We start from the raw sequence: 141,791 nt of genomic DNA on the forward strand, positions 1-141,791 counted from the left end.
AGAAAAAAAACGGAATTTTTAAAAATACACACCAGCAGTATGTAATTCCATATCCAGCTCAAGTGGCTGGATTCCCAGTATCTGTCCACTTGATCCAAACATGTTACAAGTCATCACCATTCTCTGCCATGTTTGGAATGTGAACCACTTTTAACTGTGCTGTGTAAGCAAGACTAATCAATAAAAGTACTGCTTTTAACGTTTTAATTAATTTAATGGAGATAAAAGACTTGACTTGATGTTGATATGTTAGGTAAACAACTCTGTGACTGCCCTTGCTAAGTCCATCTATGAGAGGATGTTCTTGTAGATGGTAAAACGATCAAAACACAGAGTCGCTTCCGTCGCTCCAACATGACGTCACTTCCATCCCGGGTCTTATACTTCGCTTGGTGGAGAAAGATGAACAATCCAGAGTGTCTAACGGGTCGTTTATTTGGCGCTCCCAGTCAAACAAAAGACAAGCTTTAGATTACGATCGACCGGACTCACTTTCTCCCGGCGACTGTGCAGGTCAATAGCCCTGGGAAAAAAGGCCCCGATCTGTAGAAACATCGCTATATTTAAGGCAAATTTCCCGTCCGGGAGGTCGTCTCTTTCCGGCCAAATGGTTCTTTCAAGTTCCCTGTGTCACGATCACCCGCAGAGAGACATCCTAATTTGTTTTCTTGTAATCTAATCATTCAACTGTTCTCTGGGGGTTATCTTCTCTTCTGTCTTTTAGCCCCCCTTTCCCGGGTGTGTCTTGCTTCATTCTTTGATCTACAATTTAAGGTGTGATTTGCAGATAGACAGATGTTTCAAAATTGCTGGTGTCGTATCTCTAATTCTGATCCAAGCTCTAAGATCAAGCGCGTAATTTATACTTTATATTTTGATTATCTTTTAGCATTAATTTTAGTATGGCGTATACATATCTAATAATTTTTATCTAACAACTCCCCCTGTTGACGTGGCCTTTATAGGTCACGCCATAAACAAAAAATCCAAATTTCTAAATAAATGGTTGTTCCGCAGCAACATTTTATCAATTACCCTTTTATCTAATATTCATCATCTTCCCAAAAACATATCATCATCATGTACCTGCACTTTCTATATGCATAACCGAAAGTATAATAATCTGCCTGTAATATTCACATTTTTAATCGGTGACACAAGGCTCCGCCCTATTCAGAAGTGGTCTTTCATCTTTCTTTCATCATGTTCCTCAGTAGTCCAGTCCATCAGCATTAACATCATCATCATCTTCAGTCGGTCTGACTGTTCTTCCTCTTACATAGCCGGTATGACTGTTCTCCTTCGTCACCAGTCAGTCCGACTGTCCCTTCTCGTAGTCTAGCTGGTCCTCTTCGTCTTCGATTCCAGGCGTGCAGAGGAAAAATCGATCCAAGAAATCCGTCTTTGTCAATCTCCTCCGAGTCCATCTTCTTCAACCTACACACAAATAAAAATATTATATCCTCCACTGATTTTGACCCTGGTTGGAGAGAGTAAAACACAAGTCCACTGCCCTCCTGCCTGTTATCTGGCAGTATGAGCTGACCACAATACATCTTCTTTTACCCCATTTGTCTTGTTGTTGGTATTTATTTTGTATTTTTATTATTTCCATATTGGATCTATTAAAAAAATAAAAAATTCTACTTTATTTCTACTTTTAATATATATATTATTTCTTCTTCAGTTTATTTTCAATCTAGTTTAGTTCAGTTTTAGTTTTAATCTAAATTATTTCATTCTTATTGTTAGTGTAGTTTAAGTTTAGGTTCATTCTTAGTATTTGTTTACTTTTCTTTTCTTTTTTCTTTTTCGTTTTTGATTTAACCGGGACGTGTCCGATTAGGACATAAAACCAGGAATCCTCAAATTAGGATCATCACTGTCATCGATACTGTCCACTGTTCATTCATTGCTCATTCCATTCATTCCATTCATACATCAACCTCCCATAGAGGATACGTAACATCTTTTTATGTTACCTGTCATTTACAACTTTTATTTCTACAGAATTGATACTGGGGTGTTATGCTGTCTGACCTCACCTGTGCTGAACCTTGGAAATCATTCCTTTACCATTCAATTAAAACTACATCTATTTTATATGAAATATAGGTTTCTTTTCAAATCAATGTCACCACTATTTATGTATGTTGCTAAGACTTCTCTGTCAGAACCATGCCTTCTAAATGAGATTGTTCAAACATTGTACAGTAAGGATGCAAGAGTAACCATTTTCACTCTCAATGATAAATTCAACTTCTGTAATTAACCAATTCCTGATAAAAAACTTATATATCTCATGGGCTTTGTAACGCAATGTTGTACCTCTTTTTCAAAGTCAACTAGAATTGTAACATACCAGATGTCACAAGGGATATATATACAGTATGGCAAATATGAGCATGTTTTTGGTTATTGTTGATGCTCTGTAAATGATGTAATTATATATTCTGTTTGTGTTTGGGGTTTTGAATGGCGGAAAAATCGGGGGGAAGTTTTTTTAAGGGGTTGAGGGGAGGGCAGAGGGAGGTGAGAGGTGAGTGGAGACACCTGTGGAACCAGGTGAACCAGGGACAGAAGCACGATGCAGGTGGACAAACTGTCCATGTCCTTCAACCGGGGATTGTTCTTTCTTCATCACGCCGGCAACACGGATAAGTAGTTTGTTTTTTCCATTGATCGTAATGCAGTGATTGCGCGCTGATAACGCGACTTCACGGCGGGCCGTCCAGCGTCTCTCCACCTCACCGGGGTGAGGTTCACCTTGGATTCAATTATCGCTGATCGCAGCCTTTTTTTTTGGACATTAAGTTGGACTTTAACATTGGACATTGATCGCAGGGGATTTGACTGTGGGGTTGTCCGTTAAGGAGCGCTTTTTGTTAAATCTCTGATTAAGTTATTAAGTAAATATATTTTGATTAATTTCTATATCGGCTTCATGTGTGGTCAGTTTCGTTTGAATTAATGCTGTCACTCTGGAGCGTCACCAAGTCCGCACCAGAGCTCCGCCCCATGAAAAATGAGTGTGTGACGATCTCTCTAGGAATTATTTGAGAAGTAAGTAAGTAAGTAATATTTACAGAATCCTCTGTGCGTCACCGTCTTGCCCCTGAAAAACATCTTTCCTTCTGACCAATTGTTTTTATCATTACTTATCCACAGACCTTTCTTAACTGACCATTTCAGCAATCTGATTCACACCTCCACTTCTATTCAAAATTCTTCCCCTTACTTACCACTTACAACTGATGGACACAAGAGTCACTCCTCTCCATGAGCCTGACATCATCTCCCCCGCTGCATCACGGCTCATGTGGAACTGTTTACAACCTGTGGAATGTCAGCAGGGGGTCTGTGTCCTCCGTTCCATACTGTCCTCACAAGACAACTTGCTCCAGCCTCTGTGCAGCACTGCAACAAGTCTGATTTAAAATATTTCCTGTCATGTATTTACACAACTCAACACATTTAGTTAGTAATAGCCATACAATTGAATTATTTTGTCTTGCTGATAATTAGTCTGTCACTTTTAGCTTTTCTTTCTGCTTCCACTAGTTTGATGAGGGCTGAGGGTTCATATCAGGTAGGGGCAGGTGATGCCGGCCCCTTCAGTCTGTGGAACTGTGGTCCTGCATGACAACTAAAACCTCTACATCCCCCTTTTATTTTAGGAGATTTGTAATATGCTGGGATCTGTGGGTAGGAAGGACATTCATTACTCCAGTGACCTGGTTGTCCACATGAAAAGCAGCAGTTGTTGCGTGGTGTGAAATACTGTTGGGCTGCAGCCATTTGCGGCCGCTGTTCAGCTTCCCCATCTTTGTACATGCATGACATCAGTTAATTTACATCCACCTTTGTAGGGAACTCCTTTGTCATGGCCCTCCATTTTCGTTTTGCATGATGAGAAAAAGTGCTTGATATGGCTCCCTACCAGTTCCTGCTTCTTCCTCTATTTTTAACAAATTATCAAAACCCACACATGCCATAACAATTTGTCTCCAATCTCCAACAGTCATAGCTCAGATGGTAGAGTGGTTGCCTGCAGTCCAAAAGGTTGCAGGTTCAATCCCAGCTCCAGACAAGCTTGTGTCATTGTGTCCCTGAGCAAGACACTTTACCCTGATTGCTCCTGATGGTAGACTTGGCGCAGGTCTGCAGCCTACTCCCATCAGTATGTGTGAATGACTGTCAAAAGCACTACCAATTTCCCCTCGCGGGACTAATAAGGGATTCTAAAAAAAAACTAAAAAAACAAAAAAAAAACATTCCATTTTCTTGAGTTAGACCAGTATCCATAGACTTTCTCCTATTTCTAACGGCGGAAGTTCTTCTTTCAAACATTGCACATCCATCGCACTTGCTGAGATGTAATCAGAAGAATCCCTCTTTCTTCCACTCTTCACCACTAGAGGAAACTGTCCATAAAGGCCTGTTCCCAAGCCATTTGATCTCCCTTTCAGTGTCCCTTTCTCACCCCTTTTAGTTCTTACTATATGTTTAGAGGGTTTTAGTGCCTGGGTCAAGTCTATAATTACAATGTTTGTCTTGTTCCTCATCCTCAGTGATGCTTCCTCCCTCACTGTAAATTTCCTTTTTTTTAATTTTTCTGATTTGTCATCTACCTCCTCAGGCAGCTGCTCTATAGTCTCTAGTGCACTTGTCATGGCTGCACTCACATCTTTATCTTCTTTATCCTGTCTTTGTCTTATTGCTATCTCAACTGATCTGCTAAGTGTCTTTTCTGTTGTGTCTACCAGATCTCTTGTGAGAATTTCTTGCCTGTGTGATCTAGTCTTTGGTTTCCACCTTCTAGGGAAGGTGGTGGTGAATCTGTTTTTTCAGTTACATTATTTTCATCAACAACTTCCTTTTTAACAGCTTTCACTGGTGCCATCACTTTAGTATTCAACTTGTTTTTTCTAAGAGAGCCAGTCTGCGTTTTTCACAAAACAACTTGCTTGTTCTCCTCCTCCTAATGACTTCAAGTTCTATGGTAATGTTTTTCACAGTTTCTCTAAGAATATCTTCTTCAGGCATCGGCATTCCCCATTCAGGCAGACTTCCAACCTTTCTCTGCTTTTTAGCCCATTTTTTTTACAACATTTTTCCGATCCAACAGACTAATTCTTTCCACATATCAATTTACAGGGCGAAACAATACAGCACCACATGATGATTCTATTCCACGAGACTGCCATTTTACCCATAGTTCAGATAAATCCATTTCTTATTATTTATTTATTTTATTTTTTCCCTTATTTATTTTTATTTTATTTATTTTTTACACCAACTGTTCGTCTCCCTCTCTAGAAACAGATACCTTTCACGCTTGAATACCTATATTCTAATACCCAAAATTTATTAAAAAACTTGTGATATGAAAATCAAAATCAAAAACGCTGTTTTTAACCCAATAGAAGTTTCTAAGATAATTTTCCAGAAAACTACTTTTACCTATAACTTGATTAAAAATAATTAACCAAGAAAGCTGTTTTAACCCTTTTTTTAAAAAAAAAACTTGTAGAACTTACAAGTAAAACTCTTTTTTAACCCAATAGAAATTTAAGAATTTCGAAACTTGAAAAACATGCATTAGCATTTACGTCGCATTAGTCAAGAAAGCCTGTTTTTTCACAATCACAATATAGGTACTCACTATGCAACCAACGTAAACATAAGACAACGACCAGAGTATTTCAGCTTGTTTCAAAAAACTTGCGGCACCAAACTCGCAAGAAACACGTTTTTACCTAAACAAAATAACACGCTTGAATACTATAATGACCAAAATTCTTTATAAAAAAAGTTGTGATATGAAATTCACAAGAGAAAAACGCCTTTTTCAACCAATAGATGTTTACAGTAATTGACCGTAAAACTACTTTTACAATATAACTTGTAAACCAAGAAAGCCGTTTTTACCCTTTCTTTAAAAAAAAAAATTGCAGCACAAAACTTACAAGAAAAATACTCTCCTTTTTAACCCAATAGAAATTCAAGAAAGTTATCTATAAATGTCTTCGCACAAAACTTGAAAAACACACATTAGCGTTAACGTTGCATTAATCAAGAAAGTTGTTTTAGTTTGTTATCATAATATAAGAACTCATTAGGCAGCGTAACCATATTTAAAAACTTGATTATTTAACCAAGAAAAGCTTTTTTAAAGAAAACATTCCATCCGTACTCTCGGGGTTCAAGCGATCTCTAAAGGGGTGAAATAGATGCCTCTATAACCTGCCAAAAGAGAACATTTTGCCACTCGAAAATCCCTAAGCCAATTTTATTCAATCTATGGTCACTATATAGACCGAGAGTCGTAATGGGACACCACACCACACCACAACAACAACTAGCTATCTTTTTCTTTGTCTTAGAAGCGGAACCATCTACAACCCATTCAACTCACACAGCACCAGACATCGATTAACTCAGCCAGATGAAACTAAATGCAGAAATGTATAGAAGAGGTTTTCTGCTTACCTTAGTTTGAGCCCGTTCGTTTGGCTGAGAAAACTTCAGTCACTGCTCCTTGTCCAAAACTCTCCACTACGAATTCGGGTCACGGCACCATTTAAAACTATCAACGGAGTCGCTCCAACACCCGTCCCGGCCTTATACTTCGCGTCGTGGAGAAAGATGAACAATCCAGAGTGTATAAGGGGTCGTTTATTCGCCGCTTCAAGGGTGTTGTTGATAAAGACATGTCTCTTGTTCAACACTGCAGAAAACTGACCAGAAACTGTTTCCTTCAACTGAGAAAAATCTCAGGAAAATGTTGTCACAACATGATCTGGAGCTTGTAATCCATGCGTTTGTGTCTTCTCGCCTGGACCACTGCAACAGTTTGTTTTCATGTCTTATGAAGAAGGAGCTGTCTCGCCTGCAGTTGATTCAGAACTCTGCAGCGAGGATTCTGAGCCGCTCAAGTAGAAGAACTCACATTTCTCCGATCCTTAAAACTCTTCACTGGCTTCCAGTTTCTTTCAGGATCAACTTAAAAATTCTGGTTCTTACTTTCAGAGCTATTCATGGTCAGGCTCCTCCTTACATCACTGATCTGATCCAGCCTTACACCCCAGCTCGGGCTCTGAGGTCTGTGGATCAGAATCTACTGATGGTTCCACGCACACGGCTCAGGACCAGAGGAGAGAAATCCTTCCAAGCTGTTGCTCCTATGCTTTGGAACGATTTTCCTCTCTTTTTGCGCTTAATGGGGTCTACTGACTCTTTCAAGAAACATCTTAAGACGTTTTCATTTGTTCAGGCTTTTCCTTGATTTTCTGGAACTCCTGTTGTGCTATCAGTTTAACTTTCCCTTTAAAGTATATACTTTATTGAATATTGTTTTGATTGTTCAAGCGCTTTGTGACCCTGGTCTTGAAAAGCGCTATATCAATTGAAATTACTTACTTACTTACAAGCTTTCAATTACGATCGACCGGACCCACTTTGTCACGGCTACTGTACAGGTCATTAGCCCCCGGAGAAAAGGTCCTGAGCTGTAGAAACATCGCTATATTTAAGGAAAATTTCCCGTCCGGGAGGTCATCTCTTTTCGGCCAAATGGTCCTTTCAAGTTCCCTGTGTCATGATCACCCGCAGAGAGACATCCTAATTTGTTTTCTTGTAATCTAATCATTAAACTGTTCTCGGGCGGGGGTTATCTTCTCTTCCGTCTTTTAGCCCCCCTTTGCCTGGGTGTGTCTTGCTTCGTTCTTTGATCTACAATTTAAGGTGTGATTTGCAGATAGACAGATGTACTAAATTACCGGTGTCATATCTCTAATTCTGATCCAAGCTTTCCTCGAACCAGTGTGCATCAGTCTGAGTGGAATGTTGATTGTGTAGTCAAACGTTCCCATTCTTAGATCAAGCGAGTAATTTATACTTTATATTTTGATGATCTTTTAGCATTAATTTAAGTATGGCGTATACGTATAGTATTTAACAATTTTAATCTAACACTGTATTCCTTTGATTAGAAATCTGTGTGAGAGAACTATCAGCACAGCCATTCAGTGTAAACTGTTGGGTCCACCGCCATATTCAGGCGCGAGGAAGTCTCTGTGTCGGATTCTGTATCCGAATGTACTGAGGTGGAATGTTTAGATTAATAGACAAGTTATGATAAGGATGTGGAAAATCGCAAGAAGTCTCGGTACTTTGATGAAAAGTGTTTAGCTAAAACACCAATGTTTATTATGATAAACAGGAGGGAAATGTTAAAGAATTTCTGTTGCTTCTATAGTCTTATCACAATAAACATATAATTATGCTTACCGCAGCTCACAATATGCTTGAAGGAAAGTTACCCAGTTAGAGTTTCATTTCTCGAGAAATGACAGTTTGTGCTTAAGATAAAGTTACCGCACCAAGATATACAAGCTTATCTTCCCATGCTCACTGACTCATACAGAAAACTGGTTCTAGCTGGTTGCGTCCAGCAACAAGAGAACAAACTGTTTGTATCTGAGTTTGTAATGTTCTGAGCTATAGAATAAAAAGGCAGCAAGGAGCGGAGAACAACAGTGGTTTGGGCCATAAGAAGCGCCTCCAGTCCTTGCTCTCATTCTGATTTGCCAGGAGAAAATCCCTGACACATGCACAATAGTTTTCAGGTCGGTGGCTACGGTGGGTTCTGGCGGGAGAGAGCATCAGCATTCCTTTTACTCCGACCTGAACGATACTTGATCTTAAAGTTGAAGGATGCAAACCTAGCAGCCCACTGTTGCTCAGTGGCCCCCAGCTTAGCAGACGACAAGTGGCTTAAGGGGTTGTTGTCAGTATAAACAACACACTTGTGGCCCAACAGATACTCCCTGAACTTTTCGGTCATAGCCCACTTGAGTGACAAGAACTCCAACTTCATAGAGCTACAGTTTTTCATGTTGCGCTCTGTAGGCTTCAATCCCCGGCTTGCATAAGCAATTGGTTTAACTAAGCCATTTTGTTCTTGGGACAGAACAGCACCTAGGCCACCATAGCTGGCATCCACTTCCAAACAAATGGAAGGGAGAAGTCTGCATACGCCAATACTGGCGCAGAGATGAGTTTGGCTTTCAGTGACTTAAAGCTAAGGTGACTTTCATCTGCCTAGAGACCTGCAATAGACCGATCATTAGGTTAAGATTTATGACTAGTAAGCTTGTCTGTAAGCTTATTCAGGGGTGCGGCCAGGCGTGCAAAACCCTCTACAAAGTGCCGGTAGTAAATAGCGAAATCTAGGAAGCAACGACAAAAGTGGCAGGAAGGGGCCAGCCAGAAACTCCCTTTATTTTGCTGGGGTCGGTGGAAACACCCTTTTCAGGGATGACATGGCCCAGGTAATTTACTTCATTTTGAAAGAAATAACATTTACTAAGCTTTACCTTCAACCCTTCATGCTGTAACCGATCCAGTACCACCCTCAGCCTTTCTTAATTTTGGTCAATGGTTGATGAAAACACAACAATGTCATTCAAATATAACAACAAGGACTGACACTGATGTAACATGCTCCTGGACAGAGAGCGAGAAGACACTGTCGCTACTTCTGGTGTTACTCCAGCAGGTAAACTTACTATACAAATGTTTTTAATTGTACCGACCACAGCACGCAGATAGAGAAACACATCTGATGTCCCAACATTAACAATGGGGATATAGGCTGTGCCTCTGACTACTGGCACCAAAACTGAGGACGCTAACAGCCCTGCAGAAAGTCCAGAGGACATTGATTCAAATAACACAGTCTCACCTGAGTATTGTTCAGAGCAGTTGGCTGCGACAATTTCATAGCTCCACTTGGATACACCAAGCCTGTGTACCACAGACCTTGACCTTCCCTACTTCCTGGTGGTGCCTCACCTTCAGGCTATGACAGTGGTGAAAAGCCTGCGCAACTGGCTCAGGAGCTTCTGCTACCAGCAGCAGGTCAAGCCTGCCTGCCGACAGACCCAAGCGGAAGTGATGGATGCCAGCAATGAAAGGGACCCAGCCCTCCAACCAGCAAGAGAACAAGCTGTGGTTTTTCCACCTGCTTTTAAAACCCCCCTTGATGTGGTGATTGGCTGGGAGATCTAATTAGCTGAGAACAAATTCATGATGCCACAGTTGGGGACCACAGGATGAGGTCTGGTCTCAGAGAGGTTGTAGTTATCTCTGGCTAAAACGTCAGCTGCTGCTCAAGATCCACTCTTCAAGTAACTTCCGGGTGTTAACAGTTATCTTCTCTCTCTCTCTCTCTGGGTGATGTTCTGAGCCTCTGCCCCTTGTCCACCAAAATGCATCGGCTTCTGTGCTGTTGCAGGAGCGGAGACATTTATGTGCAAATCTGTGTGGGGATTTAGTATTTTATATTGTGAAGCGTGTCAATAGTCAAGATTTCAATAGTATATTTGTGGTAATTTATTAATATTGAGTATATTAGCACACAACTTTACAAAAGCATTGTGGGTACCTTTTGGTTTATGAGTTTATTTGTGAAAGCAAACATGAGACATCGTTTATTAATTCCACAATATCATTTACTCAGCTTCCTTTCCCTGAAAAAAAAAGAAGAAAGACCCTTAATGAAGATCAAAAGAAGGAACTCACTAAACCTTAAAACCTTTCACAGATGTACCTTGCCAGAGTCGCGGCTCTTGGTTCTCAGCTTGTTGACCTGTGACTCTGCAATGTCGGCACGCTCTTCAGCCTCCTCAAGCTCATGCTGGACCTTCCTGCACTTGGACAGATGAACGTTGGCCTGCTCCTCCTTAAATTAAAAAGATATTGGGGGAGAATTCAATAATAGGGTCCTAAAATAAACATGGATATTAAATCTATGATATAAACTTACAGCTTCCTCTGACTGCCTCTTGTAGGCCTTGACCTTGAGCTGCAGCTTGTCAACCAAATCCTGCAGCCTGTTGACATTCTTCTTGTCCTCCTCAGTCTGTAGTTTGAAATAATGTTGTTAAAAATGTTTCGATTCAAATTGGGTAGAAGTTTCATGGTGTGGTCTTGACCTGGTAGGTGAGCTCCTTCACTCTCCTCTCGTATTTGCGGACACCCTTAATAGCATCAGCTCCACGTCTCTGCTCTCCCTCCACCTCTGTCTCCAGCTCACGCACCTTTATCGAAGCAAATACTTATACAAGTGCATAAAGTTGTTATAATCGTGATCTAAATATAAGATCTGTTTACCCTTGATTCAAGTTTCTGGAGCTGCTTCTTGCCACCCTTCATGGCCAGATTCTCAGCCTCATCCAGGCGATGCTGCAGATCCTTGACAGCAACCTCCAGATTCTTCTTCATCCTCTCCAGGTGAGAACTGGTGTCCTGTTCTTTCTTCAGCTCCTCAGCCATCATCGCAGCCTAGAAGTCCACATTCAACATTGTATAATGACACTATCTGTACACATGCTGACTCATAATGGTTTCTAATAAAGTATATCCTGTGAAATAGTTTTTGAACAAAACAAATGCGTACATCAGTGATGGCCTTTTTGGCCTTCTCCTCTGCATTTCTTGCTTCCTGGACTGTGTCGTCCACTTCACTCTGAATCTGGACCAGATCAGTCTCAAGCTTTTTCTTGGAATTCAGAAGGCTTGTGCTCTGAAGAAAAAGGAAAAGGGGTCAAATATCAGCATGGGATACACTTTGATTGACAAGAAAAATACATGTCTTTACTGTTGCTCACCTGGGAGTGCAGAAGTCCAACACGCTCACTGGCATCAACCAGCTCCTGCTCAGCAACCTTGCGACCTCTCTCTGTCTGTTCCAGAGCAACTCTAAGTTCCTCAATTTCTGCCACCATCAGACCGTTCCTGCGGTCCACCATGGCTGCTTGTTCCTTGAAGTCTTCCTGGGCCCTAATAGCATCATCCAGGTGCAGTTGAGCATCCTATTACAGGGGAAGATCATAATAAGTATGGTAAGTTGGTTCTCAGGTTTGTGCAGCATCGATGTATACCTTGAGCTGTGTCTGCACGTTCCTCAGCTGCTTCTGTGACTCAGCAGCCTGCCGATTAGCATGGCTCAGCTGAACCTCCATCTCATTCAGGTCACCCTCCATCTTCTTCTTGATTCTCAGGGCATCATTCCTGCTCCTGACCTCAGAGTCCAGGGTGCTCTGCATGGAGTCAGTCACCCTCTGGCTGTTCCTTTTGATCTGCTCCATCTCCTCATCCTTCTCTGCAAGCTTCCTGTCAACCTCTCCCTTGATCTGGTTAAGCTCCAGTTGGACACGGAGGATCTTGGACTCCTCATGTTCCAGAGTTCCCTAATGATTTAAACAGGTTCAGGCCTAAAGTCCCTCTTAGTTCCATTTCAACAGCTCTGCTGTGGATCTATGTTCCTCACCTCAGCCTCTTCCAGAGCTGTCTGGATCTCGGACTTCTCAGTCTCAACCTGCTTCTTAGACTTCTCCAGCTCATGGATGTTCTTGCCAGTCTCACCAATCTGTTCAGTCAGATCTGAGATCTCCTCTGCAGGATCAAATACATGATACATTAACTCACAATGATTGTAGTTACTTAAACTAGTGACTACAAGTTATGACGACTTACGTTGCAGGTTCTTGTTTTCACGCTTCATGGTCTCAAGCTGATCAAGAGCTTCTTCATAGGAGTTCTTTATCTTGAACAGCTCAGTGCCAAGAGAACGGGCTTCCTTCTGGGCTCCCTCAAGTTCTGCCTGGCCCTCCTCAAACTTCTGCTTCCACTCAGCCAGCACCTGATTTAAAAGACGTGAACATGAGATGAACATCAAACTGCTTCATTCATTCAACACTGTATTGATGTACCTTGTCAAAGTTCCTCTGCTTCTTGTCCAGGTTGGCAGCAAGTCCATTTGCCCTCTCCACATCAATCATGAGGTCCTCCACCTCACTCTGGAGTCTCTGCTTGGTTTTGTCCAGAGATGCACACTTGGAATTCACAGCCTCAATCTGCTCCTCTGCCTCTTGGAGACGTTGTGCCAGCTTCTTCCTGTTATAGTGAAACATTTGTATAAAATCTTTTTCAATAAACACCTAACTTAAGGTGGATCATGACTCTTGTTTACTGCTTGTGATAAACGATCAGTTGAAATTCAACTCACTTGGACTCCTCAAGCTCTTCAGTGCGCTGGATAGCATCAGTTTCATACTTTGTTCTCCACTGAGCTACCTCACTGTTAGCCTTGGACATTCCACGCTGCAGCTCAGCCTTGGCCTCCTGCTCCTCCTCAAACTGCTCCCTCAGCAGATCGCAGTCATGGCGGGCAGACTGCAGTCCATGGGCAAGAGCATTCTTGGCCTGAAGAAAGAAGCAGACAACGTGGAATACACTGATATCACCCATAAAAATGTGTTTTCCACCATTTGGGATTCCTTACCTTCACTTCCTCTTCATTTTGCCTCTTGAGCTCCTCGATTTGCTGAGTGAATGCCTGTTTACCTCTGGTCAGCTGTGAGACTAGAGATTCCTTCTCTTCAACCTGGCGGCCAAACTCACCTTGTGGTATCAAGATATTTTACATTATTAGCAAATGTACATGTTAGCTTGGTTTTTGGAAAACTCAGGGAATATACCATTTTCAGTCAACAGGCGAGCTTTCTGAGAACCCAGGTCATTGAGCTGACGGACGTTTTCGTCATTCTTGGTCTTCAGTTCACTACATGAGTCCTCAAGTGTGCGGCACATCTTTTCCAGATTACCCTATAGTGAAAGAATGGTATCGATCAATTATTAACACAAACTTCATTCTGGCTCTTTCTTGATGTGTTCACATGAAAAACAAAGATCAACCTTTGCTTTAGCGACAGCCTCCATGTTGCTGGCGAGGTCGTCAATCTCCATCTTATATTCACTCTTTTCCTTCTCTAGCTTCTGCTTTACTCTCTGAAGGTTGTCAATCTGTTCTCCCAGTTCAGCGACGCTGTCAGCCTGCTTCTTGCGCAGAGCGGCAGCAGTGGCTTCATGCTGAAGGGTAGACTCCTCAAGGTCACGGCGCAGCTTCTGGAACTCAGCCTCACGCTTCTTGTTCATCTCGATCTGAGCAGCAGTGGCACCTCCGGCCTCCTCCAGCCTCTCACTGATCTCTTCCAGTTCCCTGGAGAGATCTGCTCTCTGCTTCTCAACCTTGGCACGAGCAGCACGCTCTGCCTCGATCTCCTCTTCCAGTTCCTCAATACGTGCCTGTTCAGAAAAATCTTTTTAAGTGAACTAAATCAAAGTTTTCAATGTGTGTGAGTGCAAACAACGTAAATCTCATTCAACACTGACCTGCAGTTCCTTGATCTTCTTCTGAAGTTGAGCACCCATTGACTGTTCATCTTCAATCTTGCTGAGCAGCTGACTGACTTCAAAGTCCTTCCTGTGAACATGAACAAATAACCCAGTTAGAGTCAGATGAGAATTGTTCATGTGTGATCTTTAGAGATCCTTAATATACTTTTTAATTTTCTCGTCAGACTGCTGCTTGTCATTCTCAAGATCCATGATGGATTCCTGAGCCAGTTTTAAGTCACCCTCCAGCTTCCTCTTGGCCCTCTCCAGGTCCATACGCAGCTTCTTCTCTTGTTCCAGAGAACCCTCAAGCTGTATAACAACAGTTGTGGACATTCAAGAACTTGTTAGTACCGTAGATAAATGATGACTAATTTAATTTTCAGTTCATCATCATACATCATCGACTTGCTGCTCAAGCTTAGTCTTGGCCTTGGTCAGAGTGTTGACTTTGTCTTCCTCTGCTTGCAGGTCATCAAGCGTCTGCTGGTGAGACTCCTGGAGAGCCTTCTTCTCCTTGGTGAGCTTAGCAATGCTTTCATCTTGAGAAGCCATCTCCTCAGTCAGGTTCTTCACCTACATTGAAGAATGACAACGTTCAGTTGTGTTGTATTGTGTTGTAAGTTCACTGTCTGAAAAGTCAAACATTTACAAACCTTGTTCTCAGTGGCATGCTTCTCCTTCTCCACCTTGGCCAGGGTAAGCTCCAGGTCATCAATGTCCTTCTTCAGCTCAGAGCATTCATCCTCTAGCTTTCTCTTTTTAGCAGTAAGTTCAGCATTGATTTCCTCTTCATCCTCCAGCCTCTCAGTAGTTTCCTTGAGTTTGGCCTCCAGCTGAATCTTGCTCTTAATAAGACCCTCGCACCTCTCCTCAGCATCGCACAGATTTTCTGATTCCTGAGAATCAATAACACGGGTAAAATGGTTGAGATCATCAATCCAGCATTGATATCAGTCCAAGTAGTACTCACCGATGCTGCTTGAAGCTGCAGGTTATTCTTCTCCTGCAGAAGAGACACCATCTTCTCCTCCAACTCCTTCTTCTTAGCAAGAGCAGTGGCCAAGTCAGATGCCATCTTCTCGTAGTTCTCCTTCATTGATTGCAGCTCCTTCTCAGTTTCTGCAGTCTTCAGCAGAGGTTTAATCTTGTAGTACACTTTCATCCATGGCCAGTGTTTGACATTCATGAAGGAGCGGATGTTGTACTGGATAGTGTAGACGGCATCTCTGTAAGTTTAAATCAGACAAGATCACTTTAAGTATGTCTTTGTTTCTATCTATTGTTCAACAATGTTTTCAGTAAACATGCCTTCTTGCTGTCATCTTCACAAACTCTGCCCTCATGAGGTAACCACGACACAGTGCCTGAGTCATTGTGACCAGATTAGCAAGTTTCTCGTCTCTCATTTCCTCAAGAGTACCGAGCAGACCAGCTTTGAAGAAGACCTGTAATACAAACATCGTTTAGACAACTGTTCTATTTTCTGCATGTAAACGTACCTTGGTGTGACCAAATCTGTACTCGTCATGGTTGACATCGATTGAACCGAGCAGCTTCTCAGAAGCTTTCTTGTTGTCAATGAACTGACCCTCAGGGATGACGCCAGCATTCAGTACTTTGTATCTGAGTACAACAACAATAGGTACCATTATCTCATTTTCATGAACATATAAAAACCCGTTTGGTTTGGATACCTCTGCTTGAAGTCAGCATAAATGATTCTGCTGGGGAAACCTTTCCTGCAGATCCTGATACCCTCAAGCACACCGTTGCACCTGAGCTGGTGGATGACCAGGAAGTTCTCCATCAGACCTATTTCAAGAAGGTTGATACTCAGTGAGTCACTGACATTGAAATCAGAAAGTAGCAGTCAAAAACACAAATCATTCTCACCTGGAATCTTGGATTCGTTGGGGATCAGACAACGCACAAAGTGGGGGTGAGTGCTCCTCAAGTTGGTCATCAGTTTGCCCAAGTTCTCCTAAAGGTTGCACTCATTAGCAATTGTGATTTGCATATGTTAACAATAAGGTTTCTCCAAACAGTTAGAACTTGAACTTTACTCTGAACTGTGAGGACACGGTCTGCATGGAACCACCCTTCTTCTTTCCTCCCTTCTTGCTGGTCTCTGTTATAACAGGGATTTGATTATGATGTTATTATTATCCCGCACTTTCATGCACCAATTTTTAAACATTATTTTGCTTACCCTCAGGGGCAGCAGGAGGATAAAGACTTGCGAGAAGTTTAATAGAAGACTTCTGGTAAAGCCCCAAAACAGACTCGTTCAGTGGATCCTTGTTCTTGTCCAGCCAGCCAGAGATGTTGTAGTCCACAGTTCCAGCATAGTGGACCAGAGAGAAGTGGGCCTCAACCTTGCCCTTTGATGGCTTTGGCTTCTCAAAGGCGATGTTCTTGCCAAGATGCTGGTCATACAGCTTGTTCTTGAAAGAAGAGTCAGTAGCCTTGGGGAACATGCACTCCTCTTCAAGGATGGAGAAGATACCCATGGGCTAAGGAGGAAAGTATGTTGAGATAGATGTAGTTATAAACATGCATACTTGAGGTTTGTTTTCTACCCACCTTTTCAATCAGCTCAATGCAGGCAGCCAAGTCCATACCGAAGTCAATGAACTCCCAGACAATACCCTCCTTCTTGTACTCTTCTTGTTCCAGGACGAACATAGTGTGGTTGAAAAACTGTTGCAGCTTCTCATTGGTGAAGTTGATGCACAGCTGCTCCATGCTGTTGTACTGTCATGGATATCGCAAACAACCATTAAATTTCAATGTTCTTATCTTCCTGGATTGATTGAAACTTACATCAAAGATTTCAAAACCAGCAATGTCCAGCACACCAATGAAGAACTGCCTTGGCTGTTTGGTGTCCAACATCTGGTTGATACGAATGACCATCCACAAGAACATCCTCTCATAGATGGACTTAGCAAGAGCGGTCACAGAGTTGTTCACCTAACATATCAACATCAAGTCAAGTCATCGTCTTTAATCTCCATTAAATTAAAAGCAACTGCATTTAACATGCATTTCACCCACCTGAGGCACAGTCTGACTCTTGGTGACAAACTCATTGCCGACCTTCACTCTGGGATTGCAGAGACCCTTGAGCATGTCAGCAGAGTTCAGACCCAGCAGGTAGGCGACCTTGTCAGCCTCTGGAAAGTATTCATGCGTCTTGAAGTTAGTCTTGTTGATCTTTCAATTGTCTACTGCAAGTGATCATAGAGAATCTCACCCTCTGTGCCATCAGGCTCGGCCTGCTCCTCACGCTGCTTCTGCTTGAACTTCATGTTGCCATGATGGAGGACGGCACCAGTCATTCTGTAGATGCTCATCTTCTCCTCTCCGTTGAAGCCCAGGATGTCAATGGCGTTCTGTGTGAGTTGTGTGAGTTCATGACCTGGTCAGCAATAGTTTATTTGGTCTTATTTGGGATTAAACTTACATCAGTGGCCTCCAGCTCGACTTTGTCATCAATGCTGGCCACAGTAATTTGACCCATACTGCACATAGGGAAGTCGTAGGGGTTGGTTGTGATGAGAGCCACATCTAAAAGACAGATCCAGACATTGATGATCCATCTTCCGAGTTTAAACTGTGGATTAGACACCAACAATTTATGCACAACACTCACCAAGTATTCCTGGTATGTGGTTGGTCATCATCTGGTAGAAGATGTGGTAACCTCTCTCATCTGGAAGCTGGAACGAAACTCTTGACTTCTCCAGCAGATCTAGAAGATTTGGTCATCAATACTCTTTGTCTTATCAAGGATTAATTTCATTTTATGACTCACAAGTCTCAATGTCAGCACTAGACAGTTTGCCGGTGGTGCCGAAGTGGATTCTGATGAATTTACCCTATTTGGGACACAACATGGACACAATTACACATTTTTCCTTGGATAGATTTCATACGTGTCACATGTTGTATACTTACAAAACGAGAAGAGTTGTCATTTCTCACAGTTTTGGCATTACCATAAGCCTCCAGCAGGGGATTGGCTGCAATAATCTGATCTTCAAGGGATCCCTAATACAAGACAACATAGGTAATTCATTTAAAAATATAACTAATTGGAACAGATATTCTTTTCTGCTTCTGTAGTCTTTTTTCCTACCTTGATTTTTGACGCTTCCTTCTTCTTGTCACCACCAACTGAGATGGTGGCAAAGTATTGGATGACACGCTTGGTGTTGACAGTCTTTCCAGCACCAGATTCTCCACTGGTTGTGAAAAGAGGTTCGATAAGAATTTGAGGTTTGAATTCATTACTCTGTCAGAAAATGTAACACTCACGTGATCAAGACAGACTGGTTCTCCCTATCTGTTGATGAAGAGAGAAAACCATCCTCTCGTCAGACTTTGGAAACGTTTCACGGATATTAAGGTTGTGTCGGGTACATACCGCAAAGCATGTACTGATAAGCGTTGTCAGAGACAGAGAAGATATGGGGAGGAGCCTCCATACGCTTCTTGCCTCTGTAAGCATTGACTACTTCCATGTCGTACACTGGGAGCATCTTGTAGGGGTTCACCGTAGCACAGAAGAGCCCAGAGTAGGTCTGATGGAGATACCAAATGAACAGCCCATGTTACTTTTCCTGTGATAATGTTGGTTTTCACACAACTTAGTTTCATTTGTCTTACGTAGATCATCCATGCTGCATAACGCTCTTTGAGGTTATACAACACAGAGGCTTCATTGAGGTGGGTCATCATGGCCATGTCCTCAATCTTGTCAAACTTGGGAGGGTTCATTGGTGAAACATCCTCCTCTTTGACGGTCTTTTCCTGGAACAGAACATTTGACATTATGTGAGCTGATGACCTCCTTGTCCAGATGTTAGTGTGATGGATTTATAACAACCTCCTTTGTGTCCAGGATCTTGACGGTGACTTTGTTTCCATCTTTCTTGGTGATCATGGCCTTCAGGTACAGTTCCTTGACGTCGGCCACGTAGCAGGCTGCCTTGGCATCGAAGGGTGCGTTCTGAGCCTCAATCCTCTCCTTCTCTGGTTTACGGAGGTAAATGGCAGATTTGCCATAAACGGCCATTTCCGCGTCCGTACTCATGGTGGCGGCTGTTGTCTGAGGAGATCAAAGTCCATCACAATTCAACATCGATTATTTTTGTGTAGCTCTGTCCTCTATGACAGGACGACAAAGAGCCAAGAAAGTATTTATTTTGCTATTCCATATTCCTCATTCATATTCCTTAGTTTTAATTTTTTTTTTTTAATTTCAAATATTCATACAATTGTTATTTAGTACGCCTTCTTACCTGAACCCTTTCTTGGTACTTGCTGTGCGTCCTTGTTCAAATGCAAAATAAAAAAAAAGTTTGGTTATTTATAATGTAGCAGCAAATATTGAAGAATGAAATCCCTTTAATATTTTTTCATGCTAACATGTCCAATAAGGATATTCTCTTTCCCTTCGTCATATTATTAATTTATTAAGTACGTTTAGTTAAGTTCATCTTATTTTAAAAGGACAATGTGAAGTTACATTAAAAAGATGGTTGCACCAGATTTAGCACAATGGTACTTTCCATCTGTAATCCTCATCAAAGATGCAGACAGATTACATAATAAATACCTAATACATAACAGTTAATGTACAGTAATAATATTTTTTGATATATATAAAAAGTAGTTTTACCACCAACTGGAGCTCAATATTTGTTCATGCTAACATATCCAATAAGGATATGCTCTTTCCCTTGATCATTTTATTGATTTATTAGGTACGTACAGTAATTATATTATTTTATATACAGTATATAAAAAGTAGTTTTACCACCAACTGGAGCTCCCTGGTCCTCTTCTCTCAGCTTCGGTTTTCAGCGGCAGTACTTATATTGATTGGTCTTGCCTACACAGCACAGTTAAAAGTGGTTCACCTTCCAAACATGGCAGAGAATAGTGATGACTTGTAACATGTTTGGAACAAGTGGACAGATACTGGGGATCAGATTACAGCCACTTTAGCAAGATATGGAATTTCAGACTGCTGGTGTGTATTTTTTAACTTTCTTTTTTTCTTTTTATCGTCAAGTATATTCACATGAACATATTCATATTGGTTGTAATGTTTATTATTTATTTTATGATTTCAATTATTATTAATAAGAAATATTCAAGTGTAATCAAAAAGTGTTTCAACAGTATTCAAACCCTTTTTAACTGAACCGTAATAAAAAGAAACTGTATCTCTAATCAGACAATTCTCAATAATGTAACATGATTTAACTGTAATCAAACAATTTACAATTTTAATGAAGCAATTATGGAATTTATTAAATCCCTTATGAATAGTTATCTAAACAATTTTCAACTGCAATCAAAGATGTTTTAAGTGTCGTCAAAATGATCAACGGGTATAAACTTATCAGTCCATAAGGAACATTCATGTCAACTCATTATAATTGGTTGTGAATCTAAATTAATAGATTTTGTATGCCATAAAAATCATGCCATAGTATACTAATTGAGTTCAGTTTCACTCAACAAATGTGTTTGGTTATGATTATTTTGTTATTCATGCAAAACTATGAAAATCATTTGGTCATATTATTTAATTAATTTCCTTTTCTTTTCTTTTTTTTCTCTAGCTCATCAAGACAACAATACATGTTATAGAGTGAAGTTATACTAGATTGATAAACCTGTTATAGAAGTTTCCTTGTTTAAATATATTCATATTTTTTTATATATTTAATTTTATAAGTTTATATAGGGGAGGTTTAAATGTAATACATTAAAGGAATGTATTACATTTAAACCTCCCCTTGCACTTAAATAATTTGTACTTTTAGAATTCACATTTGATCGTAGATTTTTGCAACCAAGAAAAACACTTTCATTTTTATTTTGATTTGGTGATTAAATATTATTGTTAATGTAATTAAGAATTAAGATGCAGAAGATTCATATCTGAATAAAACAAACACAATTCTGACATTCTTGACAAAAAAATAACTTAATTCAGATCATGTACTTTTATTTCTGTCAAACTTTGACAAATCCATTTCAGCTGTTTTGGCATATCGTCTTCCCCTTCTTGTGCTAATCCGGGGTTAGGGTCACAGGGTCAGCTGAATCAGCAGGGAGGACCAGGCCTTCCTCTCCACACCTTCATTTTTTCCCTGTTGTGGCCCCAAGGCGTTCCTGAGCATTTGACAAACTTTAATCCCTCCAGTGCCCCATAGATCATGGAAGCGTCTGCATAGCTGATGAAGCAAACAGAAGTGCGTCATCTGCAAAGAGTAAAGCAGATTCCTTCAAACGCCGTAGCAGATTATCTTAATCTTTCCTTGGGTCGGGTTTCAGGGGCGTCAGTAGAGAGGAGTTTTTTTTGCCCGTTTTGTATTTGTACTTTCATCAGATCATCTGGGGCCAGTTATTCAACGGTAATCTGATCCATTTTTGGATTGGATCGAATCTTAAAAATGGGTTAATTTTAAGGTATAGTAGGATTTTAATATTGGATTAAATTAACATGAGCTTTTCAGCATGAAAACAATATATATATTTATGTTTTTCTTCTTCAATGTATATTTATTTAAAAAAAAACATTAACAGAGATTATTCATCTGGTCCTTCAACAGGCTCAGGTACTTAATAAAAATAATCAAAGAGGATGGCATGGTAACAATGTTGTGCAGGTCAATGTACGCCAGTATTATGTTGCATTCTCCCTCTGGTTCCACTGGCAAGTGGTTAAGGCATGCAATGCATCTCTTCAGGAAACCATTTAAACTCACCTTTATGTGAAGTCTAGCCAATACCTATGTAAGTACAATTGAATTTATTCCCAAACTTCAGCTAACTACAGCAAAACTTCATGGAAGAATTGCTTTTGCTCAGATAAGGGACTCTGAACATTCTTTATTTTAACTAATGGATGTTTTTCCTTTTTCCCCAAATTAGTATTTCAAAATTGCTGGGATCTGTTGAATTGCTGGGATCTATTTTTCCTTAATCAACTGTAGTCTTATTTCAACTGTATAGTGTCTTGAGATAACTTTGTTATGATATGACACTTTAAATAAAATTGAATTGAATTGAATTGAATTGAAAATATCTTCAGTTTATTTGTGTATAAATGCTTGTTATTCGCCGAGGCTCAGATGAGTGGTCAAAAAAATAAATAATGCTTGTCATCACTCCCTATTTTTCTTGTTAGTAGCCCATATTGTGATTTATTTGTTCAATTTAATGCAGGTAATCCAGATCTGGTCATTTAAAAAAAAAAAAAATTACATTACATTACATTAATTGATACTTGATAGCAAAACAATCGGATTTTCCAAATCTGGATCATTTCGATCGAGATTCGTTTTTTTGATGTTCATCAAAAACAGATAATTAATATCCTCTTTTAAAGCAAGACTAGGTAACAATGGCACCTTCATAAAATATTAGTAGAACAATTCTTCTACAATGGTTTAAGGTGGTAAGAGTCAGACAGAGATTTGTGTCTGTTGTAATTTTTTGCTTTGTATTTTATTTTTATATTTTTTAACTGTTACATTCTGAGGAGTAAATGATGTTTAAGAGTTTTAACCCCTCGTTGGTGATCAAACACATTTTCTTTAGCCATTTATCAGACAAGTGCTCAAGTTTATTTAATGTTTTATTCATTCATGTAAAAGCAACTAATGTGTTGATTTAATTGTCCCTAAATAGATCTTGGACTCATCAGTATGTGTCTCTGTACAACAACTCTCTTCTCATTGAAATATTTCCATTAGAAACAATGCTGAAGCCCCATATTGTGAGCGTTGTTCCCTTCAGCAGGAGATATTTTGGACTTTGAGATCACTCCAACTGTGACTGAAATATTTTTTATGCGTTCATTTGCCTCCAGTTTCATGCCAATCATTGTCATTTACGTTATACCTGAAATAGGTTCCATGTTCTAGAGAAGCAGGTTTGACAGAATAAGGTAGTGAGAAGATCAGGGGCCTGATGTACTAAGGGGTTTTACACACAAAAAAGTTATTTTTGCTATATATATCAACTCTCAATAGAGCTCCCGAATCAGCTAATTCGACCATTTGGCAGAACTCAGTGGCCATGTTCGGATGTTCACATCAGAGTTACATTAACGATCAATATTGAACATAAATTAACACACAGTAGTTAACTTATTAAACGTATTAATATGTTCTCATTCACCAACTTAATGATCTGTACTTATTAAGAAAACATCGATCATTTTATTATGAATATTTTAATCTGATATTTTACGCTATTCAGAAAAAACAAAAACAAACTGAAAACAAAGTTTATTCAAAGTGAAGCTGCAGAATTTAAGCAGCTCAAGCCGTGTGTTCACGTGATCGGAGCGACCTCTGAAAGACACACTTATATAAATACACTTTCACGTGATTTGTTCATTTGAACATGCGTGTGTGTTGCAGTTGCGTCACCCATTTATGTGAAACTCAGATCAGATCGTCTTCATCATCTTCATCATCAATACTCAGCACTTTAAGTCATTGATTAACACTTTTATTCTTGTTAAACTCATTTTGAGACGTTTTAAATAAGCCCCTGATCGTCTGTAAATAAAGTATTTGCGTTAATAACTGTGTATATAAAATATAAACATTTACACCGGAGCTCGTCTGCACTATTTAAATGTTAGTATGTGATCCATGTCAGAAATGTAAAAATGAACAAATATAAACGGTTAAACCAGTTAACCTTCATGTTTTCATTTGTTTTTTCTGATGTGTAGAGAAAAAGACTGTGCTTCATTTAAATATTATTTAAATATGTAAATGAGGGCGTGGAAAGGGACAATTAATTCTATGTTGATTGGGATGTACGAAGGAAAAGTGCCTAAATTCTTGTCGTGCACAGATTCATACATCTGAATATTTTTGTGCTGCGTCATCATCTGGATTTCAGCTTACGGACATATTTAGTAGAAGATCTAGGAACTTCTTAGTACATGAGGCCCCAGGTAAGCACTACATTCAGGGCATTTCTGCCTGACTCACCTCTAACGGTGCCAAGAGGCTAGCTGTTGGGTCATCAGCCAGGAGCCACGCTTCCACCCTTTTTTCGCCCTATTATTCCCATAATATCTAACTGTGGTGGAGCAATGGCAGGGATGTCTTCCTGCTGCCCCTGAAACTACTCCAAGGACCCTTTTTTCCCCTACAGCCTTCTTTTCCCCATGTCCTTCCTTCTCAGCCACAGCTAGAAACTTGCTCATTTCACTGCCTCAGCCAAGTCCTTGGATGCCTTCTTTAGCTCTGGCCAAGTCACTACTATCTTCCTGAGGAGGGTTTAGATGGACGATCTGATAAAAACCCTACAGTCAGCCTACAAAGGGGAGAAAACGGTTGACCATCCTGCCTCTTGACACTCTGCTGCTAGATCGGTGTATTCGTCCTTATTCCCTTCGAAGGCTGCTTCATTCCTCCCTCTCAAGGGACTGTAAGGTTTGCTAGTACCACTGTTTTGACTGCGAGGGACCACAGGATGAGGTCTGGTCTCAGAGAGGTTGTGGTTATCTCTGGCGAAAACATCAGCTGCTGCTCAAGATCCACTCTTTAAGTCACCTCCGGTTAATAACAGTTATCTTCTCTCTCTCTGGGTGATGTTCTGAGCCTCTGCCCCTTGTCCAGCAAAATGCATCGGCTTCTATGCTGTTGCAGGAGCGCAGACCTTTATTTGCAAATCTGTGTGGGGATTTAGTATTTTATATTTTGATTCCCAACCAAGAGTCAAGAGTTCAATAGTTTATTGAGTACATTAGCCCGCAACTTTAACAAAGCATTGTAGGTACCTTTCTTGTTTTTGATTTATGAGTTTATTTATGAAAGCAAACATGAGACATCATCAGGTGATATTTGTTTATTAATTTCACATTATAATTTACTCAGCTTCCTTTCCCTGAAAAAGAAAGTAAAAAGACACTTAATGAAGATCAAAAGAAGGAACTCACTGACCCTTAAAACCTTTCACAGATGTACCTTGCCAGAGTCGCGGCTCTTGGTTCTCAGCTTGTTGACCTGTGACTCTGCAATGTCGGCACGCTCTTCAGCCTCCTCAAGCTCATGCTGGACCTTCCTGCACTTGGACAGATGAACGTTGGCCTGCTCCTCCTTTAATTAAAAAGATATTGGGGGAGAATTCAATAATAGGGTCCCAAAATAAACATGGATATTAAATCTATGATATAAACTTACAGCTTCCTCTGACTGCCTCTTGTAGGCCTTGACCTTGAGCTGCAGCTTGTCAACCAAATCCTGCAGCCTGTTGACATTCTTCTTGTCCTCCTCAGTCTGTAGTTTGAAATAATGTTGTTAAAAATGTTTGGATTCAAATTGGGTAGTGGAAGTGTCATGGTGTGGTCTTGACCTGGTAGGTGAGCTCCTTCACTCTCCTCTCGTATTTGCGGACACCCTTAATAGCATCAGCTCCACGTCTCTGCTCTCCCTCCACCTCTGTCTCCAGCTCACGCACCTTTATCGAAGCAAATACTTGATAAGTGCATAAAGTTGTTATAATCGTGATCTAATTATAAGATCTTTTTACCCTTGATTCAAGTTTCTGGAGCTGCTTCTTGCCACCCTTCATGGCCAGATTCTCAGCCTCATCCAGGCGATGCTGCAGATCCTTGACAGCAACCTCCAGATTCTTCTTCATCCTCTCCAGGTGAGAACTGGTGTCCTGTTCTTTCTTCAGCTCCTCAGCCATCATTGCAGCCTAGAAGTCCACATTCAACATTGTGTAATGACTCTGTGTCTTTACATGTGCCGACTCATAATGTTTTCTAATAAAGTATATCCTGTGAAATAGTTTTTGAACAAAACAAATGCGTACATCAGTGATGGCCTTTTTGGCCTTCTCCTCTGCATTTCTTGCTTCCTGGACTGTGTCGTCCACTTCACTCTGAATCTGGACCAGATCAGTCTCAAGCTTCTTCTTGGAATTCAGAAGGCTTGTGCTCTGAAGAAAAAAGGAAAAGGGGTCAAATATCAGGGATACACTTTGATTGTAAAGAAAAATACATGTCTTTACTGTTGCTCACCTGAGAGTGCAGAAGTCCAACACGCTCACTGGCATCAACCAGCTCCTGCTCAGCAACCTTGCGACCTCTCTCTGTCTGTTCCAGAGCAACTCTAAGTTCCTCAATTTCTGCCACCATCAGACCGTTCCTGCGGTCCACCATGGCGGCTTGTTCCTTGAAGTCTTCCTGGGCCCTAATAGCATCATCCAGGTGCAGTTGAGCATCCTATTACAGGGGAAGATCATCATTAGTATGGGAAGTTGGTTCTCAGGTTTGTGCAGCATCGATGTGTACCTTGAGCTGTGTCTGCACGTTCCTCAGCTGCTTCTGTGACTCAGCAGCCTGCCGATTAGCATGGCTCAGCTGAACCTCCATCTCATTCAGGTCACCCTCCATCTTCTTCTTGATTCTCAGGGCATCATTCCTGCTCCTGACCTCAGAGTCCAGGGAGCTCTGCATGGAGTCTGTCACCCTCTGGCTGTTCCTCTTGATCTGCTCCATCTCCTCATCCTTCTCTGCAAGTTTCCTGTCAACCTCTCCCTTGATCTGGTTAAGCTCCAGTTGGACACGGAGAATCTTGGACTCCTCATGTTCCAGAGTTCCCTAATGATTTAAACATAAGTTCAGGCTAAACTCCCTCTATGTTCCATTTCAACAGCTCTGCTGTGGATCTATGTTCCTCACCTCAGCCTCTTCCAAAGCTGTCTGGATCTCGGACTTCTCAGTCTCAACCTGCTTCTTAGACTTCTCCAGCTCATGGATGCTCTTGCCAGTCTCACCAATTTGTTCAGTCAGATCTGAGATCTCCTCTGCAGGATCAAATACATGATACATTAACTCACAATGATTTTAGTTACTTAAACTAGTGACTACAAGTTATGACGACTTACGTTGCAGGTTCTTGTTTTCACGCTTCATGGTCTCAAGCTGATCAAGAGCCTCTTCATAGGAGTTCTTCATCTTGAACAGCTCAGTGCCAAGAGAACGGGCTTCCTTCTGGGCTCCCTCAAGTTCTGCCTGGCCCTCCTCAAACTTCTGCTTCCACTCAGCCAGCACCTGATTTAAAAGACGTGAACATGAGATGAACATCAAACTGCTTCATTCATTCAACACTGTATTGTTGTACCTTGTCAAAGTTCCTCTGCTTCTTGTCCAGGTTGGCAGCAAGTCCATTTGCCCTCTCCACATCAATCATGAGGTCCTCCACCTCACTCTGGAGTCTCTGCTTGGTTTTGTCCAGAGATGCACACTTGGAATTCACAGCCTCAATCTGCTCCTCTGCCTCTTGGAGACGTTGTGCCAGCTTCTTCCTGTTATAGTGAAACATTTGTATAAAATCTTTTTCAATAAACACCTAACTTAAGGTGGATCATGACTCTTGTTTACTGCTTGTGATAAACGATCAGTTGAAATTCAACTCACTTGGACTCCTCAAGCTCTTCAGTGCGCTGGATAGCATCAGTTTCATACTTTGTTCTCCACTGAGCTACCTCACTGTTAGCCTTGGACATTCCACGCTGCAGCTCAGCCTTGGCCTCCTGCTCCTCCTCAAACTGCTCCCTCAGCAGATCGCAGTCATGGCGGGCAGACTGCAGTCCATGGGCAAGAGCATTCTTGGCCTGAAGAAAGAAGCAGACAACGTGGAATACACTGATATCACCCATAAAAATGTGTTTTCCACCATTTGGGATTCCTTACCTTCACTTCCTCTTCATTTTGCCTCTTGAGCTCCTCGATTTGCTGAGTGAATGCCTGTTTACCTCTGGTCAGCTGTGAGACTAGAGATTCCTTCTCTTCAACCTGGCGGCCAAACTCACCTTGTGGTATCAAGATATTTTACATTATTAGCAAATGTACATGTTAGCTTGGTTTTTGGAAAACTCAGGTAATATACCATTTTCAGTCAACAGGCGAGCTTTCTGAGAACCCAGGTCATTGAGCTGACGGACGTTTTCGTCATTCTTGGTCTTCAGTTCACTAGTTTGGTCCTCAAGTGTGCGGCACATCTTTTCCAGATTACCCTATAGTGAAAGAATGGTATCGATCAAATACAAACACAAACTTAATTCTGGCTCTTTCTTGATGTCTTCACATGAAAAGCAATGATCAACCTTTGCTTTGGCGACAGCCTCCATGTTGCTGGCGAGGTCATCGATCTCCATCTTATATTCACTCTTTTCCTTCTCTAGCTTCTGCTTTACTCTCTGAAGGTTGTCAATCTGCTCTCCCAGTTCAGCGACGCTGTCAGCCTGCTTCTTGCGCAGAGCGGCAGCAGTGGCTTCATGCTGAAGGGTAGACTCCTCAAGGTCACGGCGCAGCTTCTGGAACTCAGCCTCACGCTTCTTGTTCATCTCGATCTGAGCAGCAGTGGCACCTCCGGCCTCCTCCAGCCTCTCACTGATCTCTTCAAGTTCCCTGGAGAGATCTGCTCTCTGCTTCTCAACCTTGGCACGAGCAGCACGCTCTGCCTCAATCTCCTCTTCCAGTTCCTCAATACGTGCCTGTTCAGAAAAATCTCTTTAAGTGAACTAAATCAAAGTTTTCAATGTGTGTGAGTGCAAACAACGTAAATCTCATTCAACACTGACCTGCAGTTCCTTGATCTTCTTCTGAAGTTGAGCACCCATTGACTGTTCATCTTCAATCTTGCTGAGCAGCTGACTGACTTCAAAGTCCTTCCTGTGAACATGAACAAATAACCCAGTTAGAGTCAGATGAGAATTGTTCATGTGTGATCTTTAGAGATCCTTAATATACTTTTTAAGTTTCTCGTCAGACTGCTGCTTGTCATTCTCAAGATCCATGATGGATTCCTGAGCCAGTTTTAAGTCACCCTCCAGCTTCCTCTTGGCCCTCTCCAGGTCCATACGCAGCTTCTTCTCTTGTTCCAGAGAACCCTCAAGCTGTATAACAACAGTTGTGGACATTCAAGAACTTGTTAGTACCGTAGATAAATGATGACAAATTTAATTGTCAGTTCATCATCATACATCATCGACTTGCTGCTCAAGCTTAGTCTTGGCCTTGGTCAGAGTGTTGACTTTGTCTTCCTCTGCCTGCAGGTCATCAAGCGTCTGCTGGTGAGACTCCTGGAGAGCCTTCTTCTCCTTGGTGAGCTTAGCAATGCTTTCATCTTGAGAAGCCATCTCCTCAGTAAGGTTCTTCACCTACATTGAAGAATGACAATGTTCAACGTTGTGTTGTATTGTGTTGTAAGTTCACTGTCTGAAAAGTCAAACATTTACAAACCTTGTTCTCAGTGGCATGCTTCTCCTTCTCCACCTTGGCCAGGGTAAGCTCCAGGTCATCAATGTCCTTCTTCAGCTCAGAGCATTCATCCTCTAGCTTTCTCTTTTTAGCAGTAAGTTCAGCATTGATTTCCTCTTCATCCTCCAGCCTCTCAGTAGTTTCCTTGAGTTTGGCCTCCAGCTGAATCTTGCTCTTAATAAGACCCTCGCACCTCTCCTCAGCATCGCACAGATTTTCTGATTCCTGAGAATCAATAACACAGGTAAAATGGTTGAGATCATCAATCCAGCATTGATATCAGTCCAAGTAGTACTCACTGATGCTGCTTGCAGCTGCAGGTTATTCTTCTCCTGCAGAAGAGACACCATCTTCTCCTCCAACTCCTTCTTCTTAGCAAGAGCAGTGGCCAAGTCAGATGCCATCTTCTCGTAGTTCTCCTTCATTTGTTGCAGCTCCTTCTCAGTTTCTGCAGTCTTCAGCAGAGGTTTAATCTTGTAGTACACTTTCATCCATGGCCAGTGTTTGACATTCATGAAGGAGCGGATGTTGTACTGGATAGTGTAGACGGCATCTCTGTAAGTTTAAATCAGACAAGATCATTTTAAGCATATCTTTGTTTTTATCTATTGTTCAACAATGTTTTCAGTAAACATGCCTTCTTGCTGTCATCTTCACAAACTCTGCCCTCATGAGGTAACCACGACACAGTGCCTGAGTCATTGTGACCAGATTAGCAAGTTTCTCGTCTCTCATTTCCTCAAGAGTACCGAGCAGACCAGCTTTGAAGAAGACCTGAAATACAAACATCGTTTAGACAACTGTTACACTTTCTGCACGTAAACGTACCTTGGTGTGACCAAATCTGTACTCGTCATGGTTGACATCGATTGAACCGAGCAGCTTCTCAGAAGCTTTCTTGTTGTCAATGAACTGACCCTCAGGGATGACGCCAGCATTCAGCACTTTGTATCTGAGTACAACAACAATTGGTACCAGTATCTAATTTTCACAAACATATCAAACCCGTTTGGTTTGGATACCTCTGCTTGAAGTCAGCGTAAATGATTCTGCTGGGGAAACCTTTCCTGCAGATCCTGATACCCTCAAGCACACCGTTGCACCTGAGCTGGTGGATGACCAGGAAGTTCTCCATCAGACCTATTTCAAGAAGGTTGATACTCAGTGAGTCACTGACATTGAAATCAGAAAGTAGCAGTCAAAAACACAAATCATTCTCACCTGGAATCTTGGACTCATTGGGGATCAGACAACGCACAAAGTGGGGGTGAGTGCTCCTCAAGTTGGTCATCAGTTTGCCCAAGTTCTCCTAAAGGTTGCACTCATTAGCAATTGTGATTTGCATATGTTAACAATAAGGTATCTCCAAACAGTTAGAACTTGAACTTTACTCTGAACTGTGAGGACACGGTCTGCATGGAACCACCCTTCTTCTTTCCTCCCTTCTTGCTGGTCTCTGTTATAACAGGGATTTGATTATGATGTTATTATTATCCCGCACTTTCATGCACCAATTTTTAAACATTATTTTGCTTACCCTCAGGGGCAGCAGGAGGATAAAGACTTGCTAGAAGTTTAATAGAAGACTTCTGGTAAAGCCCCAAAACAGACTCGTTCAGTGGATCCTTGTTCTTGTCCAGCCAGCCAGAGATGTTGTAGTCCACAGTTCCAGCATAGTGGACCAGAGAGAAGTGGGCCTCAACCTTGCCCTTTGCTGGCTTAGGCTTCTCAAAGGCGATGTTCTTGCCAAGATGCTGGTCATACAGCTTGTTCTTGAAAGAAGAGTCAGTAGCCTTGGGGAACATGCACTCCTCTTCAAGGATGGAGAAGATACCCATGGGCTAAGGAGGAAAGTATGTTGAGATAGATGTAGTTATAAACATGCATACTTGAGGTTTGTTTTCTACCCACCTTTTCAATCAGCTCAATGCAGGCAGCCAAGTCCATACCGAAGTCAATGAACTCCCAGACAATACCCTCCTTCTTGTACTCTTCTTGTTCCAGGACGAACATAGTGTGGTTGAAAAACTGTTGCAGCTTCTCATTGGTGAAGTTGATGCACAGCTGCTCCATGCTGTTGTACTGTCATGGATATCGCAAACAACCATTAAATTTCAATGTTCTTATCTTCCTGGATTGATTGAAACTTACATCAAAGATTTCAAAACCAGCAATGTCCAGCACACCAATGAAGAACTGCCTTGGCTGTTTGGTGTCCAACATCTGGTTGATACGAATGACCATCCACAAGAACATCCTCTCATAGATGGACTTAGCAAGAGCGGTCACAGAGTTGTTCACCTAACATATCAACATCAAGTCAAGTCATCGTCTTTAAACTCCATTAAATTAAAAGCAACTGCATTTAACATGCATTTCACCCACCTGAGGCACTGTCTGACTCTTGGTGACAAACTCATTGCCGACCTTCACTCTGGGATTGCAGAGACCCTTGAGCATGTCAGCAGAGTTCAGACCCAGCAGGTAGGCGACCTTGTCAGCCTCTGAAAAGTATTCATGCGTCTTGAAGTTAGTCTTGTTGATCTTTCAATTGTCTACTGCAAGTGATCATAGAGAATCTCACCCTCTGTGCCATCAGGCTCGGCCTGCTCCTCACGCTGCTTCTGCTTGAACTTCATGTTGCCATGATGGAGGACGGCACCAGTCATTCTATAGATGCTCATCTTCTCCTCTCCGTTGAAGCCCAGGATGTCAATGGCGTTCTGTTTGAGTTGTGTGAGTTCATGACCTGGTCAGCAATAGTTTATTTGGTCTTGTTTGGGATTAAACTTACATCAGTGGCCTCCAGCTCGACTTTGTCATCAATGCTGGCCACAGTAATTTGACCCATACTGCACATAGGGAAGTCGTAGGGGTTGGTTGTGATGAGAGCCACATCTAAAAGACAGATCCAGACATTGATGATCCATCTTCCGAGTTTAAACTGTGGATTAGACACCAACAATTTATGCACAACACTCACCAAGTATTCCTGGTATGTGGTTGGTCATCATCTGGTAGAAGATGTGGTAACCTCTCTCATCTGGAAGCTGGAACGAAACTCTTGACTTCTCCAGCAGATCTAGAAGATTTGGTCATCAATACTCTTTGTCTTATCAAGGATGCATTTCATTTTATGACTCACAAGTCTCAATGTCAGCACTAGACAGTTTGCCGGAGGTGCCGAAGTGGATTCTGATGAATTTACCCTATTTGGGACACAACATGGACACAATTACACATTTTTCCTTGGATAGATTTGATACGTGTCACATGTTGTATACTTACAAAACGAGAAGAGTTGTCATTTCTCACAGTTTTGGCATTACCATAAGCCTCCAGCAGGGGATTGGCTGCAATAATCTGATCTTCAAGGGATCCCTAATACAAGACAACATAGGTAATTCATTTAAAAATATAACTAATTGGAACAGATGTTTTTTTCTGATTCTGTAGTCTTTTTTTCCTACCTTGATTTTTGACGCTTCCTTCTTCTTGTCACCACCAACTGAGATGGTGGCAAAGTATTGGATGACACGCTTGGTGTTGACAGTCTTTCCAGCACCAGATTCTCCACTGGTTGTGAAAAGATATCGATAAGAATTTGAGGTTTGAATTCATTACTCAATGAACAATGTAACACTCACGTGATCAAGACAGACTGGTTCTCCCTATCTGTTGATGAAGAGAGAAAACCATCCTCTCGTCAGACTTTGGAAACGTTTCACGGATATTAAGGTTGTGTCGGGTACATACCGCAAAGCATGTACTGATAAGCGTTGTCAGAGACAGAGAAGATATGGGGAGGAGCCTCCATACGCTTCTTGCCTCTGTAAGCATTGACTACTTCCATGTCGTACACTGGGAGCATCTTGTAGGGGTTCACCGTAGCACAGAAGAGCCCAGAGTAGGTCTGATGGAGATACCAAATGAACAGCCCATATTACTTTTCCTGTGATAATGTTGGTTTTCACACAACTTAGTTTCATTTGTCTTACGTAGATCATCCATGCTGCATAACGCTCTTTGAGGTTATACAACACAGAGGCTTCATTGAGGTGGGTCATCATGGCCATGTCCTCAATCTTGTCAAACTTGGGAGGGTTCATTGGTGAAACATCCTCCTCTTTGACGGTCTTTTCCTGGAACAGAACATTTGACATTATGTGAGCTGATGACCTCCTTCTCCAGATGTTATTGTGATGGATTTATAACAACCTCCTTTGTGTCCAGGATCTTGACGGTGACTTTGTTTCCATCTTTCTTGGTGATCATGGCCTTCAGGTACAGTTCCTTGACGTCGGCCACATAGCAGGCTGCCTTGGCATCGAAGGGTGCGTTCTGAGCCTCAATCCTCTCCTTCTCTGGTTTACGGAGGTAAATGGCAGATTTGCCGTAAACGGCCATCTCTGCGTCCGTACTCATGGTGGCGGCTGTTGTCTGAGGAGATCAAAGTCCATCACAATTCAACATCGATTATTTTTGTAAGTAAGTAAGTAAGTAAGTAACTAATATTTATTTATATAGCGCTTTTCGAGACCAGGGTCACAAAGCGCTTAGACAATCAAAACAATACTCAAAAAAGTACATACTTTAAAGATCAAGATAATACTGAGAACAACACATGAGTTTGAGAAATTCAAGGAAAAGCCTGAACAAATAGAAACGTCTTAAGGTGTTTCTTAAAGGAGTCAGTAGACTCCATCAAGCGCAAAGAGAGAGGAAGATCGTTCCAAAGCTTAGGAGCAACAGCCTGAAAAGATTTCTCTCCTCTGGTCCTGAGCCGTGTGCGTGGAACCATAAGTAGATTCTGATCCACAGACCTCAGAGCCCGAGCTGGGGTGTAAGGCTGGATCAGATCAGTCATGTAAGGAGGAGCCTGACCATGAATAGCTCTGAAAGTAAGAACCAGAATTTTAAAGTTGATCTTGAAAGAAACTGGAAGCCAGTGAAGGGTTTTAAGGATTGGAGAAATGTGAGTTCTTCTACTTGAGCGGGTCAGAATTCTCGCTGCAGAGTTCTGAATCAACTGCAGGAGAGACAGCTCCTTCTTGTTAAGACATGAAAACAAACTGTTACAATAGTCCAGACGAGAAGAAACAAACGCATTACAAGCTCCAGATCATGTTCCGACAACATTTTCCTAAGTTTAGAGATTTATCTCAGTTGAAGGAAACAGTTTCTGGTCAGTTTTCTGCAGTGTTGAACAAGAGACATGTCTTTATCAAATACAACACCCAGGTTTCTCAGGCTCAGTTTGACAGACTGACCTAAGTCACCCAAGTACTGACTCAACCTCTCTTTGAACACTTTGTGTACCTCTCTCCTCTATGACAGGACGACAAAGAGCCAAGAAAGTATTCATTTTGCTATTCCATATTCCTCATTCATATTCCTTAGTTTTAAACTTTTTTTTAAATTTCAAATATTCATACAATCGTTATTTAGTACGCCTTCTTACCTGAACCCCTTCTTGGTACTTGCTGTGCGTCCTTGTTCAAATGCAAAAAAAAAAAAAAAGTTTGGTTATTTATAATGTAGCAGCAAATATTGAAGAATGAAATCCCTTTAATATTTGTTCATGCTAACATAAGGATATGCTCTTTCCCTTTATCATATTATTAATTTATTAAGTATGTTTAGTTCAGTTCAGTTTATTTTAAAAGGACAATGTGAAGTTACATTAAAAATATGGCTGCACCAGATTAAGCACAATGGTACTTTCCATCTGTAGTCCTCATCAAAGATGCAGACAGATTACATAATAAATACATAATACATAACAGTTAATGTACAGTAATAATATTTTTGATATATATAAAAAGTAGTTTTACCACCAACTGGAGCTCCTTGGTCTTCTTCTCTCAGCTTCTGTCTTGAGCGGCAGTACTTATATTGATTGGTCTTGCTGACACAGCACAGTTAAAAGTGGTTCACCTTCCAAATATGGTGGAGAATGGTCGTGACTTGTGACTGTTTGGAACAAGAGGACGGATACAGGGATCAGATTCCAGCCACTATGGCAAGATATAGAATTTCAGACTGCTGGTGTGTATTTTTTAACTTTCTTCTTTTCTTTTTATCGTCAAGTTTGTTCACATGAAATCATTCATATTAGTTGTATTGTTTATTATTAATTGTATACGTTCAATTATTATTAATAAAAAATATTGAAGTGTAATCAACAAGTGTTTCAACAGTATTCAAACCCTTTTTAACTGAACTGTAATAAAAAGAATCAGGATTTTTAATCAGACAATTCTTAGTTGTAATGTAACATATTTTAACTGTAGTCAAACAATTGACAACTTTAATTAAGCAATTATGGAATTTATTAAATCCCTTATGAATAGTTATCTAAACAATTTTCAACTGCAATCAAACATGTATTAAGTGTCGTCAAAATGATCAACGAGTATAAACTTATCTGTCCTTAAGGAACATTCATGTCAACTCATTATTATTGGTTGTGAATCTAAATTAATAGAATTTGTATCCGATAAAAATGATGCCATGATATATTATATGAGTTCAGTTTCAGTCATCAAATGTGTTTGGTTATAATTATTTAGTTATTCATGCACAACTATTAAAAATCAGTTGGTCATATTATTTAATTAATTTCCTTTTCTTTTTTTCCCTCCAACTCATCAAGACAGCAATACATGTTATCATAAAACCTGTTATTGAAGTTGTTTGCCTTGCTTAAATTAAATACGTATATTAGTCTTTTAATGTATTACATTTGAACCTCCCCTTGTACTTAAATAATGTGTTTTTAAGAACATTTGTACTCTTATTATTCAGATTTGAGATTGATTTCTCAACGAAGGATAACACCTTTTATGTTGTTTAGGTGATTAAATATTATTGGTAATGTAATTAAGAATTAAGATAAGTTCATATCTGAAACAAACCAACACAATTCTGACATTCTAGACTAAACTCAAAGTCAAACTTAATTTCAGCTGTTTTCGCACCTGTTTTATCACCTTCCTCTTCGTGTGCCAATTCGGGGTTAGGGTCACAGGGTCACCACAGGGAGGACCCGACATTCCTCTCCACACTTTCCTTTTTTTCCTTGTTTGACCCCAAGTCGTTCTTGGGCCATCTGACAAACTTTAATCCCTCCAGTGCACCAAAGATCATGGCAGCATCTGCATAACTGATGAAGCAAACAGAAGCGCGTCATCTGTAAAGAACAAAGCAGATTCCTTCAAACGCCGTAGCAGATTATCTTAATCTTTCCGTGGGGCGGGTTTCAGGGGCATCAGTAGGGAGGACTTTTTGTTATTCAGAGTTGAATCTCTCTGATCTATGACACCTTCATAAAATATATTGACAACTCTTGTGATGATACATCGACTAATAACTAGTAGAACAACTCTTCTATACTGGTTTGAGGTGGTCTGTGACACTTTCACTGCTGCTGTAACCTTGAGTAGGGTGGTATCCTGCTGCCAAAATAAACAAATGACTTGAAGAGATGGTGTTAAGGTAAGGTAAGGTAAAACTTTATTGAAATTGTTTAAACCCGACCTCCCTTTTTGTGCCAGTGAACACTATTGAAATTAACCTTCTTCCACATTTTAATAACCTATTGAGATGTAATAACAATTACTTACTTACTTTAAACATCTAATTGTTTGTTAAAGGCGTGAGAGTCAGACAGAAATTTGTGTCTGTTGTAATTTTTTGATTTGTATTTTACTTTTTATTTTTTTAACTGTGTTACATTCTGAGGAGTAAACTATGTTAAAGAGTTTTAACCCCTTGTTGGTGATCAAACACATTTCTCAGCCATTTATCAGACAAGAGCTTTTAGCTCAAGTTTATTTAATGTTTTATTCATTCGTTTAAAGAGCAACTAACGTGTTGATTTAAGTGTCTCTTAAATATATTAAGACTTCCATTGTACTCATCAGTATGTGTCTGTTTGTACAAAACTCTCTTTTCATTTAAATATTTACATTAGAAAACATGCGTAAGCCCCGCCCACTGAAAATGCTTTATTTATCTAGAGTTAAAAAATCGTTTACCATAACCACACCCACTCTGCTGTGATTGGTCATCAATCCCAGAAGTCTCTAATTCCAATGTACAAGTTGTTTAAAAAAAAAAGCGGGAGTAATTATTGCTGGCTGGAAAAAAAATGTTTTTTGCTTTTGCTCTCGTAACCTCTTGTTTTTCCGTGATTTCAGACGATTTTTACATTAGTATATCTTTAAGAATGAAAAAGACTCACTTTGTCATGTAAAGCCTTCTCCTCCTCTGGCTCGCAGCAGAATGTCAAGACCAAAACAGACCAGTAAACGAAATATGCCAATGAAAACATAACTGGTCTAAGCCTTCCCTAAAAATTGCAAATAGTAATGATAATACCAATAGTAAGTAATTAAGTAATTTTTATTTGTATAGCGCTTTTCCAGACCAGGGTCACAAAGCGCTTAAACAATCAAAACAATATTCAATAAAGTATATATTTTAAAGATCAAGATAAAACTGAGAACACAACAGGAGTTCCAGAAAATCAAGGAAAAGCCTGAACAAATAGAAACGTCTTAAGATGTTTCTTAAATGAGTCAGTAATAATAATTACTCCAAAGGTTTACTGACACATGTTGTATGTAATGAACGTCGGCCCCAGAATTCATATGACACTGCTATTTTGCAAATTTAAACTAGTTCCCCAGGTTAACAAGCTGATTGATTGATTGATTGATTGATTGATTAATTGATTAATTGTTCGATTGATGTAATATTATGCTCCCTTTATAGGGAACATTTGAATTGTTTCAGCAGTTCACAAGAAAAATATGAAACATACAAGCACATTACATAATTAGAGAATAAATGTGTGGTACCGGTGCCGAAGACTCAGCACCCTAAGGATCCCAGCTGCTACAGACCTGTGGCCTTGACATCCCACCTTATGAAGGCTCTGGAGCGGCTGGTCCTTGGTTACCTGAGTCCTCTGGTGCGCTCCTCCATGGATCCGTTGCAGTTTGCCTACAAACCTGACATCGGCGTGGAGGACGCCATCATCTTCCTTCTCCACCGAGCACTTTCTCACCTGGAGTCGCCTGGAAGCACTGTGAGGATCCTTTTCCTGGATCTAAGCAGTGCTTTCAATACCATCAGGTCAGACATCCTGAGGGACAAGCTGGAGCTGTCTGGAGCTGACAATCACCTCACGGACTGGATTGTGGACTACCTCACCAACCGTCCACAGTTCGTGAGGACCCGGGATGGTGTTTCGAAGACTGTACTGTGCAGTGTAGGGGTCCCCCAGGGAACAGTGTTGGCACCGTTCCTCTTTTCACTGTACACTGCAGACTTCCAACACCTGTCTCCCACCAGTCACCTGCAAAAGTTCTCGTACGACTCCGCCATCGTCGGCCTCATTAAGGACGGGGATGACGGGTCGTACCGGGGACTTGTCCAGGACTTTGTTGACTGGTGCCTGGAAAACCACCTCCAGATCAACTCCAGCAAAACTAAGGAGTTGATTGTGGATTTCCGGCGGTGTCCCTCCATTTCCCCCTAACCACTGAACATCCAGGGACAGGACATTGAGATTGTCACGACTTACAAGTTCCTGGGTGTTCACCTCAACAACCGCCTGGACTGGGTGGATAACACTGCTGCTCTTTATAAAAAAGGGCGGAGTAGACTCTACCTGCTCCGGAGGTTGAGGTCGTTTGGTGTCCGGGGGTCACTCCTGAAGTCATTCTATGACTCAGTAGTGGCCTCTGCCATCTTCAACGGTGTGGTCTGCTGGGGGAGCAGCATGACAGCAAAGGATGAGGCTAAACTGGACAGCCTTATTAAGAAGGCCGGTTACATCCTAGGGCGCCCCCTGGATCCTGTGGAGGAAGTGTCTGGGAGGAGGATACAGAGCAAGCTGGCCTCCATGAGGAAGAACTTATCTCACCCTCTCCAGCACACACTGAGGGCATTGAGGAGCTCCATCAGTGATAGGATGCTCCATCCCCGGTGTGTGAGGGAGAGGTACCGCAGGTCCTTCCTCCCTGCTGCCATCAGACTCCACAACAAGAACACACCAAGATAATTATTTAACTGCACCTTTCTTGTTATTTTTGTAAATATGATTGTGTATATAATATAGTGCAGATTTACTTTCTATTCTATTTAGATTTTTTCTTTTCTTTTTAATATTTTATTTCTGGGTGTTTTATTTTTTTTGGCATATTGCTGTTGTTAAACCGAATTTCCCCTCACGGGACAATAAAGGATTCTGATTCTGATTCTGATTCTAAATAACCAAAAAAACAATTAAAAATAATTATTTTAAATAAGCAATAATAAAAATAATAACGTCAAATAAACGCAATAATAAATAGAAAAAATAAATAAAGATGATTTATTGTTTTTCGCGTGTGTCGCGTTTTGAAAAACACTGTGTTGTTGTTTTGAGTGTGTTTTCAATGGGGTTTCAACAGTCATATGACACGTCCGCTCATCCTCATCAACACTAAACACTTGTGGTGATGGAACATGTACCTTAAGTACCAAATGTTTCCGTCCGGGTTGTTTATCAGAGATGAACGTTACGTAAACTCCATCCTACGCTGCAGTGACACTCACGTTGTTTACTTTCTTCTGCGGTCCAATCAGCTGTGGCTATAAACGCGCTATGATTGGACGGTGAAGGGTCGGGGCGCGCTCTGATTGGCTAGCGATCTGTCCTACTAGACCGTGGAGCCGTTCTTAAACTCTTACACACATTTCTGTGGATAACTTTGTGATGGTTGAAGTTTTCTACTTTAAACTGCGAAGATGAGCAGCAAGATGAACCTTGTCCGGTCCATGGTGAGAGCCGCGACTCTGGCCAACCTTCCTAAACATGTGGACCACTTCGCCAAATTCTCTCCTTCTCCTCTTTCCATGAAGCAGTTCCTCGACTTCGGTGAGTTCTGATCCATGACGTTACAAGTCTGGGTGTTGACCATGTGAGCACATTGATTCTTTTATAAAGATTTGTTTATTTCAAATGACTGTATGTGTTCTTTATTTAATCGACATGTTTGACAGGGTTACAGTGGATCTTTAAACGAATTAATTCCACAAATCTAAAAAAAATTAGTTAATGGGTATTTCTCTTTACATCATTTTGTTTACACACAAACATCTTAAATGTAAATTTGAACTCATGGTTTAATAAGGTCTAGTTTCAAATTTCTAAATATTTGGTAACATTTCTATTGTTGACTATGTTTTTATTTTGGAAAGTTGTTTTTTTCATGTTTTATCATGTTTTTTGTTAAATAAACATTTGGGTAAAATTGTCTCTATCACTATGTAAGGAAATCAGTGAGCAAGTATTATTTTGATTTTCAAATGGCAGTAAACTTTTTTAAAGTTTTGATTTCGATTTGTCTTAAGGTGCAGGAACCCTGATGTTAAATTAGTTGTAGGTGATAACAGGGTTAATCTATCTTTTTTATAAACTATTTTAGTGGTTGGTTGACTGAATCAATGTAGTTAAAAGTAAAAATCTGCAGTTTAGCCGAGTGTACTGTAATATTTACACTGAGAATTAGGACTGTAGACAGTTTCTGACTATCAGGGTGAGGTTGGACTGTGGACAGTGATCAACATCGATCGGTCCAACTTGCTGACCTGACCCTCTCTGGGTGTGGATGCTTATGTAACACAAAGAATTAGCACGAATGAGCTAAGAAATAGTCAATAATCATGACTTTAGACGGCGGATTAAGAGTACATGGAAAGTACGATCGAAACAAATCATGTTGTTCTCTGTCTTTCAGGTTCTATCAACGCATGTGAGCGAACATCGTTCGTCTTCCTAAGACAAGAGCTTCCTGTCAGATTGTCCAACATCATGAAGGAAATAAACCTGTTGCCTGATGCTCTTCTGGCCACATCCTCCGTCCAGCTGGTTCAGAGCTGGTGAGCTCATGTTATATTCAATAATAATCACAGTCATGTTAGGACAGATTCATGAAGTTGTTATTATCAGGAAATGATGAGGCAAATACAACTTTTTTTTAAAACATCCCATCAAAACATTGGTTTAGTCACTTATTCATATTAGATTACATTAGATTACATTAGATAGATTTTATTAATCCCTGTGGCGATCTCTTTCGGGAAATCTATTAATAATGTAAACATTGTTTAAGATTATAAAGACGTATGTAGAGCCACATTAAGGAATCATGGCTGAAAATGCAACAAAAATATGCAATATAAAAGTTACTATGAATTTCCAATAAAAAAACATTTCATTTATGATCAATTTTGTAAAATAATTCCCAAAAACTATATTGTCTCATTCACATGAGATTCTTTCTTGCCTCATGTGTGACTTTTTGAATGTCCCTAAGGAGCTTAGTAGCTTTATAATATAGTGTGGTAGGATATTAAACATAGTGTCTTGGTGTGTACAATATGATAGAATATTTATTAAAATGTATATTGTATTTATTTATGAATTTGTTCGGTATAAATGATGATAATGTAGAATTGTATTTAAGTACTATAAATATGTGTATACATGTATTTATGTATTTATGAATAAATAGATATAATAATATAATATATCAATAAGGGGTTACTGTGTTACTAATGTAATTTTGGGGTGTGTGTGTTTGAAGTGTTTGTGGTCATTTGTTTATCTAAACTAAAATGTGAACCAGGGTCTTGATAGAAAGAGGAAACGTATGTGTGTAGCTAATGCTAGATTTTGTTGTTAACAGCTGACTGTAGTGACAGAATATTAAAGACTAAATGGTCCGTGTATCTTACAGGTACATCCAGAGCCTGATAGAAATCCTAGAATTCCTGGACAAGAACCCAGATGACCACAGCACTCTGGAGTCGTGAGTGATCGTGTATTTACATAGTGTTGGACCGGATGGACCTAACGCTTATCAACCTCAGGTTTGTGGACGTGCTGGAGGGCATAAGGAACCGGCACAACGAGGTGGTGCCCACTATGGCCCAGGGGGTCATTGAGTACAAGGATGCCTTCGGTCAGCACGACCCGGTCACCGATCACAACATGCAGTACTTCCTGGATCGTTTCTACACGAGCCGCATCTCCATCCGTATGCTCATCAACCAACACAGTGAGTTGATCCCCACACATATGCAGATGACAACTGACATTTAGGCTTCAAGTTTATGAACCAAAACAACTTCCTTTTGATAATTATTTATATAAATAAATGAAATTTTGAACGAACTTAAGAAAAGATGACATAGTTCTGTCGAGGTTGACAAGGTTGCAAATAATTTAGTATGAATTATATAATTACAAATTCTTTTTTTTTGATTTGTTGGCTTCAGTGACAGAGTTCAAACAGATAATAAATTGCACACGTATTCTCCCGCTTCCTTTTTTTTCACCATCTGTACTTTCATGCAGCTCTGGTTTTCAATGGGAACAGAAACCCTGCCCACCCTGATACCATTGGATGCATCGACACGGCGTGCGACGTGACCGAGGTTACGCGAGGTAAGAGGGGCTTGCGGTGGGAGGCGGAGACAGAAAGTGTTGGAATAAGGAGGGCCAGGTCCGGCATGTCAGTTGACTCTGGACAATCTTTGTTTGGATGACAAACAGTGACCCTTGGTCCATGACTTGTTATCTAACGCTTGCATAACTGGCTGTTTACTGGAGCAGCGTTGAGTTTGATATGACACTTGAACAGGGGTCGTGTTATTGGACATAGAGGACGTTCCCCCGACAAATAAAACATCACACAGAGACGCAAAATCTTGGCTGATAAACTGAAGCTAACACAGTTAATAGGTTACATATCTTAAATGCATTTTTATTAAATTCTCATCAAGTCTATTGTACAAGCGACAAATATTTGATTCAAACAAATCAAAATCAAGGAGGTGAAGGATCCACAGTGAGGTCAAATGTAACTATTAATCACAGTCTTTATCACAGGTTGAAAAACATGTCTTTACTATCAGTCTGTAACAGGAAGTATGAGTCCGACATTGTTTTTATTCTTGGAAGCTAAATATATCTGAATTATTATTCTGTTTTTGTCCTCCTCTATCAAAAACTTACCTAGAAATCCCCTCCTTCAACATCACTATTACTGTTATTGGAAGTTTCTGTATGATTGTTAGCATAGATAATCTCGGTTCTTTATCTTTTACGAAACACTGTAATCTTTATAGGTCATAATTTAAAAATGCAAATCAATGTACTTTGATTTGAGCCAACCATCCAAAGGGGCCACATAAAAAGATTTGAAGGACGGCCGGACAATGTTTTTGACCTTAAACAGGATAATTACATTATTAAAGTCGTACGTACTGTAGATAAAATGAGAGTATTTTGCTTAAAAATGTACCTTGAGGATCACTTAAAGGACACTAGGTATTAGATGGACTTGTCATGGACTCTAAAATGTTTTTTTTTTTTAAACAAATCAGGTCAGAAAAGGTTTAATTTCCCTTTATATTAATGTCTCGCTGGCAAATATATACCCAAAGACTTATAGACGTATTTAACATCACTATAAATAAATAAATATTTCATCACGATGGACTCCAAACCAGTTGAATCAATTGTATTTGTATTATTTTTGTAAGTGTCCACTCTCAACAGAGTCATCTTGAGACACTTTATGGTTTGAATAACACAAGAGAGGTTGTTTGTCTAAAGGAATAGAAAGCAGGTCAAATACTTCGGAACATCCTGTAGTTCTTGTATGAACCAGTTTCGGTGGGTGCTGCCGGTGATAACAGCAATTTTATCAGTTTGGTCGTTGCATCACTGAGGTTAAAGAGTATATTTATTTCCCATGTACGCATGTGTAGACGCTTATGAGAGCGCCAAGATGCTGTGTGAGCAGTATTACCTGGGATCGCCAGAGTTGGAGCTGCGACAGACGAACGGTGAGACATTTAAAAGTCTGTCTTGATCTAAATAAAACAAAAAAACTGACGTGTTTGCACATGTTTCAGTCAACAAAGCTGGAGAGCCCATCCGGATCTCATACATCCCCTCTCACCTCTACCACATGCTCTTTGAACTCTTCAAGGTAAAATGCACACAGAAAACGTGATTTCTCTGATTTTTTTGGATATTAAAGGACAAAATTCTTCTTCGAGGTAGTTTTTTGTTTTTTATTAAAGGAAAATATTTTGAACTATGAGCAAAGCATTGTAGTTACTTATATATGTACCTGAGAAATAGTTAAAAATAATACTAAAAAGTAGTATAAAATATATATACAAAGCCTACCCTTCTTAGATGTTACGCTATGGTATTCTTTACATATTGAAAGATTCAAAATTAATTTATTAAAATAAATTAAACTGAATTGTAAAAAAATATCCTGAATAAATAATGTGGAACCTTTTCCACAAAATTTTGTAAATGAAATAAATTATGTGACTTATATTCAATTATTATTATTATTATTATTATAATACTTATTGTCGGAATAGGATCCTTGTTTAATGAAAGATTTACAGATGGGCCATCTTCCTGCCATTTGTCCCTAATAGATTCAACAGAGCTCTAGGTAGTTTTCCATATTTATTTTGAGTACGCATTTCTCGGCAGTAGTGCTGAATTCAGCACAACACCGGCTGACGTTCTGAAAAAAACATGTGTGGATAGATTCAACTCAAATAAATCATACTAGATTACAGAAAATTAATTTCCTAACACTGTCAATATGTTATTGAATAACATTTAGAAGTCGATTTTGCTTATTACATGAAAGGTAGAGAAATGTATCATTAAAAAAAACCTCAAAAATCTAAAAAACACTGTAAGGTTATTTTAAAAATGGGTGTTAATTTAAAGTGTTATGTTCCTTATCATGTCATATTGGTCCTTTTAGTAACTCTCACTGTGTTGGTCTTCAGGACCCCAGATTTTATGTCGCATTCTCACCTGAAGTATAATACGTTTCCATTGTAAAAGAAATGCCATGAATTTAAGTCTGTCCTATCTTTCCTCCCAGAATGCAATGCGGGCTACAATTGAGACCCATGAAGCAAGCAGGGTTTTGCCTCCTATCAAGATTATGATCGCTGTTGGTGGAGAAGATCTCTCCATCAAGGTTAGTAACTTGTACCTCAGGAAACTAGAGGTTAATAAATGTTTCAAATAATAACAAATAGTGTTAATAAACTCTCTTTCCTTATTTAGTTTTCATCTTTGTAAATATATCTTTTCCCCTCTGAAACAAATAGATTCAGTGACTATTTCATGAGTCTGAGCAGCCGAATGATGGAAACATTCTGTTTACCTTGACTAACGTCGCCAAATGTTTCTCATTTAACTATTTATTGTTGTCACTAAAGAAGAATAAGTTGATTTTAAAATGTATGTTGATGTATATTGCATCCAATAGTGAACAAGTAATGGTCTGTCTCACCTTATTTGGTATGTCCTAGACATAGTAGCACACCATAATGGATGTACCCGCACTGATCCCTGGATCCCACCTAACCACGACCTGTGTTGCTTCTTCCAGATGAGTGACAGTGGAGGCGGCGTTCCTTTCAAAAAGACAGAGCGTCTCTTCAGCTACATGTACTCCACAGCGCCCCGACCATCCTTTGGAGAGAAACACAGGGCACCGTTGGTGAGCAAGATGACGCCAAACTCCAGACTCCAACTAGCTTTCTTGGCTGACCAGGATTCTGTTCACAGGCAGGCTTTGGTTACGGACTTCCAATCTCCAGGCTCTACGCTCGCTACTTCCAAGGAGATTTGCAACTCTACTCCATGGAGGGTTACGGCACCGATGCTATCATCCACCTAAAAGTAAGTTAATCCTAATAAATATGAAACATGGTCAACAAATGTAAGGCAAAACCATAAACAGACCGTCCAAACTGGATGCTTTTTACGTAGCAGGTATCAATGTGACCAAGAACATGTGATCAATGCAATCTTCTCAAAGGGAGGCACCCTAGTAAGGTGTAGGACCACTTTAACTGTCAAAGTTTGTAACCATAGAAACACATCGAAAGCTTTGTCTTTTGACAGAGCTCTCTCTTCACTAGGACTGACTAAAGTCCCTTCAAACGGATACACGGCACCGAACCAATCTTTCAAATGTCACGAGTGAGTAAACAGAAGACCCAGAAGCGGAAACAGTCACAGGATTCTGGGGAAAAGTTAAACAGTCTTTAATCACAATAGTCCAAGTAAATCCAAAACTGTCCGAAAAGATAAGTATAAAGAGGAAGCACTCAGACGGGAGTCAGATGCTGAAGATCAGGGTCTCATACGTAATTAAAAATAGACAAAAAAGGACTTGAGTGAGTAATTAAAAAAAGACGTTACAAACTGTCCATCAGGAAACACAGAACGATCGAGAGAGAGAGAATAAAGTGAAGCCAAACCTGGGTCAGGAGACGCAATACACCGGCAGATTCTTCTGGGTAGAGATGAATCTTATCAATGAGAAAAACCTGCCACTCAATCGTCTTCAACCGTGGACACCTGAGTGCGTAAGACCATAAAATGGGAAACATGACATCATATTCCCTTGATTCTCTACCTTCTTATAATGAGAGTGGGGTTCATATCTATTGGAACCCCCTCCCCCCCATTCTAGTAGTCCAAATGTACCAAGTAAAACCAACTGAAATAACATAAAATCCACCCAAAAAAACTGATAATAATCAATGACCAATTGAGTTTTTTCTCTATAGGTGTCCAACTGAAAGGCAATTCAAGTCAATTTTAGCTGATAAACCCTTCTCTGTGTTACCAGGCCTTGTCCACGGACTCGGTGGAGCGACTTCCCGTCTTCAACAAGACCGCTCTGCGTCACTACAAGATCAGCTTGGAAGCCGACGACTGGTGCGTTCCCTCGAAGGAGCCGTTGGATCTGGCAGTTTACCGGACGGCCAAGTGATTTGGTCACTGCAGGACACTTGGAGTGTGTAAGATACACATCAGCAGATGCAGTTCAGTATAAGGAGGACCTTGTTGACACACTTCCTATATCCAGTCCATCAAGGTTCTGATCTCTGTAATGATTTGGGGATTTTAAAGTGTATGAACAAATGTAAATATTTCCCAAAGGTGAAATCACATGCAGCTGTTCTTTATATCTAAAATCCTCTTAACATAAGCCACTGTCAATATGTCCAAGACAACATTCTGAACTCTTTAAAATACTTTTTGAAGGATTTTATGGACCAACTAAATGAAACTAAATGTTACTGATCCAAGGTTTTTATTTTAGATCCTTAAAAATGCCAGGATGTGCCTTCAGTGTGTACATAGAAACCCCCTCGGATATTGACAATATGTGAATTCACAATTGTGTGTTTTTATTCATTGTGTGATTATATCCTCTTGTATATTTGAATTTAAATCTTTTATTTTTGATAAAGAAATGTTTGTAAAAAATATGTATATGTACAGAATGTTCCTCTATGAAGACAAGTTTCTTTTCTTATGGTTTGTTTTTTGTCAGCAAGTGTTGCAAACATTTAACGGCAATAAAAAATGAACTCGCTTGTCACAACATTTTTCTTACTTTTTTTTTACATGAATATCATTTTGTTTTATTCACCAATGAGACTTAATCCACCATTTTCTGTTCTGCCAAAGACATAGATCAAAATCAAAAATGGATTTCTAGAGAGATTTCCGTGCGATGTTATCGATTTGTTTTTGCTTTTTTATTCACCACTGACCATCTGAAAGAACACTCACAGTGTGTCCTGCCAGACCAACATCTTTTCAATTATTTAAGTTTTTAAAAGAGTTCATGTTTAGACACAATGCTGAGTGGCAACACTGGAAAGGGAAAATTAACCCTTAGTGGGTAACCATACTTAGCTCCTTCTAGTTTTACAAAAGGAAAGGATACCTAAGCCTTTATTTTTAGAAGTTATTACGTAGATAGAAATAGAATGTGTACACCAACTATAACAAAGTGTTTTTTTTACACCAGTTGTCTTTAACTAATCCAGAAAAGCTCCATCCAAATAAGAGTATAGTGTCATTTAAACCCGGTCTACAGAATCAGTCTTTGTATGAAGCAGGTTTTTAGTAAATTAAGTAAGTGGATCCCTGTGGCATCAACTTTGAGCTGAAGGGTTTAGCCAATGCCAACGGTCCTGAGAGGACTTATAAGCCTCTGGTTCCGCCCAGAACTTGGTTAATAACAGCAAAGGCAGGATAAAATCAGTTGCAAGTGGCTTGGATTATCTAGATGCCTCAGTAGCATTGGTCTGATACAATAGTTGCAGCAACCTTTACTTCAATAAAACAAGCATAACGTTACTTTGTCATTCCACTGTGTTACATTGTATTAACATGGACGCCCACTTTCTCTCCACAAAGCACATTGAGATTTGATAGCAGGGTGAACAGAAGGGGGCTCAGTTGTGAGGAGGACAATTGCTGAGCATGACGGTGGGGGAAATCTTGATTAAGGGGTTTAAAGCAAAGTGTAAAACGTTTTTGTTTCATGGTGTATTGCATAGACAGTAACCCTTTGGCTCCAGATCATGGTGTGTGATTGTTGTCACTGAGCTGTTTGAACTTTGTCTCATAGGTTATATCACACAATCATCGTCTTTTGCTGCGTAAGGTCATGGGTATGAAGTAGGTCACACAGAGAGATGATTTCAATAAATGAAAAGGACGGAGGTTTGGATATTGAAAAGACTTTCACCTTTATTCCAAACGATTTCTTCAGCTCTCTCCGACAGGTGTGTCAGAATTCATGCACAGTTAAGTACAGACAAATATAACCCGCGAGCGCACAATCTTCAATCAGGATGAATGAGGTTGTGAGAAAAAAAACAAAAAAACAATTATTGACCTTACAACAGAATCACATTGCAATTATTTCAATGTGTGCCAGACTCTATCTTGATGTACAAATAAAGTGTATTAACTTACACAACAATGTCACCTGATTATGTTTATATTGCGACGGTTCAAACTAAAAACTACAACAAAGTAATGATCTCACCAAAACACTTGAAATATTTCATTAGCTTTTTAGAACACAATTCATCCTCATATGATAACCAAAGGAAATGAAAATCATACAAATTGTGTGCAAGCTTGTTGAGATAGTTGTGAGTTATTCAAGTGGAATTTTGTTATATTTGTAGTATCAGGGGAACAAAAAACAAGTTTATTTTTAAAGTGCCCTATTATTCTTTTGCATGTTTAAAGAAAGTCGTTAAACAGGAATGATATTAACATACATTGGAATGTGAGCATAACAGACAAATGAAAACAAAAGATAAAAAGGTTTTCACCATTAACTGAGGAAATATTCCTTCCACTAGTGCAGGTTGAGATAGGGCTGTACAATCATAACCACAATGATAATTAGGATTCTTTTTAATTACATTTTAACCATTGAATTATGAGATTCAAGATGTTGGCAAAAACAAGTGCAATTTCTTTGCTTGACTTAAAAAAAAAAAAACAATGTGTAAACAGCTAATAATAAACTTTTTTTAAATTCTGTGTTTTTATGAAATAAATGGTGGTTGCTGCTCAACAAAGTTATGTAAAGGAACTTTGGCTTTCACACATTCCTTGTAAATGTGATTTTTTTTAAATGGTTGTAAAAATTAGTTTTGTTAATAATAACTTGAATTTAAAGGTAGAACTTTTAAAAAATTCTAATGAGCTTTTCTTGATCTCCCTGCACAGTTAAACTGCTCAACTCAAGACTGCAATCTATGGCAAAAAAAATGTCCAAAAACACTCCAGCATTTAAAAAAAAAGAACACAAATAGAAATAAGTTATACAATATCAATAACATGGTACATTTCTTATATTATTCCATTTATCACACTTGTCATGTACTACACTTAAATTATCCTTATCTTAAATAACCGACTACAGAACCCCGTTAGTGAAGTCGTTTCCTAGTAATCTTTAACCAACATTTGGAATGTGCCACATAAAGTCACCTCAACCTGAACTTTTCCTGTTCATTTTTCAAGCTGTGCGTGTGTGTGAGTGATCAACAGATTATGGTTTGGTGGACTTAGAGACCTGGACCGCCGGACTTCTTCCGCAGCTTCAGCAGTTTTTTCATGAGCATTAGCTGTGACGAAGCACAACAAGTTTTGCTTCAGTGAACATAAATCAACTTGAATTACAGATGAACATGATCGTACCTGGCTTCTTTTTTGGATCTTCTTCAGAAACATCAGCTGAACTCCCTTCAGTGACCATTGAACTGTAAACATTAAAAGAAAACAGTCGACATATTTACAGAAAAAAACCTTGTTCACACAGATGTTCCTTTTATACCAAGTAGAATTATTTATCAGTTGCAACGTCACAACTTTCCTTTTCATAGCGTCTTCAGCCCTGAAAGGCCCTTGATGTATTTTCTTAGCAAGTTTATAAAAGTTGTTAAAAGTGTGCTCATTAAATAAGAGTTTTTTTTATTTAGGTTCTTGTGTCTTCTTGTTGACAAACAACAAATAATATTAAGATAATTTAAACCTGTAATAAAGGGTTAACAAAGTGACTTTATGACCGTTTAAAAATGCTCATATATTTATAGAAAGCGTGTTCATGCTTTCAAATGTTGATATTATCCATTTTTGTTATCAGAAAACCCTTGTAAAGGTTTCAGTAAAATGGGTTTTAATATCAAATATGAAATGAAAAACAAAACTAACATTTGTATTAGTATAAACCAAGGGGGAACATCAGGTATTTAAGAGTGAAACCAATTTAAAAGTGCTCTGCAGTTCATCAAGGCTTGCTTCAGAAAGAAGGGAAGCAATTACAAATAACAAATAACTGACGTTTAAAGTATTAAAACGATTTTACAGCATAGTCAAACAAATGGTTTGGATCTTAAACTCTAACATCATTGTACAGACATCGTTTGATTATATTCCTTTGTCAGTTTCTGTGATTTTGCGTAATAAGTACCGTGGTTGATTTGACTGACAAGTGAGCGTCTATTAGCTACCGCAGCCTCAAAATAATGGGCGTGGCTTAATCGCCCAATTACAATGAAATGAAAACAACCGAGTCTAAATTATGACGAGTGGCTGCAGCACTTTCTGAATCCCCTTTGGGACTGTAAAAACTCAGAAAGTCAGAAGAATCATAGGGCAGGAACTATAGCAGTGAAAAGCAGTCTCATGTTAGCAGGGTCAACAGGAGGGGGCTCAGCATCACACTGAAAGTTGATTTCTTACAATCCAAATCCTCACGTCCACATCCCTAGAAACACATCCTTCAAACAACCGCTTAAAACTGGCGATTCCTCTATATACTGTACATTTATGTTAATATAAAAACAATACAAGGCTAAAAATGAAATCAACATACAACATTTACCTTGCGCTGAATCCAATGGTCGGTGCCACAACTTCTGGTGTCAGTGGCTCATCATCGAGTGTCTGAGATGTACAAAGCATGTCATTTGCAGTGCTTCCCTCCAATGTTGTTCCTGAAGACCTCATGGTGTCATTTTCACTAGTATCTGCTTCCAAAACGTTACAGCTAAGAGTGTTATACGACTGAGCGTCTGGGTCTAAGGGTGTTTTGTATGCAAAGTCTCCAGGCTGTGACAGAGCTGAGCTGAAACATCAGAGTGGAAACATTTAGGAATCATTGAAGACACTTGAAGAGAATATAAAAAAATATAAGGAGACAGCACCTACCTATACATGGACTCCCCCAGGGGCCGGCTGGTGTCAAAGCAGTCTGGAAGAATGATGACGTAGTCCTCTGAGGAGGTGGAGGACGAGCGACTCCTTGTGTGCTCACGTCTCTCCTGCTCCGGATCTTTCAGACTTTTCTTCGGTTGACAATCCAAAAACACTGCCTGGGCTGAGATTCAATATTATATATATATATTCAGGTTGTACTACTGTCACTTTAGTACAAAATATGTGTGTTACTCACTTGTGTGCTCCTGAAGCGTGACGAACTTCTGAGAGGCATGTAGGGGCTTCAGCACGGAGTTGCAACCAACCCCCTGACTCAAGGACACGGACAAAGAAGAAGGCAGGGAAGACCTTGGCACGGCACGTGGCATCAGCTGGGTCTTAGGGCTACTGTTCAGAATATCTTTTACGTCACTTTGCACACTGGGGTGGGCCGGGGAAACTGAATCATGCGTTAAGGGAGAGACAAATCTAACATTAGTGTTACTAGGTATGTACAAGGAATTAGTAGTCTTCTGATAGCAAATGACAAGTTTATTCATCTAGATGTAAGTCAGAAAGGAATCTGATACCAGGACAAGTTGCATTAAGATTGGATGTGTTTAATTCAAGGACAGATGCCTAATGGACAGGTTTAGGCCTTTAGTGAGGTTTTATTTTGTCCACAAAGGTCCCAAAAAGTGTTACAAAGATAGTGAAGTGTCAGACGAGTAATGTGTAACTATTGAGTTGTAAAACCTCTGTTGCAAGGTTGCCACATACAGCATGTACGCTTGCAAGACATCTCGGAGGACATACAAATGAACTTCCTCTTCCACTTTTCAAGATAAAAATGACCCACATAGACAAGAAAGTTGTTTATGTTGATGTACCTGATCTTGGACAAGTGCTCCTCGGACTCAGCTCCGGTATCTCCTTCATTGCCGTTGAGTTATTGACCGTCTCACAAATAAAATCCGTTCTGCGAATGACGTCCTCTCCTTCCTCCTGTGCAGGCGTTCCATTTCCTTCAACTCCGAGTAGTTGCAGCTGAGTACCTAATAGCCAAGGCCACAAATAGATAAAAGATCAAATATTGTTTCTCTTTAGTGCATCAATCAAAATTTGTCAGTTGACTTTCTACATTAGATAAACCTGGTGTGTATAAATCAGGAAGGAAAATGACAGTTAGATTAACCTATTTAATCAAAAGTTCCTCTTATTCGAAAAGCCTCATTTTTAAAGGTCAAACCCCAAATATAGCTTTGTAGGCTTGTTATCAAAGTACGGGGGTTCCATGATAATTATTTCTACTCATTTCTACTTTAATAATTGTCTAAACATATATAAAACAAATACAACTTTGTTAACCAGAGGAATGTTTCTTCACAAATATAAAGAAGCAACTCTTACCAGCAGGGGTGTTATTAGGAACGTTTTCCAACTCCTGCACAATATTTATGTCCAATAGCTCAAACGACAGGAGATCCTGAGAGATAAAGGTAAGTTTGAAAGTTGATGTTTGCATGTGTGAGCCCAGATACCAACATGCGTAATCTCCAATGATATATTTGATGAGATTACAACTAATCATAGTAATCCAGAAGTCATTGACTTCCTGAAAGAACTACAGGACATCGCATTTGCTTTGTTAACAATTTCAAACCATTTGAATGTGTGCCAGAAAGCTTACGATGAATCCGTTTTTGTAATGTCTGTTTACCTGCGCAGTGAGCATCTCCACGGACGGGATGAAGTCATTCTCTTGGTCCGCAGATGAAGATGTTTGCTCTTGAGAGACAATGCAGGCTTTCTTGTCTTTGACTGCATGATTCCTACCCTGAGGACACAAACATTTTAGCGTGCAGCGGGTAACATATGCAGAAGAATGAAAAGAATGTATAAATAAAAGATGTTATCCACATTTTTAAAAAACGGTGGAGCTGCTATATAGTATTTTCCTTTGGCTGAGATACCATGCAAGTGAAACGAGTGTCAGACGAGTGTAATCTCTGTTGCACTGTTGCCACATACAGCATGGACAGCACAATAAGATTAAGGCTCTTGTTCGGTCATATTTTGTTTTTATCTCCCTGGTAATTCTAAAAAGTCTATCTGTAATTCATTTTAAAATGTAAAGGACTTTTTGGACATTAAAATAAAATGTAAATATTTGACATCTGAGCACATGTCCAAACAAACACAGGACTGACCGGTATTTGTGTCATGATCATGACATCATCATACGTCTTCTACCTGAGGTGTGACACAAGGAGACACCAAGATCCCATCTGCCATCATGGGAGCTGGAGCCATCGGGTCAACGACAATGCTGCACCAGACCCTGGGTCCGAACTGCTCTCCGGAGTGGGCCAGGCGCCAGTGGGAGGTGTAGGATCCCTCCACAGATGGAGCACAGAGGGCTACGCTCACGATGCCAACCTGGAGGGAGATAAAGAGCGAGAGAGAGAGAGAGAGGCCAAATTAAAACATCGCAAATACAATCCACAGGCTCATAGAATACCTGGCCTGGTTGCAGAAAGGGAACAGATACTTCTCTCCATCTGTCCTCTGAACCCACTGCCAGGTTTCCCCACATAAATTTGAGCTGCAAAAGGAGAGTAAGGACATTATGAATCTACTGATATTAAGATCTGTTGGTGCCACAGTATCAAAAGATTAATGTGGTTAACATGTGAAGATTTTCATGTAAAGTTATCTGCTGAAATGTTGTCTTTAAAGGTCGAGGGTTTTCAGGAACTTTAATACAGTGTTTATAGCTATACATATATATAACAAAATATAGATTTAGATATAGATAATAATGATAATAATAATACAACTGTTTTTTCATTTATGAAAAAAGTACACACTATTTTCTGTTTTTTATTTGTTTATTTCATCAAAGATTCTAATAATTTGTCTCACACTTAAATTCCATAGTCGTTCCTACACTTTTAAACGCAACAAACTCTTCTGAATCAATCTGACGCAGAAAATCGCTGAATGAATAACGGCTTAAATCAAACATTCTGACGTCAGTCTGGTGGAGGTGTCCTCCTCTAGAAGCCCTAAATCAGTTAAGTACATACATGTTAATCATGAAACAAAAAATATATTTATGTAAACATGGGGAGAGTTACTTGTGCCTTTAGGTGTTTTTGTAATGTGTAGATTAAGCAGCAAACCTTATTTTTATTATTCGTTTTTAATGTAGAAAACGGGAGTTTTAGGGGTGAGTTTCAAATTTACGAGAGTCCTTGAATCCAACTCGTGTTTTGTGACCAATCAGAGCAGAGTGGGCGTGGTTGCTTGGACTAGACTTCTTCTCCAGCCAAAATGGCGCATTTTAAGTAGGGCAGGGCTTAAGCGTATTTTCTAATGTAAATATCTTTATTAAATGAGAGTTTTGTGCAAAAAGAAACATACTGATGAGTATAATGAGTTCCTACAACAATCTAAGAGAAATTTCAATTGGCACATTAGGTGCCCTTTAACTCTTTTGTTGTCTCTAGGTCAAGGTGAACAACCTCCCTGGCTTCCTGAAATACATATGCATGTATGTATGTATATGGTGGAGGTCGTTCACCTTGACCCAGAGAAAACACAAGGGACAACACAAACACATTTGTTTTCAAGCCTCGGGTCACCTCGGCGTGAATGTTTGCAAGATTGCAAGAACAAATGTGAGGATTGTAGGTGTTACCTTGGTATCAGAGCCCCAGCTAATTGTTCCAGTGTTCCTCATCTTCCAGTACTTGATGAACTTGGTCTCTGGACGCAGTCGTGTTCCATCAGGCAGGTTTTCATCGAGGAAAGAAGCACTCATGGCTGGAACCACAAGTGGACAAGGCCGCTTTGGGCGCCTGTGAACAGTCTTTGTGTTAGTATATATTCAAGTTTAAAATGTGTGCACATTTTTGAATGGAACAAAGGAACAGGAACCTACTCCAGAGTGCTGTGTTGGGAGGCTCCCGGCTGCAGGAGGACAGGAGAAGAGGTGCCTTCAGCATGGGAGGAGCTCCACTGTATGCCCCGCCTCTCCATCCTCAGCTGTTTACGGATCTCCTTGACTTCAGCTTTGAGCAGACGTTTCTCTGCTTTCAGTCTCTGCTTCTCTGCCTTTCGAAAACTACGGTCACCTCTCCGATAAAACCTGTTGGTTTAATTGCAGCCATAGAAATGAACATATAAATGTCGATATTGTTGAACAATTGAACTTAAATTGAAACTTTAACTTTTAAACTGTTCATTTAAATAAAGTATATAAACCCAAAAGGGTAAATTATTAAATGGACTATTGGTTATTTCATATCTCAACAGCATTCTTCACACACATATGAAGTTTAAAAAATATGTGATTTAATCAATAATTTCTCAACAAGTCTATATTAAATTGTTGTGATATTTTGTGGGTTGTTAGTCTACATACTCTAGATCTATGGCAGTTATCGATTGTGGATGGATATTGATTCGTAGCATAATAAACCTGTCGTCTTTGACATTGACATAAGAGTCATGGCTGAAATATTATGTTTTAATTATACATTTATTTAGTTATGTATTTAAAATCTTTCACCTGCCATATTTAATGATCTGAGACTTTTCAATTGGCTGAAAATCTAAATTAGTTTTAAAAAAATCAATAGATATAGAAAAAATAAATGAACTGATAAATAATTTCAAAAAAGGTTAAACAAACATGGATTTAAACAGTATAGAGTATGACCGTGATAGTAAAGGATTACAAGGAAGACGCAAATGATTGAAAGCCAAGCGTTTTTTTCCTCCTATTAAGTAGCGGTTGTATTTCTGATGAGCAAAAGCTAAATAAGACCCTTCGAAAATTAAACTTTAATGGTTAAAGACATGAGCCAGACTGTGGAAAAACAAGGCAAATAAATGTATCTGTGAGCATTATATTGGCGACATTCAGAGATACAGCAACTGGCGCACGTCAATCGCATGTATCAAACAGAGTTTGTGATGGATTGCGCATTAAGAGGTGAGGCACTGCCTCACCTGCCTCCCCTGACCGCACGTCCCTGTTTATAAGACATTTCTTTGTTGTCGCTATATGTCAGAAATTGTAGAAGAATATGAAAAATGTATCATGTATGTAACGCTTGTACCTGCTGTGGTCTGGAGCTGGAGATCCATGCTCCGGGATGGAGAGAGGAGTCCTGGCTCGTACCAGGTTGTGGCTCGGATCATGAGAGTAGCTGCAGGACTCACATAGAGTGCAGGATGTACACACACTGAAGGGAGCAGAAGAAGAGCATTCCAGCGTCATTTAATAATCGCTGGTGATTAATAAAACAAGACTAAACGTGTTTTAACTAATAAAACTTTCCTTAAAAGTCATTTACATTGACCAAAAAAAACATCTATATAAGATGAATTTCCAGCGTCATTTAATAATCGCTGGTGATTAATAAAACAAGACTAAACGTGTTTTAACTAATAAAACTTTCCTTAAAAGTCATTTACATTGACCAAAAAAAACATCTATATAAGATGAAATTGAAACATTGAATTATTGTTAATAACAACAAAATAACATGATTCTTTTTTTTTTCTTTAATAAGTATTCACGCCAAGTTAAAAAATAAATTTTATCGGCTTAAAACAATCCCAATTTCTTCCCCCATTCTTTCAAAGATGTATGTGGAGTTGCACCATTTGTAATCTTTGTTTTCAGGCTTTCTGAGTCGTCAAGATAAGAACATTGAATTAATTGAAAAACAACGATTTCAACTATTCTATGAAGTCATGACATCTAGATAAAAAATGTTGATCTCTGGCTCAATATAAAGTAGAACATTTAGAATATTTAGATGCGGATTTTATGACTTGGATCAATTCGTTTTGTAGTCAAGATAATTTAATTTACTGGGAATTAATTATTAAATTATATGAATTATCCAATAAGAGAAATGTATTAACTCATTATTCATTTTATTTTACTGTCCATAACACACAATGTCCAACATCAAGATATTTTTTGTACGTTTCCTAAATAAGAAAAGAGAATGAGGTAGATGATGACAAACTAAAAATATTAAAGCTAATATACGTTTATTAATAAAGTTATTGAAGACTCACCTGCACTGATAGCCTCCTCCGGTGGTCTGCCCCCTACAGGAAGAGCAGGGTGGTGTGGAGGAGGAAGGAGCGCCAGGTAAAGTGGATGAAGACACTTCAGGGACCTGCTGAGCCTCTCCCCCGCCACCCCTTCCACCTCCACCACCCACTCCTGCTCCACTGGTCAGAGGCTTGTGAATGCAACACTGCCCAGAGAACTCCCTGCAGATCTTGTCCACTGCCTCCCGAACAACTTGGTCTTTAAACTAGAGAAAAAACAAAAATGAGGGTTGAGTCAGGCGGTGAAATCTATTCAGGGTGTTTTATTTTTGTTTACCTTTTCCATATATGATGTGAACCAGGCAGGAGGAACCTTGTCTTCTTCTTTATTGCCTTTACTGTCTTTCATGACCATCTGATCATCACCATTTCATGTAAATGAATAAAAAAAAAAAAAAAATTTCACTTGAGTGTGCGTGTGTTGCCATGTTACTTCTATATAAGATGCTGTTTACAAGTTTGAGTTGGCAACTAACAATAAAAAAAATGTTGGATTTGTTATGCTATTAATTAAATAATAATTAAAACACAATCATATTATGGTGGGATTAACTGGATTAATTTAATGAGATATTTTAATTTGAACACTGAAAAATATAACAAAATAAACTGTAAAATATAGTAAAATTATCTTTCTTTCTAATTAGCTGTGTAAGCTAGGTTGTTACCATGCAAGATTCTAACCATGCTAGGTTGTTACCATGCTACATTGTAACAATGCTAGGTTGTTACCATGCTAGGTTCTTGCCATATTAGGTCCTTACCATCCTTACAATGTTAGTTACATACCATACTAGGTTCTTGCCATCCTTACAATGTTACATACCATGCTAGGTTGTTACCATACTAGGTTCTTGCCATACTAGGTTATTACCATCCTTACAATGTTAGTTACATACCATGCTAGGTTGTTACCATATAAGTTCCTTACTATGCTAGTTAGTTGGCATTCTAGGTTCATAAAATGCTAGGTTCTTACCATAATAGTTCCTTACCATGCAAGTTTTGTACCATGTTAGCTTGTTAGCATTCTATGTTCTTACCATGCTAGGTTTTTACCATAATAGCTTTGTAGCATGCAAGTTCCGTACCATGCAAGGTTGTTATGATGCTAGGTTCTTACCATGCAAGTTCCTTACATGCTAGGTTGTTACAATGCTAGGTTCTTAGCATTCTTACAATGTTAGTTACATACCATGCTAGGTTGTTACCATGTAAGTTCCTTACTATGCTAGTTAGTTAGCATTCTAGGTTCTTACCATAATTGTTCCTCACCATGCAAGTTCTGTACCATGCTAGGTTGTTACGATGCTAGGTTGTTACCATATAAGTTCCTTACTATGCTAGTTACTTAGCACTTAAGGTTCTTACCATGCTAGGTTCTTACCATACCAGGTTCTTAACATAATAGTTCCTTAACATGTAAGTTTTGTACCATGCTAGTTTGTTTTTATTCTATGTTCTTACTATACTAGGTTTTTACCATAATAGTTCCTTACCATGCAAGTTCCTTACACGCTAGGTCTTACCATGCTAGGTTCTGGTACTGCCGCTTGGATCTTGCGACTGACCACCTGAGCAAGGGCAGGGCAGTGTTGTGGGGGTCTAAACCCCTTCTTAGGCTCGGCTCCCCCGGCCTTTGTGGTGGAGACACGTGCTTGCTGACTTCGAGTCTCATATACGTTCATATGCAGTCGGTTACCCTGGCGTGCTGCACTCTGGGTACACAAGTTTCAAATCATATTACCAAACACAACATCTTACAACTCTCAATACCACACATGTTAATGTATATACCTACTTTCAAAGCCTCCTCATACTCCACTGAAATGGAAGCAGGAGTATATATTAGAATCAAACTGCAAGACCATTTCCATTCGTATTGAATAACTGATTGACGGGAATGTTGTCGTCTTACCTCTGCTGTTGATGGAGACCTGCAAGAAGATGACGTAGTTATTAGTCCGTGTGACATTTCAAAATTTGGCATTTGTCTACTGATTGCACGCTGGAAAGGTCGGCGAAGATTTAAAGAAACGTAATCGTAGTAATCCAGATAACAAGGACTATAATACATTTTTTAATGTATTTCCAAAACAAACAAAAAACATGTTTGTTCCAATGTTAAGACATTCAGGAAACTAGTACAGTTCTTAGAATTAGATTGTATCATCTTGTTCTTTCTCTTTATGTTCTTGTTCTTATTTTATTTTGATTTATTTTTTATGAAAAATTGCTGTATTTTCTTTGGCTATTGGAAAAAAAACAATTTCCTGAAGGAGACCTCCTGAGGGATCAATAAAGTTTTAACTTACCTTTTACCTTACCTTACAGACAAAAGTTATATATGGAAGGTATTATATCTAAACTCTTGTGTTGTCTCTGGTCAAGGTGAATGTAAAAGGTAAACAATAATAATAATAATAATAATAATAATAATAATAATAATAATGAAACACTTATCTGTGATTTTGTTTATTTAGCTGACATCTTCAGAAACAAATGTTGCAAATATTATTGAAGAAAATAAACATTTAAAATGAGGAGGTGGGTTGATACAGCTTTAAATTAAAACATTAAATATAGGGCTTTTAAAGTTATAATATTGTGTCTCACCTCTTCATCCTCCTCGTCTATATAAGTCAGCTGGAGACCACAGAGTCCAAAGGATCGTTTCACCTGCACACACAAAATAAAAGAACGTTTTATTATCCAGGTATGACTTGTGACAACAATCTCACTACCAAAACAACAACTTCACTTTTAGTTGCTGCTGCCACAGATGCTTTCAGTAATAATCATATAAAAGTATATATATTTTAAAAAATAAGAAGGTTTTTTAGCAATAAATCACCTTCAGAAACAGGTGAGACTACGTCATACACCACCTGATCCATGACAGCTAAGATAAAGATTTGGAACATTTGTCCCTGGATGTCCTCGTACACCAAGGACTCCTACTAGTCTCCTACTAACACGGACAACGTGTTTAATGAAATGTCAAATTGAGATGTTTTTAAAAAAAACAACAACAGGATTCATGTTTATCTAGCGATGACACAACATATCGTAGCGACATCTCAGTCGAAAATCTTGACAGGAATCAGGGCGATGATGTTCGCTAACGTGTGGACCGCATAGATCAATCTGTTTCAAAATGAAACGTAGAGACGATAGAAAGATGGATTATAAATGTCAAGGCCTGGAGATTGTCTACATCTTACCATGGCCTCCATCGACTCCCAGCTCTTCGTCTCCGATCCCGACAGAAGGAAATTCTTCGAATTTCCCCTGAAATTCACCTTCAGGTTTATGTAAAACTCCATGACTGAGGCTTTAGTGATATTCAACACATCATACGATAAAAACGATACGCTTTAATCCGGTTCGATTTTTTTTAACAGTTTACAGTTGATCAGTGCATTGGTTCAGAGCTTTCTGTGTTTACAGTGACGCAGGGAACACGCCCACATACAGGAGCCCACACTGTCGCTTCCGCTCAGAGTTCCAAAATAAAAGGGAACGTGTACTATTATTTTTTAAATATACGAAATCATATTTGTTTCATTATTTATTCATTTATTAAAAATGGTCTCATATATTAGTTAATTCCCCTATTTTCTTTTTCACCCGACACTGATTATTGATTTTATTTTAATTGATTTTATTACAACTAATACAATTGGAAAAATATAAAATATGGCAAAATGAAGAGTACAAATAAATAAATGTTGCAAATAGATTATATATATATATGAAGATGAAGATGATGATGATGATGATGATGATGAAGATGATGATGATGATGATGATGATGATGATGAAGATGAAGATGAAGATGATGATGATGATGATGATGATGATGATGAAGATGAAGATGAAGATGATGATGAAGATGATGAGGATGATGATGAGGATGATGATGATGATGATGATGAAGATGATGAGGATGAAGATGATGAAGATGATGAAGATGATGATGATGAAGATGAAGATGATGATGATGATGATGATGATGATGATGATGATGATGATGATGATGATGATGATGATGATTATGAAGATGAAGATGAAGATGAAGATGAAGATGAAGATGATGATGATGATGGTGATGATGATGGTGATGATGATGATGATGATGATGAAGATGATGAAGAATGCAAATGAGAATAATCCATTCATCCTGCATGTTTGTGTTTTCGAAATAGAGTTCCCATTTGTCAAATAATGGCAGAAAATACAATCACACTTTTTGTTATTGTTCATTCTTTAACTTATATTGTGCAATACTGATTCACCAAAATCATCTGTTTGCTAAAAAACACAACTGTTGTCATCGTTATTGCATGAATGTACGTGGTCTGACACACCATCACTGCATTACCTTTATTATAAAGGTAATAGAGGCACACACATTATTTTACAGGGAAATATGACCTGCATGATGACTGCGTTCTGAAATGATCATCTACTTATCAAGTAATTTTGACCTCTTTGTTTACCACAACATACTAAAACAGTTAGTGGGTTATTTGAAATCAAGACCCAGATGTGAACACCCAGAAGTCCATGTTTCACCATTGAAATAAAAAAAACGTTTGTGTACTGTCGCTATCTGCTGACTGTGCATGCTTGCTATAGTTTACTATCCTTATATTAGAGGGTGTGGGTTGCTCTCTAAATTTTAGATTATTACCCAAAACATAAAAAAGAAATAAAAATAAAGTAGACCATTAGTCATTTTGAGAAGTCAGACTGCACATTTATCGATTTAAAGTGTCATCTACAAGTCACAGACCCTTGGAATTGTCCTCACCAGCTGCTCCTTATAAAAATAATGTTTTGAATTAGAAAACTTTTTTTTTTTGGAGACCAAATGTTGTTTACCATAACCCCGCCCACTCCGCTGTGATTGGTCAAACATTCGGGTTTGTTGATCCCAGAAGTCTCCTCCTCAAAGGGAGTCGTTGTATAAACAAAGCGGGCGTGGTTAGAGCTGGCTTCAGGAGGAGTGAATCCATTATTACGTCATAATGGACTCCTAAGTAATCTTGGAGAGGAAGACGTCCGGAAAGACTTTGAAACATGTGAGTAAGTCTAGTACTAAAGTTACCCTGTATGGTCGGACCACCAAGCTACAACTCAGTTTCTTCATATAGTGATCTTCATGACGGGCAAAAATTCACCTTTTTCCAATCCTCAGAGACTTATTTGTTCCATTAGAGTGACACGTTATCAGTGCTTCTGAAATGGCGGCTTATCAGTGATGACTGTTGTCCTTTATTGTGACAGATGCAGATACAGTCATCACAGGGAAACAGCAAGGCAGCACATCGCGACAGAGATAAGCATTTTAGAACACACGGTGAATAGAATTTGATGATATGCTGTGATGTGAGACATAAATCGTTGAAGAACTTTACCTCCAAGCATATAATTATTATTGTACTCTCAGAAAAAAACAATATATTTATTATGATTTATAAACTTTTGACGATAAATCAATTAGTGCTTTATTGTTTTTGTGTATCTGGAAACACACAAAGAAACCCAGGTTGATCATCCTTTTTGACATTTATTAAAATGAAGGTGCTAATTATATCTACATTAATAAACACAATTCTTTCTCTCTTTACATCTATCCATCCAGCCATCGATCCTTCCATCCATCCAGTTTTCTATCTGGCTATCTTGCTTTCTAGCAAGCTAGCTCCAAATGACAAACAATAAAGCCAAGGGCCAAGTACTCAATAAACGGGTGTGACATCTTTGTAACTTGTGGACCTTTATGGGTGATCTCCAACATATTCTCACATGTAGCTGATAGCTAATAGCTAGAAAAACAGATTTCATGACATTATCTAGAAATATTGATAGTGGAACATGGAACATTGGAATTCATTTTGCTCAATGTATGAATCTATAAAGCTTTTTTAAGGAGTGTTCTCTGTGGAGAGAGACAGTTAGCTCTTGTTTTGTTTTGGTACTGTGTGTAGTGCAAGCAAGTCCTGAAACTTTAGGGCCACCCGCTGTCATGTTTAGTGCAACACTCTAAATTATATATCAAATGCTAAAAGAAATAGTTAATAAGTTCCTGTTTGCAGATGACCCTTCAAGTTAGGGTTAGGGTTAGGGTTAAGGTTAGGGTTAGGGTTAGGGTTAGGGTTAGGGTTAGGGTTAGGGTTAGGGTTAGGGTTAGGGTTAGGGTTAGGGTTCGGGTTCGGGTTCGGGTTCAGGTTAGACTTAGACTTAGACTTAGACTTAGACTTAGACTTAGACTTAGACTTAGACTTAGACTTAGACTTAGACTTACCGCCCATGCAAGTGCTGCTGTCCCCCTGGGTGGTGCATGGTGGGTGGGGGCGGTGGCTGGGGGTCAGTACGTGTGATGGGCGGGGCCTCGGCACCTTAGAGACCGTGGACTGCCCATCGAATACTGCTGGCCCCCCAAACTTCCCTCATGGGGAGGTGGGCTGCGGCTGTTGGGGACGGCCTACTGTTCAAAGACTGGGGGCCGTTCCCGGACGGCTGCGGCCCCACTGCCCCCGCCCTGCCCGCACAACCGTGGCCCCCCTGTGACCCGGGGGACCTGGGCCGGTGCCTGGCCATTGCTCCCCCGGGCTCATGCGGTGGCACTCAACCCGGCTACTGGCCGTGTCCGCAGGGTATTGGGGGGGTTCCGCCGCCGCTGCTGTGGTGGGTCCCCATCTCCTTGGCTCGGTCCCCTGCTATGGACTTGTTGGCGGCCTGACGGGCTGGGGGTCCTCCGTCGCCCGGCCTGGCCCCGGGGCCCTATCCCCTGACTGGTTCTTCTGGCTGCCCCTCTGCCCCGGTGCCTGCGCCTGGTGCCTCCCCCTTTCTGCTTCCTCGGTCGTCCTCGCCTGTGCCCGTCCTCTCGCGCCCCCGGTGGTGGTCCGCCTTCTCGCTGGTGTTTGGGGTCGGCTCTGGTGGTTATCTCGCCTGCCGGGTCCTGGTCTCCCGCGGGTTCCTGCCGCGGCTTGGGCCCCTGTGTCTGGATCTCCTGTGCTAGGTATGTGCCCTCTGGCCTGGCTATTTCAACCCCCCCCCCCCCTCTCCCCTCTATATATCTTCACCCGTCACCGGAGTCTGTATACCTGTGTATTGTCTACATTTGTCCCAAACCCACACCTTTTTATTTCTCTCCCGGAGCCCCAGGGATCCACCTCCAGAGCTGCTGCTGATCCAGGGGTCCACCTCCAGAGCTGTTGCTGATCCAGGGATCCACCTCCAGAGCAGCTGCTGATCCAGGATCTTCACCACGTCATCAGATCCCGAGTTCTCTCCAGCACCCCCATGGACCCTTCTACACTCTCCTCTTTTCTCTCACTATATCCTCCCTCACTCCTCTCCTTATCCATCTGTCTACCCCCCCATCCTTCCTCCCAGCTGGTCAAAGCGGCAGGCCGTCAACAATGAGTCGGGTTCCGCTCGAGGTTTCTGCCTTCTAAAAGGAAGTTTTTCCTCGCCATTGCTCACTGTACAGTGTTTTGTTTCTTGCTCTTTGTTGAATTGCTGGGATCTATTTTTCCTTAATCAACTGTAGTCTTATTTCAACTGTATAGTGTCTTGAGATAACTTTGTTATGATATGACACTTTAAATAAAATTGAATTGAATTGAATTGAATTAGAATGAAATGAAATGAAATGAAATGAAATGAATGAAAATGTGTGAGAGAAAATCAATAAATAAAATAGCACAATATATGTGCAAATGAGCTTCTGAGAGTCCTGAGTGCTTTTGCGGAATGATTTGTTGTTAGAAGTCATAAATAGTTGTTGTACATTTGTACAATGACACAAAGATGATTAATACTGGTGTGTCAAAAACCCACAACAAACAACGTAGAAAAAGGGCTCTTAATCTTTGATCGTTTTTGAGATATATCAGTAAGAGTCTGTGATTTTGGAATACCAAATGTATAGAAACCACACATGAACATCCCATTTTTCTATATTTTTTTATGAAATGTTTCTTTGTTATTTTTCTCTCTGTTTTTTTCTATGCTTTTAGTTGACGCAACATTTAAACTTTAAAAGCCCTATATTTAATAAAGTCTCTCATTAGATTCATTTCATTTCCTGAAGGCAAAGAGATCTAATAACTGCAGCCTTTACTCACTATCAGCCAATCAAGTTCAATTGTGTTTTATTTATTTGGAAATTAAGTCGTATAATTGCATTTAGATGATCAGAAATCCCCTGGTGTTCAATATCACATATCTAAACAGCCTCTAGGAATATTGCAGATAAGAATATAATGTTAATGATATGTCTTACGATTATTACGAAAGATTAACTTTTAAATTTACCCAGAAAAACCTTTTCAATCAATACTCCATATTTGATTATCATTGCAGCTGTGAGTGTTAACTAAATAATTCAATACACTTCATGGACCAATAAACCCTGGCAGTTTACAGAATCAACATATTATTGAACATTTTGTTTTCTCTCTTCTCGGCATGGTTCCTGGGGACTGTGATATTACATTTCTTCTTAGGTTTTCTTTTTTACTTTCATGCCTTACTCTGTAAAAAGAAGAACATATTTATATCAGCAGACTCATTTATTTCAATATCTCTGCATTACAGAACATCATATTATGTGAAGGGTGAGTATTAAAAAAAACAAAAGCAGATTTATAGACATTTTTTGTATAATAAGATATCTACAATACATCTGTCGCTGTAAGAAATCAGAAGTTCAATCATTTGCACAGACACACACAGTAAGTGTTTAGCTCCTCCTTCAGCCTCAACAATTGTATAAATCTCGGTAGGGATGAGGTTCATCAATCCAGTAAAAGAGAAGACAACTGAAGTCGACTTCACATCTTATTGTGACCTGCAAAACCAGGTAAGCCTCTTTTATTTTGGTAAAATTATATTTTCTTGTTGTGAAGGATTAAAACATGGATGTGTCTTATATCCATTTATTTAACAATAGATGTTTGTGAAAGTCAATAATGCATGTTTGTGAAAAAGTTACCTTGATATAACTTCGGTTCTATGAATTCATGCATAGGCTTCTGATGGGCTTTGCAAGTGGTTTATCATTATTGCATGTAATTATTGATCAGTTCATGAGAATTTAATATGTTAAAATAAGAAATTAGGGATTAAATTTACTAAAATAAATGTAGAAAAGTTTCGCAATCCTTTAAAACAACCAAGGTTTGATAAAACATGAACAAACAGAGGGATTTCTTGTTTCTGGAACCAGTTTGGTGAGATGTCGGACAATAGTATTTAATCATGTGTTTGACTAAATGTGGTCATAATGCTTCAGGATTTTATCTCTGTGTCCGCAGACTTGGACGATGCTGAAGTTGTGGACCACGTTGTTTGCGATGCTGCTCTGTGTGATACTGTGTATGGGGATCATAACGGATGCCTACCCTCCTAAACCTGAGAACCCCGGAGAAGACGCTCCTCCCGAGGAGCTGGCCAAGTACTACACCGCCCTGAGACACTACATCAACTTAATCACTAGGCAGAGGTATGCTGTGTATGCTTGTAAATATTACTTAATAAAAGGAACAAAACATGTTTTTGGTCCACAGGTATGGCAAACGTTCAGCTCAGGAGGAAGTGATGGCAGAGTTGTTGTTTGGTGACGACAGTACAAAAGAGCTGCGGCCCAGGTAAACACACATCAGCGGATTTTAATTCATTTTTCATCCGGATCTTTTCTTTTTCTAGACATGGCGACACATATCTGTGGTGACCGCACCCTCGGCCTCTTCGCGGGACTCTTCGGATGTGTCCTGAACTCCATCTGTGGCCCTAGACCACACAACTGTACCTGGAAATGTTTCTCTAGGGTCTGTCCTTAAAGAAAAAAAATAGAAAATGTACAGGACTTATTAAGGAAATAAAGATATATTTCAGATCTGACATGTTTTGTATGGATGGTTTGTTTATACAACTTTTACCATCATTACCTGGATGTAGAGACGAGACGGGCAGAACTGTAAAACGAGCCGATGCCCGTCTCTGGAAAGTCCAGCGTATAAGAAGGCAGGATGATTGGCAGTTGCCTGTGGCAGTGTGTCTTCTGATGTCCTGCCTAAAATGGTCAAAACTGGAGTCTGTTTCCGTCGCTCCAATACGCTGTCACTTCCGGGTCTTAATCCTTTGCTTTAAGGAGACAAATGGTCAATGCAGAGTATCACGGATCGTTTATCCTCCGCTTCAAGTAAAACAAAATACAAGCTTTTACGATCGATCGGGCGCTCTCTTCCGGCAGTTATTCAGATCGATAGCTAGAGAGACGGTCTCGTACCGTAGAAACATCGCTATATTTAAGGCAAATTTCCCGCCCCGGGGGTCGTCTCTTCCGGGGCAAATGGCTCTTTCAAGTTGTTCTATGTCTTGATCTCATGCAGAGTAACTTCCTAGCTTTCCTGTTGCTTGGCTGGAAGCTTCCGTCTTCCAGCCCCCCACCCCCCTTTGGGTGTGTCTTGCTTCGCTCTTTGATCCACGACCCCAGGTGTAAAAAGGGCAGACGAACAGATTTTAAAATAATCTGGTGTTATTTCTCTAATTCTGATCAAAGCTTGTCTTGAAACAGTGTAAATCAGTCAGAGTGTAATATTGATTGTGAATGTGTATTGAAACGTTTAAGCTCTTAGATGAAGCTAGTAATTTATACTTTATATTTTGATTATCTTTTAGCATTAATTTAAGTATGGCGTATACCTATAGTGTATATTAATTTTTAATCTAACACTATATATCTGTATATAATGTTAGACCTCTTTTTCAGGGTCTAAGACACGTGTTAAATTTATGCCTGGGCCCCTTTTTATGTGGGTAGCCTGATCAAATAATTGAATAGGATAGTTGATCAAAGAAACAGAGATTATCAACAACTATTGAGAAACTTCAAATATTAGGAAAATGAAAGTCACAGAAAGGATTTAATGGAGATAAAAGATGCGGTAAGTAAGAGCGTCCTAGTACGAAAAGATAATATTGCAACTAGACTCGTACTTTCTGTTAAAGACAGTTTGGTAAGTACACATTTGGTTTGGCCCACAACATAGACTGCTAAAACATTTGGCCCCTTGTGTGATTGAGTTTGACACCCCTGGTCTAGGGTAAATAGTAAAAGTAAACAGTTGAAAAGCTGTGACTGTTTTGCGCTTAGGAAGCACAAGCAAAATGTGGAGGAGCAAGAGCAACTAAAATGGCCCCTGCACTGTTTCCATGTTTCTATCTACCGTAGTACTTCAAGGTTTGTATTCATAGAGGTAGACACAAGGGGAAATTTGAGCTTAACAATGATGTGATGAAATAAAATCCACAATGGTCTACACCAGTGGTCACAAACATTAAGGGAGCCTGTTGTAAAGGAAATATTGTGAGAATACAGAGTTTGACAATCAGGAATGTTGAGACACTCGCAGCAAGTGTTAAGCTCCTCCTTCAGCCTCAACAATTGTAGAAATCTTAGAAGGTAAGTTCAATCAATCCGGTAAAAGAGAAGTCAATTAAGCCGATTTTTATTGTGACCTACAAAACTAGGTAAGCCTCTTTTATTTTTGTTAAAATAATAGTTTCTTGTTGTGAATGATTAAAACATTCTTCTTTTATTCAATTAAATTATTTTCCATATTTTCTATACAGCGTCAACAATAGATGTTTGTGAAAATTAATAATTCCGAAAACATTATTTGTTAACCAGTTAACTTGATGTAACTCCGGTTCTAAGAGTTCATGCAGAACCCTCTGACGGGCTTCGCTATGTATTATAATCATTGCATGCAACATAGACTGCTAAAATATTTGGCACCTATGTAATTACGTTTGACACCCCTGGTCAAGGGTAAATGGAGGAGTTTTCGTTTGGAGACGGCTGTCTGGGCGCCTCTCATTCCGGCCATAAAATGTGTTGCTTGCCTCGCACTTCCAGCAGCTGTCACAGCACGGCAGGAGGAATTTCCGTGGTCAACACTTTGGAGACCTTCACAGTCCCCTTCCACCAGCAAACTTTTATAGTATACAAGACTTCAAGACGAAAAATGTTTGCAAGCTGGTGTGAGGCAGGTCAGTCCTGAGTCTTGCTCCAGAGCTGAGGTTCTCCTTTTTCTGCAGACCCAGATAGACTTAGGAAATCCAGCGTCCACGTAACAAAGAATCAGCTTCAGCTATTGCAGCTTTTCACTCATGTTTTGAACACTTTTGTGCACAGAGCCGACAGCTTGTGAGACCTTTGCTGTTGAAGAATCGTCTGTTATACTAAATTTGGATCCTGCTGTCTGAATTTTCTGACCTCCTCCGCCAGATCAAGAGTGGTTTCTATCTAGACCTTGCTGGTGTGTTCATCAGCTTGAAAGCCGCCTGCTGGGTTACGAGGTATATTTAGGTGTCGCAATCCACAGCTTTATTGAGGGGAGTCTTAGCCGAAGAAAGATACGTAGCTGCCTCCTGGTCTTCCACCTTGACTTTTGCCAAACATTATCTCCTAGACCTAGCGCTATTTACACGTGGCCCGGCCGACCACTTCCCTGAGTATAAAATACTGACTTTTTAATGGGAAGTGAGGCATTTTATAGAGGCGGCCCACTGCGCCCTCCTTGTTAGCGTCAATTTTCTTTCGAGCTTTGAGAGGTAACCCATAGCGTCATCATTTAGACGGCTTTGCACACATTAATAGAACCACGGTTATGACAGGTATAACCTGTTGTTTATTCATTCATTTTATGCCGCTCATTCCCTAATGAGGGTCATGGGGTGGATGGAGCCTATCCCAGTTTCTTCCAGCGAGAGGTGGGGGACGCCCTGAACAGGACACCAAAATACCAACACACAGTACCATCTTTCACCACAGAGGGGCAGCATCGACTCTAAAAAGTATGCAAATAAACAATTTTAAAAAGCCTTTAGCAGCTACTTCGGGAATGAGGTTGGGGAACCCTGAACAGGTCGCCACAATTAATACAAACACCCACACCTAATAAATGTCTTTATCTGTTTCTATTGTGGGAGGTTTAGACAAATATATATATATATATGTTGGTGTTGAACATTAAATGATTTGGGTTAAAAACATGAGAATGGTTTATTTGTTGTTTTGTCTTCAAGCTGTACTATATCTTAGTTTAACAGCACTGATCATGTGCAGCTTTTGTTTTGGTTTTATTACATACAGCTCAGCTTCTATTACTCGGTTGTTCTTGTTCACTGCTTTAATGAAATTATCGGATGTCACACATTCCGACATTTATTCAAATGTAAATGTTATGTGAAATTTGAATACAATTTTCTTAACCATGTCTGACTTTTGGGTTTCTGGTACGAATATGCAGTAGAAATATTAGCCTTTTTTGTATGGACACATTTGACACTTTTACACCTGATTTATCTTTGGTAAAAAAAAGAAGCTCAAAACAGATTGACAATAATATTTGATTTCCATTGTGTGCAACGTTCACTGTATATTTCTCTAAAAAAAAGAATGCCCGAAGTGTAAACTAGCAATTAATGTTTGAACACTTTCTAGCAAAAAACAACAACTTTAAAGGAATATTAAACACTATTGCAGGGTTATTATTAATGCTTTTTTTTTGCATCGCCAAGTGTTACAAACTGCTTTTGCCCCAAAAATAAGAAAAAAGAAGATGAAGAAGACATCAAATAAAACCCCAAGAATAATAATGATTTTTATTACAATAACAACTATACTAGTATTAGTATTTTCATGTCTTAACAAGAAGGAGCTGTCACGCCTGCAGTTAATACAAAACTTCTCCAATCCTAAATCTCTTCACTGGCTGCCAGTTTCTTTCAGGAGTAACATTAAAATTCTGGTTCTTACTTTCAGATCTATTCATGGTCAGGCTCCTCCTTACATTAGTGATCTGATCCAGCCTTACACCCCAGCTCGGGCTCTGAGGTCTGTAGATCAGAATCTACTGATGGTTCCTGAACACGCTTCCAGACCAGAGGAGAGAAATCCTTCCAGGCTGTTGCTCCTAAGCTTTGGAACGATCTTCCTCTCTCTCTGTGTTTGATGGATCTACTGGTGCACCGACTCCTTCAAGAAACATCTCAAAACACTTTTATTCGTGCAGGCTTTTCCCTGATTTTCTGAGACTCCTGTGTTGTTCTCGGTGTTATTTTGACCTTTAAAGTATATCATTTATTGGGTATTGTTTTGATTGTTTAAGCACTTTGTGACCCTGGTGTGGAAAAGCGCTCTACAAAAATATATTACTTACTTACTTAATATTACTACTATTATTACTACTGCTACTATGACTACTACTACTACTATAACTACTATTATTATTATTATTATTATTATAACCATGGATTTGGGGGAGCGCTTACATTCGTTTATTTTGAAAATGCAAAAGGAAGTAGCTTACGTCACGGAGCTTCGTTGACGATTACATTGTTGTTGATAGCGTGTGTTTCATTGTGGCGCATCTTTCCCTATCATCCTCAGTAAAAGGTACGTAGTACGCAGCATATTAGTGCACGTTCTCTAGTCATAAATTAAATGGTAAATCACCTCTCAATTTGTATTTTTGTGCGATTTCCAAGCGAATGTTAAACGTAGAGACGATCGCAGTGACAAGTGCGCTCAGCCGTGGTTTTGACGTTAAAGGATACATTGAAATAAGAACGATTTGTTTCTAGGTATTGCCTCGAATTACACGAGTTTGTTCTGGTTTCCACGGCAGTCCAAACGTTGCTTGATTTAAACAATAACAATGGACATCACTTATGTAAGGTCGGGAATATTGAGTGAGCTGAAGAGAGAACGTTTCTTTGTTCTTTTCTTTTATTGCTTTGTTGTCATGGCAATGCGTAGTTTAACCACGCCCACCACATCTCCCATCTGTTTTCTTTTCTGTCCATCGTCCATTCAAGAGATTTCCACACTCATTAATCTTGCTATATATTATAGACATTCATGTATTTCCTCTAAGTTTACTGTGGTTTGTCACTCATTTCAAGTTTAGTTGATTTTGATTGTTTTTATTATTTGTATCCCAAAATATAAAAAATAAAATTACATAAAACGTACTTATTTACATGTAATTTAAAGGCGTTAAATGGAGGATGGGTAATGTTTTCTTGAAGAATGTTTTTAATAATATTTATAACACATATTATACTCCAGTTGCAGCCAATTAAATAAGTAAACCAAAAACAATAATAAAAGGAAATTCAGTTACATGTAAAACGTACACTACTGTTAAACTACGACTAGAAAATCATTGACTCACGTAAAAACCACTTGGACCAAGTAAATAATGATTGAAAAATATTATAGAGATGTATAAAAAATAAACCATTATTTTAACATATTGACAAAAAAAGTGGAAGAGATTGGTAATTCTACAATGCACAGTTAAAAATCATGTTCACGAATTTATAAAATCAAAATCCAGTTTAAAAATGTACTTAAAAATTCAACTATCTTAAAAAGCTTTTTCTTTTAAATAATTGACTTTCTCAATAACATAGAAAAGTCATGCTGTAAGTGAGTATCAAGTTCAAAGCATTTCAGTAAAGTTTATGATATTTTTGGATTCATATTTCATATTTGTTTAACGTTTTCCCACCAAAAACATTTGATTTACTTGCATTGTTCAACCTTTTACATCATCGCAAAATGTCTTCCTTTAGTTTTTAATTTCTTTCCTACTGTTTCCCGCCTTTTCCCCTTCCTTCGTCGCTAGTCTTGTTCTACGCATCACTGGTCTGTGCTGCCTGGCAACACGCTCTTACTATCTCTTTCACATCCTGCACGTTATGTCATTTACCTGAGTGCACCTCCCACTACTCTTTTGTTCATCCCTCTCTTCTGTCCTTGACTCCATTCCATACCTGCTGAACATTTCCTCGTCCCTCGGTTCTGCTCCAATCACGTTCTCTGGCTCTGGGAAACACCCACGTTCAGCTCACTTGGCTCTGCTTAACCTCCTGTGTGCTGAGCTTGGCTGGTTCACGAGGAACGCTCTGGAAGATCTGGATAGTGCACAGTGTGTGTGTGTGTGTGTGTGTGTGTGTGTGTGTGTCAACTGGAAAACAAATAATGCATTTGATTTTATCAAGAAGCTGCTAAGAGGAACCTTAAAGATGTGAAAACCTCACACACACATACAGTGTGTAATCTATTTATAGCTGCCCGGGATATTAATCTCCCGGTATTCTGACAGATTCACATGATTCTGCTCTTAGTTTATGGTATTTTATGGTATAGTTTAAGTTTCCCCAAAATATATTCACTATTACTAATGAACGTAAATAAAGATTTAAGCCCTATTATTATCATTTTCAATGTACATAACAACATACGTTCGAATACTGATCTTAACCAAATTTCTAGAGGAAACAAATAATAAATAAAAAGGCACTTTAGATATAAACAAGTAGAAATAAGGGTTTGGTGTGTTAAGTCTTTTCAATTTCTTTTCACAGATTGGCAGAACTGCCATGCCTGTAGCCTCAACCAAGACAGAACCTGGTGAGCACACACTTCATATTTTCATTAAAGTTCTGATCATTTATTTGGTTTTTACCTGCATAAGCGTTTAATAGTTTCCAGTGATCATAATAACCTTGTAGTTAAATACTATACCCCTGTTTGTACTTAAACTTTAAGAACGTGTACCAGTACCATCCTACGACTGAAACGTCTCTTACAGGGACCAGTATCACACTAAATACTACCTACATTCATGCTGATACAAGAGATGTTGTCAAAGTTACTTTATCAAACTTTAGGAGCAGTTTTACATGCTCTAATGTCACCTACTTTAAAGGAATAAAATAACTGAAATGTGACCTGCTAATGTGAAAAATCTGCGCAGCATTTTCACATTCCATTGCAGGTAGATAAAATGCTAGTACGAGTGAGTTTAAAATATCTATTTGAAAAAAGAACATCTTCAAATGTAGTTTCATTTGGTTGAAACTTGGTCATAAGAGACATAGATGGAATTTCCATCCACCATATTTTCAACTCACTATGACGCAGATGAACACTTCAGTAAAAGAAGTTAAAATGTGGAACTCTCTACCTACTATAATGAGAAAAAAAAGTAACCTGAAGAAAAGTATTCAGATATATGCATTTGACCTTGAAGAATACTCCAATTATTAATGAATTTAAAGGTCTTGAATTTCAAAATGTTCACATGAGACCCATTAATGATCATTTTACTTTCATATTGATCACATAAATGAGGATAAGACATAGATAAAGACAGCAGTAACAATAATAAAAAAAATATTATAAGTAAATTCTCAGTGAAATTGAAAAATAGGAATAAAGGGTGATGTAAATATTACGTGTAATATTATTGGACATTCAGTATATCTGATTATAGTTAAATATTTTACACAAAAAATAAATATATATTACTTTTAGTGTATGATTTTGTTTCAAAAATGTGTAAAAATATCCATATTTGTGTTTGTGTCACAGTGCAACAGGTGTCAGACGTGATGAGTGACTGCACCACAAGCTCCACCACGGCCAATGACCTGGACCTGATCTACCTGAAAGGGATCATGGAGAACCCTCTGGAGCCGGATAGAAGTCCCGAGGAACAACACTTGTCTCCGGTGCAGAAGGACAACTTGGAGCTGCTGCAGGAGATCCTCAGAGATCTCAACCCTTTCAAAGATTCTTCAGACACAGCAGCTGAACTCACTCAGATCCTCACGCTGCCTCACTTTCAGGTGTGGAGGAGACACGCGAGTTTAGTTTATACACAACCTGAATATTTGTACTATCGATTTAATTTAAACATTGTTAGCCATTATAAACCAGAAGCCTAAACTTGTATTGCTATTTTCATAATTTCACAGTAAGTAACATTCATGTCACAAACTAAATAATACAACAAAAATGTCCAGCAACAGTTTTGTCAGAATTACATTCCTCTCATGGTGTACTGTTTGGACATTGTGACCCGACCTCATCACTGTATAGAACTGCATTGGTCTCTAAGAAAATCACAGCTGAGAAAATGTTGTTCCTTCTAAGATGTAAAAAAAAAAATCAATACACTTAAATATCTCTTTTTCAATATTTTTTAACTTTCAAATTATATTTTATATTGATCCTCATTATTTTATAGTTTATATGTCTCTAAAATATGTGTAGGTTAAAATTATCTTTATTTTTATTTAGGTAAACAAAAAACAATCACAGGTTTTTATCATTTTCATGCTGCAATTAACAGCCACTTGACAGCAGAGGTCATTACGTCCCCAACAGCTAACGAAACAATGACTGAGGATGAGAGGATACAGGCACACAGATATTTGGACATATTTTGGGTTCAAAACAAACAAAAGCACTTGCAACTTCGTCTGTAAATTCGGCAACACCACTCAAGTACTGGGGCAATACTACAAATGTATGTATTTAAATTTATTGGAATCTATCGTAGTGTTGCCCCTGTATCGTGTTACGAATCGTACCACAAGATTCTTGCCAATACACACCCCTAGTTTCTACAAAATCCACACTAGTGTTAACTAGCTTCATCACTAGTATACAGGCATGTGTTTTCCTTCTGAATGAATGTAAGGTTCATGAGTCAGCAAAATGGATTAACTAACCCCCCTCATGTGTCTTCAGTCCTTATTAGAGACTCACGATAAAGTGGCCGCCCATGTGAGCGACATTCCTTGTCCGAGCCCAATTTATTTTGGGGAGGAGGATGATCCAGACGGCGGCGGGCCAACCAATCAGCATCCACCTCCTGATGCCATTCGCATGGTGGGAATACGCAAAGTGGCAGGAGAACATCTGGTAAGATATTTCATTTTATCCTTAATCTTTTAATCGTTTAGTACAACAGACAAATACACATGTTTTTTTCATATACTCACATACTAACGTAGCTGTTGGGATGCTACAGATGGCTTCATCAGATGGTCAATAGACAAACTGGTGACGGTCCAAACATGAGTCATTTTGCAGAATATATTACTATCATAGGTTTTGTTCTTTTTTCTCCTCTTTCACTGAGAAGCAAAGTCTTTATTTGTGAGCTGTAACCAGAGAAAAGTTCATGAACTGCCATCTTCCCATATTGATTTTTAAAATCTGTTGATTAAACCGTATTAGCTTATTGTGAACATTTGGGAAGAAGCTGTTTTACGTTGGACACTCAGAAGCTCTGTAGTTACTGGGTCAGGGCAATATTTAATATTAATATTAATGTTTTAATTGGCGATTTAAAAATATGAAAAAATGTTTTAACACATTCCAAAGATCACTTTAAAGAAATTGAAATTAATCAAACTACGAAATAAAAAAATAAACTGATGTTTATTTTGCTTTAATAGTAGCTAAACAATACTACATAGGTCCAATATAAAAAGAAAACCTTCAAGCTGACTCATATTGCAGTGTTATGCTCTATGAAAGAAGTAACAAAAGATGGTACATTAGTACTAATGTGGTGGTCCATTGTATCTCCTTAGTTACGAAGCGAAAAGTGAGATTGAGTGATTTTAGCAAGCTGATGAAGCCTCTTTGCTCAGAAACTGAGAGCAGAATCACATCCATGGAGATATAACAGCCGGACACATTAGTACTAATGCACCGTTTTTCTTACTATTCACAGAGCAAATTCAATAATGAGTTATTTTGAAGTGTGATAAGTTTGGAGGCTGCGGCAGCAACTGAAACAACCCACGGTTTCTCTGACTGCTTCTGCCAAATCTTTTCATGCTAAGATTTGTTGTTCTACATTACGAGTATGATTTTAGCAGATTGTCTGGATACCCCTAATCTGTTACTAATCCATGTTTATTTTTCCTTAGAGACTGCCGTGTTTTTTATCGGTTGTGATTTAAGCATGAGCTCGCAAGCTCGTCTTAGCTCAAGGCGATCATGCTTAGTAAACAGAACAAATCATTAGTAAGAAGACACAAAATCACGTCCAAATCATTTATCACTTACTTAAACCTCGTATCACTGTCCGCCTCAATTCAGATATTACTCATTATATCGATATAACGGCCATCTTTAGTACAAGCCAAAGCGGAGAAAGTGGGAAGATCATTTGAGCTAGGAAATAGAAGTTGTAAGCTTGGTGCCTAGTCATAGTTGCCTCCTGCTAATGGACCAAGACTAACCAGACAAACTAAATAATAGTGGTGAAGAACTAAACCAGAGTTCCTCTGGCATGTTGTACTTCCTTAGTAAATACATTTTCTGTTGCATCATGAAGGCGAGACATACATCTGTGGATCACATTTAGTTTTTGGAGGTGATGACCTCCTACTTTTCCAATGTTTTGTGTGTCACAGTTTGTTCATCATTTTCATTCTCATTCTATGTGGATTATAAGGCATTCAAGGTGGCACGACTGTTAGTCCAAGGATGTATGAAGTCCCTGCTCCATTATTCATGATCATGGAGAAAGGCTGTGGAGTTCCATCTTTCAACCAATGGCTGCACATTAAAGGACATAAAAACTCTAATGCCATGTGACATCTCCATGCAACTGTAAACTGATGCAGAACCTCCATTTTAAAGAAAAAGCTTGAAAAGGAAAGAACCCACATTCATTCATCTCATCCACCAGGTGGACGTCTGCCTCCTGCCATTATCCATCCATCATCATCCACTTCCATCCATCCACTCACAGTAAGAGCTAATCTGTTACTTTTATACCTATTTTATGACTTATATTTATGGAAACGTGGAATTTTAAGGTAAGCAATCATCAGTTATTTCTGATAAAGTTTTGATATGTAACCCTCTGATGTAAAGGTCATTTCATCATTGTTCCATTTGGTCACATATGAAATTTTGTTTAACAAATATATATATTTTTTATTTTAACCTGGTTCCTTCTCTTGGCCACTATTGGACCTTCTTCGCAACATTATCATGTTGAAAGGGAATCTGCACAAAGATTATATAAATAAAATTAAAATTTAGAATGCTTCTTAATCCCTATGAAATATATCTTTTTTTAAATGTATTAAAATCATTTGTAGGAATCTAGCAAGGTTCATACTCAATAAGGAGGAAGTAATACCACATTTCCAACAGGCAGAAACCTAAAGAAAACCTGACTCAAAACATACAATCACTGCATTAATATAAGTTTTTATTTTAGTAGGACTTACCTGATCCACCTACATAAAAAAGATGCTGATGCTGCTTCTGTGTTTTCAGGGTGTGACCTTTAAGGTTGAAGGAGGAGAGTTGGTGATTTCTCGCATTATTCATGGAGGAATGGTGGACCAGCAGGGACTGCTGCATGTTGGGGATATTATCAAAGAGGTAAGTCGGCCTTGAACAAAGCCTCTGGAGTTGAAGAAATAAGAGTTTTCATGGATTGCTCTATTTTCTGAAGCATTTTATCTTTATTAACATCCACGTGTCACATTGTACGTTTTAGCTTCTCAGTGCTTGCTCTATTAAATATCACATTTATATAGTAGAAGCAGTCTAAGTGTTATAAAAAACATTTTAAACTTTAATATATGTGAATGTAATCTGGTGATTTCTTCGGCAGGTAAATGGAAGGGAAGTGGGCCAGGACCCCAGGGTGCTGCAGGAGGAGCTTCAGGCAGCCAGTGGAAGCATGGTTCTGAAGATACTCCCCAGTTACCATGAAGCCATTGCACCAAAACAGGTAAAACAACAATCTTTAACTATCAATTAAACTTGTTATTAATGGCGGACCAACTAGTAGTTTCTTTTCTTCCTATGTATACCATAGGGATGAACAAACATTTCTGCCACTGAAAATTAAACATTTGCACAATATTTTTTTCTGCGATTTGGTTTAGTTTGGCGAAAAATCTACATTTAGGTGCATCCCTAGTGTAAACACATTGGCTGTGTCTTCTACTAGCAAAGTCATGCCATGTTACCACCAGTCAATCTTCATTTTTACTTAACAGTATGTGAATGTGGTTCGATAAAGAAGCATCTACAAGTCACTTCAGGACTGTAGACAAAGCAATAACAATAGAGGATTCTTTAATCCTTTGGTACAACTCCATGTCTTCCTTTTCTCCAGCTCTTCTTCAAGTGCCACTATGACTATGACCCCACAAAAGACAACCTGAGCCCCTGCAAAGAGGTGGGATTAAGGTTTGAAAGTGGAGACATCCTTCAAATTGTCAACCAGGATGACGTCAACTGGTGGCAGGTGAAGTACACACGCTGATGCAGGCAGTAGTTGGGTTTTATGTGTAAAACGAAATTTAATAATAAGACCTTTTGTGCGTGACTTCCCAGGCTCGTCATGTGGAAGGAGGCAGCGCTGGACTGATTCCAAGTCAGATGTTGGAGGAGAAAAGAAAGGCTTTCGTGAGAAGAGATGTGGAGCTGCCTCCTGCAGGTATAAGGTACCACTTGTTACTGGGAATGTTAAGTCAAAACTATCAGGTTTTTTTCTTGATCTCAAATTCAAGAAGTAGTTTAACTTATTTAGTGCTCCATGGGTGTCATTAGTTTAACTATTGGTGCCACTCAAATAGATCCTGGGTGTAGCTAATGTGTCCCTGTGTGTACTTTATATGAATATATACACTCTTCAAAAAATACTTTTTTGAAAATACAAATAAGTGGTTCAAATATGCCGACTGGTATGTATGGACTCCCAGTGACATAATTCTGGGATATTTTCTTTATTTTTACGTAAATAAAATAATAATTTCCACCTGCTATTGCTATTCTACTACTTAAAGTAGAAACACTGTTCCTCCACATTGAGAGAAGCCAGGGAAGGTGGCTTAGTCATCATTTAAGGATGTCTCAAGGACTCCTCCTGTTATGTCCAACTGGGAGAAAGTCCTGTGGCAGATCTGGGAGAGGCTAGCAGGTTGACCTGGAAAGCCTCAGTGTTCTCCTAGATCTGCTACATTCTAAGGAGAAGAAATTCAGGGCCTTCCTTTAATAGCATATACAGTAGAGGGAGCTAGGAGATTTACATTGAGATTTCAGAAAATCCATCTTATTTTTTTAAAGATTTTGAAAGGTTTTGACGGAACAATCTCAGTAGTAACAATATTATTAAATCTGTCAGGAAATCTTTGCACATCTGTTGGTGTGAAGAAGAAGAAGAAGGTGATGTACGTGACCACCAGAAATGCAGGTATTGATCAATGCATTTCTGCAAGAAAATCGTTTTGCTTCTCTTTTAAACTTCTTGTTTCCTTCCAGAGTTTGACAGACATGAGATACTGCTCTATGAGGAGGTTGCCAAGGTCCCGCCTTTCAAAAGGAAAACGCTTATCCTCATCGGTGCTCAGGGTGTTGGACGGCGGAGACTTAAGAGCAAGCTTCTACTCAGCGATACGCAGTTATTCGGCACCACAATTCCATGTATGTGTATCAGTTGCTAACAGTTTTTTTGTGACTTTCAGACACACATTTAACATTGTACTGACATCTTGCAGATACATCCAGGAAGCCCAAAAAGGGTGAGCGCGAGTGTCGGATGTTTGCCTTCACAAGCCGCAGCAAGATGGAGGCAGACATAAAGAACGGAGGCTACCTGGAACATGGAGAATATGACGGAAACTTGTACGGGATCAAGATCGCCTCCATTCACGAGGTCGTGGAAGCTGGAAGGATCTGTGTCCTTGATGCAAATCCACAGGTAAAACTGACACCAAGTAAAGAACCATATTAGCACATGTTTCAATCTGTGTCGTATCAAAATCAATCAATCAATTAGATTAGTGTTTATGATGTTATGGTGACCCATTAAGATCCCATTGGTTAGGATAGATGAAATAAGGAACAGGATGGGTCATGGATAACTTCTAATAACAGTAGAATGATGTTGAAGGAAAGGGCATGAGTAAAGTAGGAGAATACCAAAGATATTTAAGATAGATTGAGACTCCAAGAATTTAAATACAATATTACAGATTTTCTGTTTGAAACAGTTTATTAAATTTACATTTTGTTCCACCCATTACCTTGAATGCTAAAAAACATTAGCCCCTTGTGTGATAGAGTTCGACAGCCCTGCATACTAGCATCAGTAAATAAGAAAATAACATGTAAAAGAAATGGGGTAAGACAAAAGGCCATAATAGCATTTTAAGTTGCCTGTTGGTACCTGTGAACATTAGTAAGAGCTTTAGTTTGTGCAGTTTTTTATTTCTGAGTGCGTGGGGAGGCACCAAACTGGGTAGATTTTGGGTGTATTCAGTGTGAAGACTTGTCAATTTGTGGTCCAGCTTCAGCTAGATATGTTTTTAGTCTGAAATGGACAAAGGCCTGCACTTAATTACTGGGAAAATATCAACAAATCATAAATAAATAAAACTACAATCATGAGTATAAGATAAAAAACATTAGAAAATAAAAAAATAAGAACAAGAATGTTGTAATATTCAAGTGAAGTAAAACTGTTTTAGTTCTGGGAGTCCCGTGCGTTAGATAAACACGGTACTAAGATACTAAGCAAAAGAGTTTATACTCTTCGTTAGAAAATTGTAGAGGTAACAACCACGCCCTATTGGTTCAATTCTTAAGAACTTATTATTAATTACTCTGAACCGCAGAGAGAGTACTGAACAGTAGTTATAATCTTGAATTCCAGCATTTCACTGAATTAACTTTGTGCACATTTTGTATCCAGGCAATACAGTGACTATAACTTGTATATTTTTTTGCAGACGCTTAAATTGCTGAGGACCTCGGAGTTTCTGCCATATGTGGTGTTCCTTCAGGCTCCAGAATTGGAGGTTCTTAAGGCCATAAATCAATCTGCAGTGGAAGCTGAGATTGTCTCAAAAGCTCTGACGGTGAGTCACTCTGGGTTATTATCTATTAATACATTGTATAATGATACTTTTGGCTAGCACCTCAGCCATCTGGTCATTTATTGGACATAAGGACTGAATCAATTGTGCCATTTTTATAACCATCATTCATTATTTAATTGAGCTGAAACAAAAAAAATATTCTTATCCCCTGTGAATACTCTTTTTTTTTATATAGATTTTAATACATTATATATAATACAAATTGTAATAACACATTAATAATTTTTTTAATAACGTTATATGCATTTTTTTTTTAAAACTTTTATGTTATGTAACATAACAATGCGTTTTTCGCCTGAATTTGTACAAAATTATAATCTATAAATTAGAGGAAAATCAAGAAAACTATAGAGATTTGCTGTGATGATTTCTTCATCAACACCATAGACACACTCACTAACACGCTCCATGCACTAAAGTCATGTATGTGCTTGATGTTGTCAGGATGAAGAGCTCCAGAAAACATGTGATGAAAGTGCCAAAATCCAGTCTGACTACGGTCACCTTTTCGACCTCTGTATCGTCAATGACAACCTGGATGAGACGTACCGAACCGTCAAAGCTGCCCTGGAAACAGTCACTAAAAACCCACAGTGGGTCTCAGTGTCGTGGGTGTTCTAAGGATTAAATACCCAAGAACATTCTCCGTTGATAATATCATGTTCAAAAGTGACCCTGATGTAGTAAATTAAGAGCGAACTAACGTATCTCTTTAGTTTGTTATCACTGGGATAGAAGAAGAGTTTGACAGAATAACATCAATATTTGTGGCTGATGAGAAGTGTCTTCACAATTTATCTGTTGTGGCTTCAGGCTGGTCTGAACCAATCCTTTGTTGTAAGATTTAGTTTTTTATCTTTGGACACTTTTTATTGGTATTTAGCTCTCACATTCTTTGGGCACACACGCATATATAGGTACACATTCCTTATAATTAGTTTCTTATATCTTTATTTTGTCAAGTCAATATATTTGTTAATAGATAATCCCAGTAGATGTGTTTTCACAGGCGATGTTTATATGTTATAGCATAGCCTTATGGGGAAGTGTCGGACTTCTACTCCAGCGACCAAGGGTGTTCCCCCATGACCCAGCAGTGATTTTGTAAAGTTTCTAAATTAAAAAAAACATGTTCACACACTCGCGTTTGCTTGTTATTCTTACAAAATGAATATTCTCCTTCCTCGGTTTATGGACAGACAAGGTGGGAGGAGAGTTACTGCTGTTTACTTTCACAACAACTGCACAAGCCAACTCATCCTTGAATCCCTGGTAAAGCACATTAACAGTATAACAAAGAAACATGACTTCTTTTTTTTTTACATTGCACACATGCCCTCATATAGACCTCAGTGCTGCCTTTGAAATGTCAACTACTCCATCCTCCTCAGCCGCCTGAAATCCACAAGCCTCTATAACTTCGCCCTCTCCTGGCTCAACTCATACCTGTCTGAAAAAAAGTCCTGCACAACCCCTGACTGACAAAGAGTCCCCATAGGCTTAGTGCTCGGCCCGATCGTCTTCAATCCTTTACATGCTCCAACTTGGTCACATTGCGCATGGACTTCACTTACAATGCTATGTTGATGACACCCAACTCTTATTTCTCCACCAAAACCATCACTCCAGCTACTCTCTCAACACTTCAACCATCTTCCTCACCGACATAAAATCCTGGATGAACCACATCTTTCTCAAACTCAGGTGCAATAAAACGAAAGTCATCTTCGGCCCCAAATCCATCCTCCTCGCCTCCCAGAACTTTTTTCTCAACATAGCCTTCAACCCACTCTCTCGTTTTCAGCGGCTGGAAAATAATTCATACCTTTATCACCACCAGACTTGACTATAGCGATACCATTCTGCTTGGTCTCCCCTCCACTGCTCCTCAAAAACTTCAATATGTCCAAAAACTCAGCTGCCAGACTGCTCACCAACACACCCTCCAGAGAACACAGAACTTGGGTTCCTGTACCACAACGGATACATTTCAAGATCCTCCTCTACACCTACAAAGCAGTAAACTACCTTGCCTCTTCCTACCTGACAAATCTCCTCCTGTTCCCCACTCCCTGCCAATGAACTCGCTCTACTGAGACCAATACCCTCACCCCATCATAGGAACCAAATATTGCACCAATAGTGATAGAGCTTTTGCCATCGCCTCCCCAAACCTCTGGAGCTCTGGAACACCTACAACACCTGATAAATTATTTTCCCCCTCTCTCCTTTTTCCTTTCCATTTCTCCAGGCTGTTGTTTTGTTGAGTGTTTCTTAGTATCCTGTTTTGTATGTAATCTTTATCACGAAGGTGGAACGGAGAAACCCAGGCGCAGAGGTAATTTGCATAGACTTGGTTTAATTCAGTGGGGAAGGCAGAGGCGTAGTCGAACAGTCCAGGAAACGGCAACAAAAGGCAAAAGCAGGGGGTAAGGCAAACTCGGCGTCAAGGGGCAGAACCGTAATGTCATATAGTGAGCGATAATCAATGCATGGGTGCAGGGAGCCGTCCTTCTTACCGACAAAAAAGAAGCCAGCCCCAGCCGGGGGTGAGGACGGGCGTATTATCCCTGCGGCCAGAGATTCCGAGATGTAACGGTTCATGGCATCAGTTTCTGGGCGAGACGAGGAGTAAAGGCAACCACGCTGGGGATGGGAACCTGGCAATAACTCAATGGCGCAGTCATAAGAGCGATGAGGAGGAAGACTTACAGCACAGGCCTTACTAAAAACCTCACCCACATCGTGGTACATAGACGGAACTGACGATAAGTCCGCAGAAGTGGTGGAAGGTACCGGAGAGACGCTAGACCTAATGGGGGAGCACAAAGTAGAGGGGGTTAGACACTTTTGACTGCAAACCTTTCATCACCCGACCACCGAGAGCGGGGACCACTGGATGTGAGGCTCATGGTGCTGGAGCCAGGGGAACCCCAAGATGATGGGGTGAGGGGAACACGCCAACACATGGAGATGCAGCTCCTCAGTGTGTCCATCAGGAAACAAGAGTCTAACCGGGTGTGTGGAGTGGGTCACCCGGTTCAGGAGTGAACTTGGAGGGGGACCGGAAGAGGCCGAAGTGGAATTTGGAGGGATCTGACTAGCTCCATGGAAATTTAGTTACCATCGGCCCCAGAGTCAATGAAGGCCTGGACCGGGTAGACCCTCACAGCAGCCTCCAGGGAAATGGCGATGGTGGGGCATGAGGGATTGGTGGACGTGCTGGTTTGGCTCACCCCGACCCTCTTCAGGGGCGAGACACGGCGAGTCTCCCCCTCCTCTCCAGTGGCCGCAGCGGGAGCTGGTGCTGCGGTCCCGGCGGCGGCCGTCAAGAGCTGGAGTTGGGCGGTCATCGCCGACATCTGGTGTCCCAGACTCTGGAGCATGGAGCCGTGCTGCGCCGCCATGGTTGCCATGCCTAGCTGCAGTGTAGCTAGGGTGGAAGTGTTCCTCACCATCTGCTCCTGGTGTGAACGCGGAGCGTCGGGAAGAGGACTCTCTGCTGGGTTCATAGTGGTCTCGTCGTACTATCACGAAGGTGGAATGGAGAAACCCAGGCGCAGAGGTAATTTGCATATACTTGGTTTAATTCAGTAGGGAAGGCAGAGGCGTAGTCGAACAGTCCAGGAAACGGCAACAAAAGGCAAAATCAGGGGGTAAGGCAAACCTCGGCGTCAAGGGGCAGAAACAGGTCGATAATCACAACAGGCAGGAATGGAGTCTTGGTCGGGACAAAGGTAAGGAGACAGGGTAGTAAGCAGGAATACTCAACGGCAGGATACAGGTACTGGAAAACTGTGACAACAAGACAAAGGACGTGACAGAGAGTGGGGGCTTCAGAACACAGGGCAGCAATTAGCAGCAATGGGGGCGGGACTAACAAGACACGGCTGGGAACAATTACTACTCAGACAGGGGGGAAGTAAGACTAGCACAGACACAGAAGGGAGCGGATTTCACAATTAAACCGGAAACACAAGGAGGAAAATGTAGACTCATGACAATCTTTTTGTTTTGGTTTATGTAAATCCTCTTGATGTACTATGAAAAGCCCTATAGAAAACTTGTGTTATTATTATTATTATAATTATAATTATTATTATATATCGGTGTAATGCCTTCTGTAAATCACATTTCATCATATCACATATCCAACCTTTGACCGGTTTTATAGCCTTCACCCACTCTGAACATATAGATCTAAGAAGAGCTAATGTTCATGCAGAGAAAAGAATCTCATCAGTTCCCACAATTTTGAAAGAGAGGACTTGGATTTGGTGTAGTGAAGAAAACTCAGTGACCATTTTTATTTAAACTTACATTTCAGAGCGTGGTGGTTAGCTAGAAGGTTGCAGGATCACTTCTAGGTTGGGAGGGAGCCAACTTGTGACCTTTCTGTGTGGAGTTTGTACGTTCTCCCCTTGTTGCGTAGGTATGAGTGTGTGTTTGAATGGTTGTGTGTCTTTGTGTGCTGTGCGACAGACTGGCGTCCTGTTCAGGGTGTTCCCTGTCTCTCCTTGAAGACACTGGGATAGGCTCCAGGAAATTAATGCATGACTTGCATTTTTATAATTAAGGAAAAATGTACTTAACTCTAGAGAGGATAATATTTATAATTAAAAAAGATTTCAATACCTGTGTGGTTTACTTATATGGCCATTATAGCCAAAACTTCTGTTGAGTATGAAAGTGTCCAAAGAGCGCAAAATAATAGCAGTATATAGTGCATAAAAAGTACATTTTAATATTTACAAAATCAAAGGGGGTAGAGAAAAAAGTCAAATGGGACTTAGAAATACATGTATGATATTAGCACTGGGTATCTTATTAACTTATTTGTTGTTTGTTCGATACCATCAAATGACAAACACAATAATCCCATGTATCAAAGCAATGATTATGAATGATTTCCTTCAACAAGATATTCAGTATGGTTAAAGATGGAACATGTGAACACACTTGCACCATGCAGAAATATTCCCTCCTTGTAACATATGTTTTGAAAGGGCCGTTTTGTGTCTTTACATGAAGTTTTTAAAATGTGGTAACAAGAATCCTGAGGCAGTCGCTGAGAAACAACCAATGAGTGCTGAGAGTTCCCAGTGGTGAAGGTCAGACACAAGCAAAGGTCTCTTCTTCTGACATCTCGTGTCTCTGCTGTGAAAAATTTGGTTCTTGCCCTCCTCTTTGTGGAGAGTGCCTCAAAGTCATGGGTTCTATCAATTTTATCCTCTCTTTCATAACTATCCTCGCCCCTCCTTATCGGTTTTTGACCTCCAATATAGTTCTGTGTGCTCCTCTATATTCTGTCTCATCAGAGGGGCCACTTCTCTTTCCTCCGTTGTTAGGCAGCTTACAATGTGGCTTCTCGCTCTTCTAGGGTTCCTGCTGTTAGTGGCCGCTCTGTTCTTCTTCGTCTCTTCCCGTCGCTACACAGTGTTCACAGAGAAATGTCTGAGGCCTCCAGCACCTTTGGTCTTCGACAGCAAAGAGAGGAATGAAAGGCTGAAAAAAGGTAATGAACTCGAGCTTCTGGATATTCGTCAAAATAGGAAAACATTTTCCAACAGGCCAACAGGTTTCAACTTGAATTTCACATTCATCCTCTCTAGGGTTTTTACTGGATCGTGTCCCGGCGAATTTGGACGCCATAGTGATCGGTAGCGGTGTCGGAGGGTTGACGGCGGCGGCTCTGTTGTCAAAAGCTGGAAAGAAAGTTCTGGTTCTGGAGCAACATGATCAGGCTGGAGGCTGTACACACACCTTTCAAAATAAAGGGTTTGAGTTTGACGTTGGTAAGACCTTTTCTTTTCTTGTTAAACATTTTTTTTATTAAAAAAGAAAGATGAATAGTAAAACTTTAATGTGAAATTAAATAACTTTATTGTTTCTTTATTTATTATTATTATTATTATTGTTGATTAGCTTCCAGACACAAAAGAAGAAATGTGAAAAAAAAAAAAATTAATAAATATTTTCAAAGATAATAAAAAATATGGATATGAAATCAACAAGAAACCAGGCGATGTAACTTTCAAATATATTCTGTATTTTTCCTATTCATTGTTCTTGATTTACGGTTAAGTTAAGATCATAACTTAAGACCCTACTTTAACACCTCGTCCATCTTGTAATGTGCCGTAGAGCATAGAGGTCCGGCTCAAAAGGGGTTATCAATATAATAAAGAGACGTAATTGTTCCTAATATAATACAAAATATGATTTTCATTTTTTGTGGAGGGTGAATGTTCTCCCTGTGCACTCTTGTTTCTTCACACAAGCCCAAAATTACACGATTAAGGGATTATAAATGACAATCTTGAAAGATATTTGTTCACAAGCTTATTGTTAGAAAAAATAAATACATAAAAACAATCAAAAGTATCTTTAATCCATCAAATACATTTAATTCATCAAGTTTTTTTGTTTTCATTTACATTGATCCGTAATCAAATCAAATGTCAATACCATTGTTTAATACACAAACTTTGTTGGATTGAGAAGTAGAACATTGATAAATGAAAGTATATCAGAATAAATAAATTACATTGTATTTGACAACTTCAAGACAGAGAACTACAAGCCTTTAAACGTCTTTCAAATATATAAGATAACATTACGTGCCTTCAAAATTTAAAGACAAAAAGCTCTCTGTATTATTGATATCTGCTGGAACAAATCAATGCCAGGGCGGAGCACATGAGCAGGCCCTTAAAAACCCAATGAAGCATCATTGGTTTACACTTTACAGTATAAAGCACTCAATTACAATAATGCTGGCAGTTTACAACCGTAAACTATTATATGTGAATCAGGCTCTCCAGCACCAAGAGTTATCAAGACGAAATCGAGGCAAAAAAAACAAATATGTGTCCAATTTCTGCAGTTCTTCATTGGCCTCCTTTCTTAGGCTTCTGTCTTTGACTCCACCTTTATTTGAAAACATTCATTCATGACTGACTTGACAGTTGATACACAGTTGACATGTCAGTAATCCACTTTGCAAATTAGGGTTTACATAAAGTGCGTACATGTCTAATCGTGAATATAGCATGAATGTTAACTAATTTTCTTAATTATTTTGGTGTTTTATTCATTGAAACTTCTTCAGTCCTCTTTTATTCAAATGACTTTTCACAACTCCAGGGATCCATTACCTGGGCCAGCTCCACCAGCACAGCCTGCTCAAAGTGGCCTTGGATCAGATCACGGAGGGCCAGCTGCAGTTCACGCGCCTAGAAGAGCACTTTGATACGCTGATCCTGGGTCAGCCTGGTCATGGGAGGTGTGTCCAATCATTCCCATGCTATCTCCACAATACTGAGAGCTCTCGCTTTTTGTCTCGTTTTTTTTGGTATCGTCCACAGACAGTATCACATCCATGCAGGGAAAACACAAATGGCTGCAAGTCTGAAGAAACAGTTTCCTGGAGAGGAGAAGGCCATCGACGAGTTCATGAGGCTCATGAAGGTGAAGTATCTTCATGTTTGTTACCAGACGTGGCTCAATCACCTAGGAATCAGTTGAACTATCATGTAGTCCCACTATGAAGTCAAAACCACAAATTACAATTAAAACATTTCATTTTGGGTTACTGTTTACTAGTAAGATTATAGATTAAGATTTCACAAAAAAACATTATACAAGTTTGGATCATGGGAGGCTGTTCATCGCTGGATCAGATCTAAGTTCTCGACAAATTAGAGATAACCATCTAATAGTCTGCTGTGAGTGTGTTTGAATAAAAACAATCTAGTTCCTGAAAAGGTTCTAGAAACGGATTACAAACTCAAATGTGTCTCTGGTGCCAAAAGTGCTTTAATGTTTGATTATTACATTAAGGGTGATGAACTCAAGGTGATACTGGAGGCACAATGTCTTGCCAGAACTAAGATCCTGGTCATTGGATATTTAGCCGATGGAATGTCTAAAGAAACACCATACAGCTGAAACACATGCAGGACAAGGACTTTCAGTACTAAAAGGAAATCTATGAAGTGAATTGAAGAAAACAATAATGTTCTACTTTTGAGCAGAACGAAGCTTTAGTGGGACCTTTGGGGTTTGCAAATTGCTAGCTAACTAATTGTAGAGACTTTCATGTTGTCATGTTAGTCAAGAGGACACCATTGTTGTCACAGAGTCTGGGCGGCAGAAGAATAGTGAAAGTCAATTTTGGACAATAAAATCATCTTCATCCCTAGTGACCACCAAAAAAACACAAAATTAATTAAGCAGGCTGTATACCGAAATAAACTCTAACTCCGAATTCTAAAAAGGTACTAAAAGAAAACTGGCAAATGTACATTTCTGTTTCCATTAAAAATCTGTAATAATGTTTCAATACAGTATTTTATTTGGAAATTGGGGAATTGTTCTCAGGTATGCATGTGTGTGACTGGTTGTGTGTTTCTGTGTGCCCTCTGGAGTCCTGTCCAGGGGTTCCCCTGCCTCTCACTTGAAGAAACCTGCCCCATAAGGGAATAAGCAGCATAAAATTAATGAATAAACTATTAATAATAATTATTATTGTTCTTCTGCTCCACCCTTCAGCTCGCTTCCACAAGAACGCCACTGATTGCCATCCTGAAAATGATTCCCTACTCTGTTGTTAAATTCCTGATCTGGACACGACTCCTGCATACCCTTTCGTCAGTATTTCGCCTTGCAACCACAAGCCACTCGGAATTAATCTCCAGCCTCACAAAGAACAAGGACCTGCAGGCACTCTCTGCGTACCTGTTTTACGGTACAGTTCCATTTTACAACAGAAAGCATTAACTACAATATCGTTATAATAATACTTCATTTCATTTATTTTCCAGGTGTTCCACCAAAAGATTCAAGCTTTCTCATAAATGCTCTGCTTCTTCATCACTACAAGCGCGGCGCGTACTACCCGAGAGGTGGTGCGAGTGAGTTCGCCTTTCACATCATCCCGGTTATACAGAAGTCGGGAGGAGCGGTGCTGGTCCGAGCACGTGTTGGACAAGTTCTCCTGGACCAGCAGGAGAAGGTCTACGGTGAGAATGATCTACTTCCAAGTATTCCAATGAATGTGTAGGTGCATTAGTACTTCTGATATTATATTATATTTAGATATTTGGCCATGATGTATATTGGTGGAATAGTCAAATGATGAAAAAAGAAAAGCTACTCAGAACATTTAGATGTTTATGTTTATCCTGGATTATCAATTATTTTCAGCGTGAGACAAAACCATTATTCCTTTTATTCTGCTGAGACATATGGTTTTAAGTGATCTGTGTCGGACATATTTATGGACAATCAGTTGGTCAGAAGTTCCGGATTACATGTTGAATGTAAAAGGATGGATACTTTGTTGTCAGTCCAAGGAGGTTTGCCCGATGGGAATGAAAAAAGTCTGCACTTTGTGTTCAGTCCAAGAAATGCTAGAGGACTATTTAGGTATGTTTGTTGTGGTAAGGCTGTGCTACACAGTTATAGTTATAGTATGGTTTACAACAGTGGTCCCCAACCCTGGTACCGGTCCGTGAGGTATTTGTTAGCGGGCCGCACAGAAAGAAGTAAGAATTTATACAATTTATTTTCTATTGATAATTACTTTCTTAAAGGTTTTTTGATTTTTTAAAGGGCGTTATTTTGTCTGAAGTAACATTAGCCTGTGACTCTTGACACGTCAATCTCAGAAACTCAGAAAATAAACCTGGAAATTAGTGTAAAAATTGTTTTTTATGAATATAAGGCCCATATCAAATCGGTCTGCGGTCTAAAAAAGTTTGCAGACTTTTACTTTCCCCCTGTATATGAGGATATTGTCCTTTGTCCTTCAGGTCTGCCACTGTTGTTTCTGGGTATAAATGTGTTGAATCATTCAAAAACACTTTTTCTATTGGTTGCAGGTGTGACGGTGCTTAAAGGACAAGAAGAGATTCAGGTCCACGCACCAACCGTTATTTCCAATGCTGGGATATTCAACACATTTCAGACATTTCTACCTAAACCAATACAAGAGAATTCTGGTAAGACAAAAATCTTATCTCTCTCTTATATTGGGATTGTTTCTTTTAAACGATTGTTTGCATTTGAGCAGAGGTCAAATCTCTCCTGGGAATGGTGCGTCACGGGATGGGTTCGTTCCTGGTCTTTGTTGGTCTGGATGGAAGCAAAGAGGAGTTGGGAATACCATCCACCAACTTCTGGATGTACAAGGAAAACGACCTGGACTCTCTGTGAGCTTAGACTTGTTTTATTTGTTATATTTATTAAAGTTCGACAAACTTACACTTTGACCTAAATAATGTACCAATCGTGGATCTTTATTTAACTATTAAGATGACAGATTCTGGTTCAATATAATATTTTTGTATGTATTTGTAAAACATAAAACTCCTAATAACACAATAGGAAATCTTTTTTTTTAAATACAAAAGAGCTTAAATGTCCCGACTAGCATGTTTCAATATCAAACAATTCACTGTCAAGCTCGGTCTTGGAGCAGTAACCACAAATCAATGTATCCGCCACAAGCACATACATTGATTTGCTCTCTGTGAAGGTCTGGGTCAGCAATTAATCCGTGGTCTCCTCTCTACAGCATCTAAAAGCTGAGAAAAATACAAAGCATTGTAGAGAGATATTGACACACTTTTGTCACGTACAATGTTTGAAATATAGATCCTACAATTAAATAAAAATGTGTAACATATTCTAAAATATTTATTGAATATTGTTTTGATTGTTTAAGCGCTTTGTGACCCTGGTCTGGAAAAGCGCTATACAAATAAAAATTACTTACTTACTTACTTACTAAAAAAGTATGAGCAAAATTAGTACATTATTATTATAGTTACATTATTGATATATCAAGATGTATTTTTTTTAATGAGGTGTGTCTTTTTGTTTTCTGTTCTTTGCTCACATTCTATATCATGAAACGAGAATGGAACGTTACTCTTCGCTGACCAAAGATCAGGTGCTGGGTAACATTCCCATGATGTTCATAACTTCTCCATCTGCCAAAGATCCAACAACAAGTATCAGACACCCAGGTAACAAAAAAACGTATTTACTTATGTTTATATATTTGATCAAATTTACTTCAATAATTTAATAAAATGAAATGTTTTCTCCTTCATTAACTTAACCCGTGGGTACATCTCTTGCAGGGAAGTCTTGCATGACTTTGCTCACCATGGCTCGCTATGAGTGGTTTGAAGAGTGGGAGGGAACCAAGCTCGGCAAGAGGGGACAGGACTACCTGGATTTAAAAAACGGCATGGCAAAGGAACTGTTGGACTGGGCCTTGGTCATTTTTCCACAGCTGCGGGATAAGGTTTGTTTTTTTCGATAATGAGAAAAATAATAAGAGAAGATTAATGCAGTTTTTTCTTCAATTGTCTGTGAATAATCTGTCAAAACCTTCATTTTTCACCATTCAAAAGCTTCTGGAATTATTTAAAAACAAGTACATGTTGTTTAACCCAGTGTATATGATTTCCACAAAGAAACAAAAAACTTCAATACCCAATAATCCAGTAGAGGAAAAACAGTTCCAGGTAATTTACAGCAATTGCAGGTCAAAAGAAAATCCTTCCTCAAATATATAAACATATCTAGAAATATATAAAGCCAGAAAATGAGCTCTAGGTTAAAAGAACTAAACAGAAACTGCAAAAACAGAACAGTGGCAATGTGAGTGAAGTAAGAAATAACACAATGAGCTCCAGACAAGCCCAGAAACACACGTGATCATAAAAAGCAGGAAATGGGGCAACAAATTAAAATATTCTAAAATGAGAGTATTGTATGAAAAAGAAGAATATACAGGTATGTGTTATTTGACAAAATGTGTTTTATTTGCAATAAAACATTTATTTAGTCAAATTTCCGTGCTTTTTTCCCTTGATCTTCCCTAAAACATGCACTGACAGTTCATGACTATCCACGTGTTTGCACTCAGGTGGTGATGGTGGACGCTGCCACACCTCTCACCAATGTTCACTATCTGGGTGCACCAAGGGGAGAGATGTACGGCGCTGAGCACAACTTGGACCGCTTCAACCCGGAAACAGTAGCCAGCACGAGACCCCAGACTCCCATCAGTGGACTCTACCTCACAGGTGACGTGTCTCGTTCATCACTTCACGTGTCAAGATGATGAGAGTTCATGACTTCTGATCGACTTCCAGGTCAAGATGTGTTCTGTAACGGCATGGCCGGAGCCCTGCACGGCGGAATTCTCTGTGCTTCGGCTGTTCTGAACCAGATCCTCTACATCGACCTTCTGAGCCTGAAGACCCGACTCAAGCGAAAATATAAAAAGCGTAAACTGGCTTGATATATGATCTCAGGTACAAATAAAATGTTTTAAAAGCCTGATAAATCAGCTCAAAACAAAACCACTGTCATGTATTTTGTATTTGGACATATTTTGAGTATCTGTAACAAAATAAATGTATTTGTTGAAGTTTATCTCAAAATAACTTTAAATAAATGACATCATGATCAGATTTAACGTCATGTACAGTGATTTGATTTGGAAATGAAATCTCAAAACAACATTGAGATTTTCTTTTTTTTTTCGGTTGAGCGTTTTCTTTTTAGAAAAATTGGTTTTCTGGGATATCATGTCACTTCTAGTGAGATAAAACTGACATTTTCAACTCTATTTTTGACCCTGAAGAGCAGCTCAGTCGACCTTCACATCGCAGAAACTATTGACAATTCAAAAGGCAGCAGATTCCGAAAAAGTTATTCTGCGGGTGTGAATCTGGGTTGAAAGTTGAATCATCTTCGAAAACCGATCTTGAGTTCTTGAAAACAATTGTTTCGGCAAATCTTTCTGGATCAAAGGTCAAATGCACTAGTTCGGCATGCTTGTCAATGTGGTGGGATTGCTGGGAAACGGCGCCGCCTGTTGACTGGTAAGTGGAACTTTTCAATTTATAGCATTTGGGACAGAATCACAAAACAACTCCACTTAGTTCACTCATGTTTATTCATTTTCAAAACGGCAACAGAAAATAAAAAACATTATAGGAAAGTTGACCTGACACGGCCATGGTAGTCATTCATCGCACGGCGAGTTGAAGACACATCAACAACCCACCGACAGCAATGAATGTGAACCATGAACCTGCAGCTGCTACCTGGATTGAAAAAAAAGTTTTTTTGTTGAATCTAAGATGCGTGTATTTCATGGAAAATGTCACTACTATGACACTATAATCAATTTAATCTGGCATTTTTAGCAGTCTTCCCATTTAGATTAGATTAGATTAGATATACTTTAATAAAAAATCTATAAATATAAATACAAAGAGGAAACAAAAATGATGAAAAAATAATTAAATTAAATAATAATAATAATAAAAAACTAAACAAAACAAAAAAACTGTTAGAAACATTTCAGGATGATTTGTTGTATTATTGCCTCATGAAGGTCCTCCTAAATCCAGTCAACGGGCTCGTAAACACACACAAGCGCAGTGAGGCCAAGAGTCAGGGTACACTCAACACTCGATGGTTTCTCTGATTCACAAACTCACCGACAGCGTTGAATGTTTCCCAAGACTTGAAGACATGTATTGAACAGCTGAGTTCATACTTAAAAGACATCGCTATAATTTAGTGTACAGCCTATAAGTAAATAATCTGCCCTATGTTTGTAAAATTGTTTAATTTAAAATATTTGTTCCATTTCTCAACGTGTTCTGTAAACAAACATTACTGTGTTATGATGAAAAGTACTATTCAATCTGTAGTGGGACTGCTGTGCAACAAATGACCAGCAGATGTCGTTAATACCAAATTATCTGTTTAAAAAAAAAGGTTGTAATCGATACATAAGTAAACTCTCAAATGGTGTCATCCCACCATCACATCACTGCTGGTTTCACCGTTAAGCTGGTTGATGGTTGATTGAGGTTTGTCACCTTGCAGAGCTGCCAACATCCTAAATAGATCCTGAAGAGAGAGAAAAAAAAAAGGGAAATGGGATCAGGTTCACTGTCTTCAAACCTCACATCGTAAAGTCATCTCTCCAGACCATCCATCATCCTCACTCATTAGACCACATGGCTTTTTCAGCCTATTATGACGACTATTGAGTGAGTAAGTTAGGCTGTGTAACACTTTAATAATGAATATACACGAAGACGAAATCAGTCACGTCATTCCTGCATGTTTTTGTTTTTACTAATTTGCATGGAATTTACCTGTAAATTATACTTTCAGAGAATATTTTTATTTGCATAAGATTGTTAACATATTATATTCTGGTGGTTCTCTATACATCATATACATCATTTCTTCAACACCTGATTATATCACGGATGCTTACCTGGTGAATAATTCAAAATAGAACTGTTACATTGAATGTCTAATTTAGCTTTTGTTTCAATATATAGTCATAGGACTGTCCATTGTTATTCCAAATAAATATAAAGGAAGAATATAGGCTTAGAATAAGGATAGTACTATTATATGTTAATACACTATCCACAAAAGCGTCGTTGTGTAATCTGTGTTTACCCAGTTTCCTTTTAAACAGGTTGGGATTCCAGCATTGATTTTATTGTGTTTATTGAGGTCCAGCTTCTCATGGGCTGCGACCTTGATCTCAGACAATGGCGTGTAAGGCAGCGTAGATAAAGATCATGACCACTAAAGGTAAGGTCATGCAGTGAACAGAATAGATAAGTTGAATATGACTCATGTGGACTGTTGTTAGAATCAATGAAATATTCGATTGGAAGACACAGTGACGGCTTCCCATCCCTTCTCCATCCTACTGAATATAAGTGAAAAGGAAAACCTTTTCCTGAACTTTTGGCAACAATCAGGGTCGCAGCTGAATAAACAAGCAGCTGAAATGGATTCAATGTTTCTAAGAGGTTTAGGGAAAAGTAATGTGATGTCATATTGATGATCTATTGGCCTACTCTTATCCAGTGAGACACAACAGAAAAAAATCTCAGACAAATTGTTTGGTTTTGGAGAGGGAGTTGCCAAGAAGTCTCCATAACCTTATGGCAAACACAAGACTATAATACCTGCCTGGCTTTGGAAAACCCAGTTGAGGTTTCTGGTGAGTGAAGAGCGTGGGCCCATTTTCTCTGGCTTCTACGACCCTGTTCCCACGAATGGATGGATTTTTAATAAACTCCATCGTGGAGAAAGGGACAAGAGTATTTGATAGGTATAAAGCACATGATTTATCAGCTCTTCTGAGCATAAAACCCAGAGTCACTGATCCACTCCAATCCATACCCCTCTCACAGTGAAAATAGCATGTCGAATATTTTACCTCCTAAAAGCAATACAATTTGTCAACACGGTACACAACCAGAGCTGAAGGACTATGCAGAACACCATGTCCAGTCTTGGTCAAGGGTTACTTGAAGCTATAGTTTAGCGTTAATCGAGATAGGTTGTTCTGAATAGTAAAAAATACTATTAATATGACTATTACATGCATTTTAAAAGACTAATTTCAGCCTGACCAAGGCAGTAATTCTGATTTTTGGGTCTGTCAAGTACTGTAGTAAGTGGTCAGTACACAGCACACTGCTTCAGGTCATTCATATCTGCTTCAAGGTATACTTGGAAAATGAATGACCAGACATGTGTATGAACATGTGAGAAAACGTAATCTATGGAATCCAAGGAGAAGATCCTCAACTGATAAAGGGTCTTCAAATTAACACAGTAGTTGAGAGTGTGAATTGTACTGCTGACAGAGGTGGATCCATGTTGACCTCTTCCAAGAAACATAACCTATATCTTGTTAAAAGTCTGCAGCGGATGTGAAGTCAAGGGTGAGCGAGGAGAATGGGTAGTTAAGGGGGATGGTAACTCTGTCTGGTGAGAGTAGCGTTGATCGATTCCAGGCTTGGTATTCTCCAGACTGGTTGAATGGTAAAGGTCAAGGTTCACGCGCTCTGGTTTCCTATCAGAGGCAGACGCTTGTGTGTGTGTGTGTGTGTGTGAATGCAAATATGAGCGTGGGGGGGGGAGGGAGAAGTGAGAGACGAGGGTGGTGATCCAGAATAAGTGAGGTGCAGGACGCCTCTCTTCCTCCGCGGCTCTCTGTCGTCTCACCATCCCCCCACCTGAGTCTTGAACCCATGACCCCGGTGAATGAGTTCATGGGAGGCACCAACATCATGAGATATGTGAACGTGATTGTTTACACACTCGCACTCGCACACGCACGCGCGCACACACACAGATCGAATGTGTGTGTGTGTGTGTGTGTCTGAAGCTTAATGCCTGGTCCAGACTGAATCAATATTTCAATCTAACTGCCATTGAAATCTACTCGGACACAAAAACTCACACATATGTGCTTATGTCTCTGCAGACTCACACACTAGGTTTTTCCTGAATGAAGACACACACAAATGTAGCAATATCACAGCAAACATACTCTGACACTCTGTCACACCATGGTTTGTTCCTGCAGACAAGCAGCCGCTCCCCCATGGAAACAATGGTAAATACATTCTGGATTATTCTACTATGAAAGTACAATCCATGGCAATATACACCAGAGGTAAATATGAAAACTTACCCAGCATCCTCCACGGGCTTCCTTCTTTACTTTCCCTTCATCTCGTTCTCTCCCTCAGTTAGAGCTAATCCTCTCCCTGTCTCTTTCATTCTGTCCCTTCATCCTTCGACTGTGAGGTGAATCTTCCTTCTGGTTTCTACACCCGATCGCCTCCAGATTTCCTGCAGCTGCTTCTCTCCCTCCTCGGACGAGTCTTCTTCCTTCCGCTGGAGGACTCAGACTGTCTGAGCGAGGGTCAGCGAGGGGGGTGAGCGAGAGAAGATGAGGAGGAATGGTGAGTGCACACCAGGACACTCACGCTGCCAGTTCCAATGAATATTGTGCACAATCTGCTCACCCCTCCTCTCGCTCGATCTCTCTCTCCGGCTCCCTCTCTCTCTCCAGCCCCCCTTTCTTCCCCACTACACCTCAACGTTTCCTTCTCATTGAATGAAGGTTCAGGCAAAACTCTGCCAATATCTGCTTTATTTCAATGCATTCTGGATAAATTTGAGTTAAGAATATTGCAAGATTATCACAAATTATTGACATTTATATTATCATTATTCAGGATGACACGCACCTTTTAACTAAGAAAACACATAAGCTATATTTTTGGTGCATTTATCCAAGGATTTGCATGTTGATTGATCATGGGGTGAATAAGAACGTTTTTATGTTATCATCCAGGTAACAATGTTCTATCGATCCTAAACACTGTTTAACAAGGTTTGTTCATGTTGTCTTTAGACACTGTCTAGACAAAGTCAAATTTGTCCGATCGTTTGGTGTGACTGTGAAAGGCATACTCATATTTTTGAATACAAATATTTTAATAATGATAACATATATTTATAAAACACCTTTCAGAAGGACACTAGTCTCAAAGTGCTTTACATGAATTACAACAAAACATTATTCCGTTTAAAAATCATACAATACATTAAGAACAGCACAATAATAACAACAATAAAATTAAAAAGGAAATCCAAGATAACTAAATTATTGAAGGTGAGTTGAAAACTGTTCAATAATCCAGTTGAATGTGACAGAATGTGTTTTCTTGTACATGTTTGTCGACAACAAGATAGGATAACTACAAGCCATGAATGTAAATTATCAATATGTATTTTTGTGATATTCATCAACTGAGTTTGAAACATCATCACAGTTTTACTTAACATGTTGATGGCCTGAATGTAAGTAAGTAAGTAAGTAATTTTTATTTATATAGCGCTTTTCCAGACCAGGGTCACAAAGCGCTTAAACAATCAAAACAATACTCAATAAAGTATAAACTTTAAAGGTCAAGATAAAACTGACAAGTAATGTGACAACAACAACCACAAAAAAGTAACAATGGAAAACGATCAAATTAATTTTAATGTATCTTTACGAGCAGGTTTGTGTATTCCAACTAAAAAAGAACACACAAGAAAGTCCATTTTTGAACCTGTTGAAAATACATAACTCAATTTTATATTGTGACTAATTCATCCATTTCGTATTCTATTGCCCGCCAAAATACATTTAAAATAAAAATAAAGTTTGCCTGAGCAGAAATGCATCTGTAAACCAAAGGTAAGTAGAGAGTATACTTACCGTATGTTATCTATTGTCTTCTTCAGCAGTAATCATTCATTTTATTTTTTGGGCTGGATTAAGCTGACTTTACCACGCGTGTACTAATTCTCTGATAAACTGATTTAAATCAAACTTTTAGTCACCAACACGCTCATGAAGGTTAGTCAGGTGCGATGACACACCCCGGCCAGTAGGGGGTGGAATGATGAATCACATCACACTGTAAGATTGGGTTCTTTAAATTGTATTTTTTTTTTTTTAAATTGTCAAATAAATTAGGATTTAACGTCACCTTCTGTCACATCCTCAACAAAATAAAAAGGTTAGTCTGTCCCACATGTTTAAGCTCCAGTCTGACGTAAATAACCCTCGCATGTCGGCCAAACTTTTTTTGTTTTATTACATGAATACTAAAGCGCAAATAAGACGTCTTTTCTCATCAACAAAATTGTTTTGTTAATCGTGCACCGTGCCCGCGCACGCGTACTGTTTCCCGAACCGAATACTGACGTTGAGGACCAACGTCATCATTCCTCGACAAGTCACTCCCCGAGCCGACGGTCTCGGCAGAGCGTCCATTCAGCGGGAACAAAGGACCGAGTTTGTACGATGTTTGCTATAAAATATACGTATGTTGTGTGGGATTTGCTTGCGAATCTGTGCTTGCATGTAAACGGTGTGAAGTGTTGTGGGGTTATTTGTACAGAAAGGTATCGAAGTCAACTAAAAAACAACAACTCATCGCCCCTGAATGCGACGCGTTAGCTTAGCTTTGTTATAACCTAGCTTCACATTGTGGTTCTTCTTGCAAACTAGTTACTCTCAATGTTTTTATTTATGTTTTTAATTCAAATGTATTAACTATATTGTTGGAGCATTGAGTCACCGTTAGGTGATAATGAATGTTCAGGGTCCAAACTAGTGGGCCTTATCGAAGAGCAAGTCGAGACCTTGTACGAAACTAGTTAACCATCGTATTGATAATAGTCTTAGGCTTTATTCCGACGAAATTATTTTTACATGTTCTATTACAAAAAGGACTAAGATACAATCGGTATATTTGTGTCCATTATATAGACAGGAAGTTCCTTCCCCATAGTGGGGTCGGAAGGTTTTCGTCATCAGCTGTAAAAGCTAATCCTCATTTGACCACATTCTTATACCTCGTCTTCTCATGTTTACAGGTTGAAAGCTACAGAAAGAGGTTGATTTTTACCTCATCCATTACCAATCATGTCAAGTAAGTGCAATTCCTTATTTAATTACATACCAGAAATCATTTTCAAACTGAAATCATTTTTGTGGATAAGGCTGAACTATTAAAATGTATCATTTTCTCCTCAAGTAAATGTTCAGAGAAGTTTCTCTCGTTTGTTCTGGTCCTGATATATTTGCACCCGTTCTGTAGACACTCTTGTCTAAAGGGGTTTTCCTGAATAGAGTGAATTTGTGATAATGTCCTGGTGTTCTTGCTGTATACTATAGTCATTTTTACAACATGTAAATTGACTTTAGGTCATATTGGATTTTTTTTCTGATCATCCTTTTGGAGGTCAAGAGAGTTTCCGTGTCTAATACACCATGAAAATAGTTATTTGTTCCTTATTTTATAATTCATCAGCGTTCCTTGCACAGAAGCACGAACCTTAGGAACATAGAGATAAGAAAAAACGTTTCTAATATTCTGTATCAAGAGGCCGTGCATTGAGGGCTTTTGCTCTGCAAATGGCAGCTTTTTTTTCTATGGATCCTGAGTGCTCCCTTTAGCAATTAGATGCTCCACAGAAAGATGGAGAAGATAATCAGGCCAGATAAAGTGTTTCTCGCTGAATATGGTTTAAAAATGATGAGGGATCCTGTCTCATTGTGTGCTGCATAAAGCCAAAGTCAATTGATTTTTTTTTTGTGTGATGAGTATAACACTGGGTGTTTTCTGTCGTAGCAATGTTTAATCTGAAATTACAACAAATATTTTTATTTGCAGAACGACCTTCCTATGCCCCACCTCCACCCCCTGCCCCCACCACAGTAAGTATTTTAATCTCATAATTTAAAATTGCTTTCACACTTGGTTAATTGGTCCATCTCAACCTCCCCATTAAATAGAGGTGTGCAATATGACTTAATAACATGGCAAAAGAGAACAATTATTTGATCTGATCTGCGAATTATATTCTTTTTACAGTGGGTGACGTGCAGCCTGTGATGGCAAATAACTTTTCAAAGAAATTACTTTCATGTATTTTAACCAACATTTAATTAATAAGATTTATGATTTTATATGAGTGCAACCTTCTGTCAAAAATGAGACGTTAATCCAGTAGAAACTTGACATTTGAACTGAAGCTAAAACATGGGTTTATCGTTAACTGTCCAGTTTATTATATTTGATTAATTCGAGGAAAAGTCAATGTATGAATGGAATTAAATACAGGATCACAATGTTGTGCTCACTCCCCACGTCTTCTGATTGGTTTTCCACATCCTCTCTGCTCAGTTCCTTATCATGAAATTGAATGGCCTGCAGACGCGGCATATTATGGACTGAACACATCAGGTGTTAGCTTTATGATAAGTTCCTCTCATAAACATAGCCGGCTCCAATCAGCCTCCAGCTTATTCTCTTGCAGCCGCAACCTTTATGTGTATTTAATGTCACTTGTGTCTTTGCATTGTTTGTTTTTGATTTGATAGTGTTCTCCCCTTGAGTATTTTGTGTTAGGTGACTTGTTGGTTTATTTATTGATATGCGATGCATCCCCGCCTCCCTCACAGGTTTGCTGATACTCTGACTTGTACAACTAAAAGTTTGCACCTAGTCTGTCTTAAAACTGCATGATGCTGTTTTATGGGGAGGAAAAAAATCTCATGACCTTCTTGCCACTTTTTCCTGTTTATGTTTTCCTCTCGTTTGTGCCCATATCTCATTCGTGTTTTGTCTCATTTGTCTTCCATCAGCAATTGCCTTCCACCCAGGGGTTTGTTGGCTACAACCCCTACAGTCACCTGGCCTACAACAACCTCCGACTGGGAGGGAGCTCCGGAGGCTCCAGCAGGGTAATGAATCAAAGGAGGGGTTTTGAAATGAGTTGTGGGGATTTTTACTTATTGTGGCAACAGTTGAAAATATGCAGGGTAAATGAATTTGTCACACTTGATGCTAAAAAATACTTTAAAATGTTTTATTCGAATAAGTCTGTATGTATTAAATAAATAATATATTATATTAAAGTTTATTTATTTACAATCAAAATTTGATTTACAAAATAAACACACTATTAGTATAGGAGATCATGATGAAGAAACTGTTGATGTTGCCTGCCTTGGGGCATTAAAAGATAACAATTATAAATTCCCCAAAAAGATCTACCTTTGATAAAAACTAAAATGTTTTGTAAATTAAGCATTTTCTAAAATAAAGGGGTTATTAGGGATTACAAATCAACATTGTTGCTCCCCTGTTGCCTTTTCCCAAATGTTTAATCCCCCTAAAATGTTTTTCTTTTTCCATTATTTAAGAGTATTTACTGTAAATTGTAAAGTTTGAACTTTAAACTTAATATTTACCGAATGTTATGGTAGTTTGAAGTAAAAAAAATTCTAAATTGACAACATTTTCTGGGCTCTGATCAGTTTTCCGAACACACGGGCACCAGAACTTAAAGGTGCATGTTATTCCTATTTATCTGATTTCTGTACCGTGCTTTGAGGTTTGTTTAAACTTTCTGATGTGAAAGGAATCTGAACATATCATATTTGCTCTCTTGCAGAACTCCTCAGGCATCACTGTCCCAAAACCTCCCAAACCTCCAGACAAGCCCCTGATGCCTTACATGCGGTACAGCCGGAAGGTAAGCAGGAAGGTAAGACACCCATCCACGGTGTCTGCTTTTACTGCTTGTCCTCCGATCCCCTGAATGGTTGCAGGGATTGAGGGTGAAAACAGCCAAGCCATGACGCCTTTACCACAAACTACCTATCTATAGCATGTTCTGCTGCCACTCTTTCAGCCCTGTAACACAATCCTACTGAAATCTGTATCGACATGCTCTTGTCAGTCTGCCCATCCACCATTTAGTCTTTTGTTTCCTACTTTGACCTACCAATCTCTGCTCCATGCATTTTACCTGAAGTGACTCTAGTCTCTCGTGCGTTAGGTGTGGGATCAGGTGAAGGCATCCAACCCCGATCTAAAGCTATGGGAGATTGGGAAGATCATCGGAGGCATGTGGAGGGATTTGACTGATGAGGAAAAGCAGGATTATCTGAACGAGTATGAAGCTGAAAAGGTGAGTGAGGCTGTCACGACATTATCTCTCTTTAACTAGTGATGTTTTTGCTACTCTTTTTATTTTTAAACCATTGAGATCTAATCAACTCTTTACTTATTGTGATTAGATACTTTATGGAATTAATTTCCCTACCAAGTCGAAGAAAATTGGTCATTATTAAATTATTTGAAACATGAACATACGTGAGGTGTTTGTGATTGTGGGGACAATCAGTGATGTTTCACAAATAAATCTTGCTATAAAAATCTGTAATTAGCGCCGGCAAGAGATTAAAACATTTAGAAAGTTAATCATCATTACTACTAATGGTACAAAAAATTGCATAAAATGTACCAGTCATCCCGTTAAATGACAAAATAGAGTAACTTACAAGTTTAAGTATTAGTCCCAATATATGTACGGCTTGTAGTAGCACAACAATGTTTTTGTGTTACCTCAGGGTCAAGGTGACCCAAAGGCCGGAAAACAAATGTGTTTGTGGTATCCCTTGTGTTGTCTTCCGGTCAAGGTGAACGACCTCCACCACTGCATGTGTATTCATGAAAGCCAGGGAGGACAACAAAAGGGATACCACAAACACGTTTGTTTTCATGTCTCGGATAACACAAGGGTTAACCAAATGTTAGGACCTATACATTTGAGGATCTACTTTTGTTATAGGCCTGACTTTGACGACACGACATTATACACAGTGTTTGAAGAGTTCACTTTCTATGTGAACTAGTTCAAAGTTAATTTCACTAAATTTGAACTAGTTCAGTTCATTGTTCATTATTCAACATTTTCAAATATTTCACCGCTTAATTGGTTCACATTTTTATATATATATATATATATATATATATATATATATATATGTTACCACAAGCTCTTTTTCAAAATATATACTATATATATAATAAAAAAGACAGCAATTATTATATCTGTTTAACTATATTTTTTAACATAAAACACATGCGTCAAATGTCGTTGTCTTATCGGAAACAATTAAAGTACTCAGAAAAAAAACAACATAGTAATTTAATTTGTTTTTGTGGAATACAGGTAAGAATAGGATGAATAAAATATACATAAAAATAAAATAATGAAATGCAGTTTACATTGAGGCAGCATTTCTGTTCATTAAGTCACAGTGGCCTGAAAATATGAACTAGTTCATGAACTATCAGCCAATGAATTCAGACACTGATTATGCATCTGCAAAAAAAAGAAAAGTGTTACAGGCATTCATTTTAAGCTCATACTGGCTGGTTTCACATTGTAGTGCCTTAAACATCCAGTTATGTCCAGCTTCTGAATGACCCCTTTTCATGCTGACTCTTGGTAAATGTTAAATCACCCCTGAAGGTAAACTTGTAATAAACTCAAGAATGAATTGCTCAGTTGCTGCTTCTCTTTTGCCGATCGGCAGATCGAGTACAACGATTCGTTGAAGGCCTACCACAACTCTCCCGCCTACCTGGCCTACGTCAATGCTAAGAACCGGGCTGAAGCAGCGATGGAAGAGGAGAGCAGGCAGAGGCAGAGTCGTATGGACAAAGGGGAGCCTTACATGAGCATCCAGCCGGCTGAAGACCCCGACGGTTGGTTTCCATTTCCTCGAGAAAATGAGAAGTGATAGATCCTTGATGTTGCTCAGCTAATGTAATATATTTCCTGCTTTCTAGATTAGACATTTCCTTTTACCGCAACAAACAAACCACTTTGATTATTGAAGTTAATGTTAACTTATTCAAATGTTAATTAGACCTTTTCTGAAGAAGTGCTATTTTCTGTTTAACCTCCAAAAATACCTAAACCATCTAGTCATTTTAATATGGACCTCTGAAATGGTGTCATTTTATTTTTGACACCCTGTATAAAAAACTATTTAGTCTTATTTGTGTTTCAGTAATTACAATTATTTTTTCCTGTATTGGCCATTGGACGCCCCCTGGCGGACGAGATCCTTTGTATTAATCCATACTGCCTGAGCTAAAGACCGGCTCTGATTACAGCAATTTAAAATCTCACTCTGCTTCATGTAGAACAAGATTTCAACATTTTGGATACAGACATGATGCACATATGGACTGAGGAGGCTGTCCTGGAGTTTACAGTTAAACTTTTTTCAAGCCAGAAACCAACATTGTCTAGTTCCAAAAAGAATACACATTATTTCAGCCTGCATTAGAAATGGATCCTAATGTCAGAACTTTGTCTCCATGAATGGCCGCTGTTGTCTCACTGAAGCTCCCTGTTCTCTCAGACTACGACGATGGGTTTTCGGTGAAGCACACGGCTGCAGCTCGCTTCCAGAGGAACCATCGGCTGATCAGTGACATCCTCAGCGAGATTGTGGTGCCAGACGTTCGCTCCGTGGTCACCACGGCCCGTATGCAGGTTCTGAAGAGGCAGGTCCAGTCCCTCATGGTCCATCAGGTGGGTCACCGGAGCGTCTGGCTTTCTAGAAGAGCTGATTGGTCGTATCTTTTACCAAAACAAACATTTATATGGCCTCAAACAGTTATTGTACTTTCAAGTCAAGCACTTCACTTGTACAACATGTACCATTATTTTTACCTACTTTACTGGAGATTAATAAGATTTTATGTATCTCAGAGAAAACTGGAGGCAGAACTTCTTCAGATCGAGGATCGACATCAGGACAAGAAGCGGCGTTTCCTGGAAACGACGGATTCATTCAACACCGAGTTGAAACGGGTATAAACTCACGACATAACGTTTGAGAACTTTTAAGTTGGATCTTAACTGAATATATGGCGTGTGTTTAGTTGTGTAGCCAGAAAGTGGAAGTGGACATGGAGAAGCTGGCGTCTGAGATCGCAGCAGCCGAGGAGGTGGCGAGGCGTCGGGCGGAGGAGCGCGAGCGAGAGGCTGCAGAGCAGGCGAGCGCAGCTCAGCGCGGGAACGACGAGGAGGCAGCGGCGCAGAACGAAACCAGTGCTAACAGCAGCTCAGGGAGCAAAGAAGAAGCAGAAACTTCTGCCATGGAGACGGGTAAAGATTCTTAACACTTTTACTGATGTCAGACTTATATTATATATTATATTTAACAGAACTGTATCTATTTTTACTTATAAGGCTTTCAAATAATATTTTCATTTGATGGGTTTTTTTTGTATAGATTTCAATAAATTTTGTCTAAATAACGATAAATATTCAACGTGTTTGATCATTTTTGGGCAGCTTGATGGCAGCAGTGATTATATATTGCTAATGGAACAATGTACTCCTGGCGAAGACTGAGGACGAGAGGATACAGTTGACTCCAGCAGCTTTAAAAACATGTTAAGACATCAATTATTTTGATTCCTTAACAAATAAAAGTGGTTACATCTTCTTCAAGAGTCACTCGGGCAATTATAAAAATATATCCTTGTTCCTACAGCATCACAATATATCGTATCTTTGCCGCTGTATCGTGATACGTGTTGCATCGTCCACGTTCTTACCAGTGACGCCACTATCTCAGACATTGTATTTTGTTAAGTAGATAAATGTTTCTTCTCTTTATTCAGACGAGGCTCCTGCAGAAATGTCTTCTGATGCCCAACCTGGCCTGCCATCAACCCCAGACCCCCCGTCGTCTGTATCGGACAAAGCGGCCACAACCCCCGAAGCCCCCCGAGAGACCACCACTCCCAACAGCAGCGTGCTCACGGAGGATGGGATGAGCAGTAAGCTGTCTCCCTCTTCAGACAGCAACCCCCCAGCCACGAGGCTAGCGCCTTCAGTCCCTCAGGTTGAAGATCGTAGCGAGTCCACATCGCCCCCTGTCGCAAATTCAGAAGAAAGCAACCCCCCGGCAACACCTCTTTTGCCCCCGAACCAGGATTTTGAGATGTAACCGTCATTAATAATGGAAAAGGATTTGTCACCAAAGAGCTACACACACTCCAATAATTAAATCCAAGCCTCAGTGGCTTCTGCTGGATGTGGCTTCCATGTTTGTCCTGAGTTCCCCACCATCCCAGCCTGAAGGGTCAACATGAAATAACCTGCATGACCCTTGACCATGTGTTCCCTCTTTTAACCCCTCAAACCTGCCAGGCTTTAGTTTACTAAAGTAGAACATATTTTTAGATCTAGAACCTTTTAGCTCATGTGGGTCTTTTTCTAGTTTCCATCTGACCTCCACATGTGTGGAGACTTCCCCATCTTCAATGGAGGACTGATGGAGAACATGTATCTGTCCTTGTCTCTGAAGACGTGTCGTGATGCTGGTTCCTGAATGTGTTTCCTGCTCGTTTCACTCGGCTGTAACCTCAACATGAATTTTCTTACTTGAACTAGACTCCTTTAGTAAACCTTTTAAAAAACAATATTCCTTTGTATTGTTTATCTAAATAAAGCTAAGAATTCTCTTTTTTCACCTGCATCTTCGTCAACTTGATGATGGGGATGATTTCCTTTAGTCTTGGACAATAATATATAAGGTGCTTTTAATCATATTTTACTGTTTCATACATCTAAGTAAGTAATTGTTTTGTTTTGCAGGCTTTTAGATTGATTATTGATGGATAATTTATTATAAAGGCAAATTTAAGTACTAGTTTTAGTAATTACTTGTGTATCCCATTTTAGGGTTAATTTACTGATGCAATCAAGTGTGCTTATGAAGCTTCGTGAAACCGATTATATTTTATTTTTAGAAATTAGTAGGTGAGTTTGAAAAAATGAGATGTAAATAGCACTGGTGTCCTATCGATTATAGAGAAGTGGGCTCTAAAAAGATGGATACTGCGTCATTAACCCATGTGAGTGAGTTTAGTGTTAAACTCCCAGTGGAAAAATGCCAGTCTTAAGTAACCAGAAGGTGTTTATCCAGTTAGTTGTTGCCTTTTATGCCAATAGCTTGCTGTGCTGGTCAGTTGGTGTGCGATTCTGCTGAATACACAACTGTAAGACGGCATAAAAACATTTTCAATTGCTTATTTATTTCACCAAATATATAAATATTTTAAATCTTGTTTCAAGTATCTGTCAAGATACCAAGGGTCATACTCAAACCAGGAAAACTTTCCTTTTTGGTTTATACGTTTTAATCATAACTTGGTGAGAATTATATAAAACCTGTTTGCTTCTTACCAAAAAAATGACTACTAACGTATGCTTTTTACAAGAAAAATAAAATCAATCGAAAAATACAATATCAAGGCAACAAAAAGAACTAAACGTGGTTGAAAAAAAAACTATGAAAACAGAACAAAACAATATATAAAATGAGATAAAGCAGGATAATATAAATTAACAAAAAAAAGTAGAGTTAAATGTAAAGAGTTTAAATTCATAAGCCAAATATATTACTATGGCAACGCCCACTTCCGTGCCACTGTGTCTGTAGATGGTGATGCTTGACCTGAGTCCATGTTAAAGTGACTTGAGTCCTCCTCACCATGAGACCCGGACCCTCCTTCCTGCTCCTCTTCCTCCTCTTCCCGCCTCCAGCCCGCGCCTCCTCCGACCGCAAGCAGGACTACGACGCGTGGGACTACCGCGGGAAAGTGTGCGTGGACGAGCGCGGGTTCGTGTACGACCTCGGACAGGTGTACCACCCCGGGCACCACGCGTGCCCGTGCACGTGCACATCGGAAGGACCGGTGTGCGCGCGACCCAGGTGTCCGAGGGTCCACCCGCGGTGCACGCGCATCCGTTACAAGAGATGCTGCCCGGTGTGCGAGTCCATGGCCAGGAAGTGCGCGTACGGCGGCAGGACCTACTGGGTCCTCGAGGAGTTCACGGTGCGTGAAATGAACGAGACTCTCTGAGGGACTTCAGTTTTCAAGACGGAAAAATGTTGACTAGTCTCGGACGATCACTCTCCGTGGTGCTGAAAGTTTTCCGTTTGTTACATTTATAAAAACCTTATTTTATTTAAACACTAATATACTGTAATGTCCATCTTGTACTGTAGTCTCGACGAGAAGAATTGTTCCTGAAGAACATTGAGATAGTCTAGAATATCACCTGAAGTACTAAATAATATACATTTAGAATATTGTAAGTAAGTAATTTTTATTTGTATAGCGCTTTACCAGACCAGGGTCACAAAGGGCTTAATTAATCAAAACAATACTCAATAAAGTATATATTTTAAAGATCAAGATAATACTGAGAACACAACAGGAGTTCCAGAAAATCAAAAAAAAACTCCATCAAACACAGAGAGAGAGGAAGATCGTTCCAAAGCTTAGGAGCAACAGCCTGGAAGGATTTCTCTCCTCTGGTCCTGATCCGTGTGCGTGGAACCATCAGTAGATTCTGATCCACAGACCTCAGAGCCCGAGCTGGGGTGTAAGGCTGGATCAGATCAATGATGTAAGGAGGAGTCTGACCATGAATAGATCTGAAAGTAAGAACCAGGATTTTAAAGTTGATCCTGAAAGAAACTGGAAGCCAGTGAAGAGTTTTAAGGACCAGAGAGATGTGAGTTCTTCTACTAGAGCGGGTCAGAATTCTCGCTGCAGAGTTCTGAATCAACTGCACTATAAATCCTTAAAAATATACATATATTCTTATCAAAAGTAAAATGAAAGGTTTTTCTATTTAAAATACCTGTAAACAGGCTTTTGCTTCAACATTCTCTCATCTTGACAAAAAAAGTTTTTCAGGCAATTTACTACCAAAAATAACATCTCGGCCAATCTCGTCCTTCTCTCAATTCATCACAGACATGGCTGTGATTTATCTGTTTGCAAATCAACAGTTGTCATCGGTAAGTGTGTTTTTTATCAGTATCACTGGTTACTCACTTTTACATTGGAATAACAATATGATAAAGTATAAATAGTAAACATTTCCTGCATTAAAAAAAAGGTTCCATGACATGATTTTCAACCTAACTGTTTTATTCTGTTAATAATATTCATAGTAACTTCTTTCCATATACTATCATAAATTGTGATGATTGTGATGTTTGGTTCAGACATCATGAGCGCAGATGTGGAAGAAGAGTATGGAGTTGTAACCATGTTAAATACCTTGAATAAAATGAATTACACAATGTTTAAACAATTTGCAGATTGTTTTTGGCGGCCATATTTATTAGACCCATAATATAAAGGGATCGATAGATGGAAGCAGGTGCTTTAAAAGCCATTTTGTTTGAGCTTAAAGAAATAGAGATGCGTATGTAAAAACTAAATAAAATACAGAAATATATATCTAAAATGTTTGTTCTTGTTTTGTGCTCGTATCTAAACTGTATTTTTTTAATCTAATTTATCTAACGTCGACTCTTCTAATACAATAAATACATAAACATAGAGATTGATTTCTTTCCAAGTGACTTTTGACACTGCGGCTGTTTTGCCGCTGTTATGTTGACACTATTATAGTGTAGTAACTGTAACAATCCCTTCTAGGTACAGATGTTTAACCATTTGTCCAAAATACTGTGATATTTTGGGGATGAGGACAGGCTTATATGGTAGAAATTCAAATGGTGAAATGGACCTGTCTTGTGTTCATCCATGGTCCCAGCTGTCCCGGTGCGAGCGGTGCCGCTGCGAGGCCAACAGGGAAGTCTCCTGCACGGTCTCCCACTGCCCGACCCCCCACTGTGTGGACCCCACCTACGAGGTCCACCACTGCTGCCCGGTCTGCAAGGATGGTAAGACGAGCTCCGAGAACATCACATACAGTCTAGCGGTGACGAAGCAGTGTCCGGTTCTTAGAGCTCAGGAGATGCAACAACAATAATATGTAGTCGTGAAAGAATAGCTGTTCAACGCATAGCAGAGGGCGACATCTAGTGGGCTTCAAAGAGCTTCACGAAGCTTCATCAGACAGTGGAAAATCCTGTTTTAGCTCTGAAGACAAGGTTTGTTTTGTTTTTACTCAAAACAAACATTATTTGTCACGCTCTTAACAGCTATGCTAGTTTTTAGCGGAAGTCTTGTTTGGGAAAATAGTGCCGACATTAAACCGGTTTGCGTTGAACAAAAGTTCGGCGACCCTTTCAGTCCTCGCATCGTCGTCAACGTGTAGATGAAAACTCTGTATACTCCTGCAGGTGTCTGGTTCTGCTTGAGGTTTCTGCCGTCCTCATTGTTGATTCGCCGGTACCTGTTTTTCTTTTCTCCAATATAGTCTTACTTAAACTTTTGAGATCATTTATTATGATTTAACACTTTAACCCTTGCGCGATCTCAGGGTCAAGGTGACCCAAAGGCCACGAAACATGAAAAATATCCCAGGCTTCCATAAATACATATTATTTATGGAAGCCAAAAAAAAAGGTGGAAGTCATTGATCTTCACCTAAAAGGAACACAAATGATACAGATTTTACGTTTGTTTTTCGGGTCAGCTTGACCCAGAGATAATATAAAGGTTAAATAAATTCCAAAAAGACATCCCAGAATTTCAATCAGCAATTATATTGAGCCAGAACCACAAGCTTTGAACGTGTTTTTGCATTTGTATTCGCAACCACAGACGTTTCATTGCATAAAGAATGTTATTTTTTTGTTGCTTTATTGTTTTTCTTTTCGTCTTTTTAACTCATAAACCATCAACTTTATCTACTAACTTGTTGATCCTCTTCTCTTCTACCAGGTCCGAATTGCTTCGCAGGCAGCCGGATCATTCCAGCAGGGGAACCCGTGAACATCGACCAGTGGACCGTGTGCTACTGCACCCACAGTGACGGCACATGGCACACCAACCCGTACGCCATCTGCGAGAAGCAGCCGTCACCCACTCACGCCGCCCAGCCCGGCGGCAGGAAGAAGACGTCGTTTCCCAGACTCGGCGTGATACCTTGAAAGTTCCTACCTTTGAATTCCACCAGCATGATCGGTTTGGTTTTAGTGTTTGTTGGCACTTGAGATCCACATTCCTAATCAGAGACTTCGAAACACACTTGTGTACCAGGATCTAAAAATAACCATCGGAAGCATATGGTGGTGTCGGTGCCAGCTCTTGGTGTGAGGTGCATGTTGCATAAAGTCAACTGTCATACAGTCGTCAGCATGGGTGAGGCACAGGTTGAGCTGCCTCAGTAACTGGATTGTCACGTTTACAATGAGATTTGTTGTCCTTAATTCTTGCAACAGACATGAACTTTTATACTCAAGCATGCTCTGTTTACCTTGTACTGTATTTAGAGCAACTAATATGACAGAATATTACAGTATTATTAAGCTCTGGTGTCCGAATCTAAAGGTATTATTTATCTTTACCTGGAAAACATTGAACTTAACCTCAACCCTCGGTTCAGTTTATCTGTTGTTTACAAGCAATACTACCTAATTTTTGTACATTGTACATGAAGTCAAATAAAATCTAAATGGTGTCTAGTAAACTAAAATAAATAAAGTTAAACATTGAGTCAATTCAATGTAATTTAAAGTGTCATATCATAACAAAGTTGTCTCAAGACACTTACAGTTTAAGTAAGACTATAGTGGAGAAAAGAAAAACAGATCCCAGCGAAATCAAAATGTGACATTGGCGAGGAAAACTGTCCTTTAACAAGGCAGAAACCTCAAGCAGAACCAGACTCAGTGTTGCCGACCTCCTGCTGATGACAGTGCGTGATAGAAAGGAGTCCAGAGTCCAGGAAGGGTCATGATTAATGTGCTTCAGGCTGGGAAGGAAGACATTACGTAGGGTTCACCTTATTGTCCATGTTCTTCTACAGTACTGGGCGGCAGATTAGCTCCTGCATTCAGGAATGTTTCCACCTGTGCTCAGCTTTTAACTTGCCGATTATGCTACAGTGTCTCTTGAAACATTTGAACACCTTTGTGTACGAAGAGAAAATACCTCTCAACATCGACATTCCCTGGACTTGAGCATGTTGTGAAGACAGTTAACTGCCAAGGAGCCAAATAGGACTTAAATGGACTTGTAAAGCGCCTTTCACAGACCAGGGTCACAAGACGCTTAAATAACTAATACAGTTTAAAAAAATATTCTAATTTCGAAAACTTTAAATGGTCAAGACAACCTAGTGACGAACACAGCAACCCCGAGATAATCAAGGAAAAGCCTGCACAAATAAAACTGTCTTAAGATGTTTCTTGAGTCAGTAGATCCAAACACAGAACCATCAGTAGATTCTGATCCATAGACCTCAGAGCCCAAGCTGGGGTGTAAGGCTGGATCAGATCACTTATTAAAGGAGGGGCCTGACCATGAATAGATCTGAAAGAACCAGAAAATTGATCCTGAAAGAAACTGGCAGCCAGTGCAGAGTTTTGAGGATCGGGGAAATGTGAGTTCTACTAGAACCTGTCAGAATTCTCACTGCAGAGTTTTCTATTAACTGCAGGAGAGACAGCTTGTTTAGACATACATTTTTACAATAGTCCAAATAAGACAAACGCATGGATTATAATCTACAGATCGTTTTGAGCTAGACATCTTTGTCAAATACAACACCCAGGTTTCTCAGGCTCAGTTTGAAAGACTGACCCAAGTCACCTTGAAGTATTGACTCAACACTGGAATCTTATCAGGCGCAATAATCAGATTCAGTTTTGTGTGCATTTAGCTCAAAGTGTTTTCACTGAGACATTGATTTCTAGCAAACTACTGACCAAGTTCAGCCTCCAGGGCTCCTCTCAGTGAGATTCAACGGGCAGTAGAGCTGGTCATGTCATCAGCAAAAATGTGATAAGAAACATCAGGAAAACTCCCAAGTTAACCCAGTGGAATCAAGAACCCATGACACGTAGAGTTCCATCTCCAGACATGTGGTTGAAACAAAGGCCCAAAGTTAAAATCCTTGCATTAGCCTGTGTGGAGGTAGAACTACATTAGTGCCTCATTGTCCATTTTCCTCCATGTTTCACTTCAAGTTGCTGCACAGCAACTTCAATCTCGTTCATTGAATTGTGAAGTTTAAAATGGACTCGTCTTGTTGTGGCTCATTATTAAGAGTTATAGTGTAGTTGAATAATTTTGTAAAGAAAAAGCAGTTTAGATTTTTAGTTTCATTTAGAAAATGTACAAATCAAAATTTCATTACAGACAAGACTCAAACATGTCAAATGCTCCACATTTTAATGCACTGGGGTTGAAACACTTACACGTGAAGGTGGAAAGAAGCCCCTTTGTTGAGGTCTCAGCTCAAGTGCTTTACTAGATTTAAGACAAGAAAACATCCGACACAAAGTCCATGTTTGTCATTTTATTAACAGGGAGAACTCAGGCTATGCTGCCAGCATTGGAGGCAATCCTGGGCCACAGGTCGGCACACTCCTTAGCAACTGGTCCTGTGATGGCCGAGCCTGTAAACAACAATGTTAACTTAAGTTACCAACATTAAACCAGAGACGTTCGCCCAAAAGAAAATCTCCATCTTCGAATATGTAGTGATGTTTAACAACAGCCAACAGGACGAGACTAAAGTGGTTTCATGTACATTAAGTTTGTCTCAACACTGATTGAGCTCAGTCAGCCACAGAGATGCTGCCGTCTCACCCACAGTGATGAACTTCATCTCCCCTTCTACGACAACTCACCAGGCCACTGGTGAGACCAACGCAAGTGCTTTTTTGAAGGGATACTGAACACGCTTTAAAACACACACCTTTCATTTCTCCCTTGACGTTAACAATGACACCGGCATTGTCTTCAAAGTAGAGAAAAACTCCATCTTTTCGCCTATACGACTTCCGCTGCCGTATCACCACCGCAGGATGCACTGTGGACGGAGATGGATGTTAGTTCCTTCACAATTCTGCCTCAATCACAGGCTGTTCTTTAAGTGTTTAAGACTGTGGTAGATCTTTGTGTGTTCAACTCCAAATTAAGAGGCTCTTGATTTCAGGTTTACATACCATTATGGTCGTTAATAAACACTGATAAACTTAAGACTTTAAGCATCGTTATAACTAAACCTAGTTCATGTGTGCATCTTTCCTTCACCTGTCTAAGCTTCATTTCAGTTTGCAACCGAGTCAAAATCAGTTAAGATCATAGCATGGATGTGCCATTGATGTAGTCAAGTTGGTTGTCTTTTTCCTTTTCATAGAATAGCATGTTCTAAAGTGGTTTCATGTAGAATAAGTTTGTCTCAACACTGATTGAGCTCAGTCAGCCACAGAGATGCTGCCGTCTCACCCACAGTGATGAACTTTTATCTCCCCTTCTACGACAACTCACCAGGCCACTGGTGAGACCAACGCAAGTGCTTTTTTGAAGGGATACTGAACACGTTTTAAACAAACATCTATAAGGAGAAGTTTGTGCAGTGTGCGTCGCTACATGTTGAATATGAGACACATTGGATGCGTTAGTCATCACTCTGTTGGATGCTGGAATGCCACTCACCCTTTTTCCGGAGTTCTGGTTTGCCTTTCTTTACTGTGGCCATGACCATGTCACCCACACCTGCAGCGGGCAAACGGTTCAGACGACCCTTGATGCCCTTTACAGAGATGATGTAAAGATTCTTGGCACCTGGAGGAAGCAAAATATTAAAACAAACATTAACGGAGGAATACAAGGTATACAAACAACTATGGTAGTTATCAACCACAGTCAAGTTTCTAAGAAAGAGCATCACCACACATGGTTACACACAAGAGTGACGTCACTTCAGCTTTGGGAGCATTTGTTAAAAATAAACCCATTTCTTTTATGAGTCTTTCCTTCACCTGACTATGAGCTTGATTTCAAGCTGCAGGCTCATAAGTCAGGAACAAAACATGAGGCGTCATTGATGCAACAGATTCAAGTAAAATACTGGAGACATCTTCTGCATTAACCTAGCATAAACAAAAGTTACCTAAACAAGTAAAAAAGGAAATATTACTAAGCTAAACTTTTCATCCACTGGACTGTTGTCTCAGTATTGTAAAGTGATTCATAGAAGCAGCATGTACATAAAGACAGATGAGTTTGTCTCAACACTGATTGAGCTCAGTCAGCCACAGAGATGCTGCCGTCTCACCCACAGTGATGAACTTTTATCTCCCCTTCTACGACAACTCACCAGGCCACTGGTGAGACCAACGCAAGTGCTTTTTTGAAGGGATACTGAACACATTTTAAACAAACACCTTAACTGACCCTGCACTCTTCTAAAGTATAGATATTTTTGATATGTGACAGCAAACAACTTTACATCCATCAGCTCTAACCACTGTTAACTTGTGATTCACACTGATTGCATTGGCTGGTCACAATTTCAGATCCATTTCTTTGCAAGGAGGATTCAGGCCTGGGGCCTTACATCATAGATTTGATAGACTATTAATTCATAATTTTGGAGATCTTCAGGAAAACAGTCATGAATATTTTATGCATCCATAAAACTTAATCTCATGCTGTACCAACAGGAAAAGCAACATTTTTAGCCTGAAACAGGTTATAGAAACGAAAAACAAACATCCCTCAATTGCAGAAACTACACTTTGACCTAATAGATTTAATACAGAACACCCTAACCTTCAGTACTGCGTGAGATGTATGAGGCGTATGCGGTGTATACCTGTGTTGTCTGCACAGTTGATGACTGCTCCCACTGGTAAACCCAGTGAGATGCGGAACTTGGCTCCGGACGAACCACCACGTCCTGTAATGAAACAAAGAGAATTTAACAATGCAATCAAAGAAATTTAGTTCTGTAGTTAGTTTGAAAGAGAAACTATACGGTTTAAAGGACAATCACATTTGAAGTGAACGAATTAAAGGTTTAAAGAAAAGAATGGACGCATGGGATGATGAATCACTTCTAATAGCTTTACTAACTAAATATAGCCAAGGCTAACAAAATAAGGTAAGGTAAAACTTAAGAGGGTTCTTAAGTCACTAGATTGATACCAAAAATTACTTTAGAATTTTGATCTGCCCATATTCTATACCCGTAGTTCTTCCACACTCCTACTCTACTTTATTAATGTTTAAGACCCTTTGGTAGATCTTTAAATGCGTTTAACTCCAAATGCAGAGTCTCTTGATTTCAGGTTTACATACAATTATAGTCATTTATGTCAACACTTAATCTAAGACTTTAACATTGTTTTAACTAAACCTAGTTCATGTGTGCAGCTTTCCTTCACCTGTCTTTGAGCTTCATTTCGGGTTGCAACCGAGTCAAAATCATAACATGGCGGTGCCAATGATGTAGTCAAGACGGCTGTCTTTCCTTTTCATAGAATAAGCATGTTCATAAAAGCATGTTGAAAAACACATTAAGTTTGTCTCAACACTGATTGAGCTCAGTCAGCCACAGAGATGCTGCCGTCTCACCCACAGTGATGAACTTTTATCTCCCCTTCTACGACAACTCACCAGGCCACTGGTGAGACCAACGCAAGTGCTTTTTTGAAGGGATACTGAACACGCTTTAAACAAACATCTATATCGAGAAGCTTGTGCAGCGTGTGTCGCTGCACGTTGAATACGAGACACCTTTGAAGTCATGTCAAGTTAAACCTATACGTTTACAGAAAACACGAAGGATATCTAACATTAGGGGTCATTTGGTACATGACAATACAGTAACTAGCAATGCCATAAAAGTACACGTTAAGGTACTGCATGTATACTAACTTGTACCAACTAAACCGCTACTAGCTAAAGGCTAACGAAAGAGGGCTAGTCATTTTCACACGTCAACAAAATAAAGTATCGATTTAAATAATTCAGCAACCGCAGAAATACTTAAGATTCAAAAAGTACAATTTAAACACAACTAGCACTCGTTTAAAACCAAACGCTGGTTCAATGTGCCAAACATGGCGCTAGTAGCTCTACAGCTAACACACATCTAATCCACTCAAAAATCTCCATCAACGTTAAACTAAAGGCAGTAAACCGTCGTGTATATGTTTTAATACACAAAGTGAGTTAAAAGGAAGACATAGGCTATGTTCACAAAGCAGATGGTTAAGGATGGAAGAGAGCGAAACTTGTACCTCTCTTAGACATGGCTGCGAGGGAGAAAGAGACAGACCCAGGAAGGAATTGCGGGATATCGAGCCGAGACGATCTACATCCGGGTCAGATCAGGGGAAAACGGAAGCGCACCCTAGTGGTGTGTGTGTGTCAGAACACGATGTAAACGCCCATTGAAAAATATGCTTATATTTAAGACTTGACAATTACACATAAATAATGATATTTGTCTTTATTATTGTGGTTCATGTTTTTTTTTTCTAATTCATCATTTTTTCTGTCTCGTAATGTGCTTTGTTTCATATACATTGTACTTAATGCATGGATTACTTATTTATTTTCAATGTATGCCACATTGATTATACATGATGCGTGACTACACGTTACTCCAGTGAACACTGCTGCTGAAACACTCAATAATCGAATCACACATCTTTGGTGCACAGAAGTGGAACGCAACATCAATTCCTAAGATGAAGAACACGTGTGTCTTCTGTACGTGCCGTAGTGACGTCACCAACCACGCACCCTAATTTATAAAATATATGGGGGTTAGGGAATCTGGTCACCAAAAGGTGCAATGTTTACATGTCAGCGGTGAAACATTAGATGGCTGAATTCGACTGCTCTGTAAACGAAATATTACTAGGTGATATTTTATTTAAAACATTTTATATTAACTCGTTTGCATTAAACGTGTTTTCTATTCGTTTTCAAGATGTGTTTTGTACTGAATTGTATGTAGAGCAACAATAGCGTTGACTCGACAGTTGGACTTGATGAGACATTCTTATTCTAACTGGGAATGAAGTCACATTGTGAGATGCTTCAGTGAAAAAAAAAATAGTTTATCTAATCACAACCTCTAAAAAAAAATTGAAACATAGTAAAGGGTTCACTCATAATTACACTATAATTTGGTTAAAAGCTTAATAACAGTGAACTGTTACTGAAGAAATTATGACATCTTGTTGCTTCTGTAACTCACATCTTTAACAATGTGTGTTGCTAAATAAAGGATTAAAATTGATGGCACTTTTAAGAGCAAATTTGAATCTGAATCAGCACAAAATTGTTTGTTATTTATTAAGAAAAAGCAGACTTAAAAGAAGGCATAACAATGTTTTATTTGACCTCAGTTGCATCATCTTCAGACATTTTCACTGGTAACCAGGAGTCCTTGTGCAACTTTTCATTCTGTTCCACCTGTCGAACACTAGGGGGAGATGTCTGCTGAATTTCCACTGGCAACTGCGTGTACTCATTTTCGTTTACATCATAGTTCTTCATTTTTGAGTCCAGAATCCACCAGCGACCAGCAAAACCTACATCCAGTACTCGACGCGGCAGTTCTCTCCAGGGCACCGACAGGTCTGAGCACTGGGCGTCGTAAAGAGCAACTTCAGGGTCAAAGTCAGCCAGGTACACCATGGAGAGCACGGCGAGGCTAATGTAACGCAGCCGACCCTCATTGCGCTTTTTCACTAGATCCTGGACATGGCCATCGGAAGGAGGGCTGCGTATCCATGGCGACAGTAGACACAGCTGATTGGAGGCATCCAGCAGGGTCTCTTGGAAGGAGACTTCTTCAGGTTTGGTGTAGATACAGGCCCCGGTTGCACCAAGACCAATCATGTACACCGCTGCCTTGCCGGGACGCTCTCGGGCACTGACAAACGCGTCCCGAAAGGCTTCTTTGTAGTCAGAGAGAAGACCCCGAAACCACAAACCTGCAGAACAAAGAAATACAAGTTCACAACAATTGTATGTGCATTTATTATTGACCATCCGTCTATTGGCAAAATTAGCCAATTACTTAAAAACTTTAAAAACAACAACACCTCTTAAGAATAAACTGCATCAAGCAATTATTAACAAAACAAAAGTTTTATCACAGCTTAGATTTAATTTGTTTGTATATATTGTACAAGCTAAAGTTTATTCTAATATGTCAATTCTCATTAGCAACTGACAGGAAAAGTACAGTGGCGAGAACTCATACATTTAAATATAATTAACAAATTAAATGTGTTGACAAATTGAAAACGTATGCTGCTCACTGACTAATCGGTGTAATATGGGGCTTGAACTAAGTTTAACTTGGTTTACATTGAGAGTCACAGCGACAGGAATATATAGTGAGGGTTCATACATGCAAACGTTTAATCTTAGCAGCAGCTACTGGTTTTCACACCCTAGCATATACAAGATTGAGAGGAATCGCAAAAGAGTAGGCATTCTAAACAGACAGAAAAGTTGGAAATTGACACATTTATTATAAGCAATAATAAATATCAGTGATGGGAAAAATTGCAAAAAACATTTTACTATTAAGTAAACAAAACAGTTCAATATAGAAATGTGTGGCAGGAAAAGTTACCAAAGGATCAACAAATCAACCATTAGACGGATTTGTTTTTATCAATGAAAACACCCACTGGTTAGCAGCAGACTGAGCTGCAGCAATTGTGGTTATTATCATTTGTTTCACAACATTTTTTTATATTCTGTGTGTCAAGCAGTAATTACTTACCGTTTGATACGACACAATCGTACCTTTATTTAAATTATGGATATTAATGTCAAAACAAACATACAGTGATTTAGTGTTCGAGATGGGATACGTTTTGGTCCAGATTTTACTTATCAGAATATGTGGCTAAATATTAAAATCGGATTTGATTCTACAAAACAGTCTAAACACACATTTCTGGAAATAAAACATGAATCCTGGTTATAAAAAAAATACACATCACAAGTGAGTCGTTGATTTCTCCTGAGCTCTGAACTCAAATTAGCTGCATCTCCTGAGGACATGGCCGTGTTGCAGTTCCGCACGGAGATTAAAGAAAAGATCAAACAGACATTAAAGGGAAAATTTGCACAACGAAACAAAGGAGGGCTTATTTTCCAGGGAAGCTGAATGGTAGGAGACCACCTGGACACTCTTCCTGGCAAACACATGTCCTTTCAACAACAAGAAACCAGATATAACAACAACATACCCGACTCACAGATCAATGGTTTTAGCATTTCTCTGCGACTGACTTTCAGGATTGCTTCACTCTGACATCAGGATTTCAACCATCCTTCTCCATGACGTTGCTCGTGTTTTGCATGGTTTGATGCATTGTTGTATTTCTGTCATTTTCAGGCCTAATTTTGCTCCATTTATGATGAATGGAATGTCAATACAAATCCTTGCATAACATAAAGTGGTTCATGCTCAACGTCAAAACAGGACAAAAACATCCCATATCTGACAAACAAATCATGTTTAACATGCTGAAAAACAACATTATATTAACAAGTTTTTAGTTTATTGACAGCATTGAACAGTTTAATTCAGCAACTTGAATGTTTATTTACCCATAAAGCTTTTTCACCTTGCAATGAGACTACTGTATGTTAGAAACATAAGTCATAATAATAGGTTAAATGTGTATTTGAGAGAAGCGCGACCTTTTATTTTCTTGCCAAATGATTTAACCCTTTATAATATATATAATAACTGGTGGATTATTGAAACTTTTTTTTCCATGAAGACCTGAAAATATCATTATTTAGCTCGACTGACAGCAACTAGCTTCGGGTCTCACCTGCTCTGCTCCCCTTTATTCTTTGCCAGCGGCTTAAAGTAGCAGCAGCGGGTGGAGTCGCTTCTGCCACCGCACAGAAAAGTCTCCTCGAAGCCAAGGACGTCAACATCTTTAAATTTATTTTAATTCCAGTCACCTTCATGCGTTTTTTAAAAAAAGGACAGGAAACCGGAAACGTATGTCGAAAAGTGGTGCAGAAATTGTGCCTCACTTTAAAACTCCGGGCAAAACAGTCATTTTAGTTCAACGTTCCGCTTCCATCGGATCTCTTGTTGTGAGCAAAAGCCTTAAACGCGTGCTTCCTACTATTAAAGATAATAAAGTAGTCAAGCGTTTGAACGTCATTTCATTTTTTGTGTGTTTGAATGTTAGAAATGTAACAATTTAATAAGTGGCAACTAGACAGATGATGAAACACAAGTGTGGTGTATAATATTATACTTTGTATTTAAGTTATAAAATCAAATGATCTGTTTAGTTTTACATGTGTTACAAAATTGGTGCCATGAATCATAGATTGTTTTTAAGGTTAGGAAGAGTCCAAACAAAATCTCAAGACTCAGCAGGACCTCCTCAGGGAGTGAGAGCTTCCTCTTTCAAACAGAAACTGCAGGAGAGCTGTTATTTTTGTGTGTGTGTGTGTCTTGTTGTCTGATTTTGTATACAGGCTAAATGGAAAAACAAATGTTGTTACAGTGAAAGAGAAGAAGTGTCCTAGTTTAGTTCCCCTTTTAGGAGATTATATGAGGCAGTGACCTGTGCTTACTGTCAAAGATGGTGAAAAAACCTTTGCACTTGTTGAGACATCAATTGTGAAATGTGTTATGAAAATCAGCAAACTCAACAAACTGACCATTGAACTGATGTAACACTGTTAGAAAAACTTTTGCAACAGAAACACTCTGTAATATGAATATGATCCTATTAACCTTACTTCAATTCACTCACCTCTCCTTTCGGGTCGTAGTCTTTATTGAGTGGACAGACCTTTATCCCAAACAGATTTAGGAGGATCTCAAGTTGGTCCTTGCTGAGAGTGAAAATATATATCTCTTTGTGGTCCTCAGACTACCTTCACACGAATGCCACCATCCTAACAAGACAATCCTCCAAGGGTTGTCTTGGGTAACAAATGAAATCCATAGATGTAATTGGTGACAAGACACAGCCCTAGAGAAGGCCAACATGTACACCTGACAATCTCCTACTTCATCTTATAAAGATTGATGGCACTGAGCAGAGAATCCCTCATGCCACACAATTTCTCCATAACCATCTCGTAATACTAGATTCAGAAAGCAATTAACATAATGGCAAGATAATCAATATATTGATCTTCCCAAGTTCCCAATGTTCTCCAGAGCATCATAACGGTTTGAAACGGACAAAAAGACATACATATAAATCCAGTTTGACATTTTATTCAGTATAAAATAAAGGTTTCCTTCCATGCACCCAGCCACATCAGAAGCATTCAAGAGTGGTGCGTCTGTATTGGATTCTCTGTAGGACTGTCATATTGTCGATATTTTTAATCGTGTCAAAATAAAATATAATAAAAATAAAAATAAAAATAAAAATAAAAATAAAAATAAAAATAAAAATAAAAATAAAAATAAAATAAAAATAAAAACACACAAGAAGAAAAAGAAAAACACACTATGGATTAGCATCAGGATATTTAAAGTAGAGAGTTAAATATCCTGACAAAAGTAAGGGATGCACCCAAGAGATTGGGGTCAACTAAGGATAGGCTGGGGAACTCCAAAAGCAGATTTCCAACAGGGAGGAAGAACAGTTCAGTTGCAATCCTTCCCACGTACAAATGTGTATTATATAATAACTAGTAGTTAGTGACTGACTATTCGGACAGCTGTTTAAAAAATCCTTTCAGGTTTCATTGAATTATCTCCTCATTGTTACAAGTAAATAAACCTCTATTTTTGCATTGATTTATTGTCTCTTGTATTATTTTCCCTTATCGGAGTGGCACCCACATGAACCCTGTTAAAAAAGGGGCCGTCTAGTGGTGGGGCAACGTGACTGGAGCACATTCAGCATATATGCAGGATAAATAAATAAGGGTATTTGCATATACGGCCTGACCACTGAAAATTGGGATAACTGCTATAGAATATAGATAAAATATACAATGTATTAACCAATAAAGAATAAACTGAACATTCCACAGAGTAAATCTAACCTGGTAAGAAATCTAACCTGAATTTAACCCTGAGTGCATGGAAAGTACCAGGCCACGATGTAAGTGGGAAGTGACAATTAAAAGTGTGAAATGCTGATGAGTGAAAGAACAGGAAACATCTGTGCTGTGAAGAGGAACCAAACGCGCCATTCTCCAACTGAACTGGTCAGATGACGGTCCATGTCTTGGTCAAAGGTTCATGTCTGGGGACACTGCTACAACAGCCTAAACTGCCCAGCAACCTGACATGTACCAACCCACAACGAGGTCCGGGTGCAAGGAGCCATTCCGAAGCATCCTCACCCAAGCTCGACTGTATAAGAAATTACTGTTTCTGTGATTCTGTTGTCAGTTTGTAGGCTGTATCTGAGAGTTCCTCAGGTAACGGTCGCTGACCCAGAATTCTGAGCCTTAATCTCCTTCTGTTGTTAGAATAAAACACAAGTTATTTTAACGGTTTTCCTTCTGGGTCTCTTTGAGGTCAAAACAACGAACGCGCGGGAGATACAGTGGGAAACTGTACTTCCAATACTGTGGAACTTATACTTTTTCTTCTGCTTATGCAGGGTTGGGTCACGGGGGCAGCAGGTTTAGCCCAGGCTTTCCTCTCCCAAGCTATCCTCGAGTTATGCCACCCTGTCTCTCACCAGTAGCAAGTCCAGAATGGAAGAGTGCCAAACCCCTCTCCAGAGATCTGTGTGTCTATGTCAGACTATAAATTAGAGCATAACCTCTTGGCCTCATACGCCTGCTAGGGCTTCTTCCCAACCAAGGCCCGGTTCACATCACACCCTACCCATTTGGCTGGACGCACTTTGCCTTTTTGGCTGTGCCTCACTTGGAACCATGGGTTTCCCCCACTCAGGCCTTAATCCTCAACTAGGCAAGGGAAACTGGGTTCCATTTTTCTTCATCATCAAAAGGGCTTTTGAGCTACTCTGTCTTGTCTGTTTTTTTCCCAAGGAGTGTTTGACTTTGGTGACCCTGCCAGGGGAATGAAGCCCAGTTTCCCAACAAAACTCAACATAGTTCCTGGGAATAATGGGACACAAAAACCTTTGGCCATGGTAGTATGGCAACTCAACGTAAGCCTCACCAATGCTCATGTGTGTTGAAAGTCTTACACAAATCTTTTGTGACATCTCACTCACACATTTGAGTCTTGGGAAGTCCTAATGCTCTTTCATACATACAGATATAGCTGTTAGTTCTAATATGGTAGTAGCTTCAACCCTGCTATGCATTATGCTTGTTGTTATTAACACTGTTGCTAAACCAGCTGTTGACTCAAGAAACTTTGACCAGAAATGTCTCAAAGTTCTTGTAAAAATAAATGTGATGTATTCCATAAGATTATACTATTAAAATAAATATATGTTCAATGTTATGGTTTGTCAGCTGAGAGCAACACTCAAATTCTCATACAACCTTGCATTCAAATAGTTTCAGCAATAGCTGTAATAGTATTTTCTAATGTAAGTCAAAAGAACGTTTCTTGAATCTGCCAGAAAATAAAGAAAACCAATCTACTTGGTGATCATTAAACTATCCAAACCTGATGAATATTATGGGATAAAAATGACATCATGGTGATAAAAAGAATGTACAAGTCTTTCTTTTTCTTTCTTATGAAAAAGATAATTAATGTCCTAAAAATCAACATTGCTGTTGCTCATAATCGACCTTTCAGAATTCCCACATAACATTTTTAATTTGCATCAGAGCCTATATTGTTAAAATACATACTTATTGGAATAAAAGTGACTTCTTGACCATTACCTGGGTGAGAAAGTGTTTCCATTTAACTAACAATGTGGCCTAGTCACTGACTAACAGTCCTACTTCTATTTTTTTTTATTATACCTCTTACGTTGTTTGGTTCTAGGTTTCCAATCCTGTGAACCATTTTTTATTATTGTGATGAACCAATGACATGATGACAGTCTTTGATGAAAATAATTTAGAATCCATCATTTTTCTATTGCATGCATCTTTTTTTGCTTCCTCAGTGAGTATCCAACTAGAAGTAACGCACTCTGTGCCGTTAAAGTAGACGGCAGTGTCAAATGGTTCGTGACCCCTGAGCTAAGTAATGGATTAGTGTTTCGTCGTAAAGTTGTTTAAGTCAAATTACTTATTGATCTCTTGGATTCTCTGGGAGGTTCTTGACCTTCCATTTCATAGTTTTTCTTCCTCCTTCACGAAGAAGGCCCAGCCATGGGTGACTTCAGCACCAAATTCTATTATCGACTATACAATTCTGGACGCTGTGATGGTTTCAACCCCCACTGAAGACGGCAGCATGGTTGTATGGCCGTCCCCACACTGGAGGTTTCTTACTGCACTTTGTCTTGTCTTCTCATCTCCGATCGTCTCCTTTATCTAGAATCCCTCATTCCATCACTTATACAAAATAAAAACAAGTTCTCTCTCCTTGACCATTTCACCTGCCATCCTCACCATTGCACCCCAATCCAGGTTGTTGATGAACTTCTCAATTTAAAATTTTAATTTTGTCGACTTAGCCTTTGGCATTGATTTCTCCTTTGTCCTGACTGTCTTAGACAAGCCCAGACCCATGAGCACCATCGTCAGGAGATCCCTCACTAACCTGACAATCCCTCACAAGACTATCTCCCTCCCTATTTCAGATAAACTACTGTAATTATTCATTCTAGGTTTCCCTTGGCTTAAAGTGCAAAACCATGTCCTTGCTGGGTAATTGTTGTCTACTTCTGGTTGACATCCTTAATGCGACTAGCACTGTGTTTTGCGAGGATCGATCTGCATCCCTTCCTCCTCGTCTTCCACTCAGCACCATATATGGGAGAAGTATGCAGTATTGCATGCTGTGGCAGTTAACACAGTCTCTCTGTTCCTCTGTTTCCAATCACAGCCACTTATTAGGTTACTTATTGAAGACATGATGAGGCCAAGTTCATGACCAAAACTGACTCTGTCACTGTTGACACTGACACAAAACCATTCACCACGTGTGAGGCCGATGAAGGCAGATGCACTTAGAATCATCAGCAAGTGCTTATGGGTTCATTATGAGCTGGTTTCCACACAAACTATTGATTGTCAAGACTTAACTAAAGCAGTCCATTTAGCTCTGATATTTCTCATCCAAAGGCATCTTAGTCTTGTGACAATCTGTACTGTGGTCAAGTACATTTGATCTACACGTTCATAAAAGGGTGTTATTTTATATCATCATGGACATATGACTATCCCATTGATGTAGTGCATTCCATTGTCAAACATACGTTACTGGCACTTTGGTAATAGATATTTTCTTTTTTAAACATTCCCCACTATTTGATTTACATGCATTCCTTGTCTTGGCCACTTTTGGGACATTTTGACAACATAACTTACATGTTCTATCATGTTTGCTGACAGATATGCCTCCCAAAATCATCCTGTTTTGTTGTACGGTTTATATACCTTTGGATTCATTTTAAATAGCCCAGAAGTCCCAAAATAAATATGAGCTATTTCAATACCTTCTGTGATTATTTAAGCCTAACTTGTATTTATGGGTGAAAATCATTGAAAATTAAGTAGTGTGAGCGTCATTACAGCATAACTTTCCTTGTCAAGTGGGAAGCTACACTCAGCTTGTTTTTGTAATTGTGTACTTTTTTTTGTGTATTTTTGTGTGCACAAGGAAATGTGTTAGTGTTTGCAAGCATGCATGCACCATGTTTGTCTGGATAAGCCATTAATTGAATCACAAAAAGGGACTAGTGAAACAAAATACATGAACACAGTACACAACAAGAAACAATAAATAAATGAAAAATTCGGCCCCCAGAGGGGCGTGTAACCGCAAGGCGAATAGGGGAGTCACCAGAACGGGCGCCAGGAGGGGGAGCCAGAGAGCCAGAGAGAGTATCAGAAACCCCTCCCAGCAGCAGCGGTGAGTACCATGCATGCACTGCACTAATACAGTTAGCAGCTGAGTCCAGAACCACCACCCCGAGCGGGGAGGGGCAGAGCGACGACGTACCAGTCAGGTACCTAGGGAACACCCGCCCCCAAAGCCCATCGCCACCCCAAAAACCACACCTATCTCCTGGCCTGAGGCAATGTTGAACCAGTAGCTACCAAAAGTAGCTACCGTGACCAAATGGTTTTTTTATTAACCTATTTGTGGTGACTGTGGTCATAGGAGAAGTGTAAAGTGCTTTAATCCAACCTAAAATGATAAATGATTCCCTAATCCAGAATGTTAATAAGGTTAGGAAAAATTAATTCCAGTTTACTTTGTCATACGCCTTCTCTGCATCTAGTGGTAATACCAAGTCTTCAGAGTTAAGTTGTGAATTGTTTTCTTGTTTTTTCACAGGACTTTTATGAAGCCTGTTTGATCCGGATGTATAAGATTTGGAATTACATGTTCTATTCTAGATGCTAACAATTTACTGAAGATTTCTGTCTGTGTTGAGCAGTGAAAGGGGATGGTAGTTAGCTGGATTGGAGGGATCTTTATCTGGTTTTAATATGAGTGTTATCATGGCAGTATTCATTGATAAGGGACTTCTAGTTGTAGATTTGAATTGAATAGATTTGATTTGAATCCATATTATACTCAGTAACTGGAGGAAATTGTTGATTCTTCTTTTTATAGCTTGAAAAAGGTTTGCCAAATATTTAGTTGATTTGTAACTGTGCTCGATTTCATTGAGTCACAATTTTTGTATTTGTCGTTTTTGGTTCAAGATATCATTGAACTATGATTTAACTTTTCTCATTTAGATGAGTATGCGTTTGTTTATCTAGATAATCTACTGCTAGTTCTTTTAATTTTCTCTCTCAATCTTTTTTTTCCTGCTGGTCCACATTCCTTTTTTTATGCCAAGAAAAGGAGATTATTTTCCCACGTAGTACAGCTTTAGCTGTTTCCCAGAGAAGAGACACAGAGAAGCTTAATGTGTCATTATTTTTTTTAAAAGGACCATTTTTTCTAAAAAATAATTTTCAAATTCTTTATATTTCAGTAGAGATTTGTTAAACCTCCATTGAGTGAAATACTTCAGTTAAGGTTTAATATTTAGTATACCAAGTATGACTGGTGCATAGCTGACTACTAATCTGTTTTTGATATAATTGATTATAGAGATTATTTTTTAAGTAAGTAAGTAATTTTCATTTGTATAGCGCTTTTCCAGACCAGGGTCACAAAGCGCTTAAACAATCAAAACAATATCCAATAAAGTATATATTTTAAAGATCAAGATAAAACTGATAACACAAGATTCTGATCCACAGACCTCAGAGCCCGAGCTGGGCTGTAAGGCTGGATCAGATCACTAATGTAAGGAGTAGCCTGACCATGAATAGATCTGAAAGTAAGAACCAGAATTTTAAAGTTGATCCTGTAAGAAACTGGAAGCCAGTGAAGGGTTTTAAGGATCTGAGAAATGTGAGTTCTACTACTTGAGCGGGTCAGAATTCTTGCTGCAGAGTTCTTAATCATCTGCAGGCGAGACAGATCCTTCTTGTTAAGACATGAAAACAAACTGTTACAATAGTCCAGGCAAGAAGACACACGATTGGATTACAAGCTCCAGATCATGATCCGACAACATTTTCCTAAGTTTAGAGATTTTTCTCAGTTGAAGGAAACAGTTTCTGGTCAGTTTTCTGCAGTGTTGAACAAGAGACATACATAAGAAATAGTCTATTCTACAGGAAGTGTGATGTACCTGAGAGAAGTATGCAAATCTATGCTGCTCAATGTACTGTTCTTGTATATCATTTCCACTTGATACCTGATATCTAGTACCAAGCAGTACAAACGCAACCCCTCAAAGGAATTTGGTTTATTTTCACACACATGGATGTAAGTGGCTTTGGTTATTGGTCGTGCTGGTTATGAAGGTCTATGCAGTTTACAGATCACGTCAGATCAACGACATAGACATGATGGCTTTCATTCAGTACAGGTCAAAAGTTTGGACACAACGTCTTATTCAATGATTTTTCTTTGTTAACATGATTATTCTCGTATTGATTCTAACTGAATGCATCCATACTATGAATGAACACATGTGGAATTAAGTAAAAAGTGTTAAATAACTAAATAACTTGGCTTATATTCTAGTTTCTTCTGAGTAGCCAATTTATTTTTTGATTACTGCGATGTAGACTTTTGGCATTCCTTTGATGACCTTCAAAATATAGTCACCTAGTAAAATTGTTTTTTACTTCACATTGTCTTTTCAGGGTGTCCTTATTAATGGGGCTGGGAACAAGTAGGAGCTGTTAATACAAAACTCTGCAGCGAGAATTCTGAGTCGCTCTAGTAGAAGAACTCACATTTCTCCGATCCTTAAAACTCTTCACTGGTTTCTTTCAGGATCAATTTTAAAATTCTGGTTCTTACTTTCAGATCTATTCATGTTCAGACTCCTCCTTACATCTGGACCAGAGGAGAGAAATCCTTCCAGGCTGTTGCTCCTTTGGAATGATCTTCCTCTCTCTCTGCATCTGATAGAAACATCTTAAGACATTCTTATTTGTGCAGGCTTTTCCCTAATTTTCTGCGGCTACTGTGTTTTTGTATATATTTAAACTGTGTATTGTTTTTGATTGTTAAAGTGCTTTGTGACCCGGGTCTAAAAAGGCGCTTTACAAACAACTATTACTTACTTACTTACTTACTTTTGTTCAGGTTGATTCAGCCCTCTTGGACAACCTTAACATTCATTTTATGGAAAGAACCAATAGGCTAACATAAGAGAAATGAGTGACCATCATTACTTTAAGAAGTTAAGATCAATCAGTCCAAAAAAGGGAAGAAAACGTATTATATTGTAAACTCATTCAAATTCTTATTCAAATGTTGATTAGCTACCATTTTTTATTGTTCATTATGAACTAATATAGTAGTTTTCATCAGGCATCATCATGGGAAATTGACCGTCAAAGAAGTCCCACTCATGTACCCATGGAAGGATTTAATTTTATTTTGATTGACTTATCAATCGGCAAAGATTCACACTGCATTTCTGTACTAAACAGCATAAAAATTTGAATCTGGTTGGATTCCACCATTGCAGATCATCTTATTTAAAATCGCTGTACATCAATGGATGTCTTCCACTTTGTCATTCACCTGGTTCCTCGATGTGCAACATACCTTGGAAGACCCCTTTCCCTCCCAAATCAAATAAAATGACAGTCAGATGAAGAAACATATGAACTGTTACAGTTTAAATTGAATTTGTTGAACTGTTTCCAGACATGTGAGGCCAGCTCAACCCTCCAAAACAGGTTCATGAACGCATTCGAGATAAAAACAAACTTTATATCTAACACAAGCTAACCTTTCAACTAAACATTTGCATTAGTAGCAGTGGAAGTATAAGTGGAATTAGTAGTAGTGGAAGTAGTAATGGAAGTAGTAGTGGAATTAGTAGTATTGGAAGTAATAGTGGAATTAATAGTAGTGGAAGTAGAAGTGGAAGTAGTAGTAGTAGAAGTAGCAGTGGAAGTAGTAGTGGAAGTAGTTGTGGAATTAGTAGTAGTAGAAGTAGTAGTGGAAGTAGTAGTGGAATTAGTAGTAGTGGAAGTATTAGTGGAAGTATTAGTGGAATTAGTAGTCTTGGAAGTAGTATTGGAATTAGTAGTAGTGGAAATAGTTGTGGAAGTCATAATGGAATTAGTAGTAGTTGAAGTAATAGTAGAAGTAGTTGTTGAATTAGTAGTAGTGGAAGTAGTGGTGGAAGTATTAGTGGAATTAGATGTCTTGGAAGTAGTAGTGGAAGTAGTAGTGAAATTAGTAGTAGTGGAAGTAGTAGTGGAATTAGCAGTATTAGAAGTAGTAGCGGAATTAGTAGTAGTGGAAGTAGTAGTGGAATTAGTAGTAATGGAAGCAGTATTGGAATTAGCAGTAGTGGAAGTAGTAGTGGAATTAGTAGTAGTGGAAGTAGCAGTGGAAGTAGTAGTAATGGAAGTAGTAGTAATGGAAGTAGTAGTGAAAGTAGTAGTGGAGGTAGTAGTGAAAGTAGTAGCAGAATTAGAAGTAGAACCTAACTTGTTAACTTTGATAAGACAATTGAATTTTTATTATTATGAATTACTCGTAGTACTAGTTCCAGTAGAATTGGTAGTAGTAGTCTAGCAAATTGAAAGTCAATGTGTTTTTTAAATATATAAACAATGTAATTCTGCCATTTTTGCACAGGGGGTTCACTGACAGAATACAGAGGAGTTTTGATTAATTAAGTATCAATAGTTTGATCAATTGTTTAATAGTCATCAAGGATTCAAGGATTTCTCGATCGTCTCTTACTGCACTTGTGCATTTACTCATTTAGTCTTCATCCCATCTGTTCGAAAAAAAAACAACATCACTATGATGTTAATAAGGGCTAGAAAACAATCATAAGTAAACGTTATTGAAAGCATTAGTAGAGTGTGGGACCAAGCTTTGTCGCAAGTACAGGAGCAACTGTGCTAGTACCGCACTAAGTCCCCCAGATATAGGATCTGGATTCTAGATCTCATATCTGAAACACATGGATTGTTTCACACTCGTGATGGATGTTAGTAACAAAACAACACAAAGAAAATCATAAAAAAAAGGGACAAGATGTAGGAATTAATAAGAAGGAGAAACAGATGTTTTTTCCAGGTACGATGTCGAACTGGACTGTATCAACGAATAGATAGATACGTGTTGTTAATTGCAACAATTTGACAAAGTCTTGACCCGGAAAAAAAGGGGTAACTTTATAAAGATACATTCATAATAAAGTGTTGTCTATGAGTTACATGTTGTATCATCTTAGTAAATCACTCACAATCTGTAATCAGCCCCTGAACGAGAATCTTAGCACGGTGGCCTCCAAGATCAAAGAGTAGGGTAACAAATAAAAGTGTATCCATTGAGCAACAGAGAGAGAGGGAGGGAGAGAGAGAGAGAGAGAGAGAGAGAGAGAGAGAGAGAGAGAGAGAAGGGGGTTAACATCTGTTTCTCCTTTTCCTATAATTGGTCCATGGATAGCGTGAAGGCTAGTTGACAGCTACTAAATAAATCACCAATAATTTTATCAGTGTACTGTTTAAAATCATCAAGTATTAGGCAATTGCCTGGAAAACTTACAATAAATCATTTCCGAAATTTCAGTCAAGAAAATTTAATTTAGGAATGTATGTATGTATGTGTGTGTGTGTGTGTGCGATGTGTGTGTTGGTGTCTGCTTGCATGTGTGTGTGGGTGTGAGTTTGTTCTGTCCTACGTCCTACTTTTACGAAATGGATTCTGAAGTACCTCCAAAGAAAAGGGGAGTTAATGCTGAGATGGTGCAAATATTCAGGTTTTGAAAAAAGGAGGATCCCAGTCTAACTATTCATCACACCAACTGCAATGTCTTGATGATTTCTTCAACTATTTCTTTTAGCCCTATTTTACTCCGCTTAAACGTCTAAGTACCTCAAATCAAGGCTTTTTAGGTAACCTGCATGACAGTTTACTTCAACATGGATATCCATCATCAAGTTAGCAAAACATCTCTGTTTTTTTTTTTTGCTCAATGATAACACAGAGCACAGCCTTTATGGCATGTTTGTGTTTTAAGCCCCGTCAGAGTTTAAACTACGCCAAATGTTTCCCTCTAAGTGCGCCTGCAGGGTTTGTTTGACAGCTTCATCAGTTCCCCCGGCTGCAGACCCCTTTTAAGTTTAGGAAGAAAGCTGTATATTTATATTGTTTTATCTTACCAAAGTGTAACCTTGAGATGTATCTTTATCTGGAACGATTTCAGTTAATATTAGTGATTTCTCAATCAATTTTACACATGTGTTCGTGTCACGTCATGTGTTCGTAAAGTGCTAGAAATTCATTAGTGAGGCTGATAAGATGCTTAAATCCAAATCATTTTACTACATTAAAGATGATGCCAATAATAAAAACTACAATAGTAGTCGTTTTCATCTTTCTGTTCCTTTTATCTTTTGCAATGTATAAAAATATTTCACTTTTTCAAAGATTTGAAGCATTTCTTTTGCATACCAACCTTAACATAAACCCTTTGAAGAAAGCCATGGGGGATATAAAACAGCCAGTCATTTTCACAATACACTGATCAGTTAGTCCTCATTTTATAAACAAAGCAAATGCATCATCTGTTGGAATGTAAACCTTTAGAGAAGTCGGGAAAGATGCGTTGACAGCTTTTTGCTAAAAATTCCGGGTGAAGTGACGGTAATCCAGTACCCTCCCTCTGCATTATATTATGCAGTGGTCAAGGTCAAGCTGGTGAGGTCATTTTAAAATCCATTTTTATAAAAATACAACAAAAACTATAATTGAAAATATAAATTAAAAAGTACATTTAAGTAATATTGATGAAATCCTTTCGCAGGTAATTCAGTTTGGTCTCAATGAATGCCATCCATCCATCCATCCATCCATCCATCCATCCATCCATCCATCCATCCATCCATCCATCCATCCATCCATCCATCCATCCATCCATCCATCCATCCATCCATCCATCCATCCATCCATCCATCCATCCATCCATCCATCCATCCATCCATCCATCCATCCATCCATCCATCCATCCATCCATCCATCCATCCATCCATCCATCCATCCATCCATCCATCCATCCATCCATCCATCCATCCATCCATCCATCCATCCATCCATCCATCCATCCATCCATCCATCCATCCATCCATCCATCCATCCATCCATCCATCCATCCATCCATCCATCCATCCATCCATCCATCCATCCATCCATCCATCCATCCATCCATCCTTTCGTCTCTTGTTGCCTACATGGGGTCGGGTCACAGTGTCACAGGGTCACAGGGTCAGCAACTAAAACAGAGACAGGCCCAGATTTCCCCCACTCTGTAAATCTCTTCCATCTAATCTGGGGCCAAGACACCCTGCTGAGAAAACTCATTTCAGATGTTTTTTTCCCGTCATCTCGCTCTTTAGGTCACTATCTAAAGTTTGTGATTAGAGATGAAAGTACGAGGGTACACCCACCAGTAAATCAAGATCTTCTTCACAATGTAAGAGACCCTATTCATTCTTGTCGATTTCTTGCTCCAATCATTCTCTCATTTGGGAAAAAAACAACTTGAACTCTTATGCTTGGATTTCTTCTCCAATTTGGGTAGGACGTTCCACACCTTTCAGTCTGAGGAACATGGTTTTAGAGGAGCTGATTCTCATCTATTCCATTTTTTTCAAGTGCCAATTCAAAGCAGTTATCTCAAGAAACAGTTGACCTACACTTTATAAAAGAAGAGAAAATCAGTTCTCATGAAATTACAAGCGTGACGTTAGAGACGAGCACCAAGGAGGTATTTGGATGTTTTCAAGTGTCTTTTTGGACTAAGATGAAGATGAAGACAACTGAGCTACAGTCGCTACATTAAAATGAACAAACATTTGTATCCATAACTCCAAAAAAGAACATTTACAATGAAAATAATCCCAACCCTTAGTCGACATGAGAGTAGAAAATGAGTGTAGCTGGGATTTTGAGTGAACGATCACTAAATAACGTTTTATTTGTAGTTTATTTATATATATCATAAAGGCAAACAGAGAAAGTGAACATTATGGAATGTTATTTATTTTTAAAGTCAAAGGGGTTTTGTGACTCCCATGGTTTTCTTTCATGTAGGTAATTGGTCCAAATGGCTCTTTAAGTTGAGCACAAGGCCTAAGGGGGAGATGACGAGTTAGAACTTGTTTTTTTGGGACGTTAGAATACTTTAAAATAAGGCTCTTTTCCGCTACACAGTAAACAACCTACTTGGACAGCCCGTCATACTTACCCGACACAATAAGTCTGCGTGTTTGTGTTTTGACCTGATGCAAAGAACCTGGAGTGTACGTGGAAATTGATGGTCGACGGGAGGATAAAAGATAAAAAGTTGTGTTCGTTCCTATTGGTTTCCCTGGTACCAAATGCACTGTCCCTCCTCTACGCATAAATCTCACATTCAATACATAAATATTAATGTTATCTCACATTCTGGCCTCCAATCCACCCAAAGATCGAGCTCCCAAACATGGAATCTTTCCAGACACACACCAGTGATATCTCTGCAGCTAGGAGACCTCCCAGTAAACAGTTATTTCAGCTCAACGTGTGCACGAATGTTTAATAAAGGAATGTATACAATGTGTTGACAGATTAATTGTGGAAAATCTCAACAAAATGGGTATTTTTTTGAATGTACCACATCATTAGCTTGAAAAAAGAAAACCTCTGAGAAGCAACCAGGGGTTTCACATTCCTATGTCTGCGTGACCACCTTGTTGAGGCAATGTTTAAGGCGTTTACATTATCTATTCCATAAACACCAGCACAATGTGCCAACATAGGACATTTGTTTGGAAGTTGGACGGAGCTGTAAGATCATTTTGTTTATCAGAGATTAAACATTAAACAAAACAAATGATTAACCTTTAAACCATGGGTCACCGACCCCTTTTTGCTACTGCGAGCAACCTAAAGGGCACCGTTTCAACCCAAGGGATTATAAATGATATTCGACCAATACACTAGTCATATGATTGATTCTTCAATTCAATTACCAATGGAAGAACAATAAAGGAAACCCAAAGTCAAACATAATAAAATAAGATGAGTTTGAAAAACATTTTATGAACAACACCAAAGGGCTTTGGTGTCTGGGGGCAGCCTGGTCCACACAGGCACCACAAGTGACTTCTGGTTGCGGTGGTGATTGTAGTTGGCGTTTGGCATTGCAGCTGTGAACTAATCTGAAGTTTTCCAGTTTTTATGAAATCTAAATCATATGTATTACATACTAAGTAAGGGAGTTTGTCTTAAATCCAGCTCATTTTGTTAATTGTAGGAGGGCTCAAATTTAGGAAGAAAAAAAAAAATTGAAATAGACAAACCTGTCGGATACAAGGCTAGCTGCTACCTTGGGGCACATTTTGATTGTTACTTGTTTTTTGATTTCTCATTGCTTTGCTTGTGATTAAGACGTCAGAGGGCTCAGTTGCAAAACCACTGGGCAGCTTTGTGTGAGAGAAAGTGCTTCCAGGGATGAGGATGAGATCCACCCACGGCTTGCGTGGTCAACAAAGTTGGGGTCGCAGGTGAGGACTGCAGTGCAGGAGTGGCTTAGGTACAAACCATTATTGTATGATGGTTCGGAGAGGACTGGTACTCTAAATCGCTTCTTGTACCCTCAGTTTTCCGGCAGGTGGAAATGATGAGGAGGGCTTGAGTCCCAGGTTGGGATGGGAGTAGTTGTGACAAAAAAAAAACTATAACATTCTAGCAAAATTCAGGCTATAACATTGATGTGGTAAAGATTCAAGAGTCAAACCAGGTTGGAGAGACAAGATCCATGTAGTATAACCAGTACCACGATCAGGTCTTAACCTTTGGTTAACGAACTAAAACTGTTTAAGTGGCAGAAACTTTTGCATTGGCAATTCCAAAATATGATGGATTTTGGAAACACTAGGACAATATTTAAAGTAATATTCCACAAACTGCTGTTCTGGTGAGCCAGTTGCTTCATCTTAGGTGCATCATCAGGAGAAACAAGGTAGTCCACGAAATCTGTGTAGTTTAGGGTGTTTTCTTCATGAATTTAGTGATCCAGGAACCTAACAGGAGATGTGTGCATCCATTGTTAGCAGCAGATAACAGGGAAGTGGAATTTCGGACAGTTTATGGATTTGTAGGAGCTAACGAATGAGATAAATCCACGAGTAAAGCATACTGTAGTGATATTTCTGCTTCACCCAAAATTACTTTTTAACCTCAAAGTATCTGGATTCTCCCTCTGAATAAAGGTGAGACTTCGTCATTAAGGGAGGGACTATGTTTGAAACAGCTGTTCCTCCACTTCCAGTTGATACAGCCGGGCCCATTAATAGGAACCCCCCTGCCATTCTTGGAATTCAGGATACTTGAGAATGGAGTGCAGATTGGAGAGACCGTGTATCCGGCTTGGCGTGTGAAACTCCTTGTATTTTCCAGGAAGGGTTATAAAAGTCCTCTGAAACAAAACTTCTGTTTCAGAGTCTCTAAAAGCTAGGTGATGCTCACATACAGAACATCGTCAGCATACAATCAAATAAACATAGATGCAAAAACACAAACACCTTGTTGTAACCAGTCTGGAGTATTTTCTAAATCAGGTAATCAGGTAATTTGTATTGTATTCTATTATATTACTTTTTTCCATTTGAACCACGGCCACATGAATTTAACCAGTCCTCGGTACAAAAAAGGTTGGGGATCCCTGCTAAAGAGAATTTAACGATTAGCAGACGGACTGAAGGGACGCTTTCAATTGAAGAAAACTAAATTCCACCTTTAAATCTTCTAGACGGAATAATAAAATGTTATCATGTCATCATACAGTTGGAATTCAAAATGCATGTAAGGAGCACTCTCGCAACATAACAGGGTTATTTCAAGCTTTTCAAATCCAAGCCTCGTAAAATTATAAAAACATATGTTTTATAAACGTTACAGGCAACAACATTTACAGCAATATCTAACTAATTGCAGCAGAATTACTCCATAAAACTTTCTCATGCTCAGATTATAACATTGGTAAAACTGCATCGGGCAAATACTTTGACTCTCCCTTTAATGGTGTATTTACTTGAACATAGTTTGGAACTAAATATGAATATTCAAAATGGGACAAGAGCGCCTCTCATTGTAGTCTCAAATCATCCATCCTTGTATGTCCTTGTCGCAATGACATGTGAGGAAGGAAAGAGGCTCCAGAGTTAGCAAGTTCGGACTCGCAGGATAAAAGGGTTATCTATCTTACTTTCCCCTCCCCGACAACACACCCAAACTGTCCTTGCCTTTTTTTTAAAAAGAAATTCTAATTGTCTTAGCTTTTACCAATTCATCTTGGACTCTGCCCTTACTTTTTTCCACTAGTTTGACAACTTTGTTTACCTTCAACTTGAATTCCTGTGCACACAATATCAATATCCTGCACCATATCAGCTAGCCTTCTATCTTTTCCTGTTTTGGTTCCTTCATTGAAGGTTCCTACGTTCACATCACGTACTTTTCCTAAGCACAGTACTGCAGTACAAACAATTGCTAGATGCCAGAATAATTATTGTGCCAGAGATGTTTGATAGGGATGTTAGTGTAAGAGGAAGTCTGTAGGAATGCAAGTGCAAATATACAGTATGTACAGATTAGTTTGCTCTGCCTCTGAGGTGTAAAGGCGACTATTGTTTGTTTGGGTTGGGAAGTCTTTACAAATTAATCATTTTATCTTGCCATGAACTCAATAGAACAATAGCCAAAAGTGTGTGCAGAAGAATTGAATAAAAGTCACTTTGCTAACCTCAAATGAAGAACTGATTGCTAGGTTAGAAATTATTCATACATTTAATAGATTTATCAATGATCATATTTTTTTTCTTTCTAAATAAACTGCAATGCATTGAATCATAGAGTTTATTAAATCCAGAAGGGAGTGGGGGGTTGTTCCTGTCTCCTAAGAAGTTATGCATGGGAAAGGAAGGG

General features: G+C 39.2%; 11 protein-coding genes across 12 annotated transcripts; 6 read left to right on the plus strand and 5 right to left on the minus strand.

Annotated features, from left to right (window-relative positions):
- Positions 1 to 10,502: 10,502 nt before the first annotated feature.
- On the minus strand, positions 10,503 to 19,371 carry LOC148065293 (myosin heavy chain, fast skeletal muscle-like). The gene is made up of 39 exons (XM_087809682.1): positions 19,139 to 19,371; positions 18,919 to 19,062; positions 18,677 to 18,833; positions 18,568 to 18,595; positions 18,389 to 18,494; positions 18,208 to 18,300; positions 18,065 to 18,128; positions 17,903 to 18,001; positions 17,714 to 17,817; positions 17,504 to 17,642; positions 17,305 to 17,423; positions 17,071 to 17,220; positions 16,831 to 17,001; positions 16,457 to 16,760; positions 16,311 to 16,375; positions 16,141 to 16,228; positions 15,942 to 16,059; positions 15,747 to 15,870; positions 15,556 to 15,692; positions 15,218 to 15,473; positions 14,901 to 15,143; positions 14,644 to 14,820; positions 14,411 to 14,556; positions 14,242 to 14,332; positions 13,765 to 14,154; positions 13,548 to 13,674; positions 13,352 to 13,470; positions 13,076 to 13,272; positions 12,780 to 12,963; positions 12,544 to 12,709; positions 12,338 to 12,462; positions 11,949 to 12,257; positions 11,676 to 11,879; positions 11,465 to 11,590; positions 11,179 to 11,349; positions 11,001 to 11,105; positions 10,832 to 10,927; positions 10,616 to 10,747; positions 10,503 to 10,535 (listed from the first exon to the last, which is right to left on the minus strand). Exons 1-39 carry the CDS (start codon positions 19,343 to 19,345, stop codon positions 10,518 to 10,520), a joined length of 5,799 nt encoding a protein of 1,932 aa, XP_087665808.1. The 5' UTR covers positions 19,346 to 19,371; the 3' UTR covers positions 10,503 to 10,517.
- Positions 19,372 to 25,253: 5,882 nt separating this feature from the next.
- LOC148065294 (myosin heavy chain, fast skeletal muscle-like) lies at positions 25,254 to 34,010 on the minus strand. The gene is made up of 38 exons (XM_087808375.1): positions 33,791 to 34,010; positions 33,571 to 33,714; positions 33,329 to 33,485; positions 33,220 to 33,247; positions 33,043 to 33,148; positions 32,861 to 32,953; positions 32,718 to 32,781; positions 32,556 to 32,654; positions 32,367 to 32,470; positions 32,157 to 32,295; positions 31,958 to 32,076; positions 31,724 to 31,873; positions 31,484 to 31,654; positions 31,110 to 31,413; positions 30,964 to 31,028; positions 30,794 to 30,881; positions 30,595 to 30,712; positions 30,401 to 30,524; positions 30,210 to 30,346; positions 29,872 to 30,127; positions 29,555 to 29,797; positions 29,296 to 29,472; positions 29,063 to 29,208; positions 28,894 to 28,984; positions 28,417 to 28,806; positions 28,200 to 28,326; positions 28,004 to 28,122; positions 27,728 to 27,924; positions 27,432 to 27,615; positions 27,196 to 27,361; positions 26,990 to 27,114; positions 26,600 to 26,908; positions 26,327 to 26,530; positions 26,119 to 26,244; positions 25,831 to 26,001; positions 25,654 to 25,758; positions 25,482 to 25,577; positions 25,254 to 25,397 (listed from the first exon to the last, which is right to left on the minus strand). Exons 1-38 carry the CDS (start codon positions 33,995 to 33,997, stop codon positions 25,254 to 25,256), a joined length of 5,793 nt encoding a protein of 1,930 aa, XP_087664501.1. The 5' UTR covers positions 33,998 to 34,010.
- Positions 34,011 to 40,339: 6,329 nt separating this feature from the next.
- On the plus strand, positions 40,340 to 48,090 carry LOC148065295 (pyruvate dehydrogenase (acetyl-transferring) kinase isozyme 2, mitochondrial-like). The gene is made up of 11 exons (XM_087809332.1): positions 40,340 to 40,502; positions 41,365 to 41,506; positions 42,367 to 42,438; positions 42,500 to 42,687; positions 42,987 to 43,076; positions 44,405 to 44,482; positions 44,552 to 44,628; positions 45,562 to 45,660; positions 46,078 to 46,188; positions 46,257 to 46,370; positions 47,329 to 48,090. The coding sequence occupies exons 1-11, from the start codon at positions 40,373 to 40,375 to the stop codon at positions 47,470 to 47,472; spliced, it is 1,245 nt and encodes a 414-aa protein (XP_087665458.1). The 5' UTR covers positions 40,340 to 40,372; the 3' UTR covers positions 47,473 to 48,090.
- A 1,140-nt stretch (positions 48,091 to 49,230) lies between these two features.
- nbr1b (NBR1 autophagy cargo receptor b) lies at positions 49,231 to 61,795 on the minus strand. Its single transcript, XM_087809447.1, has 20 exons — positions 61,589 to 61,795; positions 60,981 to 61,043; positions 60,283 to 60,301; positions 60,166 to 60,188; positions 59,894 to 60,082; positions 58,642 to 58,719; positions 58,326 to 58,570; positions 57,353 to 57,478; positions 56,170 to 56,376; positions 55,927 to 56,086; positions 54,745 to 54,828; positions 54,477 to 54,662; positions 53,944 to 54,060; positions 53,634 to 53,709; positions 53,114 to 53,278; positions 52,480 to 52,683; positions 52,236 to 52,404; positions 51,910 to 52,152; positions 50,724 to 50,785; positions 49,231 to 50,650 (listed from the first exon to the last, which is right to left on the minus strand). The coding sequence occupies exons 1-20, from the start codon at positions 61,688 to 61,690 to the stop codon at positions 50,535 to 50,537; spliced, it is 2,634 nt and encodes an 877-aa protein (XP_087665573.1). The 5' UTR covers positions 61,691 to 61,795; the 3' UTR covers positions 49,231 to 50,534.
- Positions 61,796 to 67,214: 5,419 nt separating this feature from the next.
- pyya (peptide YYa) lies at positions 67,215 to 68,112 on the plus strand. The gene is made up of 4 exons (XM_087808376.1): positions 67,215 to 67,242; positions 67,697 to 67,884; positions 67,949 to 68,029; positions 68,088 to 68,112. Exons 2-4 carry the CDS (start codon positions 67,706 to 67,708, stop codon positions 68,110 to 68,112), a joined length of 285 nt encoding a protein of 94 aa, XP_087664502.1. The 5' UTR covers positions 67,215 to 67,242; positions 67,697 to 67,705.
- Positions 68,113 to 72,779: 4,667 nt separating this feature from the next.
- Positions 72,780 to 84,315, plus strand: mpp2a (MAGUK p55 scaffold protein 2a). Its single transcript, XM_087809667.1, has 13 exons — positions 72,780 to 72,846; positions 74,826 to 74,871; positions 75,835 to 76,091; positions 76,999 to 77,172; positions 79,558 to 79,665; positions 79,901 to 80,020; positions 80,411 to 80,542; positions 80,632 to 80,734; positions 81,422 to 81,490; positions 81,559 to 81,720; positions 81,795 to 81,997; positions 83,028 to 83,156; positions 83,622 to 84,315. Exons 2-13 carry the CDS (start codon positions 74,841 to 74,843, stop codon positions 83,796 to 83,798), a joined length of 1,665 nt encoding a protein of 554 aa, XP_087665793.1. The 5' UTR covers positions 72,780 to 72,846; positions 74,826 to 74,840; the 3' UTR covers positions 83,799 to 84,315.
- A 4,220-nt stretch (positions 84,316 to 88,535) lies between these two features.
- LOC148065299 (all-trans-retinol 13,14-reductase-like) lies at positions 88,536 to 95,499 on the plus strand. Its single transcript, XM_087809243.1, has 12 exons — positions 88,536 to 88,692; positions 88,790 to 88,972; positions 90,324 to 90,462; positions 90,545 to 90,647; positions 91,731 to 91,926; positions 92,003 to 92,200; positions 93,062 to 93,181; positions 93,253 to 93,391; positions 94,101 to 94,210; positions 94,328 to 94,494; positions 95,122 to 95,281; positions 95,351 to 95,499. Exons 1-12 carry the CDS (start codon positions 88,536 to 88,538, stop codon positions 95,497 to 95,499), a joined length of 1,821 nt encoding a protein of 606 aa, XP_087665369.1.
- Positions 95,500 to 101,838: 6,339 nt separating this feature from the next.
- LOC148065300 (SWI/SNF-related matrix-associated actin-dependent regulator of chromatin subfamily E member 1-like) lies at positions 101,839 to 109,963 on the plus strand. Of its 2 annotated transcripts, none has more exons than XM_087809922.1 (11): positions 101,839 to 101,902; positions 102,483 to 102,538; positions 103,283 to 103,326; positions 104,257 to 104,355; positions 105,069 to 105,161; positions 105,456 to 105,587; positions 107,002 to 107,173; positions 107,839 to 108,011; positions 108,192 to 108,293; positions 108,365 to 108,590; positions 109,112 to 109,963. In XM_087809922.1, the coding sequence occupies exons 2-11, from the start codon at positions 102,532 to 102,534 to the stop codon at positions 109,438 to 109,440; spliced, it is 1,377 nt and encodes a 458-aa protein (XP_087666048.1). In that variant the 5' UTR covers positions 101,839 to 101,902; positions 102,483 to 102,531; the 3' UTR covers positions 109,441 to 109,963. The 2 variants fall into 2 exon arrangements, with proteins under 2 accessions (XP_087666048.1, XP_087666049.1); XM_087809923.1 differs by having other exon boundaries at positions 105,069 to 105,149.
- Positions 109,964 to 110,989: 1,026 nt separating this feature from the next.
- LOC148065301 (brorin) lies at positions 110,990 to 114,360 on the plus strand. The gene is made up of 3 exons (XM_087808377.1): positions 110,990 to 111,334; positions 113,076 to 113,205; positions 114,152 to 114,360. Exons 1-3 carry the CDS (start codon positions 110,990 to 110,992, stop codon positions 114,358 to 114,360), a joined length of 684 nt encoding a protein of 227 aa, XP_087664503.1.
- Positions 114,361 to 116,717: 2,357 nt separating this feature from the next.
- On the minus strand, positions 116,718 to 120,533 carry rpl23 (ribosomal protein L23). Its single transcript, XM_087809430.1, has 5 exons — positions 120,469 to 120,533; positions 119,040 to 119,123; positions 117,878 to 118,006; positions 117,135 to 117,248; positions 116,718 to 116,832 (listed from the first exon to the last, which is right to left on the minus strand). Exons 1-5 carry the CDS (start codon positions 120,479 to 120,481, stop codon positions 116,750 to 116,752), a joined length of 423 nt encoding a protein of 140 aa, XP_087665556.1. The 5' UTR covers positions 120,482 to 120,533; the 3' UTR covers positions 116,718 to 116,749.
- A 1,017-nt stretch (positions 120,534 to 121,550) lies between these two features.
- timm29 (translocase of inner mitochondrial membrane 29) lies at positions 121,551 to 124,210 on the minus strand. Its single transcript, XM_087809330.1, has 2 exons — positions 124,048 to 124,210; positions 121,551 to 122,178 (listed from the first exon to the last, which is right to left on the minus strand). The coding sequence occupies exons 1-2, from the start codon at positions 124,187 to 124,189 to the stop codon at positions 121,574 to 121,576; spliced, it is 747 nt and encodes a 248-aa protein (XP_087665456.1). The 5' UTR covers positions 124,190 to 124,210; the 3' UTR covers positions 121,551 to 121,573.
- Between the last annotated feature and the right edge of the window lie 17,581 nt (positions 124,211 to 141,791).

This window comes from Callionymus lyra, chromosome 15 (assembly GCF_982586985.1).
Source record: "Callionymus lyra chromosome 15, fCalLyr1.hap1.1, whole genome shotgun sequence".
Classification (NCBI taxonomy): domain Eukaryota; kingdom Metazoa; phylum Chordata; class Actinopteri; order Syngnathiformes; family Callionymidae; genus Callionymus; species Callionymus lyra.

Coding starts and splice junctions, on each gene's coding strand:
- LOC148065293 (XM_087809682.1), bottom strand. CDS start 19,345: ATGAGTACGGACGCGGAAATGGCCGTTTATGGCAAATCTGCCATTTAC. Junction 19,063..19,138: donor AGATCCTGGACACAAAGGAG/GTTGTTATAAAT, acceptor GTTCTGTTCCAG/GAAAAGACCGTCAAAGAGGA. Junction 12,964..13,075: donor GAAGAGCTTGAGGAGTCCAA/GTGAGTTGAATT, acceptor TCACTATAACAG/GAAGAAGCTGGCACAACGTC.
- LOC148065294 (XM_087808375.1), bottom strand. CDS start 33,997: ATGAGTACGGACGCAGAGATGGCCGTTTACGGCAAATCTGCCATTTAC. Junction 27,362..27,431: donor AGCAGAGGAACTTTGACAAG/GTACAACAATAC, acceptor CTTTTAAATCAG/GTGCTGGCTGAGTGGAAGCA. Junction 25,398..25,481: donor AGAGGCAGTCAGAGGAAGCT/GTAAGTTTATAT, acceptor TTTTAATTAAAG/GAGGAGCAGGCCAACGTTCA.
- LOC148065295 (XM_087809332.1), top strand. CDS start 40,373: ATGAGCAGCAAGATGAACCTTGTCCGGTCCATGGTGAGAGCCGCGACT. Junction 41,507..42,366: donor GTCCAGCTGGTTCAGAGCTG/GTGAGCTCATGT, acceptor TGTATCTTACAG/GTACATCCAGAGCCTGATAG. Junction 46,371..47,328: donor ATGCTATCATCCACCTAAAA/GTAAGTTAATCC, acceptor CTGTGTTACCAG/GCCTTGTCCACGGACTCGGT.
- nbr1b (XM_087809447.1), bottom strand. CDS start 61,690: ATGGAGTTTTACATAAACCTGAAGGTGAATTTCAGGGGAAATTCGAAG. Junction 54,663..54,744: donor CCTTTCTGCAACCAGGCCAG/GTATTCTATGAG, acceptor ATCTCCCTCCAG/GTTGGCATCGTGAGCGTAGC. Junction 53,279..53,633: donor TCCTAATAACACCCCTGCTG/GTAAGAGTTGCT, acceptor CTTGGCTATTAG/GTACTCAGCTGCAACTACTC.
- pyya (XM_087808376.1), top strand. CDS start 67,706: ATGCTGAAGTTGTGGACCACGTTGTTTGCGATGCTGCTCTGTGTGATA. Junction 67,885..67,948: donor AACTTAATCACTAGGCAGAG/GTATGCTGTGTA, acceptor TTTGGTCCACAG/GTATGGCAAACGTTCAGCTC. Junction 68,030..68,087: donor ACAAAAGAGCTGCGGCCCAG/GTAAACACACAT, acceptor TTCTTTTTCTAG/ACATGGCGACACATATCTGT.
- mpp2a (XM_087809667.1), top strand. CDS start 74,841: ATGCCTGTAGCCTCAACCAAGACAGAACCTG. Junction 80,543..80,631: donor ATGACGTCAACTGGTGGCAG/GTGAAGTACACA, acceptor GTGACTTCCCAG/GCTCGTCATGTGGAAGGAGG. Junction 80,735..81,421: donor TGTGGAGCTGCCTCCTGCAG/GTATAAGGTACC, acceptor TAAATCTGTCAG/GAAATCTTTGCACATCTGTT.
- LOC148065299 (XM_087809243.1), top strand. CDS start 88,536: ATGTGGCTTCTCGCTCTTCTAGGGTTCCTGCTGTTAGTGGCCGCTCTG. Junction 90,463..90,544: donor GGTCAGCCTGGTCATGGGAG/GTGTGTCCAATC, acceptor TATCGTCCACAG/ACAGTATCACATCCATGCAG. Junction 91,927..92,002: donor CTCTGCGTACCTGTTTTACG/GTACAGTTCCAT, acceptor TTTATTTTCCAG/GTGTTCCACCAAAAGATTCA.
- LOC148065300 (XM_087809922.1), top strand. Junction 104,356..105,068: donor GCTCCGGAGGCTCCAGCAGG/GTAATGAATCAA, acceptor GCTCTCTTGCAG/AACTCCTCAGGCATCACTGT. Junction 108,294..108,364: donor TCAACACCGAGTTGAAACGG/GTATAAACTCAC, acceptor GCGTGTGTTTAG/TTGTGTAGCCAGAAAGTGGA.
- LOC148065301 (XM_087808377.1), top strand. CDS start 110,990: ATGAGACCCGGACCCTCCTTCCTGCTCCTCTTCCTCCTCTTCCCGCCT. Junction 111,335..113,075: donor GGGTCCTCGAGGAGTTCACG/GTGCGTGAAATG, acceptor CCATGGTCCCAG/CTGTCCCGGTGCGAGCGGTG. Junction 113,206..114,151: donor CTGCCCGGTCTGCAAGGATG/GTAAGACGAGCT, acceptor CTCTTCTACCAG/GTCCGAATTGCTTCGCAGGC.
- rpl23 (XM_087809430.1), bottom strand. Junction 118,007..119,039: donor CAACTGTGCAGACAACACAG/GTATACACCGCA, acceptor TGCTTCCTCCAG/GTGCCAAGAATCTTTACATC. Junction 117,249..117,877: donor ACCAGAACTCCGGAAAAAGG/GTGAGTGGCATT, acceptor CTCCGTCCACAG/TGCATCCTGCGGTGGTGATA.
- timm29 (XM_087809330.1), bottom strand. CDS start 124,189: ATGAAGGTGACTGGAATTAAAATAAATTTAAAGATGTTGACGTCCTTG. Junction 122,179..124,047: donor AATAAAGGGGAGCAGAGCAG/GTGAGACCCGAA, acceptor TTTGTTCTGCAG/GTTTGTGGTTTCGGGGTCTT.